Source organism: Ranitomeya variabilis, chromosome 1, assembly GCF_051348905.1.
Source record: "Ranitomeya variabilis isolate aRanVar5 chromosome 1, aRanVar5.hap1, whole genome shotgun sequence".
NCBI lineage: Eukaryota > Metazoa > Chordata > Amphibia > Anura > Dendrobatidae > Ranitomeya > Ranitomeya variabilis.
In genome coordinates, this window is record NC_135232.1 from 592,684,667 (window position 1) to 592,828,845 (window position 144,179).

General features: G+C 47.3%; 5 protein-coding genes across 6 annotated transcripts; 2 read left to right on the forward strand and 3 right to left on the reverse strand.

Moving 5' to 3' along the window:
* Positions 1-15,041: 15,041 nt before the first annotated feature.
* IQGAP3 (IQ motif containing GTPase activating protein 3) lies at positions 15,042-45,574 on the reverse strand. Its single transcript, XM_077258341.1, has 38 exons — positions 45,385-45,574; positions 41,620-41,707; positions 41,379-41,535; positions 40,707-40,784; positions 40,456-40,532; positions 38,616-38,683; positions 38,425-38,538; positions 38,025-38,203; positions 36,811-36,898; positions 36,561-36,724; positions 36,375-36,462; positions 35,944-36,107; positions 35,701-35,861; positions 35,471-35,592; positions 32,199-32,359; positions 31,280-31,370; positions 30,650-30,817; positions 30,409-30,551; positions 30,157-30,327; positions 29,980-30,063; positions 29,835-29,906; positions 29,650-29,719; positions 29,172-29,380; positions 28,936-29,088; positions 21,800-21,963; positions 21,490-21,714; positions 21,041-21,181; positions 20,857-20,941; positions 20,511-20,737; positions 20,305-20,437; positions 20,118-20,220; positions 18,629-18,776; positions 18,431-18,518; positions 18,143-18,355; positions 17,358-17,524; positions 17,173-17,274; positions 16,986-17,094; positions 15,042-16,169 (listed from the first exon to the last, which is right to left on the reverse strand). The coding sequence occupies exons 1-38, from the start codon at positions 45,422-45,424 to the stop codon at positions 16,053-16,055; spliced, it is 4,932 nt and encodes a 1,643-aa protein (XP_077114456.1). The 5' UTR covers positions 45,425-45,574; the 3' UTR covers positions 15,042-16,052.
* Positions 45,575-48,378: 2,804 nt separating this feature from the next.
* On the forward strand, positions 48,379-91,568 carry TTC24 (tetratricopeptide repeat domain 24). 2 transcript variants are annotated; one of them, XM_077258354.1, is made up of 12 exons: positions 48,379-48,911; positions 50,421-51,210; positions 52,195-52,410; positions 52,663-52,791; positions 54,019-54,140; positions 62,701-62,820; positions 63,622-63,728; positions 64,185-64,300; positions 66,421-66,547; positions 66,873-66,943; positions 67,133-67,181; positions 88,470-91,568. In XM_077258354.1, exons 2-12 carry the CDS (start codon positions 50,430-50,432, stop codon positions 88,570-88,572), a joined length of 1,941 nt encoding a protein of 646 aa, XP_077114469.1. In that variant the 5' UTR covers positions 48,379-48,911; positions 50,421-50,429; the 3' UTR covers positions 88,573-91,568. The 2 variants fall into 2 exon arrangements, with proteins under 2 accessions (XP_077114469.1, XP_077114478.1); XM_077258363.1 differs by lacking the exon at positions 66,873-66,943.
* Positions 91,569-91,672: 104 nt separating this feature from the next.
* On the forward strand, positions 91,673-98,371 carry NAXE (NAD(P)HX epimerase). The gene is made up of 6 exons (XM_077258388.1): positions 91,673-91,882; positions 92,341-92,449; positions 93,720-93,830; positions 96,006-96,119; positions 96,275-96,422; positions 98,021-98,371. Exons 1-6 carry the CDS (start codon positions 91,716-91,718, stop codon positions 98,221-98,223), a joined length of 852 nt encoding a protein of 283 aa, XP_077114503.1. The 5' UTR covers positions 91,673-91,715; the 3' UTR covers positions 98,224-98,371.
* GPATCH4 (G-patch domain containing 4) lies at positions 98,370-105,283 on the reverse strand. Its single transcript, XM_077258377.1, has 8 exons — positions 105,097-105,283; positions 101,778-101,880; positions 101,537-101,610; positions 101,212-101,304; positions 100,989-101,096; positions 100,519-100,640; positions 99,712-99,762; positions 98,370-99,534 (listed from the first exon to the last, which is right to left on the reverse strand). Exons 2-8 carry the CDS (start codon positions 101,854-101,856, stop codon positions 98,835-98,837), a joined length of 1,227 nt encoding a protein of 408 aa, XP_077114492.1. The 5' UTR covers positions 101,857-101,880; positions 105,097-105,283; the 3' UTR covers positions 98,370-98,834.
* Positions 105,284-111,348: 6,065 nt separating this feature from the next.
* LOC143807414 (uncharacterized) lies at positions 111,349-114,451 on the reverse strand. The gene is made up of 3 exons (XM_077288967.1): positions 114,007-114,451; positions 113,691-113,847; positions 111,349-112,927 (listed from the first exon to the last, which is right to left on the reverse strand). The coding sequence occupies exons 2-3, from the start codon at positions 113,816-113,818 to the stop codon at positions 111,457-111,459; spliced, it is 1,599 nt and encodes a 532-aa protein (XP_077145082.1). The 5' UTR covers positions 113,819-113,847; positions 114,007-114,451; the 3' UTR covers positions 111,349-111,456.
* Positions 114,452-144,179: the final 29,728 nt, after the last annotated feature.

The following is a 144,179-nucleotide window of genomic DNA, read 5'->3' on the forward strand; positions in this document are numbered from 1 at the left end:
GTAGGCGTAGGGAACCCCACCATAATATCCTTAATGGCCTCAGAAAGACCATTTCTGAAGTTTGCAGCCAGGGCGCACTCATTCCACTGAGTAAGCACCGACCATTTCCGAAACTTCTGACAATATATCTCCGCTTCATCATGCCCCTGAGAGAGGGCTAATAAAGCCTTTTCAGCCTGAATCTCCAGGTTAGGTTCCTCATAGAGCAATCCCAATGCCAGAAAAAACGCATCCACACTGAGCAATGCAGGATCCCCTGGTGCCAATGCAAATGCCCAATTCTGAGGGTCGCCCCGCAGGAAAGATATTACAATCTTGACCTGTTGAGCAGGGTCTCCAGAGGAGCGAGATTTTAAAGAAAGAAACAATTTACAATTGTTCCTGAAATTCAGGAAGGTAGATCTATCTCCAGAAAAGAACTCTGGAATAGGAATTCTAGGTTCAGACATGGGGGTGTGAACAACAAAATCCTGTATGTTTTGAACTTTTGCCGCGAGATTACTCAGGCTGGAAGCCAAACTCTGAACATCCATGTTAAACAGCTAAGATCAGAGCCATTCAAGGGTTAAGAGGAGGTAAGAAGCAGCTAGACAGCAATTAAGGGCTAGGCAGCAAAACTCTGAAGGGAAAAAAAAAAAAAAAAAAAAATTTCCCTTAAACACTTCTCTTTCTCCTGCTTCAGCCCAAACAATTAACACTTTGTGGGCCGGCTATACTGTCATGAATCCCAATGGCTAGGGATAGCACAGGACAAGCAAAGTACAAATATATTACGGACGAGCTCTAGGGTGATGGAACCTGGGCTGACCGCTGCCCTACGCCTGACAAACGCAACTAGAGATAGCCAGGGAGCGTGCCTACGTTGGTTCTAGACGCCACGCACCAGCCTAAGAGCTAACTAGCACTGCAGAGAAAATAAAGACCTCACTTGCCTCCAGCGGAATGAACCCCAAAAGATATAGTTGCCCCCCACATGTATTGACGGTGAAATGAGAGGAAGGCACACACATAGAGATGATATATATAGTTTTAGCAAATTGAGGCCCGCTGTAAACTAGAAAGCAGAACGATACAAAAGGGGACTGAGCGGTCAGCAAAAAACCCTAATCAAAAAAACCATCCTGAGATTACAAGAACCCATGTGCCAACTCATGGCACATGGGGAGAACCTCAGTCCACTAGAGCTACCAGCTAGCATAGAGACATAATAAGCAAGCTGGACAAAAAACCAAACAACTGAAAATCAGCATTTAGCTTATCCTGAAAGATCTGGGAGCAGGTAGGCAGGAACCAAACAGAGCACATCTGAATACATTGATAGCCGGCAAGGGAAATGACAGAAAGGCCAGGTAAAATAGGAAACACCCAGCCACTGATGGACAGGTGGAAACCAAAGGCCGCAACCCACCAAAGTCACCCAGTACCAGCAGTAACCACCAGAGGGAGCCCACAAACAGAATCCACAACACAGGACTGGGCCAGAGCATCTCCAAAAAGGCGGGTCTTGTGGTGTGTTCTTGGTATACGGCAGGTCTTGTGGTGTGTTCCCGGCATATGGCAGGTCTTGTGGGTTGTTCCCTGTATACGGCAAGTCTTGTCGGTTATTCCCTGTATACGGCAGGTCTTATGGGGTGTTCCCTGCAGGTACGGACTGGGGCTGAAATTCAGTGCTGGCATTTGAAATCACACATGCCCATATTGTCCCTGTCCCCATGAATCAGATGGGATATATTACTAATATTACCCTGGATGTAGGAAAGGAAGACCAATATTTCTAATGATACTCGTGGCCTGCTGGGGTAAGTGACGGAGTCAGCAACTTTGTGCTCCATCACAACTCTTAATAGTATGGGTATCTTGAGAGCACCGATTCTGTTAAAAACGTAGCAGACAAAGCAGCCCATGACCAGACAGGCCCTTCTGGCATTTGCCAGAATTGCCAGATGGCCAGTCCGGCCCTGGTTCCCTGTATCCGGCAAGTCTTGGGGAATGTTCCCAGTATCCGTCAGGTCTTGTGGGGTTTTCCCTGTATATGTCAGGTCTTGTGGGATGTTCCCGGTATATGGCAGATCGTGTGGGGTGTTCCTGGTATACAACAAGTCTTGTGGGGTGTTCCCGGTATACGACAGGTCTTGTGGGGTGTTCTTGGGATAAGGCACGTCTTGTGGGGTGTTCCCGGTATACGGCGGGTCTTGTGGGCTATTCTCTGTATATGGCAAGTATTATGGGGTGTTCCCAATATATGGCAGGTCTTGTGAGAAGTTTCCGTATACTGTGGGTCTTGTGGGGTGTTCCCAATATACGACAGGTCTTGTTGGGTGATCCCGATGTACGGCGGGTCTTGTGTGGTGTTCCCGGTATACAGCAGGTCTTGTAGGCTATTCTCTGTATACGACAAGTATTATGGGGTGTTCCCGGCATATGGCAGGTTTTGTGAGAAGTTTCCGTATACTGTGGGTCTTCTGGTGTGTTCCTAATATACAACAGGTCTTGTGGGGTATTCTCTGTATATGGAAAGTATTATGGGGTGTTCCCGGTACATGGCAAGCCTTTTGGAGTGTTCCTTTTATGCAGCAGGTCTTGTGGGGTGTTCCTAGTATACAGCAGGTCTTGTGGGCTATTCTCTGTATACGGCAAGTATTATGGGGTGTTCCCAGTACACGGCGGGCCTTGTGGAGTGTTCCTATTATACAGCAGGTCTTGTGGGGTGTTCACAGTATACGGCAGATCTTGTGGGGTGATCCTAGTATACGGCAGTTCTTGTGCGGTGATCCTAGTATACGGCTGATCTTGTGGGGTGTTCTTGGTGTACTGCGGATCTTGTGGCTTGTTCCCAGCATACAGCAGATCTTGTGGGGTGTTCCTGGAATACAGCAGATCTTGTGGGGTGTTCCCGGAATACTGCAGGTCTCGTGAAGTGTTCCCGGAATATGGCAGGTCTCGTGGGGTGCTCCCGGAATACAGCAGGTCTCGTGGGGTGTTCCCGGTATACGGCAAGTCTTGTGGGATGTTCTCGGTATTCGGCAAGTCTCGTGGGGTGTTCCCAGGATACGGCAAGTCTTGTGGGGTATTCCCGGAATACAGCAGGTCTTGTGGGGTGTTCCCGGTATATGGCAGGTCTTGTGGGATGTTCTCAGTATTCGGCAAATCTTGTGGGGTGTTCCTGGTATACAGCACATCTTGTGGGGTATTCCCGGAATACAGCGGGTGTTATGGGATGTTCTCGGTATTCAGCAAGTCTTGAGGGGTGTTCCCGGTATACCGCAGGTCTTGTGGGGTGTTCCCGGTATATGGTAAGTCTTGTTGGGTATTCCCGGAATAGAGGGGGTCTTGTGGGATGTTCTCGATATTCGGCTAGTCTTGTGGGGTATTTCCGGTATACGGCAAGTCTTGTGAGGTATTCCCGGAATACGGCAGGTCTTTTGGGATGTTCCCGGTATATGGCAGGTCTTGTGGGGTGTTCCCGGAATAGAGCGGGTCTTGTGGGATGTTCCCGGTATATGGCAGGTCTTGTGGGGTGTTCCCGGAATAGAGCGGGTCTTGTGGGATGTTCTCAGTATTCGGCAGGTCTCGTGGGGTGTTCCCGATATACGGCAAGTCTTGTGGGATGTTCTCGGTATTCGGCAAGTCTTGTGGGGTGTTCCCAGGATACGGCAAGTCTTGTGGGGTATTCCCGGAATACAGCAGGTCTTGTGGGGTGTTCCCGGTATATGGCAGGTCTTGTGGGATGTTCTCAGTATTCGGCAAATCTTGTGGGGTGTTCCTGGTATATAGCACATCTTGTGGGGTATTCCCGGAATACAGCGGGTGTTATGGGATGTTCTCGGTATTCAGCAAGTCTTGAGGGGTGTTCCCGGTATACCACAGGTCTTGTGGGGTGTTCCCGGTATATGGTAAGTCTTGTTGGGTATTCCCAGAATAGAGGGGGTCTTGTGGGATGTTCTCGATATTCGGCTAGTCTTGTGGGGTATTTCCGGTATACGGCAAGTCTTGTGAGGTATTCCCGGAATACGGCAGGTCTTTTGGGATGTTCCCGGTATATGGCAGGTCTTGTGGGGTGTTCCCGGAATAGAGCGGGTCTTGTGGGATGTTCCCGGTATATGGCAGGTCTTGTGGGGTGTTCCCGGAATAGAGCGGGTCTTGTGGGATGTTCTCAGTATTCGGCAAGTCTTGTGGGGTGTTCCCGGTATACTGCAGGTCTTGTGGGGTGTTCCCGGTATATGGCAGGTCTTGTAGGATGTTCTCAGTATTCGGCAAGTCTTGTGGGGTATTCCCGGTATACGGCAAGTCTTGTGAGGTATTCCCGGTATATGGCAGGTCTTGTGGGGTGTTCCTGGAATACAGCAGGTCTGGTGGAGTGTTCCCGGTATCTGGCAGGTCTCGTGGGGTGTTCCCGGTACACGGCAGATCTTGTGGGTTGTTCCTGGAATACGGCAGGTCTTGTGGGGTGTTCCCGGTATACGGTGGGTCTTGTGGAGTGTTCCCGGTATACATCAGGTCTTGTGGGGTGTTCCCTATATAATGCAGGTCTTATGGGGTGTCCCGGTATACAACAGGTCTTGTGGGGTGTTCCCTGTATACAATGGGACTTGTGGGGTTTTCCTGGTAAACGACAGGTCTTGTTGGGTTGTAAGGAGGTGGCAGGCCCCCTCAGTTGCACCCTCTCCTCTTTCCATGTGAACCCCTGTGCACTTTTATGTAAATATGTTATGTACCTGTATGTTATGTGTTTTATACTGTAATCATTAGAGTGTAATGTCACATATGTGTTTTCTGCCTTGATTGTGCTGTGTTTACCCGGTCCAAATGTTCCCTATGGTAATGTTCCTAGATGTATTGACATGTGTATAGAGTTAGGGAAAGTAAGTAGTTAAGTTGGTGGGCTTGGTCAGCAGCAGAGAAGGGTAGGAAGCTGCTGTCCCAGTTCAGTAGCCCGGACACATTGGCCCAGGGCAGACGGATAATACAGATGGGGCATTGCCAGACTCCTGGATGGGAGAGATCTGTTGTCCCAGGCTCAAAAGGATTCCAGGACCTAAAGAAGGATTCCAGGAGCTAAAGAAGGACTCAAGAATTTAACAGGACTGAAGGACCACAACACGGGCCCCAGGACCCTGGAAGAGCCCCCGCTGAAGGGGTTTTAAGGGCCCAGATCCCAGCGAGTGAACTTCTGCAAACTTCAGCTACTGCGGCCATTGTGGGTTCGGCCATAGCAAATTGTCAGGGAGAGAGCAGGAAGCCAGTGTTGAAATTGTCTTTTTGTCTACCTTTCATTCTCGTCACTAAAAGTTATTACCCTGTTGGAAAGCAGCTCCAGTCTTGAACTGTCATTGCCTGGACTACAGTGACCAGAGGAAGAGAAAGGTAACTCGTGGGAAAAGCTGTGTCAGTCTCGTCTATTTATGTACAAGAGACTGGAGGTGCTCGCTGACCGTTTGCTCAGAGGACTCTGTCTGTATACCTCTTTAAGTAACTCGGCCATAACTACCCCCCGGTCACCCTTGTTACAGGGTATTCCCGGAGTATGGTGTATTTTGTCTTTATTTTTTAGTGCCTAGTAGTGCAACATCAAATCCCTATTAGAAGGAAAACTATTCATGGCCATCATTTTGAGCAGTGGGGGTCCGACCAACGATCATCCGTAAAAAGGGGGGTCTAATCTGCAGTGCCTACAGATACTGTAGGGCCATGCCACACTTCCAGAGAAGTAGTGGGATCGGAAACTGAACGACATCATACAAAATATCAGTTCCATCAACAGCAACTTGATGATGGTTTCCCTGCACCAACATAATATTTTATTCTGCCCCCCAAAAATACAAATAAACAATTCTTACGTTTCTCTTGGCCAAAGTTGTTTTCAGATTACCCTGAAGAATATGGAACAATATCCTACAAGATCTTTTTTGGAAACTTTTCCCTTAAGTCTCCGTATTTTATGGAGTTTTCCTCCCCCATGTGGTGGATGAATTTCTTGCAAGCCGGGACATCATCCATAAAAAAAAAAGTAGGAAGTGCTGCTGGTGCCTCGTCTAGACCGCAGGCTATTTATAGGGCCGGGATATTTTTAGCCTTTATACGCACGGTAGGAGTCTTTGGAATGGAAAAAAAAAAAGAAAAAAATGTTTGTTTCGTTCTGTGTCTTAAGACCAAAGGACATTTATAGAACGGTGTGAAGGAAGTGACTGTGCACACACCGGGGTTATCAATAGGGCCACAGTCTCTGCCCGGGAAGAACAATGGCGCTATTTTAGAATCATGAATAGGCAAAATGTGTGTGAGGCTGAGCGCCAGGATAACGGTAACCAAAAGTCACCCAACACTGCGCCGCGCTCACTGCCTCTGCCCAGACCCTGCCGAGACCCCAGCCATAATCCCCCAGAGGAATCCAGGCTGAGACGAAATAATGGGTTACTTCTCACCTCCATAAAAAAAAAATACATAATATTTAAAATAATTATTAGCTTTAAAAAATGAAGACATTTCTTAAGAATATTATAAAAAAAATATTATTATCGTATATACTCGAGTATAAGCCGAGATTTTCAGCTCATTTTTTTACACTGAAAGTGCCCCTCTCGGCTTATACTCGAGTCATTATCCCAGAGGGTCGGCGAAGGAGGGGGAGCGGCAGGAGTGGCGGCTGTCACATCATACTCACCCCCACCTGACGCGTCTCTGCATGTCCCTGCTTCTCAGATGGTCTCTGGCGCCGGCAGCTCCTCCTGTGTTCAGCGGTCACGCTCATTAAAGTAATGAATATGGACGCGCCTACACTTCCATAGGCGTGGAGCACGTATTCATTACTTTAATGAGCGGTACCATGTGACTGCTGAACACAGGAAGAAGCTCGCGCCAGAGACCATCAGAGAAGCAGGGACTTGCAGAGACCACGCCAGGAGAGGGTGAGTATGACGGGGGAGGGTGAGCCATGCGATATTCACCTGTCCCCGTTCCACTGCCGGGCTTCCGCGTCCTCTGGATGTGACGTTCAGGTCAGAGGGCGCGATGACATGTTGAGTGCAACCCTCTACCTGAACAGTCACTGCAAAGAGCCGGAAAACACAGCGGCGTGTGGCCGTGGAACGGGGACAGGTGAATATTGGAAGTGTTGGGGGCCTGAGCCAGCGGCAACTCCGGCACCTGGCCCCCATAGCGTGCCAGTGTCCCCACCTGATCAGGACACCGGCACCCAGCGCCCAGCGACGAGAGGTGAGTAATTTGTTTGTTTTTTAATTTGCAGCAGCATACGGGACATATTATGCTATGGAGCATCTTATGGGGCCATCAACCTTTATGGAGCATTATATGGGGCATATTATTCTATGGAACATCTTATGGGACCATCATTAACCTTTGTGCAGCATTATATGGGGCATATTTTTGTATGGAGCATCTTATGGGGCCCATCATGAACTTTATGGAGCATTATATGGGGCATATTTTAATATGGAGCATCTTATGGGGCCCATCATGAACTTTATGCAGCATTATATGGGGCATATTTTAATATGGGGCATCTTATGGGGCCCATCATGAACTTTATGGAGCATTATATGGGGCGTATTTTGTATGGAGCATCTTATGGGGCCTATCATGAACTGTATGGAGCATTATATGGGGCTCCTCATTCAATATGGATATTCAAAAACATTTAACCTATTGATGTCTCAATCAACTTTACTTTTAGTGGTATCGATTTTTATTTTTCAAATTTACCAGTAGCTGCTGCATTTCCCTCCCTAGGCTTATACTCGAGTCAATAAGCTTTCCCAGCTTTTTGTGGCAAAATTAGGGGTCTCTGATTATGCTCTGGTCGGCTTATACCCAAGTATATACGGTAATAGTATTAACCTGAAAATAAAAAAAACTAATAGTTCCAATAAAAGCAAAAGAAAATTTTTAATAAAAAAATAATGATTGAAAGTATAAAACAAAAAAAAGATTTACTATTAAAAATAGATTAAGTTTTAAAAAAGAATATTAAATAAAATGAAGGTTGTAAAACAGTAACCTTGGAAATAAACAAATAAAATAAATGAATCTCATGGATGTCAATAAAAAAAACCTGAAAAAAAAATCTATAAAACAAGTTAAAAAAAAATTAAACAATTTAATAATAAAAAAAAGTATTTATCATAGAAGTAGTATTAATTTCAAGACATTTGGTCACTGAGTTACTTTATTTAAAGGAAATGTCCACTGTGACAGAAAAAAAAAGTTTATTGCAAATGGTCATGTAGTTCCTGAACCTCCTGAGACAGAAGGGGATGGAGACTATAGCTCCTTTTTCCAAAAACAGCTCCACCCCAGATTGTATGTGGTGTTACAGCTTCATTCATTGCAATGGAACTGAAGTGCAGTGCGAGACATAACCCCTGAGCAGATGAGGACAGTACCCAACCATCTATTGTTAACACTGATTTATGTAAAACTATTTATTTATAATACCCCTTTAAGAAATTTACAGTCTTGAAAAATTCTTCTGCTTTTTCTCAGTTCTAAATTTGCCATGTGGCAAAATCTTAAATCAGACCAGCTGGGCGTGTGTGACCCAACATATTTTCTTAGCAGCTTTCTCTCTATTCCAGCTGCCCAGCAAATATTATTCTACAGCCGAAAGGAGGAAAGTTACCAGAGTTATACACCGAAGTCCAGAAGTAAAATACTGAGTCATTAGGAAACCATCATTTCATTATTGTACACAATAAAAGAAAACAAATTGTAATGTTATTTCTAATTATCTTTCCACTGGTAAAGTAACTTATTCTGTTATACCCCAGAGCTGCACTCACTATTCTGCTGGTGCAGTCACTGTGTACATACATTACATTACCGATCCTGTACTGATCCTGAGTTACATCCTGTATTATACCCCAGAGCTGCACTCACTATTCTGCTGGTGCAGTCACTGTGTACATACATTACATTACTGATCCTGTACTGATCCTGAGTTACATCCTGTATTATACCCCAGAGCTGCACTCACTATTCTGCTGGTGCAGTCACTGTGTACATACATTACATTACTGATCCTGAGTTACATCCTGTATTATACTCTAGAGCTGCACTCACTATTCTGCTGGTGCAGTCACTGTGTACATACATTACATTACTGATCCAGTACTGATCCTGAGTTACATTCTGCATTATACTCCAGAGCTGCACTCACTATTCTGCTGGTGCAGTCACTGTGTACATATATTTGTGCTCAAAAGTTTACATACCCTGGGGTATGTAAACTTTTGAGCACAACTGTGCATTACATTACTGATCTAGAGTTACATCCTGTAGATCTTATATTCTAAAAATGAACAACATAATAACAGAAACAAAACAGAAATGTAAACCAGAAAATAATCAGTATAATGACACTGGTCCTGTCGCTCATTCTCTCCTCACACATATATTATACACACAGCTCTGGCAAAAATTAAGAGACCACCACATCAAATCCCTGTCATGGCCAGCCCAATCTCCAGACCTGAACCCCATTGAAAACCTCTGGAATGTAATCAAGATGAAGATGGATAACCACCAGCCATCAAACAAAGAAGAACTGATTAAATTTTTGCGCCACAAGCAGTGTGAAAGACTAGTGGAAAGCATGCCAAGACGCATGAACGCTGTGATTAAAAATCATGGTTATTCCACAAAATATTGATTTCTGAACTCTTCCCGAGCTAAAACATTAGTATTGTTGCTTCTAAATGATTATGAACATATTTTCTCTGTATTATTTGAGGTCTGAAAGCACTGTTTTGTTTTTTTAATTTTGACCATTTTTCTTTGTCAAAAAAACTACAAAATGTATTGCTTGGAACTTCGGAGACATGTTGTCAGAAGTTTATAGAATAAAAGAACAATTTACATTTTACTCAAAAATTTACCTATAAAGAGAAATATCAGACAAACTGAACATTTTACAGTGGTCTCTTAATTTTTGTCAGATCTGTATATACAGAATAATAACTAATAATAACTCCTTACTCCTTCCGGTCCAGTCACCAAACAAAATAATAACCACAAATGAATAAAATAAACATTAGCAAACAAAGACTATATACATAAACTTTTTCTATATATATTTTAACCACAAACTATACAAATATATACTAGACTAAACTAAACAACCCACAATCAAGCCTACCATTCCCAACCCCAGCAATTCCTGAGCGCCAGAGGCCTCTGGAAATGGGTCAACAGAACCCTATTGTCAAGAAGTTTCCTTGGCAGAGTCCTGATCTCACACATTCCCAGACCCCACCGGCAAATTATCTTCAGAACCAAGGTAGCGTAAGCCAGAAGATGTCCATGTGGTTTGCAAAGATCCTTCACTTGCCCTCCTGTCTCCCAATCCTGGAAGAAAGGCTGAAACCATCTCCTACAGGAGAATACCCACGGAGGAGCCCTCTCTTTCCAGAGGTTTGCAATGTTAATCTTAATGAAGGTATCCACAAGGAATACCACAGGGTTGATCATACCCAACCCTCCTAGTCTCCTCGTACGGTAAGTAACCTCCCTCTTGACCAGGTTCAGTCTTTTCCCCCATAACAGTTGGAAGAACAAACTGTAGACCTAAGTTCAGAGAGGCTCCGAGAAGATGCAAACACTGCCCAGATACAGTAAATCAGTAAAGGGAGCAGGTAAGTTTTGATCAGGTTTACCCTTTCCCTTACGGTCAAGGACCAACCCTTCCAATGGTTCACCTTCTGAGTGGCAATCTCCAGCCTGCTGTCCCAATTTTGATTGGGGTAATCCCCCTGGCCAAATTCGATGCCAAGGATTTTTGCAGAGACTGGGTCCTGGAAGGGTGTCCGGGAGATCAAAACCAGGATCTCCTCTTCCCAACCAGACAGTCTCACATTTATCCCAGTTGATCTCGGACCTGGATGCCTCCAAATAGCGATCTACCTCTGACATCAGCCACCCTGCCTCCTCATGAGAAGAAACAAAAACAGTGACATTATTGGCATACACTACCACCCTCAAGGTGGCTTCCGGTTCATCCCGATCCTGGCTAACGGTCCACGTTCAATCCTCCTAAGAAGAGGATCAATTGCAAACACGTACAGCAGAGGGCTCAAGGGACAACCCTGACAAACACCAGATCAAACCTCAAAAGAGCTGCCAATCCAACCGTTCACAAGCGGGAAACTCTCTGCCCCACTGTACAAGGTCTTAAGCCAATCAACAAACCCCCCTGACAGGCCATATCTCAGAAGGACAGACCAGAGGTACTCGTGATTAACCCGATCAAACGCTTTTGCTTGGTCCAGTGACAGCATGTACCCCTTCTAGTGACCAGCCCTACCCTGCTCCACTTCCTCCCGAACACCAAGCACAGCACTAAATGTGCTGCGGCCTGGAACAGAGCAATACTGGGCCTCTGAAATGAGTTGGGGTGAAAATTTCACCAGCCGATTAACAGCATCTTTGCCAGAACCTTCCTATCTGCATTGAGAAGCGCTATGGGATGCCAATTCTTAAGGCAAGATGGGTCCTTTCCCTTTGACAAGATGATCAGGGCAGACCTCCTTAGTGACTCCGGCAGAGTGCCAGAGGAAAGACACTCATTGAATACCTCAGTCAAGAGGGGAACCAAAGTGTGCTTAAAGGTCTTATAGAATTCAGATGTTAAAGCCATGTGGACCAGGCAATTTTTTAGGGCAAGTCCTTCAATCGCCAACTTTACTTCCTCTTCCCTGATCATCTCTGTCAAAACATGAAGAGAGGGGTCTACACCTGGTTTCGGGGAAGCTTTAAGGTACCTTCACATTAAGCGACGCTGCAGCGATAGCGACAACTATGCCGATCGCTGCAGCGTCGCTGCTTGGTCGCTGGAGAGCTGTCAGACAGCTCTCCAGCGACCAACGATGCCGAGGTCCCCGGGTAACCAGGGTAAACATCGGGTTACTATGCGCAGGGCCGCGCTTAATAACCCGATGTTTACCCTGGTTACCAGCGTAAAATGTAAAAATAACAAACAGTACATACTTATACATTCGCGTCCCCCGGCGTCCGCTTCCTGCACTGTGTGAGCGCCGGCCCTAACAGCAGAGCGGTGACGTCACCGCTGTGCTGTGCTTTCACTTTCACTTTACGGCGCTCAGTCAGTGTGGGAAGCGGACGCCGGGGGACGCGAAGGTGAGTATGTACTGTTTGTTTTTTTTACATTTTACACTGGTAACCAGGGTAAACATCGGGTTACTAAGCGCGGCCCTGCGCTTAGTAACCCAATGTTTACCCTGGTTACCAGTGTAAAACATCCCTGGTATCGTTGCTTTTGGTGTCAAACACGACGATACACGCCGGTCTGACGACCAAATAAAGTTCTGAACTTTGTTCAACGACCAGCGATATCACAGCAGGATCCCGATCGCTGCTGCGTGTCAAACTAAACGATATCGCTAGCCAGGACGCTGCAACGTCACGGATCGCTAGCGATATCGTTTAGTGTGAAGGTACCTTTAGCCAGCAAAGCCGACATCTCATCCCAATCATCCCTCCAGGATCCCTGATCTGGATCGCCTCAGGGACCCCGTAATGTCAACCAGCCCTATAACTACTTTACGGTTCACTGACATTTTGCAGTTTCTGTAAGGGTCGGGTAAGCGGTACTTCCCGTAATCCCTCTCAAAAGCTAAAGATGTGTGTCTATCGTACTAAGACCTCATAAGCAAAAATTTTAACTCTGGAGATCTCCTCACGGCTACCTCCAGTTGAGACAAGATGCTCGAGTGTCCTCCTCAGACCAATACAGGCAGTACCTGCTTAGACTCCTGAGGCTCGAGAGCTGATCGAAGACTCTCGCCACCCTTTCCTTAAATATCTCCCACCACTCTAAATTACCGTAGGTGGCTTTTAGTTAAAATCTCCTGGGGGGGGGGGGGGGGGGGGGGGGTGACGGGTTCCCTTTAAAGGGTCTACTTTTTATCTAATAAACGCTTTTCTCACTTGAAGCTCATTAATTTCATGTTTAAGCCTCCTCACCTCCTGGAGTTGCGTCTTGCCCGGTTTGGAGGAACCTGCAGCGCAGCTCCTCCCGGAGCCTCCTGTGATGGTCTTGCTTGCTTCTTCATACTCACGGAGGTGGCTCATGACCCGGAGGTCATAGGTGGACACAGACTCCCGGGGTCTCTGCAGCCCCCAACCTTCCTCAGGGAGGTCGGCCTCACCTCTGTGAGCACTCAGCTTTCCTCTGGAAGGACCGCCATCATGCACGCTTGCATTCTTCTCCTCCATGTCGGAAGCCTTGCGGCTTCTCTGGGTCACAACAGATCAGGGGCAGTAGGAGCCACATTGCTGCAACTCCTGGTGGAGCGTCTCACCCCTGACTCCTCTGATGTGTCCGGGAAATAGAAGCCTGGGACTTGGCTCCATTGCTCAACCCAGGAATCCCACTTCCTCCCTGGGTAGGAGAGAGAGCAGGTCCCGAGTTGAAGATTCTCTGAGCTTTGGAGCACCCAGTAGGACCAGTAGTGACCGCACCCACAATCACCACAGTGAGCAACAGCTTAGCAGAGCTGCACTCACTATTCTGCTGGTGCAGTGACTGTGTACATACATATCCAGAGCTGCAGTATAATACAGGATGTAACTCAGGATCAGTACATGACAAGTAAAGTAATGTGTGTACAGTGACTGCACCAGAAGAATAGTGAGTGCAGCTCTGGAGGATAATACAGGATGTAACTCAGCATAAGTAATGAATGTACAGTGACTGCAACAGCAAAATAGTGTGTTCAGCTCTGGAGTATAATACAAGATGTAACTCAGGATCAGTAATGTAATGTACAGTGCCTTGCGAAAGTATTCGCCCCCCTGGAACTTTTCAACCTTTTCCCACATATCATGCTTCAAACATAAAGATACCAAATGTAAATTTTTGGTGAAGAATCAACATCAAGTGGAACACAATTGTGAAGTTGAATGAAATTTATTGGTTATTTTAAATTTTTGTGGAAATTCAAAAGCTGAAAAGTGGGGCGTGCAATATTATTCAGCCCCTTCAGTTGTACACTGCACAAATCTGGCCTTTATGGAAGAGTGGCAAGAAGAAAGCCATTTCTCAAAGATATCCATAAAAAGTGTCATCTAAAGTTTGCAACAAGCCACCTGGGAGACACACCAAACATGTGGAAGAAGGTGCTCTGGTCAGATGAAAACAAAATCGAACTTTTTGGCAACAATGCCAATTGATATGTTTGGTGTAAAGGCAACACAGCTCATCACCCTGAACACACCATCCCCACTGTCAAACATGGTGGTGGCAGCATCATGGTTTGGGCCTGCTTTTCTTCAGCAGGGACAGGGAAGATGGTTATAATTGATGGGAAGATGGATGGAGCCGAATACAGGACCATTCTTGAAGAAAACCTGTTGGAGTCTGCAAAAGACCTGAGACTGGGACGGAGATTTGTCTTCCAACAAGACAATGATCCCAAACATAAAGCAAAATCTACAATGGAATGGTTCACAAATGAACGTATCCAGGTGTTAGAATGGCCAAGTCAAAGTCCAGACCTCAATCCAATCGAGAATCTGTGGAAAGAGCTGAAAACTGCTGTTCACAAACGATCTCCATCAAACCTCACTGAGCTCGAGCTGTTTGCCAAGGAAGAATGGGCAAGAATTTCAGACTCTCTCTGTACAAAACTGATAGAGACACACCCCAAGTGACTTGCAGCTGTAATCACAGCAAAAGGTGGCGCAACAAAGTATTAAGTTATAGGGGCCGAATATTATTGCACGCCCCACTTTTCAGTTTTTGAATTTCCACAAAAATTAAAAATAACCAATAAATTTTGTTCAACTTCACAATTGTGTTCCACTTGTTGTTGATTCTTCACCAAAAATTTACATTTGGTATCTTTAGATTTGAAGCATGATATGTGGAAAAAGGATGAAAAGTTCCAGGGGGCCGAATACTTTTACATGTACACAGTGACTGCATGAGCAGAATACTGAGTGCAGCTCTGGGGTATAATACAGGATTTAATATAACATCTTATGTATGATGCACACATCAGCAGTTACAGTATAATTGAGCTTTATTAAAATAAATGATATAAATATTAATACAAACTAGCGATTCTTTGATTTTAATATAAAGACGCCATTTGCCTGTACACAGAGGGGTGGAAGCAGGTCTGAGAAATAGGGCCAAACATTGCCACAAAGTGTTGTTACATGAGGGTGAATAGTATGCGGGGTGTATAAATATATTGGGGGGCAGACATATACACAGATAAAAGCAGACATTGACAATGGAAACTTCAGCAGACATTAAGATAAAGTCTGTCGTCACCAGATACAATTGTTAACCATTATAGTGGGGGAGCAGCTGACAACTGTGCAGTAAGATTCCCATGGATTGTCACCATTATGAATTCTGCTCAGGGCTCCCACTCAGGCCTTGAGTGTCTGAGCTAGCACTGTACATTAGTTAATGCTGGGAGTTATAGTGCTTCAGCAGCTCACATAGGTTCCTTTTCTTTTCTAGTGCTCTGCGTTGTTCAGCCATTGGCTCTCAAAGTTGCAGTATTTGGGGAAAGTAAAACTGGGTCTATATACTGGTAAAAGACGGGAGTGAAGGTGTTAAATAAAAGTGCAGAAACTTAAAGGCAAGATCAGCGGATGATCCAAGGTGACACATCATGGAGGGCTCCTGCTTCATCAATAGAGACCCCTATGACGGTAAATCATCGTGCTTTGTAGTATAAGTGACGTTATTGCACAAATTATTGAAATAATCGGCTTGGAAGATCAGCGACGAGACGATTTGTTCTTTCTGGCACCAGCACAAGGCCGGAGAAAGGCGAGGAGGCTAATAAGTATCAGTTTCCGCAGAAACAAAGCAGCATTTGCGTTCGATTAATAAATCTGCAGTATTGACATTGACTAGCTAGTAAACGTGATTCATGGAGGTACTGTGGTTGCAATAGCTGCAGTTTCCCATTCGGCCATTAGAGGGCGTTCGTCTCACATCACAGAAGCAAGTGGAGGTGTAGTGCTCATTGGAGGCGGAAAGCAGAGATCCCGGAGATTGTTCAGGTCTTGCGGAAGAATTTCTTGTTTAGCAGGAAGATGAGGAGGTTCACGTTAATTTTGGCTTTATCGAACATCTTCATGACGGCCACTCCCTCGTACTGCAGCTGGAGGAGATCCTGATGTAAAAAGGACACAGGAGGATAAAAAGGGTTAAAGGAAACATTTCATCCTGTTTTCTGACACCAACTAGAACTCCTGGAAAAGTATAAAGACTTTATGGCCAACTTAAGGGGTCATGACACTTTTCATAAATATTTAGCTTGTTTTACTTGATGTAAAACCCGCTGTTCTCCTGAATCCAGCCATGTTTCTCTCTAGTTCCTGCGCCTCTCTGTTACTGAGATATAGCCTCCTCTTCTCTGTCTATAAATCTAGCCTTATATGCAAAGTGGGCGTGGCCTCTGAAAGATGAACACAGACAAGAGTTAAGGCACACGCCCACTGAGCTAAAACTGCTAGATTTACATACAAAAAAGAAGAGGCCATCTCTCAGGAACGGAGAGGCGCAGGAACAAAAGAAAAACAAAATCGGATTCAGGAGAACAGCGGCATTTACAAAGGGTAAAAAAAATTACAAGTGACACGTCACCTTTAAGTTTGGGGTACTCCATTTTTAAGGCCTCTGTTTCCTATCAGTGAAAGGTAAACATAGGTTGAAATTCTGTAGAGAGCTAATATTTTCGTTCGCCCTTCTTACAATTCCAGCCAGATTCAGTCATGGTGCCTCTAGAAGGCGCCATAGCAGAACTTGCATTAGTAGTGCCCTGCCCCACCCATCATGTGTCGCATAGAATACTGGTTTCTACTTATGTAGCAGATGGGCCCCATTGGGCACTGAAGTCATGGTCTAGCTGCCAGTTGGCTCTGATGTCATCATAGATACTCAAATTGCAGAGCTCTAGTGACTATTTGATAATTAACCCCTCACTGACCTGATAACTAAGCTGGAACTTTTCCATATCAACTCCCAAAAACTTAGTCTTCACTTGAAACTTTCCAGGCTCCTCACAAGGGGTGATGTCAAAAATGACGTTACGGAATCTGGAAGAGATCAGATAATTCAGGAGTTTGGTCTTGTAGGACTGCAACAACACGTGCAATCTGGGGATAAATACTGACTGGCTGAATGGCAGGTCTTCTATCTCCAGCAAGACGCCCTTCTCATGTAGTCGGGTCGCCGTGTAGTTCAGAGAATTCTGCTTCTTATTTTTCCCTATTTGTCTTGGGAGGAAACATAAGGAAATCAATAAGGTGTGCAGGAGAGATTTCATGTGCGACGATACCAGTACTAGAGAGCAGCATACTTTTGGTTGGCAGTGAGGTTGTCCAGGCAGGTCTTGATGTACTGGTTGTAGAAGTCGGTCTGCTCCTCGTGGAAGGACGTCTTGCAGTGCAGTCTGTGCATGGTTTGACGGAGTTTCACCAACTCTGCTTTTCTGTGCTGACGATATCTCCTCTGGTTCCGGATATCCTAGAAGCAGTGAAAAATAAACGAAAACTAAGCTTCCAAATATAAAACTATTTAGCCTATAATCCTGAAAAAAGCTTGAAGATTTCAGACCCAAAGACTACAGAATTGTGAATGCAGCTCTGGAGTATAATAATTGGAGACGGTCAGCAAGTTGACAAACAATTCAGCTGAGCTAATATAGCATTATATATTACTATACAGCGTATGCTGTAAAAACCATTTCCTGGAGTGCGAGAAGGGAACTGATGAGAGATTTCAGCTCTGAAGCACAATACAGTAAACTAAACTAAAATACCATACAACCCCAGCCATTAAACAGTGGCCTCCAAGACTCAAGTCATGACTGGTGTTGCAGTTTTATTATAGCCAAATGGCCTATGGCTGTCGAGGTATGCTGGAAATTGTAGTGCCACTGAAATTCAGTGCAACCAAGAGTTGTGAGATATAGGGTAGAGACCAAAAGCCCAAGGTTTAGGTACACCGCCTATTCATTATGTATTATGCTCCAGAGCTACAATCACAGTTCTACTGTTATTGGAAACAGCAGAATTGTGAATGCTACTCTGGAGCACAATGTGCCGATTACAAGTTACACTGACATGGTGTGTAGGCAGATACCTTAGCGATCGTGTTGATCATTTCCTGGTAATGGTTGTGAGCGGACACCAGTCCCAGACTCTCCAGTTTGCGCAGATTCCGGATGACTTTCCGCTTCTTATCCTCGATTGACAGTTTACTGTTGCCCACCAGGGACCGGTGGCGTTTCATCTTCTCCGGGGTCTGGGCATCTCTGAGGGCTCGTTGGTGCATTAAGTGGTAGTGGGACGCTTCCTGAGCAGAAAGAAGTAAAAATGACACTCTCCATTGGGTGTGATGAGCCGCCATGAATGGCAGTCCTGTACTTGCCTGCTGAGCCGAGGCGGAAGTGCTCAGGACTTCTGCTAGGGAATCTCCGGGCTGGGACTGGATGATATCCACCAACATGTGCTTGGTGCTAGATATAGGAAGAGCAGAAATCAGAGGGTGAAGACACATGGCCTAGTCTTCCCACAAAGGCAGAAAGACATAGGAATCTCCCTGGGATCAGCCCACCCAACCCCTCACCTTAGCAGTAAGCTGTGAGAGTCCATGTCTTCTGTATTGGCCCCGAGCAGATCAAACTTGTTTGTAAGAGTAAGAGACATCTCCAGCTTCCGGAGCTGGGCCAGAGCTTGCTCAGAAGCAGAGTCCTGCAGGCTGGAGGTGCTTTCTCCTGGGGTATAGAAGACAAAGAAGAGGTTCACAAATACTACAGTCCCCTAAGGAGGTCCTCGGTAGCCCCAGTGCACATGCACGGAATACGAATTAGTTTTATCCAGTAAAAAAGGGAAGACCCTGTAGAGTTAAGATAAGACCACACTTATCCCCTCTTCTATATTGATCGATGTCCATAGAGAAAGGACTTGTGATGACCTTCCATGCCTACAAGGACATTGGTCAAAGCGTATAGTGGGGAAACACAACAAGGCCAACTTATCTTGACTCTGCAGCATCTCCACCTCCTTGATTGGATATGGCATGCCTTAGCTGAAGGAAAAAAATTATATTTATTCATGTGTCAGGGTGTCATGTTCAAAGTTATCATACACAAGACTGCCATCATTTCAATCCATCTTTCCACGTAGTTTCCCCGATACCATCCCTGACAAGGGATGACCAAGGTCAGGGTGAACCGAATCCTTGGTCCATCTTGTAACATCTGGTACCACTGAACATGACAAGCTAACATCAATAAATGTAGTTTTCGTCATTGCAACTAACCGTGGTGGCCTTTCCTACATCATCCAGTCAAGTAAGTAATGTCACTGCAGAGTCAAGATAAGCTGGCCACAACCTATTTCTGCACTATATGGCCCAGTTGATGCCCTTATGGACAAAGATCATCACAAGCAACTATTTTTTGGGTATTAAAGTAAGCCACATGGAGCAGGAAAACAATAGAAAACTTATTGTGACTCTGCAGCATCTCCACCTACTTCACTGTACAAACCTTATTAGTAAACAGTGCAAGAGAGCGTTGAACTTAATTCTTTGCAAAATTACACACTGTACAGGGTTAATTTTGGAGACCTTGGTTGACTAACTCCATGAGTCTTTTTTGCTAAAAATAAAGTTTAAAGCGTGCTTGCACTGAATTCAGTCAAGAAGGTGGAGATGCTGCAGAATCAAGATAAGATCACCACGCTTAGTCCTGCAGTAGATAGCTTGATTAATGTCCCAATATATAGGGCTTGTGATGATATTCCATGTTCTCAGGGACACCAATTAGGCCATGTAATGTGGTAGCAAGGCTTGGGATGCATATCTTGATACTGCAGCGTCTCCACCTTCTTACTGGATAGACCTAACCATTATATAGCGTAAGAGGGAATTATTATGACAAAATGAAGTCTATTGGGGGCACCTTTGAAAAACCATCAGGTATTGATGGCACTTTTTGCGGGGAGGCAAAAGCCTTCAGACAAGTTCCACGCAAATAAAATCAATTCTGAATTGATGTGGACATTGTTGAGGATGGAGACTTGGATACAACTTTCTACATTTTGTGACATACCGATCAAGGACTGGACTGTAGGAAGTTCTCCGAGGTCCTCAAGGAGTTCATGTATTGGATCTTTGTGGTCTGGGGCAATGGCATCTTGGTGCTCTAACAACAACTGAAAATGCAAGAAGCAAGGCAGTAATATCACCACAATCAAGGGTGGCCACCAAGCCGATGTGCTAGCCATCCAAATCTGTACCTTGTGTGTGTCTATCAGCTCCCCAACCGTTATGTATATGACGGGTTTTATGGTGTTGACCATCTCAGAGTACTCGTCTACATTGAATCGCTCCTCCGGTTCGGGGACATTACAAGCGGTCAGGATAAACTTCCTATAGGTTAAGAACAGAGACTTGTAAGTTCGAGCACAAGCTTCGAGGATATCAAGAGGTGGTTGACACTCACCTGAACTTCCAGTGCATCTCCGTCAGATATTGGTTGACCAGACCCAGGTGGGAATCGTCAAACATCTTGTTGGCAGCCGCATGCTGAAGAAGCTTGGCGATGGAGCCCAATGTCCGTCTTTGATCTGGATGTATAGTACCGCCCGCTGACATGTCCACTATGTCGAAAGAATCGGGAGCCACCAAGGCAGGGTTCATAAAGCGATAGTAGAGCAAGTTACCCACGATCTGTAAGAGAGATATTGGCAGTAGCATAAATGTAGAGCGCTCCAGCTGTAAATATGAGTAACGCACAGGAGAGGCTGGAGGATGCGCTTGTTGCAGCAGCACACATGTCACTGGCTCACCTTATGGATCTCCTCTTCTCTGGCTCTTGGGAATTTTTGACTCAGTGAATTTTTCAGCACTTTCCCAACATAACGCATGCCGTATCTTAAAGAAGACAATAAGCAGAGAACCATCATGTATATGTAAATTTACAGAAGACTTCAAGGCCTCGACTGTTGAGCTCATGTCCATCTTTGTACTTACGGTATCTGGTCAACGTTGGCAAAGATGGTGGAGAAAAATCTGTCGGTAACAGCAATGAGGTTCCGGATAGAGATATCGAAACGCCTCTGTACCTCCGAGTGGGTGAGTGCCTGCTCTGGAGTGACATCGTATGGGAGCGTGCTGAAAACACGAACGTTACAGTGCAAATTAAATTATTGAAAGCTTCAAGAGCCAGATCTTTTCTTTAACCACAGATATAGGAAGACATTTGTGGAAACTAGAAGACATGCATAGAGCAGTGCTGGTTTGGGCTCAAGAGCAAAAACCTTACAACTGCAGAAGCCAAGATCAGTTACCTCCGATCCCAATCATCTAACCCCCTTAGATGCGGTGGTCAATGCCCACATCAGCGTCTAAGCAGTTAAAGCTTTTGATCTGATCCAATATGGCTGACCTACAGCAAAGAGATGATCAGCCATCCACACTACCTCTGTTTTCCGGTCTGAGACTCCACCTGGTTCACCCAGCTCTTATAGATTTCCACTGGGTTGATGCGAATATTTATGGTTTTGTCCTGTAAAACCTCCTTCACTACGTTCCCCAGGATCTGGCGAAGAGCGTTCTGGCCACGGGCGCTGCGGTAAAAGCTGACCAGCAAGCGGATGACCGTAGGGTTTCCTGTTATGATGTCTTGTATTCTGTCCACTTTGGAGCTGCAAGGAAGGTAGGGGTAGATACTTATAAATTAATGCCTGTGATATGTGGAGTTGGCGCATGTGTCCTTAATGGGGTACGCACGTTATTTCCTCCTGGAGAGCCGTCCGGAAGAGTCTAAGGAGCAGATAGGCTTCCCGCCGATTAGAGGCGTAGTTGTAAAGGGTGAAGGTTACCGACTCCATGAATTTGGTGGAGTTGTTTTGAGGCATCTGGAAGATCAGCCTGGCCATGTACTCTGGGTTCGTCTGAAAACATTAACATACCATATATACTCATGTATAAGCCGAGTTTTTCAGCATATTTTTTGTGCTGAAAACACCCCCCTCGGCTTATACACAAGTCACGGTCAAGAAAGCCGGCAGGAGTGGGGGTGGGGAGCGGCGGGTCACAGAGGCCGGAGCCGGCGGCTTCCAGCACTTGTCATACTCCCCTACCTGCGAGCCCTTGGTGCTGGCACTGCATCTCGTTCCGGCCGCTGGCAGCTGTTCCTGCCGAGCGATCACGTGGCCCCGCTTATTAAAGGTAATGAATATTCGCACATCTCCACTCCCATAGGCGTGGAGCACATATTCATTACCTTAATGAGTGGGGCCACGTGATCGCTTGGCAGGAAGAGATGAAGGCAGGTGCCGGAACGAGATGCAGTGACACCGAGGGCGCGCTAGTAGGCGAGTAGGATGTTTGTTTGTTTTTTCAATAGGAAACATGAACACAGGGATAGGGGATAAGGAGGCATGCATTCAAGAACAGAACGGGGGAGGCATTCATACCAGGACAGGGAAGGAGGAGGCCTGCAGACAATGACAGAGAAGGGGGAGCCATGCATACAAGGACAGGGAAGGGGGAGCCATGCAGACAATGACAGGGAAGGCAGAGCCATGCAGACAATGACAGGGAAGGGGGAGGCATGCATACAAGGACAGGGACAAGGACGGGGAGGCCTGCATACAATAACAGGGATGGGGGAAGCCACACATGGCAGGACAGGGATGAGGGAACAGGGAACAATGCATATCCGGCTTATACTCGAGTCAATAAGCTTTCCCAGTTTTCCGTAGCAACATTAGGTGCCTCGGCTTAAGGTACCTTCACACTAAGCGACTTTGCAGCGAGAACGACGACGATCCGTGACGTTGCAGCGTCCTGGATAGCGATCTCGTTGTGTTTGACACGCAGCAGTGATCTGGATCCCGCTGTGATATCGCTGGTCGGAGCTAGAAGTCCAGAACTTTATTTCGTGGCTGATCACCCGCTGTCATCGCTGTATCGGCGTGTGTGACGCCGATCCAGCAATGTGTTCACTTGTAACCAGGGTAAATATCGGGTTACTAAGCGCAGGGCCGCGCTTAGTAACCCGATATTTACCCTGGTTACCATTGTAAAAGTAAAAAAAAAAAAATAGCCGGATTACTTACGGTAATGCTCTTTTAATGAGTCCATGACAGCACCCACTGGAGAGATAGGGATCCGCCCCAAGGAACAGGAAACCTACAGAGACATAAAAGGGGGCGGTCCCCCTCTCCTCCTCAGTTTAATTTCAGAGTACCCGGAGGACCGCCAGTGTTAGTCAACCATCACAATGTATCATCAGAATATAAACTTCATAGAAGTAATTACATTGGCTTTTATTAGGGAGGGATGTGACTGGGTGCTGTCATGGACTCATTAAAAGAGCATTACCGTAAGTAATCTGGCTATTTACCCTTCGCCATGACAGCACCCACTGGAGAGATTTCCAGAGACCAACACCTAGGGGGGGACCACCGTGCTGAGGATAGTCCTGCCAAAGTGTAGGTCAGATTCGGAAGACAGGTCAAGCCTGTAGTGATTATAGAAGGTGGAAGGAGCCAACCAAGTTGCAGCCTTACATATATCCTCGATTGGCACGTTCCCTTTTTCGGCCCAGGAAGAAGCCATGGCTCTGGTGGAATGTGCTTTGATACCCTCCGGAGGTTCTTCATTTTTCATGGAATAGGCCAACCGGATAGCGTCTCTTATCCACCTGGATAATGTTGCTCTTGTGACTCCATATCCTTTCTTTTTGCCCTGGAAGGATATGAACAGAGCCCTACTCTGCCTCCAACTACTAGTTTTCTCAATATATTGCAAAACTACTCTCCTGACGTCTAGAGTATGAAATTTTTGCTCCTCAGGAGTAGAGGGGTCTTTAAAGAAAGTAGGAAGATGTATCTCTTGTGACCTGTGGAACTTCCCTGCTACCTTAGGAAGGTATAAGGGGTCCGGTTTTAAGATTAGTCTGTCATGAAATGTGAGAAGGTAAGGTTGATCTATCGACAAGGCCTGAATGTCGCTGACTCTTCTAGCCGATGTTAAGGCTACTAAGAAGGCTGTTTTTAACGATAAGTGTTTTAAGGATGCTGTGTCTATAGGCTCAAACGGAGATTCTGTTAGAGAGTCTAAGACTAGATTTAGATCCCAAGGAGCTACCCTAGGTATGTGGACAGGAGTAACTCGTTCACAGGCCGTGATGAAGCGGGATACCCATTTATTACCAGCAATATTATGGCCATAGAGGGCACCCAGAGCGGACACCTGGACCTTTAGTGTGTTAACTGACAGACCTAACTCTTTCCCTTTCTGTAGAAATTCTAGTATAGATTTTATTGGGACTTCAGAGGGGTTTGAACTAGTATGGAACTGTAGAAACTTCTTCCATACTTTGGTGTAAATTTTTGTTGTAGATGGTTTCCTGCTAAGCAGGAGTGTATCAATTAGGCCTTTTGAAAACCCCCTGGAATTTAATATCTGCCTTTCAAATTCCAGGCCGTCAGGTGGAGGCTGTCCACCTGAGGGTGGAAGAAAGGTCCCTGAGAGAGAAGGTTTGGGATTGAGGGAAGGACCCAAGGATCCGTCACCGACATTGACCGCAGGCACGAGAACCATGGTCTTTTGGGCCAGAATGGCGCTATCAGTATTATCCTGGCCTGCTCTTCCCTGATCTTCCGTATTACTTGTGGAAGCAGAATTATCGGAGGGAAGGCATACGCTAGCTTGAATTGCCAGGGTGTTTGAAGAGCATCTAGAATGTCCGGGTGATCTGCACGGGACCGAGATGCGAATTTCTGGACTTGTTTGTTTTGTTTTGTAGCGAACAGGTCTATTTGGGGCTTGCCCCATAACAATGTTATTTTGTGGAAAATGTGAGGATTGAGACACCATTCTCCTTGATGAAGAGTGTGTCGACTTAGAAAGTCCGCTTGTTGATTGTCCTCTCCTTTGATATGGACTGCCGAGAGGGACAACAGATGCTTTTCGGCCAGGATTAAGGTACTGTTTGCGGAAGACATTAGAGCGTCTGATCTTGTGCCGCCTTGTTTGTTTAAATACGCCACTGTCGTAGTGTTGTCTGAACAGATTCTGACGTGGCTTCCTCGTAGCTGTGGGAGAAATTGACGCAGTGCATAGTTTACCGCATTCAATTCTTTCAGGTTTGATGAATATAAAACCTCATTCTTATCCCAGGTTCCCTGGCAGAATCTATCTCCCATGTGTGCGCCCCACCCGTGGGGACTAGCGTCCGTAGTTATCGTGTGGGATGGTGATATTACCCAAGGGACACCCCCCGCTAGGTTGTCTTTATCTAGCCACCACTCTAAGGAGGATAAGACTTCCTCGAATAAAGTTATTTTCGATTCAAGGTGCCCCAGAAATTTTCTCTGTTCCCGAAGTATCTGATGTTGTAATGTTCGGGTATGAAGTTGTGCCCACTGAACGGCTGGAGTACAGGAGGAGAGGGATCCTAGCAAGGACATTCCTGCTCTCAGGGACATTTGAGGTTTGTGAATGGCCGCCACTACTTTACCCTCTATAAGAGATATTTTTTCTTGGGGAAGTAGACATTTTTGCTTTATGGAATCTAGATTGAACCCCAAAAATGTCTGAAGAGAGAGTGGGATGAGTCTGGATTTTTTATAGTTGACGATCCAGCCCAGGCTTCCTAAGGACGAGACAGTGTCAGCTAATCGTTCCGCACACTGAAGGGACGAATTTCCTACAACTAAAAAATCATCTAAGTAGGGAATGATTAATGTGTCTCTCTGGCGAAGGTAGGCCATTACTTCTAACATTACCTTCGTGAAGATCCTGGGTGCCGTGGAGAGACCGAAGGGCATGGCTGTATACTGGAAATGATGAATCTCCCCCTCAAGAGTTACTGCCACTATTAAGTATTTTTGATACCTACTATGGATAGGGAGATGGTAGTAGGCATATTTTAAATCAATGCCGCCCATTCTACAATTTGGGAAAAGGAGCTTAATGGCCGATCTAATAGACTCCATTTTAAACGTATAATTTTTAATAAACGTTTTGAGTTTTTTAAGATTTATAATTGTTCGAAATGAACCATCGGGTTTAGGGATTAAAAATAACGGAGAGTAGAACCCTTTACCCTCTTGTCCCTTTGGCACCCTAACTAAAACATTCTTAACTATAAGACTTCTAATTTCCAGTTCAAGGGCCTTCTGTTGCACTGGTGAGGAAAGGGCTGTTAAAATAAAGGAATCATGGGGAACTTGGAGGAATTCTATTTTCATTCCTTCCTTAATAATATTTAGCACCCAGGAACTTGACGTGATTTTTCGCCATTGGGAAAGAAAAATTTTAACCTACCCCCTACTGGGGTGTCTGGTGTTTCAGAATTTATTGTCTCTACGGAAGGGGGGGCCTTTAAACATAGTGCCACCCTGTTTTCCCTCTCTTGTGGCCCATCGTGACGATCTTTAATTTTGTGTTCTTTTCCCGAACGGCCTCTTCCTAAAGGTCTTCCTATACAAAGGAATTGAGGGGTCAGGGAAGGCTTTTTTCCTCTCTTTTGCTTTTTTGAGGATCTCGTCTAATGCTTTCCCAAAAACTCACCCTCGCACGGAATAGCACAGATCTTAGCCTTTGACTGCGTATCCCCCTTCCAGCTCTTCATCCATAACGCACGTCTGGCATTATTAATCAGACCGGCTGATCTTGCTGCAAGGCGAAGAGAGTCAGCTGAAGCATCGGCCATGAATGCTGCTGCACCTCTAATTAGTGGTATCGCATCCCGCAATTTTTGTCTGGAGACCCCCTGTTCGATCTGTTGATCCAGCTGATCAATCCAAACAAGCATGGATCTAGCAGTGCACGTGCTGGCAATTGATGGCTTAAATATGCCCGTGGAAGCCTCCCATGATCGTTTTAGTGACGATTCTGCCTTCCGATCTAGAGGATCAGAAAGTAGGCCCGCATCCTCGACTGGTAGAGCTGACTGTTTTGAGGTGGAGGCGACTGCAGCGTCCACCTTATGGATTTTAGTCCATGAAATTAACTCCTCATCATTAAAGGGGTATTTTCTTTTGGAGGCTGACGGGAGAAAACCTCTCTGGTCCTGTTTCTCCCACTCCCTCTTTATCAGTGCCTTAACCGCAGGAATTACTGGGAATGCTCTTCTCTTCCTCTCTGCCAACCCTGCAAACATGATGTCTTGTGCAGTTTGGTCGTCTTTTGCATCCTCACAACCTATAGTATTCCTGATGGATTTTACTAGGTTGTCCACCCCATCAAGGGGAAAACAAGCTCGACCCTCAATGTCGGAATGAGTTGAGGAAGAGGATGATGCCTGCGAGGAGTCTGAGTGGATAACGCCTTCCTCCTCGGACTCAGAGCTGGATATAGCCTTTTCTTTCCCGGATTTTTTAGGGGGGGTACTTGCCTGTGAGATGGCCTGTAATTCCTCTCTAATTATGGCCCGTATATCTGTGACCGACATGGATGGACTCTGCATTGTTTCCGCCATACATTGATTGCAGAGTTTTTTGGGGTGGGAATCTGGGAGAGGCTCGTCACATAACGCACACTGTTTGTGCTTAGATTTCTGTCTCTATTTGGCCTGGGAGAAGAAGACATTTGTGGAAAAGGGTGTCAGCTTTATAGGCAGAGGGGAATTACACTCACCCAGTGAAGCTGTACGGTACCGAAATAGGAGGCTGCGACTTTCTGGATCTTGAATCCTTGGTCTCACTCCTGTGGCTGGCATCTGAGGACCTTCTGCTGGCTGGCTCACCTGCTGGGTCCACAGTCTTGCCTGGGGACGACATGTTGCATCGCCTGTGCGTTTGCAACTTCCCCCTTTTTATAGGCCAAGATCCGGTCAGTTACCTTTTTTTTTTTTCCTACAGCGGTGTACTGCGCATGCGCGAAACCGCGCTTTCCCTCACCGCTGTGTGAGTGAACCGGAAGTGTTCCTCTACCTCCGGGTCATTATGGGGATTCTTACACCGCTCCACGCATGTGCGGCCGCCATCTTATCCCGGCCTGCGCTATGGAGCGGTGTACCGGCTGCCGCTGCAGCTGTGCCGCAGATCCCGGACCCTTTACCTGCTGGCCCGCATCTGGAGCCTCTTCAAGGCCGCACCTCTGCAGCGTTGCTCTGCGGAATCGGCGGCGTCTTCCCGGACCCAGCCATCCCACATGCCGGACAGACGAGGGGGGAGCCGTCTAACGGAGTCTCCCCCGACGCTGCATCTGGACTGCATCCCCTGCCGTTCCCGCAGAAACCGCACAGGCGGATGCTCCTAGCCCAGGTATGATCTTCTGTAGTCTTCTCAGAGATCCTGTCCCCTGGGAACAGGAAACCTAAACTGAGGAGGAGAGGGGGACCGCCCCCTTTTATGTCTCTGTAGGTTTCCTGTTCCTTGGGGCGGATCCCTATCTCTCCAGTGGGTGCTGTCATGGCGAAGGGTAAAACACTACATACTCACCTTCTGATGTCTGTCACGTCCCCCGGCGTGCACAGGGTTACGCGCTGCTGCTCAGAGCTTCCTGCACTGACTGTGTCAGCGCCGGCCGTAAAGCAGAGCACAGCGGTGACGTCACCGCTGTGCTCTGCTTTACTGCCGGCGCTGACACATTCAGTTACCCGGGTGCTGCAGGGGGACTTCGGCATCGTTGAAGACAGTTTCAACAATGCCGAAGTCGTTCCCCTGATCGTTGGTCGCTGGAGAGAGCCGTCTGTGTGACAGCTCCCCAGCGACCACACAACGACTTACCAACGATCACGGCCAGGTCGTATCACTGGTCGTGATCATTGGTAAGTCGTTTAGTGTAATGGTACCTTTATACTCGGGTTGGCTTATACTCGAGTATATATGGTAACTGATAGCTATCAGTGAATGGAAATGTCTGCTGGCACACACCTCCCATTCACAGCCCAATGGTGGCCTCACCTGTAACAGATAGAAGAGGTGCTGATAAGCCTCCAGCTTTTGCCGCTTCTCCTTGCTCAGAGACTTTAACCCTTTCTGCTTATCGATGGCCATCAGGTCCGACAGCTGCTCCTTGTTTTTCTTGGTGAGTTTCTTAGAGTGAGATACGACTTCCTGCGCAACGGATAAAAGTAGTGGTCATTGTAAAACTATTGGGGGTCCAATAAGCGGACACGAGTGTGTGGGCCGCTCTGTACCTGCAGAGTGATCCTATTCTTCACCAGCAGGCCGATCTTTATATCCATCGTATTGAGGTCGTTCTCCAGCCGTTGATTGGATCGGATTTTCTTCACCACCTCCTCCCGCAGCTTCATCACCTCCTGCTCCTCCCAAAAATCACGCTCGCTCTGCTCCAGCAAGTGGGCAAACTTCCGCAGGGTGCTGAGAGGGGGGTTTCTGGCGTGGACTGGGACAAGGAAAGGGAAGCAAAACCATGACGTACAGCCAAGATTGGAGCTGGCTCTGATCCTGGCCGATATAAACCCTTAGATACCGCGGTCATTACCCACTGCAGCACCTCAGCAGTAGATCAGAAAGGACCTGCTCTGTACCACCATTGGGACCGTGTAACACGAGCCTGGGATCTGACCACTGAACAAATAAAGGTCCCTATGCTACTATGGAAGGGGCTGCCAGGAGACATCGGGACCATGGTCTCCTAGTGAGGACCCTCACCCAGCATCCTGTAGTCTCCTCTAGCCTTGCTTGCTCGGAAGAAAGCCTGGATCTTTATCACGCTGCCAACCTGAAAATGCAATAGATCACAATGGGAATCGGACACGGGGCGGCGACTGATCACAATGGGAATCGGACATGGGGGCGGCTGATCGTACATGGTCTTGGTCAATAGTACTACGTACATTCCTCCGGAAGTATCTCAGCCTCTCACGGTATTTCTTGCGGGCGAGCCACATCCTCACAAGTGACTGGATCTATAGGGAAAAGCAAGATTTGTCTTGATCCGTTACAGCTGCACCGAAACCCGCGGTGTCCAAACAGTAGTACCTTAATAACGGCGTCCACATTCCCGTGTAAGTACCTCATCCTCTGTAGATACTCCTGTCGCTGCCTGCAGCCCCGCCAGTGTGCCTGTCAACAGCCCACATCAAATTCTATCAAAATTGATGTCCGGCATGCTGGGAGTTGTAGTCTTACAACAACTGGAGCATCGCAGGCTTGTACCTGGATCAAGGTGACAGCGGGCACTTGCTTGTGCAGTAGATGGATCCTCTCGGAGAACTTCTGGCGGACCAGGAAGCCCCTCATCCGCGCTTGCAGTCTCACCAGCATGTCGACGTTGGCCTCCCACTGCTTCTCACGCTTGAAACCACTCGTCACTTTATTAATGGTGGACTGTAAAACAGGCAGGAGTCAATATACCCCGTACTGCATCAGACGACGGCCAGCACATTCCTATATAGTCTCCCCTCTTACCTGGATTTCCTCCCGAGACAGGTGCGTCGTGCTGGGACTGAAGCCAGAAGGCAGATCCCAGGTCCCTTCGAATGAGTGCAGATGAAAGAAGTAGTCACCCCTCTCCTTCACCTTGTGTCTCACCCAGTAATTGGCGGCATCACCTGCAGTAAGCAAAGAGGGACCGGAGAGGGCAGCAGAGCTCAGAACAGCCGTGGACTCAAGTCCATGATGCTTTGCGTTGCTCTGTAGTTTTCCCCACCTCTTTTGCGTTTTGCGGTCATGGCCGAGCCGAGTTCGGCTTGATATCCATGGGCGCAGTCTGACACCACCCCGCACAGCAAGGCATCTGGGTTACGTAGCACCCGCAGGGTCTGTGACGCCTTCCCTTCCTTTATGGCTTGGTTGATGGCTGCTATGCCCAGCGCCACTAAGGAACAGCGGTGAAGAATGAGAGAATGTAAGAAACATTATAATCTTCAAAAAGAGGTTCTGCAGCAGCTTAGTATAGTGTCCACAAAACAGTGAACTCATTTTAACCTTTATTAGTGTACATTTTCAATTTTACATTTTTGGGGACAAATTACCTAAGAAAAAAATATACTATTTTTAATTTTCTTTTTATTAGTAATAAATACAAAATAAATAGTAAAATAATAAAATCGCAACAATAACAGAAAATGAAAATGAATTTTAAAAAGTCAAATAAAATGCTAATAAATAAAAATGGTAAAGAAAAAAAATAGAAAAAAGTATTAAAAAACAGTTCTATGTTTAAACACCCCCCTCCCCCCCCCACACAAAAAAAAACAGCTAGTAAACACAAAATAGGACTGAAAGACTCCAGTTGAAAAGGGGTTAATTACAAGTTCCACTGGACTATTTGACTCACTTTTACGGGCTCTGGCATTTTCCTGATTGGCCTGAAGCACTCCTTGCTGTATTTCCTCCAACCAGAGCAGTGCGGAGTCATCCCGGGTCACCTGTGACAATGACCAGGATATGGAGCCATTTGAGCTATAGCCTTGTCCCCTGCATCCACCACCAGGGGGAGCACACTACATCTGCATTATGTAGTGAAGAATGCATTGTCTGCAGTGAGCTACCCCTGGTGGCAGCTACAGTTAAAGGGAATCTGTCACCCCATTTTTGACCTATAAGCTGCAGTCACCGCTATAAGGGGCTTATCTACAGCATTCTGTAATGCTGTAGATAAGCCCCCGATGTAACCTGAAAGATGAGAAAAAGAGGTTATATTATACTCACCCAGGGGTGGTCCCGTTGTGGTCCGGTCCGATGGGCGTAGCGGTGCGGGTCTGGCGCCTCCCATCTTTATACGATGACGTCCTCTTCTTTGCTTCCTGTCGCAGCTCCGACGCAGACGTACTGATTTGCCCTGTTGAGTGCAGAGCAAAGTACTGCAGTGCGAAGGCGCTGGGAAAGGTCAGAGAGGTCCACGCCTGCGCACTGCAGTAAATTACTCTGCCCTTAACAGGGCAGACAAAGTACGCCTGCGCAGGAGCCGCAGCGTGAAGACCAGAAGAGGACGTCATCGTATGAAGATAGGAGGCCCCGGCCCGGACCGCGACGCACATCGGACCCAGACCGCAGCGGGACCGCCCCTGGGTGAGTATAATATAACCTGTTTTTATCATCTTTCAGGTTACATCGGGGGCTTATCTACAGCATTCAGAATGCTGTAGATAAGCCCCTTATAGCGGTGACTGCAGCTTATAGGCCAAAAATGGGGTGACAGATTCCCTTTTAACACAACTTGAACATTTTAGGAGACCCCCACAAGGCCGCCTCACCTTCTTGTGACGCAGGTCTCCGGTGAGGATCTGGTGATAGAGGCAGGCCACTGGGAGGGTGAGGTCACTGAGAGCAGCCGCTGGTAGCAGCAGGGCGGAGAATGTTTTCTGGGGATCTTTCTGATCAAGTGCTTCATTAATGAGGTTGACGGCCAAGATTTCTAAGATGATAAAAAAAAGTATAAAATATATTTACATACATAAACCATAAATATTATATTAATAAATACAGAAATTATACAAATAAAATATTAATATATTGTACCGTATGTTTATTTTAAAAATGTATCATGTAAGATTAAAAACTAATACATAAATGTATATGATTTAAATATAGAATACATTATAAAGAAATTATCTAGAATGATATTATTAAAAAAAACTCTATATATATTTTTTTATATAAAAAGTGCTTAAAAAAAAAAATAATAATATACCGTATATGCAGCGCCCCAGAGTCCTGGTCGTTGCAGTACTGTGGCTCCGCCGCTAAGGGGGGCTATGGTACGTCTGATGGCACTGAAGGAGTTCATCTGACCAGGTATCACAGACACCAATACATTTCACAGTCTGGCCTCCAGGGGGAGCTAAGGGTGCTATTCATTAGGCCACTCCTCACATACTGGTTAAAACTGGGGGTTAGGCAGGAAGTTAGAGAGAACGCTGACTGGGTTGGAACCAGGCAACACCTTGTGGCAGAGGGTGTTGTAGGGGAAGATTCGGTAGGGTCCCTGTCAGGGGTGGGATCCTGACAGAGGCCTGGCAAACAGAGAGAAAGCTACGGGACCGCGCCTGCACTTCATAGCGGCGGTGCCCTAAGAAAGGACAAGAAGCGAGATTTATTGTGCTGAGTGAGAAACGAGATCAACGCAACAGGGAGAAATACCAGTAGGGGTCGTGCTGTAAGAACGAGGCAACATCCTACTGAGGCGCAAACAACCGGTGGCCGGAACGCCGAGGAGGTACAGAGCTCTAAGCATTACTTCAAACCAACGGCAGGACAGAGAGCTATAGGCTGGCTGTCTCACCTACATCACCTACGCAGACATAGGGGGCAACTTGTGGAGAGGGGCGACTCTAGGGTCCCGGAAGAGCTCCGAGCCTTCCCGTCATACGGGTGCGTCCTACCATAAGATCTGGGGGACGAGATTAAGAAGAACATCAGAATCGAGTTGTGAGGGAACACGAGAAACAGACACAACAGTTGTGGGGACTACCCTGCGGCAGTGGGGGCACTACATATATACTCGAGTATAAGCCGACCCGAGTATAAGCCGACCCCCCTAATTTTGCCACAAAAAACTGGGAAAACTTATTGACTCGAGTATAAGCCTAGGGTGGAAAATGCAGCAGCTACCGGTGAAGTTCAAAAATAAAAATAGATGCTCCATACCGTTCATTATGGCCCCATAGCTGTACCATAGAAAGCTGTGCCATATAGTGCTCTGCACCGTTCATTACTGCCCCATAGCTGTACCATAGAAAGCTGTGCCATATAGTGCTCTGCACCGTTCATTATTGCCCAATAGCTGTACCATAGAAAGCTGTGCCATATAGTGCTCTGCACCGTTCATTATTGCCCCACAGCTGTGCCATATAGTGCTCTGCACCGTTCATTATTGCCCCACAGCTGTGCCATATAGTGCTCTGCACCGTTCATTATTGCCCCATAGATGTACCATAGAAAGCTGTGCCATCGCTGCTGCAATAAAAAAAAACAAATGACATACTCACCTCTCTTGCTTGCAGCTCCCCAGCGTCCCGTCCCGGCGTCTCTCCGCACTGACTGATCAGGCAGAGGGCGCCGCGCACACTATATGCGTCATCGCGCCCTCTGACCTGCACAGTCAGAGCGGAGAGACGCCGGGAAGATGGAGCGGCGCCCGGCGTGTGGAACGCGGACAGGTGAATATGTAATACTTACCTGCTCCCGGCGTCCCGCTCCTTCCCCCGGACAGCTGGTCTTCGGTGCCGCAGCCTCTTCCTCTATCAGCGGTCACCGTTACCCCTGATTAGAGAAATGAATTATGCGGCTCCGCCCCTATGGGAGTGGAGTCCATATTCATTTCTCTAATGAGCGGTCCCACGTGACCGCTGAACAGGGGAAGAGCTGCGGCACCCGGAGACCGTGGGACGGGCAGTGGGAGCGCCAGGAGCCCCGTAAGCAGGTAAGTATGCCTCAGCGCCCTCTCCCCCTCACCCGCCGCCGACCGTGACTCGAGTATAAGCCGAGAGGGCACTTTCAGCCCAAAAATCTCGGCTTATTCGGGGTATATAATTCTTTATACTTTTTCTTTTTTTTTTTGACCAACCACTTGGAGAACGCCAGAAAGCTGCTGTACAGGTGGTACTTCACACCATACAGATTGTCCAAGATCTACCACAGCTCCCCAGATGTGTGCTGGAGGTGCGGAGACGCCAACACAGATATGTTACATGTTTGGTGGGGAAGCTCCCATTTAGTGTCTCAGATTAGTGGCATCCCAATACAAACTGGGAGAGAGCAGGCGCTTCTGGCCGTTGACCTGGATTTGATCCCGCACGAGTTCAGGACAGTGAGAGCACACATCCTCATAGCTACTAGAAATCGCAGGATATTGGAAAAACCCTAAATGTCCATCATTGTCTGAGATCGTAGCATTGGTGAATGACAAATGTCTATCACAGAGGATAGTTGCTTCACCTACCAATAATACAACATCATATCTCAGGAGATGGGACAGCTGGCTAGCATTCAGACACTACTGTGGTCATAAAGATGTAATAGAGCTATACATGGGAACACACGGGTATAACAATCTGCAGTCATCACTCCTTCCCTTTTTTTTCCCTATAATAGTTATGTTAAATTATCATTATATTAAGCGGATTAATGTTTTTGAGGAAATATCTGTAATAATGTACTGGAGGCTAAATTTTTGTTAATAGGACCGTATTTAATACTAATACAAAGTTTAGGGTAAAAAAAAGTAAATAAATAAATAATAAAATATATATATATATATATATATATATATATATATATATATATATATATATATATATATAGTTTACTCTTGAATATTCTATATAAATCCATCCTCCCCTTGCTAAATCCTCTACCGCGGTACTCCAAACAGATGGGGCCGCACTGGGGGGGGTTACTGAAGTATGCATTGATTTAATGGGCCGCAGGGGACCAGTGATCACTGCTCAGTGGAGGACTCATCACTCAGCCCCCACTAGAAGACTTCAGGGGTCCTCTGATAGAGGGGCCGGACTCGTCCACTTACTGTCATCTTCTTCTTGTATTGAGCGGTTGGTGTTATTGACGCAGGACTGCAGGTCGTTCCAGCTGAGGAAGCCGCCGACCCCCTGAGAGCGCCGCCGCCGCTTGCACAACTTGTTGAAATACCTAGAAGAACAGGGGTCCGGCATACCTTGTGTAAATGTGGCAATACTGCATATAGGGGAGCACTGAGGCTTCACCCCCTTTAGGTGATCCCCCAGGAGACCCCCTCACCTCTGGACGTTCTCCTCGTCCACGTCAGCCAGGCCTAGAGAGGAGCTCGTCATGGCGGCCCAGAAAGCATTCAGATCCCCGGCCTCCACGGCGCGGTTCACCAGGGCTACGGCGGACAGCATCTCCACGGCCACAAACAGCTCCTCCTGCACCAGCGAGCCCTGGGGGGAGAATAGTGGTCACAGCCAATCCCTGGGAGCTGGGGGCTGGAGTTATATGGGCATCCATATTGGTGGTCCTCACCCGAGGACTCTGTCCCTGGAGAACAGAGAGTTCCTGTTGGTAGAGGTCAGCGGCGAAGGGGTAGACGTCCGGCAGCTGTGCGTCCGGGCTGGTCAGCTCATGGACGGTCAATGCTGAGACTCCTTTACGAATGGCGCTATTAATCCGGGAGACCGCCTGCTCCACTACAGGAGAGAGAGCAAGAGAAATATCACACATCACTCCTTAGTACTGGCGCCGCCTCAGGCGAGGGCCAAGGCTAAATAAAAACAACTTCACCAAACGAAAATGAGTTCTGCTTGCCAAGGTGGTGGCGGACCTGAGGGTACTGCCCCTCAGGCAATCCCCCCAAAATCTCAACTTCCCTCCCAATCAGACATGATAAAGGCAATGCAAAATGATTAATAGTCATTCTGTTAATATGGATTTCCCCTTTAAGGCTTGAAACATACAGGCGTGCTCTTTGACTGCATTTTGATTGGCTGCGTCCACTCCAGTTTGCAGCTCCTCCTTTTCCAGCAGATCCATGTATCCCAGCTCCTGGAATGCAATACACCATGAGAAGAACCCGAGAGCAGGGATGGAAGTGGGAGGAACGATCAGCGGCGCCCCCTGCTTATCAGTACACTGGGACTCACCAGTGCCTTCTGCTCCCGGTCATTGGACAGCTGCTCTAGATAACAGACAGCGTTCTCCCTCTGCAGCCTGCGCAGGAGGAGCGCGGAGTCCTGCAACGCGGCATACAGGCTGCCCACATCATTCCTCTCCAGAGCTTCATCCACGTACTCCAGAGCAGCGTGCACTGAGGAGGAGGAAGAGTTAAGGAGGACGTCAGAGTGGCACAAAGTGTCTGCTACATACATCAGTAATATCGCGGGGGCACCCCACCGTTCACTTTGTTAACGTTCCCCTGTATTTCAGCTTGTGTCAGGCAGAGATCGTAGATATCCTGAGTGTCCGAAGGATTCTGCTGTACCTATAGAGAAAGTAGGAGGTCAACACAAAGCCAGCAGATTAGTGAGTGCAGCTCTGGAGTATAATACAGGATGTAACTCAGGATCAGTAATGTAATGTACGTACACAGTGACTGCACCGGCAGAATAGTGAGTGCAGCTCTGGAGTATAATACAGGATGTAACTCAGGATCGGTAATGTATGTACACAGTGACTGCACCAGCAGAATAGTGAGTGCAGATCTGGGGTATAATACAGAATGTAACTAAGGATCAGTGCAGGATCAGTAATGTAATGTATGTACACAGTGACTGCACCAGCAGAATAGTGAGTGCAGATCTGGGGTATAATACAGAATGTAACTCAGGATCAGTAATGTAATTTATATACACAGTGACTGCCCCAGCAGAATAGTGAGTGCAGCTCTGGAGTATAATACAGGATGTAACTCAGAATCAGTGATATATGTACACAGTGACTGCACCAGCAGAATAGTGAGTGCAGCTCTGGGGTATAATACAGGATGTAACTCAAGATCAGTAATGTATGTACAGAGTGACTGCACCAGCAGAATAGTGAGTGCAGCTCTGGGGTATAATACAGGATGTAACTCAAGATCAGTAATGTATGTACAGAGTGACTGCACCAGCAGAATAGTGAGTCCAGCTCTGGGGTATAATACAGGATAATAATAATCTTTATAGAGCGCTAACATATTCCGCAGCGCTTTACAGTTGTAACTCACGATCAGTACAGGATCAGTAATGTAATGTATGTACACAGTGACTGCACCAGCAGAATAGTGAGCGCAGCTCTGGAGTATAATACAGGATGTAACTCAGGATTAGTACAGGATCAGTAATGTAATGTATGTACACAGTGACTACACCAGCAGAATAGTGAGTGCAGCTCTGGAGTATAATATAGGATGTAACTCAGGATCAGTGCAGGATAAGCAATGTAATGTATGTACACAGTGACTGCACCAGCAGAATAGTGAGTGCAGCTCTGGGGTATAATACAGGATGTAACTCAGGATCAGTAATGTATGTACACAGTGACTGCACCAGCAGAATAGTGAGTGCAGCTCTGGGGTATAATACAGGATAAGCAGTGTGGGTAGGGTCACGTCAGTCAGCACAACGCACCTTGTTGTGGGCATTCGCCATCTTGGCTGACTTGGCCTGGTGGAGGAGCTCTTGGTATACTGCTGCCAGCTTCTCCTGGATGTTAACCAGCATGGCATTAGGATTGCGTAGGGCGATCATGGTGTCCTGCACCACTACTCTTTCCACAGCTTCATTAATGGCAATGACAGCTGCATGTACTGCAACAGAAAGACACTTTCAGTTACATGCTTCTGTAGCAAAGGGTTTGTTACAATGTGTCCAATGCAGGAAATCCTTTGGATTGCAGATGGAAACAACTTGCCACAAACTCAATGAGAGAGTCAAGCTGCAGCACATTTCAGGTTCTGAATGTAAATGAGACTGTTCCTATTCACTGAGAGCAAGCAGAGGTGTAAACAGAAGAGACATTGTCGCTTACCTGCAGCTTCGTCCACAGATAGCTCATTGGCCAGGATCCCCCCGATTTTGCTGAACGCTGGCATCTGAATCCCGTACTTGTCCAGCTCACATTTCATGTGGTTTATTTCCTCCTCTGGAAAGAGAATGGTAAGAGACCCAATTAGACCCCACCATACCATGTCCAGAGGGGATAAAAGATACTATAATTACCTGTAAAATTCACTTTTCCGTATAAATCCTGAATCTGAGGAGCCAGACCCAGCTTAAAGAGGTACAGACTAAAAAGAGAAATAAAAAAGAAATACTGGAACAACAGAATATAGAAAACAATATACACTGCTCAAAAAATAAAGGGAACACTAAAATCCCACATCCTGGATATCACTGAATGAAATATTCCAGCTGTAAATCTTTATTCATTACATAGTGGAATGTGTTGAGAACAATAAAACCTAAAAATTATCAACGTAAATCACAACTAATATCCCACGGAGATCTGGAGTTAGAATGATGCGCAAAATCAAAGTGGAAAATTAAATTACAGGCTGATCCAACTTCAGTGGAAATTCCTCAAGACAACGAAATGATGCTCAGTAGTGTGTGTGGCCTCCACGTGCCTGTATGACCTCCCTACAACACCTGGGCATGCTCCTGATGAGGCAGCAGATGGTCTCCTGAGGGATCTCCTCCCAGACCTGGACTAAAGCATCCACCAACTCCTGGACAGTCTGTGGTGCAATGTGACGTTGGTGGATGGTGCGAGACATGATGTCCCAGATGTGTTCACTCGGATTCAGGTCTGGGGAAGGGGCGGGCCAGTCCATAGCTTCAATGCCTTCATCTTGCAGAAACTGCTGACACACTCCAGCCACATGAGGTCTGGTATTGTCCTGCATTAGGAGGAACCCAGGGTCAACTGCACCAGCATATGGTCTCACAAAGGGTCTGAGGCTCTCATCTCGGTACCTAATGGCAGTCAGGCTACCTCTGGCGAGCACATAGAGGGCTGTGCGACCCTCCAAAGAAATGCCACCCCACACCATTACTGACCCACTGCCAAACCGGTCATGCTGAAGGATGTTGCAGGCAGCAGATCGCTCTCTGCGGCGTCTCCAGACTCTGTCACATGTGCTCAGTGTGAACCTGCTTTCATCTGTGAAGAACACAGGGCGCCAGTGGCGAATTTGTCAATCCTGGTGCTCTGTGGCAAATGTCAAGCGTCCTGCATGGTGTTGGGCTGTGAGCAACCCCCATCTGTGACGTCGGGCACTGAGACCATCCTCATAGAGTCGGTTTCTAACCGTTTGTGCAGACACATGCACATTTGTGGCCTGCTGGAGGTCATTTTGCTGGGCTCTGGCAGTGCTCCTCCTTTTCCTCCTTGCACAAAGGCTGAGGTAGCGGTCCTGCTGCTGGGTTGTTGCCCTCCTATAGCCCCCTCCACATCTCCTGGTGTACTTGCCTGTCTCCTGGTAGCGCCTCCAGCCTCTGGACACTACGCTGACAGACATAGCAAACCTTCTTGCCACAGCTTGATTTGATGTGCCATCCTGGATGAGCTGCACTACCTGAGCCACTTGTGTGTGTTGTAGAGTCTGTCTCATGCTACCACGAGTGTGAAAGCACAACCAACATTCAAAAGTGACCAAAACATCAGCCAGAAAGCATTGGTACTGAGATGTGGTCTGTGGTCCCCACCTGCAGAACCTCTCCTTTATTGAGTGTGTCTTGATAATTGCCAATAATTTCCATCTGTTGTCTGTTCCATTTGCACAACAGCATGTGAAATTGATTGTCAAACAGTGTTGCTTCCTAAGTGGGCAATTTGATTTCACAGAAGTTTGATTTACTTGGAGTTATATTCTGTTGTTTAAGCGTTCCCTTTATTTTATGGAGCAGTGTATATCCGGCAACTTAAAGGGCAATTCCACTTGTATTAAAACGTCAGTCTGAATGGTTTGTTAACCAAAAAAGAAAACATTTAACATCCCCTTTAAATCTAAAAAAAAAAAAAATGGATAAAGTCCGTGTGTAACATGTCCAACCTCACCTGAGGGCATGCACACAGTACACCACGCGGGGCATGTTCTTCTTGTCATATATGTCCGTGGTCTCAGGCTGAAAAAGCTGCAACAAAAGGTCGTCTCAAGTATGAATGGACTACAAGTCCAGGAATAATAGCTCATATACACAGACACACACAGAGACAGGCAGGCAGGCAGACAGACACACACACACACAGAGGCGCTGTATTTCTTTTGCGGTCTGTGGCACATTAGTCCGCGCCAATTTTTCACTTACCGTCGGCAGCCCGATGTGACTCATTGCGTGGCGCCAGTGGTTGATGTTGTCTGTGTGCCTGAAATGAAGGCCCGCTGCCTGCAATACAGTCAGTTAGGGGTTAATCGAAAGCTGCAGTCACCCATTCACTTGCTGCAATACATTCAGCAGGAATAATACCAGACCAGTGTCAGATCGCTGCAGTCAGATGTTGCCGTCAATTACTGCAGAATCTAAATGGGTTTGCTGGTCGGCAACCTGCGGCAGAGCGCCAACGGGCCGCCCGAGGCAAACTGCGGCAGAGCGCCAACGGGCCGCCCGAGGCAAACTGCGGCAGAGCGCCAACGGGCCGCCCGAGGCAAACTGCGGCAGAGCGCCAACGGGCCGCCCGAGGCAAACTGCGGCAGAGCGCCAACGGGCCGCCCGAGGCAAACTGCGGCGGAGCGCCAACGGGCCGCACGAGGCAAACTGCGGCAGAGCGCCAACGAGCCGCACGAGGCAAACTGCGGCGGAGCGCCAACGGGCCGCCCGAGGCAAACTGCGGCGGAGCGCCAACGGGCCGCATGAGGCAAACTGCGGCAGAGCGCCAATGGGCCGCCCGAGGCAAACTGCGGCAGAGCACCAATGGGCTGCCCGAGAAGGGGTAAAAATAAATAAGTACGGTAAATAACAGGCTTCATCTCTTTTGCTAACCCTGTAACGCAGCTGGTCACAGTCATAGATTTTTTTCAGCGGCACGATATCTGAAGCAAAGAAATTCCCCAGCTTGGCGAGGAAGACGCCGTTACGCAGACTCTCCTCCAGCTCCGTAGGGGGTGGCAGCTCCTCATTCAGACAGGACTCCATCCAGCTGCAGAGAAGACCAGGAGAAACCATGAGGACACAAGAGAACAGAGAAGATGGTGGCAATCACGACTGATCACGTCCTGCTCACCGCTTCGCCTCCTCCAGGTGGCACAGGTACTGATAGGCAACATTCTGACGCCGCTGTTCGTCCATCTCATCCGCCGTGAGACGCTCGTCTGAGAGATAGAAAAAAAAAGCATCACGTAAGTAATGTAACATCCAGCCCTCTCTCTGTTGGGAGTTCCTCTAAGGCTCTGTCCTGGGGCCCCTACTTTTTTCCACCTATACCCATGGCCTAGGACAACTCAAAGTCCCATGGATTCCCGTACCACCTTTATGCTTATGACACTCAGATCTACCTTTCTGGCCCAGACGTCACCTCTCTGGTGTCCAGAATCCCAGAGTGTCTATCAGCCATATCCTCCTCCTTCTCCTCTCGCTTCCTAAAACTCAATGTGGACAAATTTGAACTCATCACCTTTCCTCCATCTCATAGATCTCCCTTACCTGACCTATTTATCGCAATTAACGACATCACACTCTCCCCCGTACTGGAAGTCCGCTGCCTCGGAGTAACTCTCGACTTTGCCCTGTCCTTCAAACCGCTCGTCCAAGCGCTTTTCACCTCCTGTCGCCTTCAACTCAACAATATTGCCAGAATCCGTCCTTTCCTCAGCCATCAATCTACTAAAACTCTTGTGCATGTCCTCATCATCTCCCGCCTCGATTACTGCAACACCCTCCTCTATGGCCTACCTGCTAGCTCTTGCACAGCTCCAGTCAGTCATCAACTCTGCTGCCCAACTAATTCATCTCTCTCCTCGCTACTCCCCTCTGCAAATCTCTTCACTGGCTCCCCTTCCCTCAGCGTATCCAGTTCTAATTACTAATACTAACCTACAAAGTCATCCGTAACCTGTCTCCTCCATATATCTCCGAACTAATCTCCCGAAACTCCGGTCCTCCCAAGACTTCACCACCACCCGAGCTACCGCCTCACCAACCACCGGAGCTCCTACAATCCCCGACCTACTGTCTCCTTCCCCACCATCCTGTAGAATGTAAGCCCGCAAGGGCAGGGTCCTCGCCCCTCTGTATCAGTCTGCAATTGTTAGTTTGTTTACAGTAAGTGACATCTGTAATTTGTATGTAACCCCTTCTCATGTACAGCACCATGGAATCAATGGTGCTATATAAAAAGATAAAAATAACATTACATATGGGGGGGTGTGGAGGTGGAAAATATATATATACACAGTGGGGCAAAAAAGTATTTAGTCAGTCAGCAATAGTGCAAGTTCCACCACTTAAAAAGATGAGAGGCGTCTGTAATTTACATCATAGGTAGACCTCAACTATGGCAGACAAACTGAGAAAAAATGATCCAGAAAATCACATTGTCTGTTTTTTTTTCATTTTATTTGCATATTATGGTGGAAAATAAGTATTTGGTCAGAACCAAAATTTCATCTCAATACTTTTTAATAAATCCTTTGTTGGCAATGACAGAGGTCAAACGTTTTCTGTAAGTCTTCACAAGGTTGCCACACACTGTTGTTGGTATGTTGGCCCATTCCTCCATGCAGATCTCCTCTAGAGCAGTGATGTTTTTGGCTTTTCGCTTGGCAACACGGACTTTCAACTCCCTCCAAAGGTTTTCTATAGGGTTGAGATCTGGAGACTGGCTAGGCCACTCCAGGACCTTGAAATGCTTCTTACGAAGCCACTCCTTTGTTGCCCTGGCGGTGTGCTTTGGATCATTGTCATGTTGAAAGACCCAGCCACGTTTCATCTTCAATGCCCTTGCTGATGGAAGGAGGTTTGCACTCAAAATCTCACGATACATGGCCCCATTCATTCTTTCATGTACCCGGATCAGTCGTCCTGGCCCCTTTGCAGAGAAACAGCCCCAAAGCATGATGTTTCCACCACCATGCTTTACAGTAGGTATGGTGTTTGATGGATGCAACTCAGTATTCTTTTTCCTCCAAACACGACAAGTTGTGTTTCTACCAAACAGTTCCAGTTTGGTTTCATCAGACCATAGGACATTCTCCCAAAACTCCTCTGGATCATCCAAATGCTCTCTAGCAAACTTCAGACGGGCCCGGACATGTACTGGCTTAAGCAGTGGGACACGTCTGGCACTGCAGGATCTGAGTCCATGGTGGCGTAGTGTGTTACTTATGGTAGGCCTTGTTACATTGGTCCCAGCTCTCTGCAGTTCATTCACTAGGTCCCCCCGCGTGGTTCTGGGATTTTTGCTCACCGTTCTTGTGATCATTCTGACCCCACGGGGTGGGATTTTGCGTGGAGCCCCAGATCGAGGGAGATTATCAGTGGTCTTGAATGTCTTCCATTTTCTAATTATTGCTCCCACTGTTGATTTCTTCACTCCAAGCTGGTTGGCTATTGCAGATTCAGTCTTCCCAGCCTGGTGCAGGGCTACAATTTTGTTTCTGGTGTCCTTTGACAGCTCTTTGGTCTTCACCATAGTGGAGTTTGGAGTGTGACTGTTTGAGGGTGTGCACAGGTGTCTTTTTATACTGATAACAAGTTTAATCAGGAGCCATTACTACAGGTAATGAGTGGAGGAAAGAGGAGACTCTTAAAGAAGAAGTTACAGGTCTGTGAGAGCCAGAAATCTTGATTGTTTGTTTCTGACCAAATACTTATTTTCCACCATAATATGCAAATAAAATGATAAAAAAAACAGACAATGTGATTTTCTGGATTTTTTTGTCTCAGTTTGTCTCCCATAGTTGAGGTCTACCTATGATGTAAATTACAGACGCCTCTCATCTTTTTAAGTGGTGGAACTTGCACTATTGCTGACTGACTAAATACTTTTTTGCCCCACTGTATATATATATTGTAGAAACATATACGTGAGACAAAAATACATTAAAATAAAGTATATGTTGATTTTTTCTCAAATGTATTAAAGTTTTCATTATATATTGAAATACATAAAAGAATTATATATAACCTTCCTGCGATAAAATCAGTGTGCTATACACACATACACGATGACTGAAAAATAATAAAAACTGTTACTCACACTATTTGTCCTGCAAGAACAAAAATACCATTAAAAAAGGACATGCCTAATGATCAGTGTTTGGAAACTGATGGTATAAAGACGTTTCACATCAAGAAATATTACAATTGAAAAAAAAAAAAACACATTACAAAAATTTTTGAACATAAGTATAAAAATATTTAAAGAAAAAAATTAAAAAAGCAAAACGGTAAATCACGAAAGACAGCCTGACCAAGACATTAGATTATGGACGGCTACTAGGTGGTAACAAGGAATAAAAATATTTGTAGCAATTTTTTTTTTTTTTTTAAATAAAAAAAGTAAAAAAAAAAAAAAAAGATATAAAAGGTAACGTAAAGTGAACAATATTAAAAGCAGTAAGAAAAAAAAATATTAATGACACACAGAAGTGCCAGAGACGAGTAACGGCCTCCTGATCAAAACATCACTTTTATATAAAAACGTAAGACAGAAATATTAAAAGCTAATGAAGTAACATATTAGACTTTTTAAGGGAAATAAAGTGAAAACAAATAAAAAGCATTACATAAAAACAATAATACAAACATGTTAAAAAAAAGTTTAATTAAAAAATATACAAAAAAAGTATAAAAATATTTTTTAATAAAAAATAAATAAAAAATCAGTATTAATACTAATGTGAGTTTAGACATCACGTGACTAAATGACAGCCATGACGGACTTGTCCTGCTATGGGACAGCACCTATGGCCGGGCATGCTGGGACTTGTATTGCCACCGCAGCTGGATAGCTACTACGGAGCCCTCCCCCTGCAGGTTCCGCACTCACAGCCGTTGGTGGGTGGCCCGGGCCCGGCTCTGCTCCCCATGTCTGCCCGCTGCCGTCCGTCCTCTCCGCCTCCGCTCTCCTCTGTTTACTCTGGATTTGAATGTCCCGCCGCAAACCTTTTCCGAACTAACTGTCAGGTGAGCGCTCGCCGATTACGTCACCAGAGGCGCAGGAATGCCGGGAACTGTAGTCCCTGTCTCCCAGGCGCTGCTGTCGCTTGTCGATGACGTCGGTTAGGTGCAGGGCTGCTGGAAACTGTAGTCTTTCATCAATGAGCTGCTGTTGAACAGTGAAAGTATACAGGGCATATTCCCCACACTCAGTACAGTAATTGTATCATCACTAGCTGCATTCCCTAGTCATGTACGCTCACTAGCTGCATTACCTAGTCATGTACGCTCACTAGCTGCATTACCTAGTCATGTACGCTCACTAGCTGCATTACCTAGTCATGTACGCTCACTAGCTGCGTTACCTAGTCATGTACGCTCACTAGCTGCGTTACCTAGTCATGTAGGCTCACTAGCTGCATTCCCTAGTCATGTACGCTCACTAGCTGCATTACCTAGTCATGTACGCTCACTAGCTGCGTTACCTAGTCATGTACGCTCACTAGCTGCATTACCTAGTCATGTACGCTCACTAGCTGCATTACCTAGTCATGTACGCTCACTAGCTGCGTTACCTAGTCATGTACGCTCACTAGCTGCATTACCTAGTCATGTACGCTCACTCGCTGCATTCCCTAGTCATGTACGCTCACTAGCTGCATTCCCTAGTCATGTACGCCCACTCGCTGCATTACCTAGTCATGTACGCTCACTAGCTGCGTTATCTAGTCATGTAGGCTCACTAGCTGCATTTCCTAGTCATGTAGGCTCACTAGCTGCGTTACCTAGTCATGTACGCTCACTAGCTGCGTTACCTAGTCATGTACGCTCACTAGCTGCATTCCCTAGTCATGTACGCTCACTAGCTGCGTTACCTAGTCATGTACGCTCACTAGCCCCATTACCTAGTCATGTACGCTCACTAGCTGCGTTATCTAGTCATGTAGGCTCACTAGCTGCATTACCTAGTCATGTAGGCTCACTAGCTGCGTTACCTAGTCATGAACACTCACTAGCTGCGTTACCTAGTCATGTAGGCTCACTAGCTGCGTTACCTAGTCATGTACACTCACTAGCTGCGTTACCTAGTCATGTACGCTCACTAGCTGCGTTACCTAGTCATGTACGCTCACTAGCTGCATTACCTAGTCATGTACGCTCACTCGCTGCATTCCCTAGCCATGTACGCTCACTAGCTGCATTCCCTAGTCATGTACGCCCACTCGCTGCATTACCTAGTCATGTACGCTCACTAGCTGCGTTATCTAGTCATGTAGGCTCACTAGCTGCATTACCTAGTCATGTAGGCTCACTAGCTGCGTTACCTAGTCATGTACGCTCACTAGCTGCGTTACCTAGTCATGTACGCTCACTAGCTGCATTCCCTAGTCATGTACGCCCACTCGCTGCATTATCTAGTCATTTACGCTCACTAGCTGCGTTATCTAGTCATGTACGCTCACTACTTTCATCCCCTGCATTACCTAGTCATGTACGCTCACTAGCTGCATTCCTTAGTCATGTACGCTCACTAGCTGCATTACCTAGTCATTATTACCTTGTCATGTACGCTCACTAGCTGCATTACCTAGTCATGTACGCTCACTAGCTGCATTACCTAGTCATGTACGCTCACTAGCTCCATTACCTAGTCATGTAGGCTCACTAGCTGCATCACCTAGTCATGTAGGCACACTAGCTCCGTTACCTAGTCATGTACGCTCACTAGCTGCGTTTTCTAGTTATGTGCGCTCACTAGCTGCGTTATCTAGTCATGTACGCTCACTAGTTTCATCCCCTGCATTACCTAGGTATGTACGCTCACTAGCTGCATCCCCTGCATTACCTAGTCATGTACGCTCACTAGCTGCATTACCTAGTCATGTACGCTCACTAGCTGCATTACCTAGTCATGTACGCTCACTAGCTGCATTACCTAGTCATGTACGCTCAGTAGCTGCATTACCTAGTCATGTACGCTCACTAGCTGCATTACCTAGTCATGTACGCTTACTAGCTGCATTAGGCTGGTTTCACACTTGCGTTGGGCAGAGCTGCGGAGGGCTGCGTAGTTCCTCCGTTAAGCCCCGCCCACTGCTGCACCTCTTCCTTCAGCTCCGCCTACGTCGGCATGCGTCCTGCTTACCTATCTTTAACATTGGGTACGCAGGCCATGCGAATGTATGCGGATGCCTCCACAGGCATCGTTTTGACGCTGTGCCGAACTGCGTCGAACGCAGCATGTTGCATTTTGTTGAGGTCGTCGCAGCATCAAAAAGAAGCATGCGGAGGCATCCACATACATCCATATGGCCTGCGTACCCAATGTTAAAAATAGGTACGCAGGACGCATGCAGATGTAGGCGGAGCTGAAGGAAGAGGTGCGGCAGTAGGCGGGGCTTAACGGAGGAACTGCGCAGCCCTCTGCAGCTCTGCCCAAAGCAAGGGGGAAAGCAGCCTTACCTAGTCATGTACGGATTGTACGCTCACTAGTTGCATTACCTAGTCATGTATGCTCACTAGCTGCATTATTCATCCTGGGCCACCTGTTTCATTCATGAATAAAATACAAGCAGTGGTGACTGAAACGGATGCAACAAATGCATATATATAGCTGTTGGATATGAATATTGGCTTATAAGCTGTGCATGATCTGTGGAAACCTGGCACTAGTCATTGTTATGTCATTTTAAGGGGCTTCTCGAGGGGTCTTACATTCAGAAAAGGAGGCACTCAACCCCCCCCCCCCGTGCAGTGCTGGTCACCATGGTGTGGCGGTGATATGTTACTTATTTTAACCCTGAGGGTCCTGAGGAATGCCGGAGGTGCAGTGTGGACTGACACACACCAATGCAAGTAGTAAAACCAAACCACCGGTATAATAGATGCATCTGACACTCTGGGCAAGGGACATGGTGGGTGACAGTCCCTATGGCGGCAATTATTCAACTGTTTTACATATATCTTTTTTTTTTATTTATTATTTTTGTTGTTTACTTATGTTTATTTTTAGTAATTTATTTTAATTTATTATAGTGACATATTTAACTTCTATTTTTGTTGTTTATTTTCTATTTTTTATTTAATTATTTGTAGTTTGTTTGTTTTTTACATTTCTTTTTTTAATTTATTGTATTTACATATTTATTTTATTTATTTTTTAAACAATTTATTGATTATATTTTTCTTATTTTAGAAAATGCAAGAAAGGAAAGAGTTAAAGGGGTATCCCCCAGGCTGGTGGATGACTGGCATCAGGAGGAGGAGGAGAGCGGCTCCGCCATTGTTGATCCCGGTTACCATGGGAGACAAAGACAAAGCAAGATGATCTCCTCCAGGAAACTCAATAGGGCTCAGCCATAGAGGCCACAAGTCTGCGAGGCGGGGACCACGGCTACTCTTCCTGCCAGGACACTGGTATGTGGTGCCCAGACCCCTGATAATGCTCATCGTGACGGGGGATCACTGCCTCACCGAGCCACCTGCTATATGGGTGCATCCAAGTTGGAACTCCTCAATTGGGGTCTCTATTTCTTCCTTCTATGACATGTTGCCCACTGTTACCCAGTGGCATTTCTTGGCACCAGCTTGGGCAAAATATGAGCACTGTCTTTGGGTCTGATTATAATTGGGCATTGTATGGTAATATAATGTTTTGGGTGCTATTATAATTAAGCACTGTATAGCAGTATTATTCTTTCAATGCTGTTTTAATTGGGCACTATATGGCACCTATTCTGTGGGTGCTATTATAATTACGGTAGGTATTACATGGTACTATTATGGTTTTGGAGCTTTCACAATTAGACACTGAATAGAGGTAGCATTTTTTAGGTGCTATTATAATGAGACACTGCATGGCAGTATTATCCTTTTAGTGCTTTTTTTATTGGGCACTATATGGCAGTTTTATTCTTTCGGTGCTATTATAATTGTGAACTATGGCCCTATTATTCCTTTGGAGCTATCACAATTGGGCACTGTATGGCGGTATTACTTTTAAGTGCTGTTATAATTTGGCACAGTACTATTCTTTTGGTGCTATTTTAATTGGGCGTTGTATAGCGATATTATGCTGTTTTAATTGGGCACTGTGTATATATGGTTCTGTGGCTTGCTTGGTTTTCCTATTTAGGTGCTTTTATATTTGTGCTCTGATTGGTAGTGTTATGACAGTCTGTTAATTGGCCCTGCATTCTAATATTATGAAGACACTACTATTTGGTCACTATTATGTCCACAATGGCTCTATATCCTAGGATTTTATGTGATCTTTGTTGTATTTTTATTTGGTACTATATGGTGGTATTCTTCAACAGGGTCAATGAGTACATTTTTTATGTTGGCATCATATACCAATGTTATGGGGGTTTTATAATCAGCACTATATGGTGGTAATATTTATTCAATATGTTTTGGACACTGTATAGCACTATTATTTGGACACTTATGTTGGAACAATATGCAAATGTTTTGGGGCTATATATTTAACACTATATGGTGGTAATATTTAGCAAATGCATTTTGGGCACTGTATAGCACTATTATTTGAACATTTTTATGTTGGTAGCAAATAATAATGTTATTAGGCTTTTTATTCAGCACTGTATTTATTTAATTTATTTTGTGAACTGTAAAGAACCTTTATTTGCACATTTTTATGTTGGTAAGATATACTAACATAATGGAAGTTTTATATTCAGCACTAGATGGCGGTAATATTTATTAAATGTATTTTGGGCACTGTATAGCACTATTATTTGGCCACTTACTTTGGTGCCATATGGTAATGTTATTAGGCATTGTATTTAGCACTATATGTTGATAATATTTATTATATTGTATTTTGAACACTGTATAAGACTATTATTTGGCCACTTTTATGGTGATATCATATACTAATGTTATGGGGGCTATCTGTTTCAGATATTAGACATGGCTTCTGAGGACTTGCAGAGCGAGCCACCAAACCCTGAAGACTCTGGGCCACCAAACCCTGAAGACTCTGGGCCGCCACCGCAGCCTCGGCCCACCAAGAAGAAGAAGGTAAATAAGGAGATGAAACCATCTGGAGAGGAAGGTGGGAGGAAAGATGAGGGCTCCTGCAATTCTCAGGCTGAGATTGAAGGTTTGACCAAGACTGGACACAAGGCTCTGACGGCCGGGGACCTCCCGGTGGCCATGTCCCATTTCAAGAAGGCTTTCCTACTGTCTATCAGCACCAAACAGAAGGCCGTCCAGCGGGCCTGTGCCTTTAACCTAGGGGCCGTGTATGTAGAGACTGGGAAACCAGAGAAGGGGCTGGAGTTTCTCCTAAAGTCCCAACCAAGGGATGGAGAAGAAGAACCCAATGGAGATCTTTACTTCAACCTTGGCTTGGCCTACGAATCCTTACAAGACTTCCCCAGGGCACTAGAACATTTTAGGAAAGCGTTACTCCTCTACAAGCCCTCACAGCTTGGCCACGAGGCAGACGCCCACATGAAGATGGGCTACTGCTACCTGAGCATGAAAGAAAAGGCCCGGGCTGCTCAGTGCTTCCAAGAAGCCGCAGACTTCTACATGGAAGCCCAGAAGCTGGATATGACTGCTGTAGCACTCAACGAGGCCGCCAACTACATGCTGCAGAGTCACTGCTACGACTCGGGACACGTCCTACAGATCCTTAATGAGGCCAGAATGGTGTGCGAGCAGCTAACGAGGAAAGACCTGCTAGGTAGGATAAGTATATGTGGTAGAGAACACAGTGTCATGGTGGCCAGCTGGTATAACATAAGCATCTTCTATGTAGTAATATGGACCATGCTGGTATAACCTGAGCATTTTTCTATATATTTATATATGCACTGCTGGTATAACCTGGGCATCTCCTGTATATAATTATATATGTACAGCTGGTATAACCTGGGCATCTCCTGTATATAATTATATATGTACAGCTGGTATAACCTGGTCATCTCCTGTATATAATTATATATGTACAGCTGGTATAACCTGGTCATCTCCTGTATATAATTATATATGTACAGCTGGTATAACCTGGGTATCTCCTGTATATAATTATATATGTACAGCTGGTATAACCTGGGTATCTCCTGTATATAATTATATATGTACAGCTAGTATAACCTGGTCATCTCCTGTATATAATTATATATGTACAGCTGGTATAACCTGGGCATCTCCTGTATATAATTATATATGTACAGCTGGTATAACCTGGTCATCTCCTGTATATAATTATATATGTACAGCTGGTATAACCTGGGTATCTCCTGTATATAATTATATATGTACAGCTGGTATAACCTGGGTATCTCCTGTATATAATTATATATGTACAGCTGGTATAACCTGGGTATCTCCTGTATATAATTATATATGTACAGCTGGTATAACCTGGGCATCTCCTGTATATAATTATATATGTACAGCTGGTATAACCTGGGTATCTCCTGTATATAATTATATATGTACAGCTGGTATAACCTGGGTATCTCCTGTATATAATTATATATGTACAGCTGGTATAACCTGGGCGTCTCCTGTATATAATTATATATGTACAGCTGGTATAACCTGGTCATCTCCTGTATATAATTATATATGCACAGCTGGTATAACCTGGGCGTCTCCTGTAAATAGCTATGTATCGTACACATTGTATATCCTGATCCCGTCCCCTCTTGTTACCCCACAGCGAAGCTTTACAATGATATCGGCCTTAGTTATGCCCAGCTGAAGGTTTTCGCCCTGGCGGTAGACTGTTTCCAGATGGCGCTGCCGCTGTGCCAGGAAGATGCTGCAGAGAGACACAAGGAGGCGGTGGTCCTACAGAACCTGGGGGCTGCTTACAACACGCTGGAGCAGTATGGCGAGGGGCTGGAGCACCACAGGAAAGCGTCAGCGTTACACAGTATGGCTGATTCTTCGTGTGTGGGGCAGTCACGTATTGGGTGGGACGGTGTGAATACTACACATTATATGGGACTTATAGTCAGGGATGTAATGATGTGACCTGACCACCAGAGGGCGCAGTATGACCTGTGTATGGAGGAGATGGCAGCTTCTGGTCGCAGTCACACTCTGCAAGGTATATAGTGTATATACTATATGTTACCTGGTGACAGTGGGTGAGCGCTGTGTCTCCTCCTCTTGTGTGTTGCAGGCTTGCTCGGTAACCGCCGGGCACAGGGCCAGTGTTTTGGAAACTTGGCCTATGCTCTGAGTCAGCTCGGCGACCACGAGGCGGCCGGAGAATATTATCTCCACTCACTGCAGGCATTCAGAGATTCAGGTATGAAGCATGTCTGCTAAACACCGCCGACCCGTGCGGGCGGGAGAGAAGTCTTAATGAACGTGCCCCCATGACAGCTACAGTATATACACAGCGCCCCCATAACAGTGATATACACAGTGCCCCCACATAACGGTGAGATCCACAGTGCCCCCACATAACGGTGAGATCCACAGTGCCCCCACATAACGGCGAGAACCACAATGCCCCCACATAGCGGCAAGAACCACAATGCCCCCACATAGCGGCGAGAACCACAATGCCCCCACATAATGGCGAGAACCACAGTGCCCCCACATAACGGCGAGAACCACAGTGCCCCCACATAACGGCGAGAACCACAATGCCCCCACATAACGGCGAGAACCACAGTGCCCCCACATAACGGCGAGAACCACAATGCCCCCACATAACGGCGAGAACCACAATGCCCCCACATAACGGCGAGAACCACAGTGCCCCCACATAACGGCGAGAACCACAATGCCCCCACATAGCGGCGAGAACCACAATGCCCCCACATAGCGGCGAGAATCACAATGCCCCCACATAACGGCGAGAACCACAGTGCCCCCACATAACGGCAAGAACCACAGTGCCCCCACATAACGGCGAGAACCACAGTGCCCCCACATAACGGCGAGAACCACAGTGCCCCCACATAACGGCGAGAACCACAGTGCCCCCACATAACGGCAAGAACCACAGTGCCCCCACATAACGGCGAGAACCACAGTGCCCCCACATAACGGCGAGAACCACAATGCCCCCACATAACGGCGAGAACCACAGTGCCCCCACATAACGGCGAGAACCACAATGCCCCCACATAACGGCGAGAACCACAGTGCCCCCACATAACGGCGAGAACCACAGTGCCCCCACATAACGGCGAGAACCACAATGCCCCCACATAACGGCGAGAACCACAGTGCCCCCACATAGCAGTGAGATCCACAGTGCCCCCACATAACAGTGAGATCCACAGTGCCCCCCTACAACAGCGACAGGAGCCCTCCTCATGTAATGTTGACAACCATAGTGCCGCCACCCAGTGCCCTAATATCAGTGCCATCCAGTACTGAACGCTGCCATTGTCCAGTCCCTAAATTCCACACACCAGTGTTACCGGACACACATGAGCCCCATCCTGCTCCTGGGCCGGAAACTGTAGACATTTCCATGGAATATTCTGCTGACATCTGCCATGTCCTTCTTGTCCGCTAGATGATTTCCATGGCCAGTGGCAGGCATGTGAAGGACTCGGAGCTGCCACATTCCGTCTGGGGGATGCGGAGAAGGCCGTTCTGTATTACAAGCAGGCGCTGGCCTTACTCTCCAAAGCCAAGGTCAGATCTCCCGCTACCCCGAGCTGCAGATCAGCAACTGCGACTCCTAAATGGAGGAAATGACTGTGATTGTATGTCCGAGCTGTGCACATACCCCTCTAAGGCTACGTTCACATTTGCGTTGTTGGGCGCAGCGTCGGCGACGCGACGCAACCAACAACGCATGTACACAACGCAGTGTTTTGCGACGCATGCGTTTTCATAAGATCCTACAAATCGGGACTTTTGGCGCAGGGAAAACGCTACAAGTAGCGTCCCCTGCGCCCTGTCTTGTGCATCTATATGACGCATGCGTCGTAAAACGCAGTACAACGCATACCGGTGCATGTCCATGCGCCCCCCATGTTAAAGATAGGGGCGCATGACGCATGCGTCGGTATGCGTCGACGACGCTGCGCCCAACAACGCAAATGTGAACGTAGCCTTAGGCTGCTTTCACACTAGCGTCGTACGACGCACGTTGCAATGCATCGTTTTGGAGAAAAAACGCATCCTGCAAAATTGCCTGCAGGATGCGTTTTTTTCTCCATAGACTTGCATTAGCGACGCATTGCGACAGATTGCCACACGTTGCATCCGTTGTGCGACGGATGCGTCGTGTTGCGTCGGACCGTCGGCACAAAAAAACGTTACATGTAACTTTTTTTGTGCATTGTGTCCGCCTTTTCCGACCGCGCATGCGCGGCCGGAACTCCGCCCCCGCCTCCCCAGACATCACAATGGGGCAGCGGATGCGTTGAATAACTGCATCCGCTGCCCCTGTTGTGTTTTTTTTGCACAGTATGCGTCAGTACGTCGGCACGTCGCATTGCGACGTGCGTCGTACGACGCTAGTGTGAAAGTAGCCTAAGACAATAGCTTGGAAGGGGAATTTCACATTAAGATAAAGGGATTTTCCTTTTAAATATGATAGCTGGGGTCCAACCGCTGTGACCCCCACCAATCCCAAATTCCTTGACCCAATGAAGTGGTCTTGCCCTACATTCACTTCTAACAAACAACTATGTCTGGCCATCCCATAGAAGGGAAGTGGTGGTCACGTGTGTGCTCTGCTGCTCCTTTCACACCGGGCATCCCAGGATCTATAGGGGTCTTCGCTGCCAGACATCCCCATGATCATATATTTATCTCCTATCCTCACCGGAGTTGTCAAAGGAGTATAAAGATTGTCATGTTTGTCCTTGCCCTTTACAGACCCTTTGAGTCTCTAATTATAAAGGTGTTTCCACCAATTCTTAAAGTATAGACTATCTTGTCACTGTCATATAAGGGGGACTGGTAATGAAAAAGGTGGAGGTGCTCACATCAGCAGCCTCAAACTTTCTCTCGGCCTTCCTCTTGCTCTCTGCCTAAACTTGCTCTTTATCTCCTGTCTGGTCACTGCCTCCCACTTGCTCCCTATGTGCTGACTGCTCACGGCCTCCAGCTTGCGGTCTGGTTTCGATTTGCTCTGAGCCTCCAGCTTGCTCTCAGTCTTCCGCTAAGGCCTCTATCACACTTCCGTCTTTTAGCTCCCGTCGAAATTCGTTGATTTTTGAAAAAACAGGATCCAGCAAATTTTTCTTCAGGATCCTGTTTTATCCCATAGACTTGTATTAGCAACAGATTGTGATGGATGGCCATCCCAGAGGAACGTTTTTTCTGCACGTCAGAAAATCGCTCAGCGATGGGTCCTGCTGTCCGTCATTGGCTATAACGGAAGCCTATGGATGGACACTGGAATCCAGCGACGTATCCCGTTTTTGTATTCTGAGCATGCCTGGAAGGATTTTCTAGTCAGGGGAATCTCTCTCTCTCTCTCTCAAATTTTATACATTCAAATTCAGGCAGCGCCTAATTCGATGCATCCATCAGGAAACTGGATGCATTACATCCGTTTTTCACTATTTTTAACACGTCCATCGATACGACGGAATGATGCATTTTGACGGCCGCCTGCCAACGGAAGTGTGAAAGAAGCCTTACATTCTCTCTGCCTTCTGGCTTGCTCTCCACCTTTAGCTTGCCGTCAGCCTCCTGCTTGCTCACAGCCTCCTGCCTGCTCTCAGCCTCCTGCTTGCTCTCAGTCTTCCGCTTACATACTCTCTGCCTTCTGGCTTGTTCTCCCCCTTTCACTTGCTGTCAGCCTCCTGCTTGCTCACAGTTACTACCTGCTCTCAGCATTCTGCCAGCTCTCAGTATCCTGCTTGCTCTCAGTTTTCCACTTGCTCTCTGCCTTCTGGCTTGCTCTCAGCCTCCTGCTTGCTCTCCTTTCGCTTGCTCTCAGCCTCCTGCTTGCTCTCCTCCTTTCGCTTGCTCTCAGCCTCCTGCTTGCTCTCCTCCTTTCACTTTCTCTTAGCCTCCTGCTTGCTTCTCAGCCTTCTGCCTGCTTTCAGTTTTCCACTTGCTCTCAGCCTCCTGCTTGCTCTCCTTCTTTTGCTTGCTCTCATCCTCCTCCTTTCTCACAGTTTTCCACTTGCTCTCAGCCGCCTGCTTGCTTTCCTCCTTTTACTTGTTCTCCGCCTCCTGCTTGCTCTTCTTTTGTTTGCTCTCTCCCTCCTGCTTGCTCTCCTTTAGCTTGCTCTCAGCCTCCTGCTTGCTGTCAGTCTTCCGCTTGCTTTCAGTTTTCCGCTTGCTCTCAGCCTCCTACGTGCTCTCCTTCTTTTGCTTGCTCTCAGTCTCCCACTTACTCCTCCCACTTACTCTTTGCCTCCCTCTTGCTCTTTGACTCCTGCTTGCTCTCCTTCTTTTGTTTGCTTTCTGCCCCCTGCCTGCTCTCAGCCTCCTGCTTGCTCTCAGTCTTCCGCTTGCTCTCTGCCTCCTGCTTGCTCTCCTTCTTTCGCTTGCTCTCAGTCTCCTGGTTACGCTTTGCCTCCCTCTAGCTCTTTGACTTCTGCTTGCTCTCTGCCTTCCATTCTTGCTTGAATCCCATATCTACAGTAACACTGCATGCTTTATATGCAGGTAGACACAAAAAGTGATGCCAAATGGTATTATATAGAGTTACCAAATAAACTCACTATTTTTATATAAACAAATGATCAATTAAACACCATAGAGCCACCTTATGTGTAGCAAATTAAGTGGAAACCACTTATATATTGAAACAATTCTGAGCTCCAAACAGGATAAAAGCCAAAAACCACCAAAGCAGAGACTGTACAATAAAATAAAAGATATATCTTTATTTAGAATTATTATGACAATAGAACAACATATAGATAATGTGCACGTATCAAGATATGCATAAAAATACAAAAATAAATACAAATATTAAAAATAAATTTCTGTATATAGAACAGAGCAATTTTACATATAGCGGATAAGGTAAATATTTATTTGAATATGTAACTCTTTAATATAATATTTCCCTAGGAATTAGAAGCACCACTCATAAGAAATGAAAAAAGATTTATGAAAAAAATTATATATGTATATACAGTACAGACCAAAAGTTTGGACACACCTTCTCATTTAAAGATTTTTCTGTATTTTCATGAATTTTGTATGAATTAACACATGTGGAATTATATACTTAACAAAAAAGTGTGAAACAACTGAAATTATGTTTTATATTCTAGGTTCTTCAAAGTAGCCACCATTTTGCTTTGATGACTGTTTTGCACACTCTTGGCATTCTCTTCATGAGCTTCAAGAGGTAGTCACCGGAAATGGTTTTCATTTCACAGGTGTGCCCTACCAGGTTTAATAAGTGGGATTCCTTGCCTTATAAATGGGGTTGGGACCATCAGTTGTGTTGTGCAGAAGTCTGGTGGATACACAGCTGATAGTCATACTGAATAGACTGTTAGAATTTGTATTATGGCAAGAAAAAAGCAGCTAAGTAAAGAAAAACGAGTGGCCATCATTACATTAAGAAATGAAGGTCAGTCAGTCTGAAAAATTGGGAAAACTTTGAAAATGTCCCCAAGTGCAGTGGCAAAAACCATCAAGCCCTACAAATAAACTGGCTCACATGAGGACCGTCCCAGGAAAAGAAAGACCAAGAGTCACCTCTGCTTCTGAGGATAAGTTTATCCGAGTCACCAGCCTCAGAAATCGCAGGTTAACAGCAGCTCAGACTAGAGACCAGGTCAATGCCACACAGAGTTCTAGCAGCAGGCACATCTCTACAACAACTGTTAAGAGGAGACTTTGTGCAGCAGGCCTTCATGGTAAAATAGCTGCTAGAAAACCACTGCTAAGGACAGGCAACAAGCAGAAGAGACTTGTTTGAGCTAAAGAACACAAAGAATGGAAATTAGACCAGTGGAAATCTGTGATTTGGTCTGATGAGTTCAAGTTTGAGATCTTTGGTTCCACCCACTGTGTCTTTGTGCGACGCAGAAAAGGTGAACGGATGGACTCTACATGCCTGGTTCCAATCGTGAAGCATGGAGAAGGAGGTGTGATGGTGTGAGGGTGCTTTGCTGGTGAGACTGTTGGGGATTTATTCAAAATTGAAGGCATACTGAACCAGCATGGCTACCACAGCATCTTGCAGCGGCATGCTATTCCATCCGGTTTGCATTTAGTTGGACCATCATTTATTTTTCAACAGGACAATGACCCCAAACACACCTCCAGGCTGTGCAAGGGCTATTTGACCAAGAAGGAGAGTGATGGGGTGGCCTCCACAGTCACCAGACCTGAACCCAATCGAGATGGTTTGGGGTGAGCTGGACCGCAGAGTGAAAACAAAAGGGCCAACAAGTGCTAAGCATCTCTGGGAACTCCTTCAAGATTGATGGAAGACCATTCCCAGTGACTACCTCTTGAAGCTCATCAAGAGAATGCCAAGAGTGTGCAAAGCAGTCATCAAAGCAAAATGTGGCTACTTTGAAGAACGTAGAATATAAGACATAATTTCAGTTGTTTCACACTTTTTTGTTAACCCCTTAACGACCACCGATACGCCTTTTAACGGCGGCAGTTAAGGGTACTTATACCACAGCGCCAACGGCCCCTTTAGGGTTAGGGTTGGGGCTAAATTTAGGGTTAGGGTTGCGGCTAAAGTTAGGGTTAGAGTTGGGATTAGGGTTAGGGTTTGGATTAGGGTTGGCATTAGGGTTACGTTTGGGATTAGGGTTAGGTTTGGGATTAGGGTTAAGGTTGGGATAAGGGTTAGGGGTGTATTGGGATTAGGGTTAGGTTTGAGGTTAGGGTTGAGATTAGGATTAGGTGTGTGTTGAATTTAGGGTTTTGATTAGGGTTATGGTTAGTGTTGAGCTTAGGGTTGTTTTGGGGTTAGAGTTGTGATTATCGTTAGGGTTGTGATTAGGATTATGGATCGGGTTGGGATTAGGGTTAGGGGTGTGTTGGAGTTAGGGTTGGAGTTAGAATTGGGGGGTTTCCACTGTTTAGGTACATCAGGGGTCTCCAAACACGACAGCCAATTTTGCGTTCAAAAAGTCAAATGGTGCTCCCTCCCTTCTGAGCTCTGCCGTGCACCCAAACAGTGGTTTACCCCCATATATGGGGCATCAGCGTACTCAGGATAAATTGGACAACAACTTTTCGGGTCCAATTTCTCCTGTTACCCTTGTGAAAATAAAAACTTGGGAGATAAAAAATCTTTTTTTGTGGAAAAAAAAAATATTTTTTATTTTCACGACTCTGCATTATAAACTTCTGTGAAGCACTTGGGCATTCAAAGTTCTCTCCACACATCTAGATAAGTTCCTTGGGAGGTCTAGTTTCCAAAATGGGGTCACTTGTGGGGGGTTTCTACTGTTTAGGTACATCAGGGGTTCTGCAAACGCAACATAATGCCCGCAGACCATTCCATCAAAGTCTGCATTCCAAAACGGCGCTCCTTCCCTTCCGAGCTCTGCCATGCGCCCAAACAGTGGTTTACCCCCACATATGGGGTATCAGCCTACTCAGCATGAATTGCACAATAAATTTTGGAGTCCAATATCTCCTGTTACCCTTGTGAAAGTAAAAATTTGGGGTTGAAAAGATAATTTTTGTGGAAAAAATATGATTTTTTTATTTTCATGGCTCTACATTATAAACTTCTGTGAAGCAGTTGGGGGTTCATAGTGCTCACCACACATCTAGATAAGCTCTTTGGGGGGTCTAGTTTCCAAAATGGGGTCACTTGTGGGGGGTTTCTACTGTTTAGGTACATGAGGAGCTCTGCAAATGCAACATGACGCCCGCAGACCATCCCATCAAAGTCTGCATTCTAAGCGGCGCTCCTTCCCTTCCGAGCCCCGATGGGTGCCCAAACAGTGCCTTCCCCCCACATATGGGGTATCAGCGTACTCAGGACAAACTGGTCAACAGATTTTAGGGTCCAATGTCTCCTGTTACCCTTGAGAAAAAAAATTGCAGGCTAAAAAATCATTTTTGAGGGAAAAAAAAAGGATTTTTTATTTTCACGGCTCTACTTTATAAATTTCTGTGAAGCACTTGGGGGTTTAAAGTGCTCACCACACATCTAGATAAGTTCCTTAGGGAGTCTAGTTTCCAAAATGGTGTCACGTGTGGGGGGTTTCCACTGTTTAGGCACATCAGGGGCTCTCCAAACGTGACATGGCCTCTGATCTCAATTCCAGCCAATTCTACATTGAAAAAGTAAAACGTCACTCCTTCTCTTCCAAGCTCTGTGGTGCGCCCAAACAGTAGTTTACCCCCACATATGGGGTATCGACGTACTCAGGAGAAATTGCACAACAACTTTTGTGGTCTAATTTCTCCTGTTACCCTTGTGAAAATAAGAATTTGTGGGCGAAAAGGTCATTTTTGTGTAAACAAATGCGATTTTTTATTTTCACGGCTCTACGTTATAAACTTCTGTGAAGCACTTGGGGGCTCAAAGTGCTCACCACACATCTAGATAAGTTCCTTAAAGGGTCTAGTTTCCAAAATGGTGTCACTTGTGGGGGGGTTTCCATTGTTTAGGCACATCAGGGGCTCTCCAAACGCGACATGGCGTCCGATCTCAATTCCAGCCAATTCTGCATTGAAAAAGTCAAACGGCGCTCCTTCTCTTCCAAGCCCTGCGGTGCGCCCAAACAGTGGTTTACCCCCACATATGGGGTATCGGCGTATTCAGGAGAAATTGCACAACAAAATTTATGGTTAAATTCCTGTTTTTACAGTTGTTAAAAAAAAAAATGGTTCTGAAGTAAAATGTTTGCAAAAAAAAGTTAAATGTTAATTTTTTCCTTCCACATTGTTTCAGTTCCTGTGAAGCATGTAAAGGGTTAATAAACTTCTTGAATGTGGTTTTGAGCACCTTGAGTGGTGCAGTTTTTAGAATGGTGTCACACTTGGTTATTTTCTATTATATAGACCCCTCAAAATGACTTCAAATGTGATGTGGTCCCTAAAAAAAAATGGTGTTGTAAAAATGAGAAATTGCTGGTCAACTTTTAACCCTTATAACTCCCTAACAAAAAAAAAAATTTGTTTCCAAAATTGTGCTGATGTAAAGTACACATGTGGGAAATGTTATTTATTAACTATTTTTTGTGACATATCTCTCTGATTTAAGGGCATAAAAATACAAAGTTTGAAAATTGCAAAATTTTAAACATCTTCGCCATATTTCCGTTTTTTTCATAAATAATCGCAAGTAATATCGAAGAAATGTTACCCCTAACATGAAGTACAATATGTCACGAAAAAACAATCTCAGAATCAGCGGGATCTGTTAAAGCGTTCCAGAGTTATAACCTCATAAAGTGACAGTGGTCAGAATTGTAAAAATTGGCTCAGTCATTAAGTACCAAATTGGCTCTGTCACTAAGGGGTTAAGTATATAATTCATAGTTTTGATGCCTTCAGTGTGAATGTACAATTTTCATAGTCATGAAAATACAGAAAAATCTTTAAATGAGAAGGTGTGTCCAAACTTTTGGTCTGTACTGTATATAAAAAGGTAAAAAAGGGGGAATTTTTAATTTTGCAAATATTTATATAATCACCCCAGTAAAAATTGAAAAAAAACACAACGCCTCAGTGTGTTACACAAACCGTAAAAAATGTATAATATACAAAATTTACAAAAGAATCCATATATCCACACAGTGCAAATGAACTGAAAAATCTATAAGTATGTACACACGTAGGTTTAAAAAATATATATAAATTGTGCACACTGTGTACTGCAATGATCATTATATATAAGAGGCACAGAAGATAAAATGCAAGTGCAATAATCCAAAACAGTATACAGTATATATTAAAGTGGCATGTGCATGGTGCTCAAAATTCATCAAGGAGCAAAATGGGAGACTGTACCTCTAAATGCCGCCAGATCTTGATACCGTGCACCCCAGTAAAATTGCAAAATTTTATATTCCCCCGCTAAATATCCGCTATATGTAAAATTGGTCTGTTCTATATACAGAAATTTATTTTTAATATTTTTATTTATTTTTGTATTTTTTATGCATATTTTGATATGTGCACATTATATGTTGTTCTATTGTCAATATAATTCTAAATAAAGATATACGGTATCTTTTATTTTATTGTACATTCTCTGCTTTTGTGGTTTTTGGCTTTTATCCTGTTTGGAGCACAGAATAGTTATGCTTTATACGCAGTATTACTCTGTCTATTACAGGAGGACTCGTGCAACGCTCAGGAACGTTTAGTGAACAAGCTGACTGATGCTCTCCAGTACAAGCTGTCCGTAAACCGTCATCTCAACCACGGGGGAAGGCTACCGCCGGCCGCACCTCTGGTAAGTGCATCCCTATCTGCACCGTGTGCGGTTTTCAGAAAAACATTCCTGATTATCTATCACATTCCTGCGTCTGACCCTGATGAGTTCACAGTACGACCTTGAAACCACAATCTGCGAGAACAGCGGCTGATTAACATTAATGCACATAACTGCAGGGTCCTGGTTCTGATAAAACCGCCCCAAATAGGTCCTAAATGTAGAAACGGGGGTGTTAAAGTGACGGTTCACCAGGTCAATAGTAGTCAGTTTTTGTTCTTATTTTATTCCCACTGCCCCCCTGAATTTTTCAGTTTTTTTTTTTTTTATCTACAGGCTTCTAGAGATATGAGCCTTTTTATTTAGTGCTGATTTGTGGGTTCTTTGTGGGTGTATCTACATAATTACCCTGTGACCCCTGCCCCCTAAATAAAGACAATAAAAAGTAGCGCTAAATAAAAAGGCTCATATCTTTAAAAACCATATGGCGGATTAAAAAAAGTGCACTCAGGAGAGCAGCGGGAATAAAAGAAGACCAAAAACTTCTCCCTGTTGACTTGGCAACAGGTTCTCCTTAAAGGGGTGTTTTAACTTTTTAGCTTGTTGTAAGGATGAAACCTAAGGGAAGAAGTCAGCTACTTCCATTCTAACAAAAAAAGCTGCTTCACCCCAAATCTCTTGATTTATTCCAACCTTCCCCTTTCCGCCCCCCATCATCCCATGTCAGTGCCCTATATATATCTTCCTGTGCTAAGGATGTAATTTTCAGGGAGGGGACAAAGTGAAATCTGTTTCTGATTCACCATTTAACCATTTTTCTAGAGAGGATTTGCTGGGAAAATCCCCGGGACAAAGATCACAAGACACCCTTCAAGCATGAACTCGGGGTATGCCTCATTGATGCACATGTCTCCTCCGGATGCCCAAGAGTGAGTACAAATCTGCACTTTCTTCTACGTGTCAATACTAAAGAGAGTAGTATACAACCAGTGGCAAAACCGCAATGCCTGGATAGCCGTTGATTGCCTTGGCACGCTGGAAGTTGTAGTTTTGCCACAGGTTGGACACCACTGCCAAGCACCATAGATGATAGCTATTCCTCCAATCCAGCTACTTTGAAACCACAACCATATGTCAGGGCACAACAGCTGGAGGGCTTCAGGTTACCGATACCTGCCATAGGTCGACAAGGGTCTTACTTAGGGAAGTCGTATTGATGCCAACAGTACAGGAAAAAGAGAAGGTCATACTGATGAGGATGAGGATTTTTTTTATCGAGCCCAGAAACACCGGCCCGGATGTATTGGCCCAAAAGTGTGAACCGGGGCTTCCAAGTTTAGGGGCCAGGACCATTCTCTTCATTTACAATCTTATCCATTCCTCAGATCCCGAAGAACATCCCGAAGACTAAGCCGCCCAGCACCACCTGAAGAGATGTACGCAACTATAAAAACCAGGATGACCACCACAACCAATGGGCAGCCGGCCTCAGAAAATGGAGGTAGGTCATCTGTATCTAATATGGAAAAACCTGATTACTAGTACAATCGATCCTACAACACTGCTACTAACTCTTTCCTACCATGCTTTTTCAAGTCCCCATAAAGATACATCTCCAAAAAGATTGGGTATTGTTGATAAGATTTGTTAAGAAATTACAGAAATTATGCAATACCTCATTTCTCCTGTGGGGGCACTGGAGAAAAATAAACCACCTGTTGCCAGATTCAATCCTATACTGATGTATCTCGCCCTATTATGTTGTTTTTTTTGTGCCATCATAATGAAATACCTCCAAAAAGAAGAAATTATTAACAGATTGCTGCAATCCCTCATTTTCCCTGCTGCGGCTCTGCAGAATAATTGAACACATGCAGCTAGATTCTATCTTATGATACTACAGATACATTTTCCCTATTCTTCTTTTTAACTCAAGACCTTATATATCTCCAAAAAGATTGGGTATGATCACTCAGATTTGTTAGGAAATTATGGACAGTTTCTTGCAATACCTAATTTTTCCTACAGAGGTGCTGCACCTGCTGCCAGGTTTCATCCTATATTGATAAATCTCCCCTATTATGTTTTTCTTATGCGTTCATAATGAAATATCGCCAACAAGATCAGGTTAAGAAATAATTGCCAGATTGTTGCAATACCTCATTTTCCCTGGAGGGGCACTGCAGTAAAATTAACAAAAAAAGTCCAGCTGATTGCAATGGATGCTACTATACTAGTAATAAATCTCCCCTATTATGTTTCTCTTGATACCTCATAATGAAACATCCCCATACAGAACAAGTACAATTGATTAGGATCATTGCGAAATGATTTACTGTTTATTGCAATCCGTTATTTTTCCTGTGGGGGCACTACAGAAAAATGAAACACCTGCTGCCAGATTCCATCTGATTGCCATGGATCCTACAATACTAGAAATAAGTCTCTCCTATTATCTTTTTGTCGAGCCCTCGTAATGAAACATCCCAAAACAGATCAGGCACAATCAGAGTCCTTGCCACGGGTTTGTAGCCACAGACATGGGCCAGAAGACCAACCACATGAATAAGGTTCATCTGAGCTAAAACGCGTTGGTTGTATCCACTGTGACCAGAACCACACTTATGTTTTTATGGATGTGATTTATTTCTTCAATAAAATTGGACATTTTACTTACTTACATTTTACTGGCATTTTTACTCTTCCTTAAATAAAGGGGTCTTATTCTTGGATGTCTGCTTTGGCCAATCCTATTTTGTTTAAAAGGTTTCCCGATGATAAGGAGATCATAAGATATCCCACTTTTACAATCCATGACAATCAGCTGGAATCTGGCAGCTGGTGTTTCATTTTATCTGCAGCTCCCCCGCAGGAAAAATTAGGCTTTACAGTCAACTGTTAATAATTTCTTAAAGGGGTCCACACTGGAAAACCCTACTTAATAAATTCAGTGCTCTAATTAAAATAAAAACAATGGATACTCTCCTCCCACAGCGGCGATACTATACCACTGTGGGTACCAATCAGTGATCAGCTGCAGGAACTGAGGATTCCGTCAGAACAGATATTGATTGGATGCTACATTGGGAGTGGATTAGTGAAGTGATTAAGCAGGAGTTGTCCAGTAATGGAACAATTTAAGAACTTTATTGATAGTTTGTTGCAATACCTCACTATCCCTGCGGGGGAGCTGTGGAAAAATGAAACACTAGCCAAATTCCAGCTGATTGCTGTGGATCTTAAAAGTGGGATATCTCATGATCTCCTTATAATTGGGAAATCTTTTTAATAAAAAGGGATGCAAAATAAGACAACCTAGTTAATCGACCTAGGCAGTTACCATTCCCAGATCTCAGATAGTTTACCAAAGTTCTCAAACGACCTGAGATGTTCGCAGGTGTAAAAGTGTAGAGAAAAACTCAGGAAGTTTCAGTCTTCTCGCAAATTACTTTAAGTGCCTGTACTGTTGCATCCTCCTGAGCACCAGTTTCTGCTCCACCTGCATCAGATTTGTCTTTAAACCTGCACATCTGCGTGATTCTACTGTCGCCTCTGGTAAGAGCAATCATCCCTTCTCTACACAAAGAGCGCAGCTGTGGAATCCGCTGCTTTATTTTTCAGATGTAACTGGGGAGGAGGACGACTCTGACACCCTCACGGTGGTAACTAATGCATACTCCGAGGACTGCGAAGAGACCGCCACCACCGCCGCCGCCGATTGTTCGAGAAATTACCCTCAAGCCAACAGGTAAGATATCTTCTGGTCAGCCAAGATGACTCACTTAAAGACCCTTTGGAGTAAGAAAAAAACATTTTCTACCATAAAACAGGGCCACTTTGTCTGCAGGTTGTGTGTGGTATTGCAAGCTTTGCACTATTAATTTCAATGGCGCTGAGCTGCAATGCCCAACACAATCTGTAGAAAGGGGTGGCGCTGTTTTTGGAAAACAGCCCTGATGGCTTACTACACAGCAACGGACCCATGTGGGCACCAGGACCAGCTGCACCCATGCAATACAGGATGTCCCATGATCCACAAGGCATCATTACTTATCTGCAGCTCTTTCTTGCAGCAATCTGAATAATACGTATCTGCATCCAGAACCGTTCTACCAGAACTGCTCCCTGCAGAACACCCAAAAAAGTAAGTGTCAGCATTGTAAGAGTTAAAAAAAGATGGCTCACATTGGATTACGCTAGTCCAGGATCTCCACAGCTGTTGTAAAACTACAAGTTCCAGCATTAATTTTGGTGCAAATATGTAACACTGATGACATGGAAGGAGATGGCATTATAAGAGAAAGTTTGTAACATGTTCTTCTATACATATCAGGCAACCACGACTACGAAACGCTAAAGCTGAAGACATTGGAAGCGGAGAGGTAAGACTATAATACCTTTAATTTTCCCACAATTTCAGACTCCAGAGCTGCACTCGCTATTCTGCTGGTGCAGTCACTGTGTACATACATTACATTACTGATCCTGAGTTACATCCTGTATTATACCCCAGAGCTGTACTCACTATTCTGCTGGTGCAGTCACTGTGTACATACATTACATTACTGATCCTGAGTTACATTCTATATTATACCCCAGAGCTGCACTCACTATTCTGCTGGTGCAGTCACTGTGTACATACATTACTGATCCTATACTGATCCTGAGTTACATCCTGTATTATACCCCAGAGCTGCACTCACTATTCCGCTGGTGCAGTCACTGTGTACATACATGACATTACTGATCTTGTACTTATTACTGATCTTGTACTGATCCTGAGTTACATCCTGTATTATACCCCAGAGCTGCACTCACTATTCTGCTGGTGCAGTCACTATGTACATACATTACATTACTGATCCTGAGTTACATCCTGTATTATACCCCAGAGCTGCACTCACTATTCTGCTGGTGTAGTCACTGTGTACATACATTACATTACTGATCTTGAGTTACATCCTGTATTATACTCCAGAGCTGCACTCACTATTCTGCTGGTGCAGTCACTGTGTACATACATTACATTAAGGTACCTTCACACGAAGCGACGCTGCAGCGATAGCGACAACGATGCCGATCGCTGCAGCGTCGCTGTTTGGTCGCTGGAGAGCTGTCACACAGACCGCTCTCCAGCGACCAACGATGCCGAGGTCCCCGGGTAACCAGGGTAAACATCGGGTTGCTAAGCGCAGGGCCGCGCTTAGTAACCCGATGTTTACCCTGGTTACCAGCGTAAAAGTAAAAATAACAAACAGTACATGCTCACCTGCGCGTCCCCCGGCGTCCGCTTCCTGTACTGTGTGAGTGCCGGCCCTAACAGCAGAGCGGTGACGTCACCGCTGTGCTTTTACTTTCACTTTAGGGCCGGCGCTCAGTCAGAGCAGGAAGCGGACGGCAGGGGACGCGCAGGTGAGTATGTACTGTTTGGTTTTTTTACTTTTACGCTGGTAACCAGGGTAAACATCGGGTTACTAAGCGCGGCCCTGCGCTTAGTAACCCGATATTTACCCTGGTTACCAGCGTAAAACATCGCTGGTATCGTTGCTTTTGGTGTCAAACCTGACGATACACGCCGGTCTGACGACCAAATAAAGTTCTGAACTTTATTCAACGACCAGCGATATCACAGCAGGATCCAGATCGCTGCTGCGTGTCAAACACAACGATATCGCTAGCCAGGACGCTGCAACGTCACGGATCGTTGTCGTTCTCGTTGTAAAGTCGTTTCGTGTGAAGGTACCTTTACTGATCCTGAGTTACATCCTGTATTATACCCCAGAGCTGCACTCACTATTCTGCTGGTGCAGTCACTGTGTACCTACTTTACATTACTGATCCTGAGTTACATCCTGTAGATCTTTTATTCTAAAAATACAAAACATAACAATAATAATAACAGAAACATTACAAGAATATCAGCCAGAAAAATAATCAGTATAACGAACACTGGTCCAGCTTCTCATTCTATCCTCTCACACATATTATACATATATACAGAATAATAACGAAGTACTTACACCTTCTGGACCGGTTACCAAACAAAATAATAACAAACAAATAAAATAAACAATAGCAATTCACTATATACACAAACTTTTTTTTAAATATATATATACAGAATAAAATAACCACAAACTATGCAAATATATACAAGAGTAAACTAACCACCACTCCACACTCAAGCCCACCAGTCCTAACCCCCGCACTGACCTGAGAGCTGGTCCTGCGTCTCATGCCCCAGTCCATGTCCAACGTCCATAGGCCAGATCAGGCAGTGCCAGTTTTTCCCCAAACACCCCAGTGTCCCATAGTCCCACAAGATGACCCCACCTCCCCCCTTTTCCCACCACCCAACTTAACACCTACACCCAAATGTATGTCCCTATATACAATATATACAGCAGCACACACTACAATAACCACAAATCACAAAGCCCAAGTTCAGCACCTGCAGCCCTACATCACTGTATAATGATCAAACAAAACAAAAATCTACAGTGTCAGCAGCAGCCCACCACCAGGAAAGGAGATGATCAGACTAGGGCACACTAAAAGAAAAGCCCCTTATACTCAAGACAGCATTATGGCAACATTCTGGATAAATCAATTTATGGTTGTTGAGTGAATCCGACTCATGTGAGGTGGTTATGCTTTACTTGATTGTCTTGCTGTTTTACTTGACTGGTTTGCTATTTTTGCTTTTCCTTGTCCTTGCATGCATACTTTTTACTTTTTGTATGTTATATATGAAAATATTCAATAAAAAATAGTTTAAGAGACTAAAAGAAAAGCCCCTCCAAAGGAGAGCGGCCCTACGTGTGCCCAGTCTCTCATACTCCAGAGAGCGCACTTTCACCAGGTCACCGAGTATGGTCCTAAACACATCGTCCACTTGGAGGATTTTCCGTTGTGTCGATGCTAAGCACCGTGCGTTCCACGTGTGATACCTAACCACTGCACTAAGTAGAAATAAGGTGCAACGGTCCCGACCACCAAGGTCTCCGAATGCTCCATAGGCCCATTCCGCATAAGAGAGACTGGCCAGGCGAGACCAGCCAATGGAGGTGCCCACCCTGCTGTACACCTCTATGTTAAAGGCAAAACGAAGCAGTAAGTGGTCCATGCTTTCCAGCACGGAACCACAATGCTCCCGAGGACAGTTCCTGTCCTCAGAGCTCCTACACTTCAGATTGTCCCACACACACAGTTTCCTATGGAAGCAGTGCCAAGCCAAGTCCCAAAACTTCGAGGGAATCCTGTTAGAATTCAAAAGATGCAAACCCACCCCAAGATCCCAACTTGGCCAATTTCTGAGTGCCAGAGGTCTCTGGAAATGGGTCCACAGAACCCTATTGTCAATGAGTTTCCTTGGCAGAGTCCTGATCTCCCACATTCCCAGACCCCACCGGCGAATTACCTTCAGAACCAAGGCGTAAGCCAGAAGGTGTCCATGTAGTGTGCGAAGATCCTTCACTTGCCCTCCTGTCTCCCATTCCTGGAAGAAAGGCTGAAACCATCCTCTGCAGGAGAATACTCACGGAGGAGCCCTCTTTTTCCAGAGGTTTGCAATGTTGATCTTAATGAAGGTATCCACAAGGAATACCACAGGGTTGACCAAACCCAAACCTCCCTCTTGACCAGGTACAGTCTATTCCCCTAAAACAGTTGGAAGAACAAACTGTAGACCCGAGTCCAGAGAGGCTCCGGCAAGATGCACACACTGCCCATATAAATCAGTAAAGGGAGCAGGTAAATTTTGATCAGGTCTACCCTTTCCCTTAGGGTCAAAGTCCAAACCTTCCATTGATTCACCTTCTGAGTGGCAATCTCCAGCCTGCTGTCCCAATTTTGTTTGGGGTAATCCCCCTGGCCAAATTCAATGCCATGGACTTTTGTAGAGACTTTTTGATTCTGGAAGGGTGTCCGTGAGATCAAAACCAGGATCTCGTCCTCCCAGCCAGAGACACACACTTATCCCAGTTGATCTTGGACCCAGATGCTTCTGAGTAGCAATCTACCTCTAACATCAGCCACCCTGCCTCCTCGTGAGGGGAAGCAAAAACAGTGACATAATTGACATACGCCTTCACCCTTAGAGTGGCTTCTGGTGCTGTCCGGTCCATCCCGATTCCGGCCAACGGTCCACGCTCCACCCTCCTAAGAAGTGGGTCAATCAAAAACACGTACAGCCGCGTGCTCAAGGGACAACCTGGCGAACAAACCCCCTGGGAGGCCATATCACAGAAGAACAGACTAGAGGTACTCGTGATTAACCCGATCAAACGCTTTTGCCTGGTCCAGTGACAGCATGTACCCCTTCCAGTGACCAGTAAATTTGCTATGGCTTGGAACAGAGCAATGCTGGGCTTCTGAAAAAAGTCGGGGTGCAAATGTCACCAGCCGATTAAACAGCACCTTTGCCAGAACCTTCCTGTCTGCATTGAAAGCGCTATGGGATGCCAATTCTCAATGCAAGATGGGTCCTTTACCTTTTGATAAGATAACCAGGGCAGACCTCCTCATTGATTTCAGCAGAGTGCCCGACGATAGACACTCATTGAATACCTCAGTCAAGAGGGGAAATGAAGCGTCCTTAGGGTATGTGCACACGCTGCGGATCCGCAGCGGATTTGACGCTGTGGATCCGCAGCAGATTTCCCTAAGTTTACAGTACCATGTAAACCTATGGGAAAAAAAAACGCTGTGCACATGCTGCGGAAAAATCCGCGTGGAAACGCAGCGGATTATTTTCCGCAGCATGTCAATTCTTTGTGCGGATTCCGCAGCGGTTTTCAATATGCACCAATAGGAAAGTGCAGTTGAAAAAACGCAGAGGAATCCGCAGAAGAAACCGAGTGAAAATCCGCAGTGAAAACCGCAGTGGTTTTGCCCTGCGGATCTTCCAAATCCTCTGCGGAAAAATCTGCAGCAGAATCCGCAACGTGTGCACATACCCTAAAAGGTCTTATAGAATTCAGATGTTAAGCCATCTGGACCAGGTGATTTTTTTGGGGGGTGGGGCAAACCCTTCAATCGCCAACTTAACTTCCTCTTCCCTGATCATCTCTGTCAAAACGTCAAGAGAGGGGTCTGCCCCTGGTTCGGGGACAGCTTCAGCCAGGAAAGCCGACATATCATCCCAATCAAGATCCCTCTTCCCCAAAAGGTGCGAGAAGAAGGATCTGACAACCTCCAGGATCCCTGATCTGGATCACCTCAGGGACCCCGTAGTGTCGACCAGTCCTGTAACTACTTTAGTATTCACTGATAACTTTCAGTTTCTGTAAGGGTCGGGCGAGCGGTACTTCCCGTAATCCCTCTCAAAAACCAAAGATGCGTGTCTATCGTACTGACACCTCATAAGCAAAGATTTCACTCTGGATATCTCCTCCCTGCTACCTCCAGTTGAGACAAGATACTCGAGTTTCCTCCTCAGACCCTAATACAGGCGGTACCTGCTCAGAGTCCTGAGGCTCGAGATCTGGCTGAAAAATGTTGCCACCCTTTTCATGAACATCTCCCACCACTCTAACTTACTACTACAAAGATTCACTAAGGGTACCTGGCTCTGAAGAAAATCCTCAAAGGACTGTCTTATCTCCAGTTCTTCCAAGAGAGATGAATTGAGCCTCCAAAAGCCTCTTCCCATCCGGAGGGTCTCTGTAACATTCACAGAAAACAAAATTAAACAGTGGTCAAAGAACTCCACCTCAACAACAGACACTGCTGAAGAGACAGCTTCCTATCTGTTCTGGACCTACAGTTACCTCTATGATAGGTGAACCCCTCATGGCCTGGGGTGTGCCAAATGTGGCGAATCTCACTAGCTATACTATTAAGGGCGAAGCTATCATAAGTCAGCTTGTTAATGAGCCAGAGCTCTTGTTATGCAAATTGGATTTAAGTGTCATCAAGGAATGAAAACATTAGATATTTCCCGAAAAAATTAAGCGTGATCATTGTACTGTTAAGAGATTTGTGGCTGAATCTGAGAACAGACGTGTTCGTGCTAATAAAGGCATAATGAGGAAGGTTTCTGCCAGGCAAGTTCATCGGATTAAGAGAGCAGCTGCTAAAAAGCCATTACAAACCAGTAAACAGATATTTGAAGCTGCTGGTGCCTCTGGAGTCCCTGGAACCTCTAGGTGTAGGATCCTTTAAAGGCTTGCTTTGGTGCATAAACCTACTATTCGGCCACCCCTAAACAGTGTTCACAAGCAGAAACGGTTGCAGTGGGCCCAGACATACATGAAGACTCATTTTCAAACAGTCTTGTTTACTGATGAGTGTCTAGCCACCCTGGATGGTCCAGGTGGTTAGAGTCGTGGATGGTTGGTGGATGGCCACCATGTCCCAACAAGGCTGCGACGACAGCAAGGAGGTGGAGGAGTCATGTTTTGGCGGAATCATGGGGAAACAGCTGGTAGGGCCCTTTAAGGTTCCTGAAGGTGTGAAATTGACCTCTGCAAAGTATATAGAGTTTCTGACTGACAACTTTCTTCCATGGTATAAAAAGCAGAAATGTGCCTTCAGGAGCAAAATCATCTTCATGCATGACAATGCACCATCTCATACTGCAAAGAATACCTCTGAGTCATTGTGAAGGTGATATCAAAAAAGGGTTCCTATGTTAACATGTAACTTGGCCTGTTAGGATGTTTTGGAGTTAAATAGCTTTTTTGTTCAGTGAATGAGACCTCTTAATGCTGCAAATTCAACAAACTAGCATTTTCAGTTCTTTACAACATATAAAATATATAGAAATTCTACTGTGCCTAATAATTTGGAACAGTGCATTTTGAGGTTTTATTCATTTTGGAGATTGTACTGTTATCATTGGGAGGTTTCTTCAATAAAATTCAATGTATACTCTAACGGGTGATGACTTTTATTAGACTGACTGTCATTTGCACCGACCATTTAGGAAAATCCGAGAAAATTATAATTTGTATAATAATTTGGAACATGGTGTAAGATCATTCACCTGTCCATTTCTAACTCAATAACCTGTCTACATTCCACCGATGCGGTAAAAAGGACCGCTACTCCCCTATATGGCTTGACCGCGAGAGACCAATAGGAGGGCAGAGTCTCCACTCCCTCTTAGCTTTAAACATGTCTGCCATGGTTGGCAGCCCGGTTTTTCGTAAGAAGAAAATGTCAGCTTCAACCCGGCTGAGAAAATCAAAGGCCACAAATCTGTCTGTATTTGACTTTCTCTTCTTTTTGGTGCCAAGATTACGCTTGTCCTCTAGCCACTGCCTATTATCCTCATCCATACTTTCATAATGGGAGGATTCAGAGGCAATGATGCTTTCCTCCCTGTGGATCCTTCTGACCTCCTCATTCAACTCATCATCCTTCGGGGCATCAGCAGCAAGACTGGCGTCCAGGACAGGGGCCACCCCAGTAGCCCGGGGCTCGCCCAGCTCCCTCTCCTGTCTGCATTTGTTTAGACACCTCAGCTGTGCAGGCATCTTTTTATTGCTTTTCCTCTTTGGCCCCTCAGCTCCCTCACCCCTGCTAGTCCCTTCCCCAGCAGAATCAGCCTGACGGCTTTCTCCCACCGGGGTCACGACTGTATTAGCGAAGGAGCAAGGACAACAGCTAAATGGGTGGCCTAACTCACCACACAGGTGGCACCTTGTCTCCACACAAGATGCAGCAAAATGGCTGATATCCCCACACAATGCACATTTCTGCACAGTGCAGTTTGCACTGAAGTGTGTGGGGTCGCCGCACCTGTGACAGAGCTTCGGTTGCCCCTGGTAGAATACTAGGATATGATCCCTACCCAGGAAGGCAGATGATGGAATGTGGGCAACTGTACCACCTTAAGTTTTACCATAAACGTCCAGGCCCCCGACCAGATAAGACTGGTCACGACTTTTCTTTGGCATCTCCACCACCTCTCCATATCAGCCAAGCCACATTATGATGTCGTAACAAGAACGCGACTTGTTACAAGTCATCACGGTCACTTTCTTGACTTGGTTTTGGCAAGATACCGCCTGAATGGCAAAGTCTCGCCAGCCGGGCTCATTTTTTGCCAACTCATAATTCGACCAGAAGAGCTCAAAACCCTTTGGCCGAACAAAGCTGACATCAAACTCAGGCGTGGAATAGGGTTGTATCAAGACATAGATGTCAGTTGCCTTGAAGCCCATCTTCAGCAGGAGCTCCACAACCTTAGACCTTGGAGGATACGCATCACTGTCCCTCCACCGAAGACGGACCACATTCCTACGCACAATACCCGGCCCGACTGTTGGGAAGGACCACACTGCATCCCCAACCGGACCAGTGACCAGATCAACACCAACAGTATCACTATTACCCACATCCATAACCCCTCACCCTCCACTCAACCAGCAACCACACCACTAGACAAAGAATTTTCCTCATTCATACTGTAATAATTATAGGGGATAACTTAGGAGACTCTTTGCATGGAACAAGACAACTACAGGACACAGTTTTATAAGTGGTAAAGTCTATATTATCACACGGTGATTCAAACAGGTGCAGAGAGAAACTCAAGTCCACAACACTTGGTGTAAATATTAAATGCAGCTTAACAGTCTATAGGGAACTTCAGAGGAAAATGCAATCAGGCAGAAAGTCTATGAAGCACAATTATTCTTGAGGATACTTGACACGAATAAGTCCTTGTTTTAATCCAAACACAGATAGATATGCTTATAAGGCAGTTCAAATACCGTATATACTCGAGTATAAGCCGAGATTTTCAGCCCACTTTTTTGGGCTGAAAGTCCCCCTCTTGGCTTATACTCGAGTCATACCCAGGGGTCGGCAGGGGAGGGGGAGCGGGAGCTGTCTAATAATACTCACCTACTCCTGGCGCAGTCCCTGCAGGTCCCTGCTTCCGAATCCCGGTGCTGCAGTTTCTTCCTGTAGTGAGCGGTCACATGGTACCGCTCATTACAGTAATGAATATGCGGCTCCACCTCCCATAGGGGTGGTGCCGCATATTCATTACTGTAATGAGCGGTAACGGTGACCGCTCACTACAGGAAGAAAATGTGGCGCCGGGGAACAGACATGAAGGGACCTCGCCGGGAGCAGGTGAGTATGACGGGGGGCAGTGCGCGATATTCACCTGGTCCTCGTTCCACCGTCGGCGCTGCTGTGTCTTCCGCAGTGACGCTTAGGTCAGAGGGCACGGTGACGCGATTAGTGCGCACCGCCCTCTTCCTGAACGTCGGTGCAGAGGATGGGAAGACACAGCGGCGGTCAGCGATGGAACGGGGAGCAGGTGACTATAGCAAGTGCCGGGGGCCTGAAAGGTGAGTATGTAATTTTTTTAATCGCAGCAACAGCATATGGGGCAAATGTCCGGATGGAGCATCTTATGTGGCCATGTGCAGCATTATACGGGGCAATTATCTGTATGGGGCCATGTGCAGCATGATATGGGGGCAAATATCTGTATGGGGCCATGTGCAGCATGATATGGGGGCAAATATCTGTATGGGGCATCTGTATGGGGCCATGTGCAGCATGATATGGGGGCAAATATCTGTATGGGGCATCTGTATGGGGCCAGTGGCGTAGGAAGGGGGGTGCGGGGGGGGCGGGCCGCCCCGGGCGGCACAATGCCGGGGGCGGCTCCGACCCAGAGAGGAGGAGGAAGAAAAAAAAAAAGAGAGACGCGGGCCCTTTAAATCTTCGGGCGGCGCCGACCGCCGCCACGACCAGGCCCCCCTCCCTCCCGGTGCCATCGCTGGCATTGGGTCCCCCTTTAATACTCACCTCTCCTGGTTCCTGCGGCAGCTGCAGCGTCTTCAGCGCCCTCTGACTCTGCGACGTCTCAGGGCAGAGGGTGCGATGACGTCATCACTGCGCGCTCAGCCTCTCTGTCCTGAGCGTTGCAGAGCCGGAGAGACGCTGAGTGCACCGGACCTGCGCTGGGAACGGGAGAGGTGAGGATTTTACTTTTTTTTTTTTTTATTTCCTTTATGTCTGACTCAGACAGACTGGGGGCAATATGCTGGAGACAGACTGGGGGTAATATGCTGGAGACAGACTGGGGGCAATATGCTGGAGACAGACTGGGGGCAATATGCTGGAGACACACTGGGGGCAATATGCTGGACACTGGGGCAGATTGCTGGACACACTGGGGGCAATGCTGGACACTGGGGCAGATTGCTGGACACACTGGGGGCAGATTGCTGGACGCACTGGGGGCAGATTGCTGGACACACTGGGGCAATGCTGGACGCACTGGGGGCGATGCTGGACACACTGGGGGCAATGCTGGACACACTGGGGGCAATGCTGGACACTGGGGCAGATTGCTGGACACACTGGGGGCAATGCTGGACACTGGGGCAGATTGCTGGACACACTGGGGGCAATGCTGAACACTGGGGCAGATTGCTGGACACACTGGGGGCAATGCTGGACACTGGGGGCAATGCTGGACACTGGGGCAGATTGCTGGACACACTAAGGCAATGCTGGACACACTGGGGCAATGCTGGACACTGCGCCTGTGCGGCCGCCCTGCTTGTGAATCCCAGCCCCGCACTCTGCATAATGCATAACACACTGTGGGGCTGGGATTACCAAGGTGGATGGCCGCACAGGCGCAGTCTGCAAGCCTGGCTGTGACGTCAGACGGCCAGAGCTCTCTGCGCCTGCACCAAACAGCGATACACAGCGCAGGCACCGGATTTCATGGGTAAACAGTGCTGAGGGGGCGGTGCCCGGGGTTGAGTGACGGCAATGGGGGGGGAGGGGGGGCGCCAAACTCAGAATCAGCCCCGGGCGGCAAAAGCTCTAGCTACGCCAGTGTATGGGGCCATGTGCAGCATGATATGGGGCAAATATCTGTATGGGGCATCTGTATGTGGCCATGTGCAGCATTATATGGGGCAAATATCTGTATGGGGCCATGTGCAGCATTATATGGGGCAAATATCTGTATGGAGCATCTTATGTGGCCATGTGCAGCATGATATGGGGACAAATGTCTGTATGGGGCATCTGTATGGGGCCATGTGCAGCATTATATGGGGCCATGTGCAGCATGATATGGGGGCAAATATCTGTATGGAGCATCTTATGGGGCCATAATCCACATTTGTGGAGCATTATACGGGGCAAATGTCTGTATGGAGCATCTTATGGGGTCATAATCAGCATTTGTGCAGCATTATAGGGGGCATATTTTAATATGGAGCATCTTATGGAGCCCATCATAAACTGTATGGAGCATTATATGGGGCTCCTGATTCAATATGGATATTCAAAAACACTTAAAGGGAACCTGTCACCACGTTTTTGGAAGATGGGATAAAAATAGCGTTAAATAGGGGCAGAGGTGGGCGTTACATTAGTGTGTGTGTTATGCGTTTATTACCCACCTAAGTTGCCGAAATAACTTTGCAAAGTCTCCGTTTTCGCCTGTCAATCAGGCTGGTCAGGTCGCATGGGCGTTGTCTTCCCCCAGATTTGGCGTAGTTTTCCGTTGGTGGCGTAGTGGTGTGCGCATGCCCAAAGTCCGGAATCCTCTTCCAGGGGATTTAAAATAGCGCGGTGTTCGTTATTGCATTGGTGATCGGTGGGCGCGGCCATCTTCCTTTGGCCGCGCGTGCGCAGAAGCGGCGCTCTGCTGGCCGCGGCTTCAGGAAAATGGCCGCCGCGATATCCATCTGCGCACGCGCGGCATCCCGCGGCCATTTTCCTGAAGCCGCGGCCAGCAGAGCGCCGCTTCTGCGCACGCGCGGCCAAAGGAAGATGGCCGCGCCCACCGATCACCAATGCAATAACGAACACCGCGCTATTTTAAATCCCCTGGAAGAGGATTCCGGACTTTGGGCATGCGCACACCACTACGCCACCAACGGAAAACTACGCCAAATCTGGGTGAAGACACCACGCCCATGTGACCTGACCAGCCTGATTGACAGGCGAAAACGGAGACTTTGCAAAGTTATTTCGGCAACTTAGGTGGGTAATAAACGCATAACACACACACTAATGTAACGCCCACCTCTGCCCCTATTTAACGCTATTTTTATCCCATCTTCCAAAAACGTGGTGACAGGTTCCCTTTAACCTACTGATATCTCAATTAATTTTACTTTTATTGGTATCTATTTTTATTTTTGAAATTTACCGGTAGCTGCTGCATTTTCCACCCTAGGCTTATACTCGAGTCATTAAGTTTTCCCAGTTTTTTGTGGCAAAATTAGGGGGGTCGGCTTATACTCGGGTCGGCTTATACTCAAGTATATACGGTAATATCTTAGCACAACCAGGGAGGCCTGGGTAATAGTCTCAGGTTTTTGCAGAGCAGCAACAGCTTACATGTCCAGCAAATGCAGATGGAAGTAAACACGAGCAGCAGATGAAGGAGGATTACTGGAAACTGGTGTATGCAGCAGGAACTCAGGGCAGAGTAGCAGGATCACCACACAGGTTCATAGGAGCAGGTATATAGCCAGGGAGTCACCAGGGTCAGGAGCTGGATGCAAGGCAGAATACTCTAGCACAAACTGAAGGCTGGGGTGGAGTTTTATAGCAGGAAGACACAGTGCACATGAGACCAAAGACGCCATCCTGACACATACCCACCACCACATTCACTCCTGCTGGACCCGTGACAACAGGGGGTGACATTTTGACCCCTCATCATCAGGCACAAGAGGTTCAGTCTCCTCCACAGAACTGGAGGTGACCTCACCACTGGTCTTATGTGTGCCCTCCGCATCATCAGTTGGTAATTTCCGCTGTCTCACAGTCGATACTAGACACCGCTGATCTTTTGCTGCTGTGAGGCGCCATTGATCCTTTATATCAATATCTTGTTGACCAGCGGCGCCAACACAGAATAAGACTTTGGGAGGACCGGAACTCCCAGCCCCGGCAACCTGTTATGGTTCTCAATGGCAAGAGAACATAGCCCAGCAAACATAAGTACTAGCTCTAGGAAGGATGGAAACTAAACTGACCATGAACTAAACCTGCCGCACAACTAACAGTAGCCGGGTAGCGTTGCCTACGTTTTTATCCCTAGACACCCAGCGCCGGCCGGAGGACTAACTAATCCTGGCAGAGGAAAATATAGTCCTGGCTCACCTCTAGAGAAATTTCCCCGATAGGCAGACAGAGGCCCCCACATATATTGGCGGTGATTTTAGATGAAATGACAAACGTAGTATGAAAATAGGTTTAGCAAAATTGAGGTCCGCTTACTAGATAGCAGGAAGACAGAAAGGGCACTTTCATGGTCAGCTGAAAACCCTATCAAAATACCATCCTGAAATTACTTTAAGACTCTAGTATTAACTCATAACATCACAGTGGCAATTTCAGATCACAAGAGCTTTCCAGACACAGAAACGAAACTACAGCTGTGAACTGGAACAAAATGCAAAAACAAACGAGGACTAAAGTCCAACTTAGCTGGGAGTTGTCTAGCAGCAGGAACATGCACAGAAAGGCTTCTGATTACAATGTTGACCGGCATGGAAGTGACAGAGGAGCAAGGTTAAATAGCGACTCCCACATCCTGATGGAAACAGGTGAACAGAGGGGATGATGCACACCAGTTCAATTCCACCAGTGGCCACCGGGGGAGCCCAAAATCCAATTTCACAACAGTACCCCCCCTCAAGGAGGGGGCACCGAACCCTCACCAGAACCACCAGGGCGATCAGGATGAGCCCTATGAAAGGCACGGACCAGATCGGAGGCATGAACATCAGAGGCAGTCACCCAAGAATTATCCTCCTGACCGTATCCCTTCCATTTGACCAAATACTGGAGTTTCCGTCTGGAAACACGGGAGTCCAAGATTTTTTCCACAACGTACTCCAACTCGCCCTCAACCAACACCGGAGCAGGAGGCTCAACGGAAGGCACAACCGGTACCTCATACCTGCGCAACAATGACCGATGAAAAACATTATGAATAGAAAAAGATGCAGGGAGGTCCAAACGGAAGGACACAGGGTTAAGAATCTCCAATATCTTGTACGGGCCGATGAACCGAGGCTTAAACTTAGGAGAAGAAACCCTCATAGGGACAAAACGAGAAGACAACCACACCAAGTCCCCAACACAAAGCCGAGGACCAACCCGACGCCGGCGGTTGGCAAAAAGCTGAGTCTTCTCCTGGGACAACTTCAAATTGTCCACTACCTGCCCCCAAATCTGATGCAACCTCTCCACCACAGCATCCACTCCAGGACAATCCGAAGATTCCACCTGACCAGAAGAAAATCGAGGATGAAACCCCGAATTACAGAAAAAAGGAGACACCAAGGTGGCAGAGCTGGCCCGATTATTGAGGGCAAACTCCGCTAAAGGCAAAAAAGCAACCCAATCATCCTGATCTGCAGACACAAAACACCTCAAATATGTCTCCAAGGTCTGATTCGTCCGCTCGGTCTGGCCATTTGTCTGAGGATGGAAAGCAGACGAGAAAGACAAATCTATGCCCATCCTAGCACAGAATGCTCGCCAAAATCTAGACACGAATTGGGTTCCTCTGTCAGAAACGATATTCTCCGGAATACCATGCAAACGGACCACATTTTGAAAAAACAGAGGAACCAACTCGGAAGAAGAAGGCAACTTAGGCAGGGGAACCAAATGGACCATCTTAGAGAAACGGTCACACACCACCCAGATGACAGACATCTTCTGAGAAACAGGAAGATCCGAAATAAAATCCATCGAGATGTGCGTCCAGGGCCTCTTCGGGATAGGCAAGGGCAACAACAATCCACTAGCCCGAGAACAACAAGGCTTGGCCCGAGCACAAACGTCACAAGACTGCACAAAGCCTCGCACATCTCGAGACAGGGAAGGCCACCAGAAGGACCTTGCCACCAAATCCCTGGTACCAAAGATTCCAGGATGACCTGTCAACGCAGAAGAATGAACCTCAGAAATGACTTTACTGGTCCAATCATCAGGAACAAACAGTCTACCAGGTGGGCAACGATCAGGTCTATCCGCCTGAAACTCCTGCAAGGCCCGCCGCAGGTCTGGAGAAACGGCAGACAATATCACTCCATCCTTAAGGATACCTGTAGGTTCAGAGTTACCAGGGGAGTCAGGCTCAAAACTCCTAGAAAGGGCATCCGCCTTAACATTCTTAGAACCCGGCAGGTAGGACACCACAAAATTAAACCGAGAGAAAAACAACGACCAGCGCGCCTGTCTAGGATTCAGGCGTCTGGCGGACTCAAGATAAATTAGATTTTTGTGGTCAGTCAATACCACCACCTGATGTCTAGCCCCCTCAAGCCAATGACGCCACTCCTCAAAAGCCCACTTCATGGCCAAAAGCTCCCGATTCCCAACATCATAATTCCGCTCGGCGGGCGAAAATTTACGCGAGAAAAAGGCACAAGGTCTCATCACGGAACAATCGGAACTTCTCTGCGACAAAACTGCCCCAGCTCCGATTTCAGAAGCGTCGACCTCAACCTGAAAAGGAAGAGCAACATCAGGCTGACGTAACACAGGGGCGGAAGAAAAGCGGCGCTTAAGCTCCCGAAAGGCCTCCACAGCAGCAGGGGACCAATCAGCAACATCAGCACCCTTCTTAGTCAAATCAGTCAATGGTTTAACAACATCAGAAAAACCAGCAATAAATCGACGATAAAAGTTAGCAAAGCCCAAAAATTTCTGAAGACTCTTAAGAGAAGAGGGTTGCGTCCAATCACAAATAGCCTGAACCTTGACAGGATCCATCTCGATGGAAGAGGGGGAAAAAATATATCCCAAAAAGGAAATCTTTTGAACCCCAAAAACGCACTTAGAACCCTTCACACACAAGGAATTAGACCGCAAAACCTGAAAAACCCTCCTGACCTGCTGGACATGAGAGTCCCAGTCATCTGAAAAAATCAAAATATCATCCAGATACACAATCATAAATTTATCCAAATAATCACGGAAAATGTCATGCATAAAGGACTGAAAGACTGAAGGGGCATTTGAAAGACCAAAAGGCATCACCAAATACTCAAAGTGGCCCTCGGGCGTATTAAATGCGGTCTTCCACTCATCCCCCTGCTTAATTCGCACCAAATTATACGCCCCACGGAGATCTATCTTAGAGAACCACTTGGCCCCCTTTATGCGAGCAAACAAATCAGTCAGCAGTGGCAACGGATATTGATATTTAACCGTGATTTTATTCAAAAGCCGATAATCAATACACGGTCTCAAAGAGCCATCTTTCTTAGCCACAAAGAAAAAACCGGCTCCTAAGGTAGATGACGAAGGACGAATATGTCCCTTTTCCAAGGACTCCTTTATATATTCTCGCATAGCAGCATGTTCAGGCACAGACAGATTAAATAAACGACCCTTAGGGTATTTACTACCCGGAATCAAATCTATGGCACAATCGCACTCCCGGTGCGGAGGTAATGAACCAAGCTTAGGTTCTTCAAAAACGTCACGATATTCAGTCAAGAATTCAGGAATCTCAGAGGGAATAGATGATGAAATGGAAACCACAGGTACGTCCCCATGCGTCCCCTTACATCCCCAGCTTAACACAGACATAGCTTTCCAGTCAAGGACTGGGTTATGAGATTGCAGCCATGGCAATCCAAGCACCAACACATCATGTAGGTTATACAGCACAAGAAAGCGAATAATCTCCTGATGATCCGGATTAATCCGCATAGTTACTTGTGTCCAGTATTGTGGTTTATTACTAGCCAATGGGGTGGAGTCAATCCCCTTCAGGAGTTTCAAGAGGCTCCAAATCATACCCACAGCGTTTGGCAAAGGACCAATCCATAAGACTCAAAGCGGCGCCAGAGTCGACATAGGCATCCGCGGTAATAGATGATAAAGAACAAATCAGGGTCACAGATAGAATAAACTTAGACTGTAAAGTGCCAATTGAAACAGACTTATCAAGCTTCTTAGTACGCTTAGAGCATGCTGATATAACATGAGTTGAATCACCGCAATAGAAGCACAACCCATTTTTTCGTCTTAAATTCTGCCGTTCACTTCTGGACAGAATTCTATCACATTGCATATTCTTTGGCGTCTTCTCAGTAGACACCGCCAAATGGTGCACAGGTTTGCGCTCCCGCAGACGCCTATCGATCTGGATAGCCATTGTCATGGACTCATTCAGACCCGCAGGCACAGGGAACCCCACCATAACATCCTTAATGGCATCAGAGAGACCCTCTCTGAAATTCGCCGCCAGGGCGCACTCATTCCACTGAGTAAGCACAGCCCATTTACGGAATTTCTGGCAGTATATTTCAGCTTCGTCTTGCCCCTGAGATAGGGACATCAAGGCCTTTTCCGCCTGAAGCTCTAACTGAGGTTCCTCATAAAGCAACCCCAAGGCCAGAAAAAACGCATCCACATTGAGCAACGCAGGATCCCCTGGAGCCAATGCAAAAGCCCAATCCTGAGGGTCGCCCCGGAGCAAGGAAATCACAATCCTGACCTGCTGAGCAGGATCTCCAGCAGAGCGAGATTTCAGGGACAAAAACAACTTGCAATTATTTTTGAAATTTTGAAAGCAAGATCTATTCCCCGAGAAAAATTCAGGCAAAGGAATTCTAGGTTCAGATATAGGAACATGAACAACAAAATCTTGTAAATTTTGAACTTTCGTGGTGAGATTATTCAAACCTGCAGCTAAACTCTGAATATCCATTTTAAACAGGTGAACACAGAGCCATTCCAGGATTAGAAGGAGAGAGAGAGAGAGAAAGGCTGCAATATAGGCAGACTTGCAAGAGATTCAATTACAAGCACACTCAGAACTGAAGGGAAGGGAAAAAAAAAAAATCTTCAGCAGACTTCTCTTTTCTCTCCTTTCTCTGTCAATTAATTTAACCCTTTTTGGCCGGTCAAACTGTTATGGTTCTCAATGGCAAGAGAACATAGCCCAGCAAACATAAGTACTAGCTCTAGGAAGGATGGAAACTAAACTGACCATGAACTAAACCTGCCGCACAACTAACAGTAGCCGGGTAGCGTTGCCTACGTTTTTATCCCTAGACGCCCAGCGCCGGCCGGAGGACTAACTAATCCTGGCAGAGGAAAATATAGTCCTGGCTCACCTCTAGAGAAATTTCCCCGATAGGCAGACAGAGGCCCCCACATATATTGGCGGTGATTTTAGATGAAATGACAAACGTAGTATGAAAATAGGTTTAGCAAAATTGAGGTCCGCTTACTAGATAGCAGGAAGACAGAAAGGGCACTTTCATGGTCAGCTGAAAACCCTATCAAAATACCATCCTGAAATTACTTTAAGACTCTAGTATTAACTCATAACATCAGAGTGGCAATTTCAGATCACAAGAGCTTTCCAGACACAGAAACAAAACTACAGCTGTGAACTGGAACAAAATGCAAAAACAAACGAGGACTAAAGTCCAACTTAGCTGGGAGTTGTCTAGCAGCAGGAACATGCACAGAAAGGCTTCTGATTACAATGTTGACCGGCATGGAAGTGACAGAGGAGCAAGGTTAAATAGTGACTCCCACATCCTGATGGAAACAGGTGAACAGAGGGGATGATGCACACCAGTTCAATTCCACCAGTGGCCACCGGGGGAGCCCAAAATCCAATTTCACAACAGCAACCCCCTCAAACTGCCCCCGTTGCTCGACACCGGGCCGCCCCCCTCCCACTGAGGAGCGCACCACAGTATAGTGGCCTCACCGATCGCCTGCTGCCGGGCTGCCCTCACTGTCCAGCCTCTCGACTGATGTACCTCCTGCTACGTCTCTGCTACTACAAGTAGAGACAGAGTTCTGCGCCTCACTAACATGCTCTGTAATCTCCCTGCACCTTTACATCAGATCCACAGCAGAACCCGGGATGGGATGGGCAACGGGGCTTATACAGCGAACTGACCCTGCAGCCGACTCAGGGGGTACAGGGAGGGGGGCATACACATAGCTTACTGCTTCCTTCAGCTTTGGCTTGGTGGTCTTCTTTGCCTTATTCTTTTGGCCCCCAGGTGTCTCCTCCAGTAAATCATCACCAAGATGGAAGTTCTGAAGGCACACTGGGGACCCCAGGAGCATAATCTCTGCCATTAGTGTCCCTCCCTGGCCTTTGTTATCACTGTGCTCCCCAGAGCCAGCAGAACTGCACCCACATGTTAATGTTGCCTGTCCTGCAAGGAGCTTGCTGCACGTGGCCTGCAGGTGACTTTGCAGGCTGCCAGATGGGGCTTTTTGCTGGTCATCATCCTCATCATCATCATCCACCTGGCTCTCAGGCTGCAGCCCCATATGCCTGTGCTTTCTGTTATCAGCCATTTCTCTAAATCTGTCCTCATTCATTAGTTTTTCCTTAAAGGGACCACTCTTCTCTCTGATGAATGCTTTCCTCACTTCAAGCTCATTAAGTTCATTTTTCAGTCTCCTTACCTCTTACTTGAGTTGCGTCTTGCTCGTTTTGGAGGAACCTGCAGCTTTGGCGCTTGTGCAGCTCTGCACTTCCCGGAGCCTTCTGATGGTCTTGCTCGCTTCTTCATACTCACGGAGGTGGCTCATGACCCAGAAGCCATAGGTGGACACAGACTCCCGGGATCTCTGCAGCCCCCAACCTTCTTCAGTGAGGTCGGCTTCACCTCCGTGAGCACTCAGCTTTCCTCCAGGAGGACCACCAACTTGCACGCTAGCAGGCTTCCCCATATTGGAAGCCTTGCGGCTTCTCTGGGTCACTGCCTAGGACTTGGCTCCATTCTCATCCCAGGAAATCCACTCCTTCCCAGGGTAGGAGAGAGAGAGCAGGTCCCCAGGTGGAGAGGTGGTGGTTCTCTGGAGCTCAGGAGCACACAGCAGGATCAGTGGCGACCACACCCACAATTACCTGCGTGAGCAGCAGCTGAACAGAGCTGCACTTACTATTCTGCTGGTGCAGTCACTGTGTACATACATTACATTACTGATCCTGAGTTACATCCTGTATTATACTCCAGAGCTGCACTCACTATTCTACTGGTGCAGTCACTGTGTACACACATTACTGATCCTGAGTTACATCCTGTATAATGGTGTGTTTCCACATTCAGGAAACCCAGCGCTTTGGATGCAGTGGATACCCCGCTCCGCCCAAAGCGCCGCTCCCTGTTTTATGCACGGTGATTCTGGATGTGTTAATTGAACACATCCGGAATCACCACATTGTATTCATAGACTGGGTTAGTTATGTTGCGGAAACGGAGCGTCTCCGCAAGATAAATAGACATGATGCGGTCTGGAAAGACGCTCCGCATGTCCGGTTACGCAGGACTGCCGGATGCGGCCCTGCACGCATAGTGGAGATAGGATTTCATAAAATTCCCTCCACTATGCTGTAACATCTGCTGTACGCAGCGTCCAATCTGCAGCAAATCCTGAATGAATCCGGACAGTGGAAACATAGCCTTATACTCCAGAGCTGTAATCACTATTCTGCTGGTGCAGTCACCGTGTACATACATTACATCCTGTACTGATCCTGAGTTACATCCTGTATTATACTCTAGAGCTGCACTCACTTTTCTGCTGGTGCAGTCACTGTGTACATGCATTACATTACTGACCCTGTACTGATCCTGAGTTACCTCCTGTATTATATTCCAGAGCTGCACTCACTATTCTGCTGGTACAGTCACTGTGAAATTCAGGCTTGAAACTTTATTTTGCCAATTTAAAAGCAGTGGAAATGTGCTCTCCAGAAGCACAGCGGGACAAGAGCGACGCGTTTCGATCACTAAAGATCTTTATCTTTAGCTTTGATAAAGATCTTTAGTGATCGAAACGCGTCGCTCTTGTCCCGCTGTGCTTCTGGAGAGCACATTTCCACTGCTTTTAAATTGGCAAAATAAAGTTTCAAGCCTGAATTTTACAGATATGGAGCTGGAACAAGTTCTTTTTTTTTCCTTTCTCCTGTGACTACGTTGATCAGCATGGAGTTCCTTGCACCTGCAGTGGTTACTCGGTGAGCTGGCTTTACTTACTATAGTTGTCTCCCTACAGTCACTGTGTACATACATTACATTACTGATCCTGAGTTACATCCTGTATTATACCCCAGAGCTGCACTCACTATTCTGCTGGTGCAGTCACTGTGTACATACATTACATTACTTATCCTGTACTGATCCTGAGTTACATCCTGTATTATACTCCAGAGCTGCACTCACTATTCTGCTGGTGCAGTCACTGTGTACATACATTACATTACTTATCCTGTACTGATCCTGAGTTACATCCTGTATTATACTCCAGAGCTGCACTCACTGTTCTGCTGGTGGAGTCACCGTGTACATACATTACATTACTGATCCTATACTGATCCTGAGTTACATCCTGTATTATACTCCAGAGCTGCACTCACTATTCTGCTGGTGCAGTCACTGTGTACATACATTACATTACTGACCCTGTACTGATCCTGAGTTACATCCTGTATTATACTCCAGAGCTGCACTCACTATTCTGCTGGTGCAGTCACTGTGTACATACATTACTGATCCTGAGTTACATCCTGTATTATACCCCAGAGCTGCACTCACTATTCTGCTGGTGCAGTCACTGTGTACATATATTACATTACTTATCCTGTATTATACTCCAGAGCTGCACTCACTGTTCTGCTGGTGGAGTCACCGTGTACATATCTATTTCAGGAGGGATTGCGAGTCCTTGAATTGTCTTCATGTTCCCAGACCAGAACCTCTTGAGAAGCCAAGAAGATCCAAACTACAGTCCCGGATGTGCAGCGTCATGTGATTCCCCCGTTACCAGGACTATCACATCAGCACAACAAAATGATTGTAATTTTGCGGCCAAAGAAAGCACCAGCATCTAAGAAAGACTAGAAATGTCTGCCATGTCCATGTCCGCCGTGGTACATAAACTTCTACCTCTTTTTCTGGGATCTCGTGTAAATAGGAGGTGGTTTATAGAGGGATAAGAAGGGAAGATGACCAGCGCCCTGTGGTTGTGAATACTACCTTTATAGGAGCACTGTGGGTGTTATTGTTATGGGGACACAGGATGTTTCTGTTTCGGGGGCACTGTGGATGTTATTGTTATGGGGGCACTGTGGATGTTATTGTTATGGGGGCACTGTGGATGTTTCTGTTTCGGGGGCATTGTGGATGTTTCTATTTTGAGGAAAATGTGGATGTTATTGTTATGGGGCACTGTGGGTGTTATTGCTATGAGGCACTGTGGACGTTTCTTTTTTTCGGGGGCACTGTGGATGTTTCTGTTTTGGGGAAAATGTGGATGTTATTGTTATGGGGCACTGTGGATGTATTTGTTATGGGGCAACTGTGGATGTTATTGTAATGGGGCACTGTGGGTGTTCTTGTTATGGGGCACTGTGAATGCTTCTGTGTCAGGGGCACTGTGGATGTATTTGTTATGGGGCAACTGTGGATGTTTCTGTTTCTGGGGCACTTTAGGTGTTATTGCTATGTGGGCACTGTGGGTGTTATTGTTATGGGGCAGGGGAGGCACTGTAGTTATTGTTATGTGGGCACTGTGGACGTTTCTGTTTCAGGGGCACTGTGGATGTTATTGTTATGGGGCACTGTAGGTGTTATTGGTATGTGGGCACTGTGGATGTTATTGTTATGGGGCAAAGTGGGTGTTATTATGTGGGCACTGTGGATGTTATTGTTATGGGGCACTGTGGGTGTTGTTGTTATGTGGGCACTGTGGATGTTTCTGTTTCGGGAATACTGTGGGTTATTGTTATGGGGCACTGTGGGTGTTATTTTTATGGGGGCACTGTTTGTGTTATTGTTATGGGGGTACTGCGTTTGCCACTTTCATAGAGCCTGTAGTGATGTTACTAAGCAATACTTCGTTGTCTTCCACAATGGCTGCCGCCATATAACGTACAGGACAGGCCTGTCAGCCATGGGTGCCCACAGTAATGACAACAAAAAATCACAGTGGGATCAAAATCTTTGTCTATCCACCTCCACCCCAATAAATCTGAGGTCTGGGGGCCATTGCATCCTCGGTGCCCTCAGTTTCTGGGATAAATGTACGTATACTGTCCTAGTCCAGCTGAGGAAGCTTTCAGCCATCTTATTGTTGCCTGCTGTGACTGAAGGACGGTCACCGTTTCCCCGGCATGATCAGTCTTCTTTGAAAATAAGAGTGATTTCCACAGCATTCATTATGTCAACCAAGTAGATGATTGCTGTGGTATTAATGCGGGTAGAGAGTAGACAAGATGGCTGCTGCCGGTGAGGTGATTTCTGAGGAGAGTGGTTATTGATGATTGCAGACTCCTATTTCAATCAGAGCTCCCGTTTAATGTTCTCCAATGAAGTCACCCGTCATGGCGGCAACCTGTCCTATTTATTCCCTTCATGACTTCTCACCGAGTACAGGGCTCAACCAAGTGATCGATGAGATTAAAAAACACACCCAACATGTCTATCGCAGTGACTACATATAGCAGCCATCATGGGGCATATTTATATAGAAATCTATGTGTGACCCTTTGATCAATAGATCCTGGGCGCAAGTGATTACTTTCCCTAAAGTGCCTCCAGGGGATAAATGAGGTATTACAGCATTGTCATAGAAATCAATGGGCTGTGTGTGTGCCGCACTGACAAGTCGGGTCCTCCGGAGCCTGTCTTAAGTGAATTTAGGACACCCTCTTCCTCTTTACATTACAATTTCCTAAGTGTATTGAAAAATATATAAAAAAAAAAAGAAAAAAAGAAAGAAAAAGAATCTTTGTTTTCTCCCCAGCGACATGGACAGTAGAGAGGAAGCGAAAATAAAAAATGGCCGTGTCCTGAAGGCGAAAAAAGGGACGAATCACTAGTGGGTTAACCCTTTCCTAGTCAATGATGTAATAATAGGGCATAGAGAGGGTGCGAGTGTTTGAAGCACCCAGGGCAGGTGGCAGCCCTGTTACACAGCTGGCATCTGCTTCAAACAACAATGGCAACCATTAAACCACTTAAACGCTGCTATTGATCTCTGACAACAGCATTTTAGTGACGTTATCCCAGTGCTTGTCCAATCCAGGTTCACCTCACTCACTTCTTTACCGCTATGCGATCAGGAGTTGCCATGGCAATTCAGTTGGCATCAAGAAGACCGCCATTTTGGCACTTCCATGAAACAGTCACAGAATTTTTAAATATGAAATAAATAATACAAGTTTGGTATCGCCGTATTCGTACTGACCCATAGAATTATATTTCAGGGTCACCTTTCCAGCACGCTGGACAGCATAAAACAAAACACCCAAAATAATGACAGAAATGCGTTTTGTTTGTTTTTTTCCATCATTTCACCCAACTGGAATTTATTTCCCCATTTTTCAGCACATTATAAGGTAAAATAAATGGTGTCATCCAAAACTACAACTCATCACAACAAATAAACAATCCCTATAAGATGATGGGGAGGGAAACTGTGTGCAAACTGTAAAGCGCTGCCAAATATGTTAGCGCTATATAAAAATAAACATTATTATTATTATTATTATAAAAATAAAAAAGAGGAAAAAGACAAAAACGCAAAAATGAAAATTGTCCGCAATAAATTCAGTCATGTGACAAGGACTGACTATTTTATCCCATAAGGTCATGTGACTCTCTATATATATTATTAGCACTTTGTATTATTCTCAATGTGGTCTATAACTTGGCAGAAGCCTTATATATAGTTTACATTGTATTTAAATGTGATTTCCAGAAAACAAATCTTTTTGTTTGTATATTAAATAAAATTATATTTTGTGATATTGATTCTTACTGTTTTTATCGCTTTTATTCACAAATTCACAGCGCGCATGCGCAGAATAAATTCCCACTTTGTAATGCGCCTGCGCAATAGTCAAACCCGGAAGAAGCGATCGCTGGAGCTGAAGGGGGTGTGGCTTGTGTTGGATGTACGGAATCCGGGCACTGTTCGGCCTCGGCCTCGGCCTCCTGGTTGGGGGTGCTCGCCTTGGAGTGAGGGCGGATACCTGTCTGCGGACGGTGGGAGACGGAAGAGTTCAGTGCAGGCAGTACCGAGCCAGTGCTATAATGGAGGGTGGGCTCAAATACCTCAGGTGAGGTGGAAAGGCTTTTTTATTTGTTCTATGCACCCCCTAATGACGGCTGCTAGTGGTACATTCTCGATGCTGGAAGGGTTGCCATTAGCAACCAATCGCATTTCAGGTTTCATTTCTGTCTGTCAGGTTAGAGGATAATTCGTGTGATCTGATTGGCTGCCGTGGGAAACATGTATTGATAATTCCCTGTGCTCAATTTTAAAATGGAGGCACACTGGTTTCCGGTAAATAAGCAAATCAGACTCACTTCTATCAATGAAGAAGCAATATTTTCTGATTCTTTTCATGGCAGTTGGATTTGGAGACACATTATAGACGAAGACCCTCGAAGTATGACCTTAAGTTTCTGTGCTATTGGAATGAATAATAATTACTGTTATTACAGACACCCTTACCCATAGGTATCCATTATCTCATTGATGCTGTAACGGTATCCTTGTTTTCCCTTCTGTTAGTCAGGCGGAGGCGCAGGCGGTGGACGAGGAGCTCTTTAACGAGTACAAGTTCAGTGTGGATCAGTTGATGGAGCTGGCTGGGCTCAGCTGTGCCACCGCCATTGCCAAGGTGGGGGGAGACGCGAGGGTCAAGGGGGGGGATGTCTGGGCCAGGGACATGAGGGGGGGGGGATGTCTGGGCCAGGGTCATGAGGGGGGGGGGAGTTTCTGGGCCAGGGACATGAGGGTGGGGGGGATGTCTGGGCCAGGGACATGAGGGTGGGGGGGATGTCTGGGCCAGGGTCATGAGGGTGGGGGGGATGTCTGGGCCAGGGTCATGAGGGTGGGGGGGATGTCTGGGCCAGTGTCATGAGGGTGGGGGGGATGTCTGGGCCAGTGTCATGAGGGTTGGGGGGATGTCTGGGCCAGTGTCATGAGGGTTGGGGGGATGTCTGGGCCAGGGTCATGAGGGTTGGGGGGATGTCTGGGCCAGGGTCATGAGGGTTGGGGGGATGTCTGGGCCAGGGTCGCGGGGGGAGAATGTGTGGGCCAGGGTCATGACGGTGGGGGGGGATGTCTGGGCCAGGGTCATGAGGGTGGGGGAGATGTCTGGGCCAGGGTCGCTGGGGGAGATGTCTGGGCCAGGGTCATGACGGTGGGGGGGGGATGTCTGGGCCAGGCTCATGAGGGTGGGGGGGAATGTCTGGGCCAGGCTCATGAGGGATGTCTGGGCCAGGGTCATGAGGGTGGGGATGTCTGGGCCAGGGTCATGAGGGTGGGGGGGATGTCTGGGCCAGGGTCATGAGGGTGGGGGGAATGTCTGGGCCAGGGTCATGAGGGATGTCTGGGCCAGGGTCATGAGGGTGGGGGGGGGATGTCTGGGCCAGGGTCATGAGGGTGGGGGGGGATGTCTGGGCCAGGGTCATGAGGGTGGGGGGGATGTCTGGGCCAGGGTCATGAGGGTGGGGGGATGTCTGGGCCAGGGTCATGAGGGTGGGGGGATGTCTGGGCCAGGGTCATGAGGGTGGGGGGGATGTCTGGGCCAGGGTCATGAAGGGGGGAGGGTGTCTGGGCCAGGGTCATGAGGGTGGGGGGGAGGGTGTCTGGGCCAGGGTCATGAGGGTGGGGGGGTAGATGTCTGGGCCAGGATCACGGGGGTGAGGGGGGAGACATCTGGGCCAGTGTCTCGGGGGTGAGGGGTGCTATGTATGGGCCAGGGTACTGGGGTTGAGACGTGAGGGGGAAGACGTATGGGCAGGGGTGGGGGAGGGAGGAAAGAGGTCTACGCCAGGGTCCTACTAATTTATAACGTCCCCGAACATGTCGTATACATAGGGTTTAGCCATTGTCAGGACCTCTGCTTGCTGTTGAGCGATGCATTTGTTTGTCTGGTATTGCAGGCTTACCCAGTGAGCTCCTTCACGGCCGGTCTGCCCACCGTGCTGGTTATTTGTGGCCCCGGGAACAATGGCGGTGACGGACTAGTGTGCGCCCGGCACCTGAAGCTCTTTGTAAGTTTTGGATTATGACTTTCCATTTCAGGAACATCTCCTCAGATTAGATCAGACCTGTAATGATTGATGGGTCTCAGAGACAAAAACCAGGTGCCCCTCCTCCGCCACACAGATTTTCCCCATTCCAGTGATGTGTTACTCCCTGTGACCCTGTTCTCTCGAGGAAGATTATCCATCACTCCCACCATCCACGCTCGCAGCAAATGTAGGACGTTGTGGTTAAAGTTTACCGCTTTACAAGGACACGTCACATGAGTGCAGCCACCCCCGGGAAAGTCACAGCGAGCGAGAAGCGCGCAGCGAAAGTATAGACTAGCATGAATATTACAGTGCTCTGACTTGGTAACAGACCACCGAAACGGAAGAAATATTCAGTATGTGAGACCACAAAGCAGAAATCCATAAGAAAATACCGCCACATGTCAGAATAATCCTAATGTCAGACTTCGGTACCCTTGAGTTACATTCGTTATCGATTACATTACTTATCCTGTGCAGATCCCGAGTTACATGTATTACACTCCAGAGCTGTACTCAATATTCTGTTGGTGCAGTCACTGCGTACATACATTACATTACTGATCCTGTACTGATCCTGAGTTACATCCTGTATTATACTCCAGAGCTGCACTCACTATTCTGCTGGTGCAGTCACTGTGCACATACATTACATTACTGATCCTGTACTAATCCGGAGTTACATCCTGTATTATACCCCAGAGCTGCACTCACTATTCTGCTGGTGCAGTCACTGTACATACATTACTGATCCTGTACTGATCCTGAGTTACATCCTGTATTATACCCCAGAGTTGCACTCACTATTCTGTTGGTGCAGTCACTGTACATACATTACATTACTGATCCTGTACTGATCCCGAGTTACATCCTGTATTATAGTCCAGAGCTGCACTCACTATTCTGCTGGTGCAGTCACTGTGTACATACATTACTGATCCTGTACTGATCCTGAGTTACATCCTGTATTATACTCCAGAGCTGCACTCACTATTCTGCTGGTGCAGTCACTGTGTACATACATTACATTACTGATCCTGAGTTACATCCTGTATTATACCCCAGAGCTGCACTCACTATTCTGCTGGTGCAGTCACTGTGTACATACATTATATTACTGATCCTGAGTTACATCCTGTATTATACTCCAGAGCTGCACTCACTATTCTGCTGGTGCAGTCACTGTGTATATACATTACTGATCCTGTACTGAGCCTGAGTTACATCCTGTATTATACTCCAGGTCTGCACTCACTATTCTGCTGGTGCAGTCACTGTGTACATACATTACTGATCCTTAGTTACATACTGTATTATACTGCAGAGCGGCACTCACTATTCTGCTGGTGCAGTCACTGTGTACATACATTACTGATCCTGTACTGATCCTAAGTTACATCCTGTATTATACCCCAGAGCTGCACTCACTATTCTGCTGGTGCAGTCACTGTGTACATACATTACTGATCCTGTACTGATCCTGAGTTACACTCCAGGGCTGCACTCGCTATTCTGCTGGTGGAGTCACTGTGTACATACATTACTGATCCTGTATTATACTCCAGAGCTGCACTCACTATTCTGCTGGTGCAGTCACTGTGCACATACATTACATTACTGATCCTGTACTAATCCGGAGTTACATCCTGTATTATACCCCAGAGCTGCACTCACTATTCTGCTGGTGCAGTCACTGTACATACATTACTGATCCTGTACTGATCCTGAGTTACATCCTGTATTATACCCCAGAGTTGCACTCACTATTCTGTTGGTGCAGTCACTGTACATACATTACATTACTGATCCTGAGTTACATCCTGTATTATACTCCAGAGCCGCACTCACTATTCTGCTGGTGTAGTCACTGTGTACATACATTACATTACTGATCCGGAGTTACATCCTGTATTATACCCCAGAGCTGCACTCACTATTCTGCTGGTGCAGTCACTGTACATACATTACTGATCCTGTACTGATCCTGAGTTACCTCCTGTATTATACCCCAGAGCTGCACTCACTATTCTGTTGGTGCAGTCATTGTGTACATACATTACATTACTGATCCTGAGTTACATCCTGTATTATACTCCAGAGCTGCACTCACTATTGTTCATACAGAGCTCACATATTCCTGCTCTCTCCCCACAGGGTTATTTACCGGCTGTTTATTACCCCAAGCGTCCAAACAAGACCCTGTTTGAGAATTTAACCACACAGTGTCAAAAAATGGACATCCCCCTGCTGTCGGAGTTTCCAGAAGAGGTAATATTTTTATCACGTAACCATATAATGGGAGGAGCTTCTTCCTGCTCTGTCGCCCCCCCCCCAATGCACATGGGGGTGATATTTTTTTGGGGGGCCATTTTATTTATTGTGGCATTTATATGCTGGAAATTATCTTGCATTCTTTCCTCCAGGCCGAGGTTATCGATGGAGCCTATAACTTGGTCATTGACGCCATTTTTGGATTCAGCTTTAAGGGCGCAGTGCGGGAACCCTTTGGCAGCATCCTGAATACTCTGAAGCGAATCACCATACCCATCGCCAGTGTCGACATCCCGTCGGGTAAGGCTGTATCTACACCAAACCTAAAGTGATTATATTCCAGAGCTGTACTCACGATTCTGCTGGCTTTAGATATGGAGTCTTTAAGGAGTTGCTATACAGAGTCTGAACTGAACCCATTTTTGTAATTTGCATTAAAGGAAAGTGTTGACTAGAAATGCAGTGCTGAAATCCAGCATCCTCTGAAGATGTTTTTTGCAAGACCTGCAGAATAGCGAGTGCAGCTCTGGGGTATAATACAGGATGTAACTCAGGATCAGTAATGTAATGAATGTAGACAGTGACTGCACCAGCAGAATAGTGAGTGCAGCTCTGGAGTATAATACAGGATGTAACTCAGGATCAGTAATGTATGTACCAAGTGACTCCACCAGCAGAATAGTGAGTGCAGCTCTGGGGTATAATACAGGATATAACTCAAGATCAGTAATGTATGTACACAGTGACTGCACCAGCAGAATAGTGAGTGCAGCCCTGGGGTATAATACAGGATGTAACTCAGGATCAGTAATGTAATGTATGTACACAGTGACTCCACCAGCAGAATAGTAAGTGCAGCTCTGGGGTATAATGCAGGATATAACTCAGGATCAGTAATGTACATACACAGTGCACCAGCAGAATAGTGAGTGCAGCTCTGGAGCATAATACAGGCTGTATCCTGGTATATATGGCCCCCTCATACCTATCCTGGTATGATTGGTCCCATCCTTTTTCTATTATAATTGGCCCCCATCAGGAAAGATTAAAAAAAAAAAAAAGCACACACTACACTTATCTTCCTCGGCTCCCTGCTCCGATGCCAGCAGCTGCTTAGTGCTTGTAAGCAGCATATGGCAGGGACATCATGCGCTACTCACAAGCAGAGCACAGCTGCCGGAATACTCACCGGGGCCATTCATCGGAGAGAGTGGTGAGTATCCATTCCTCTTCAGTAGCGAGCACTGTCAGCCGGAGGCTTCCTGTTGCTGCCGGCAGTCACGTGTGCTGATACTTGAGAAATTAATATTCTGAATATTCATTTCTCTTAAGTATCGGCACATGTGACCGCCGCAGCAACAGGAAGCCGCTGGTTGACAGTGCTCGCTACTGAAGAGGAATGGATACTCACCGCTCTCCGATTAACGGTCCCGGTGAGTATTCTGGCAGCTGTGCTCTGCTTGTGAGTAGCGCATGATGTCCCTGCCATGTGCTGCTTACAAGCACTAAGCAGCTGCTGGCATCGGAGCAGGGAGCTGAGGAAGGTAAGTGTAATTTTTTTTTTTTTTTAATATTTTCTGATGGAGCCAAACATACCCGCAACAGGATGGGCCAATCAATCATACCAGGATACCAGAAAGTTAATTCATTAACCTCCACGCCCATGTGCTTGGAATGCAATGCATATTCTTTTCTCTTTAGCAGCGGGCACAGGAGTTAGCCGGAGCCGCCGGCTCCAGCCTGCTGTGACCCGATGCTCCACCGAAACCGCTCCCCCACCACAGCCAGAGCCCATACATCCGGACTATAAGACGCATCCCCCATTTCCACCACATTTCGGGAGGAAAAAAGTGTGTCTTATAGTCCGAAAAATACGGTAATTTAATATTCATTTATAGGGTGGGACGTGGAGAAAGGAAATCCTGATGGCTTGCAGCCAGACATGCTCATCTCCTTGACAGCCCCCAAACAGTCGGCCGTTCACTTCTCCGGACGCTACCACTACCTGGGCGGGCGTTTTGTCCCCGTGGCCTTACAGAAGAAGTACAACCTCAGCCTCCCGGACTACCCCGATACAGACTGTGTCCGCAGACTGCTCTGAAGACGCCGCAGAATGATAGCACTGACCGAGAGACAACTGGAGCCGCACAGGGAGCAGTGGGCAATCGCGGAGCTTCACTTTCATCAAGACTTGGATTAAAATTTAACCTGAGCACTTTGTATAGAACCAATAAATACTTTAAAAAATATGAATATAAAGATGTGCATTTATTAAAAAAAAGCATTCCTAAGTGTGCAGTACCCCCAGCCTCCGGACTTTCTAATCCTCCTACTGACAATAAGTTGCTTTTCTTCTCACCAGGCATTAGAAAGCATGTACGAGCTCCGTGCTAAAGTTCTGTACCCCGAGACGCACCAGCTACATGATGGAAGTTACTCCTAATTTCCCTGCATTATTTTTTTTCCCCTCACTTGTTAAAAATATCCCTGAGGATGTAATTATGTCCTGATCTACCACGTCTTGTGTAGCATTACACTTTCTGGCCTCTTCACCTTCAGGAGATTTTACTTCCCAAACACTAGAAAACAAGACACAAGGCTCTGGTGGTGGAAATCAAAGATCTGACTACTTATGGACCGATTAAAAAAATTAAATCCCAATAACGCCACAATAGTGTTGGCATATCGTCACCTCCGGCTCCCGGACACTGCTCAATTCATGCGTTTTGACTTCTTCTTGGCTTTGGTGTATTCTTCACGGTCTTCATTGTCCGCCAGTTTCTTCTTTTCCTGCTTTGATATTCCTTCTCCCACATTCGGATCATGTTCTTCCCCGCCATCCACTTTCCACTTCTTATTTTTGGATTTTTTTGATGGCTCCTCTTTAGCCTTGATCAGCTCTTCGTGGTCTTCTGTTTTCTTTTTCTTGGACTTTCGTGCCTTCTCATCTGTAATCAACAGATGAGCATCACCTGAGTGACCATAGCTCATGGACTCTTCACTGTCAGTTGTTTTCCTTTTCTTCTTCTTCGGTCTTAGATGAACATTTTTGTTGTCACGAATGACCTCTGCTTCTTCAACCAGCTCCGTTTTCTTTGAGGTCCTTGTATCCTCCTCCATACAAGGAACATGAGCATGACCGTTAAGCTCCTCTTTCACCGAATCTTCACAGATTTCCTTTCTTTGCTTCTTTTTCTTCTTCAATATTACAGAGAGATTATCCTGTTCTTCATCATCAAACTTTACTTCCCTCCGTTTTTTCTTCTTCTCGTCCTGACAGTCTTTAGACTTTACTCCAGACTTGGACGGTTCTAGCTTAGTTTCCTTCTTCCCATACTTTTCCATAAATGCTTTTTCCTGCTCCTCAATTCTTAAGAGTTTGGCGCTCATGGTCAGTCCATGTCTAGCCCCTCTGTGGAGACAGGAAGCAAAACTTTACTTTGGTGGTGTTTTCTTTGCCCACCTAAGTTCTCAGTAAGACTCCACCATTTTTAAGACCATCTATCATATGTGTACTGCCATCACTCAAGATGGCGCCTAAACTTTCCAAGTCCCCTCCTCTTTCATAGAAGAACTTCACTGAACCTACTTGTGCGCTGTTCGACCACCGCAGATCTTCACGAGGTCCTCATCTGACAACCTACGGGAAGCAGACATATTACTGGTGAACATATTGTAGGATTTTATGGAGGTCACATTTAAGCTGGAGCCCCATCAAATTGATCCTCTTATCGGCAGATGGATGCAGTCATTGTACAGGAGGGGGAGGAGGCGAGTTGTGATAACACCTATAGTGAATGGTGGATCCTGTGTTAATTATTGTACAGGAGGAGGTGAGCTGTGACATCACCTATTGTGAATGTTGGATCCTGTGTTATCTACTGTATATAGATTTTATCAGTCGTTGTACAGGAGGAGGAGGTGAGCTGTGACATCACCTATTGTGAATGGTGGATCCTGTATTATCTACTGTATATAGAGGTGTTATCAGTCATTGTACAGGAGGAGGAGGAGGTGAGCTGTGACCATCTATTGTGAATGATGGATCCTGTTATCTACTGTATATAGAGGTGTTATCAGTCATTGTACAGGAGGGGGAGGTGAGCTGTGACATCACCTAATGTGAATGGTGGATCCTGTGTTATCTACTGTAAATGAAGGTGTTTAGTTATGGTAAAAGACAAAAAAACTACGTTGGCAGAAGCTATGGCTTCTGGAAGTGTTGATGCATTGATTACTGCTTGCACTAGGCATACTAATAGGATACTTGGTAAAAAAGATTTGGGGACTTTTTTTAAAATCTAGATAATAAGGTAAATACAAGAAATGCTTAAGAAAGAAAACCACAACGACGCCGATGTTACATCAGGACATAGTACAGAAGGTCACAACATACTTAGTCGCCGACGATAAATCAAGTTTCGAATCCTCATCTTCACTTCCTTCTGAAGATGATGATGATGATGACGACGACGACTCATCCACTGGCTTCTCCCCCCCTGACATCAGCGTGGCCGACTGCAAATGCAGTGGGACAGAAAACACCAATTAAAGGGAAACTCCACCATTGCATATTCAGGAAGATCATTGCTGCAGATACTTGCTTCACTTTAGCTTATACATACTCCATTCACATCCAAAGCTGCCTTCGTAAGGGTTGGGGACATTTTTTTTTAACTTAAATCTTAAATGCATGTATTTGGGGCAAAAAATCATTATTAAAAAAGTTCCGTGAATGCCTGCTGTAGCCTCTGTATTGCTAGCTGCAGAATGAGTGAACTGAGAATCAGTGGGCCGGCTCTGACAGTGGGTAGACGATTTTTACTGAGCTCATTATATTTAGGGCGCTGAGATATGGCATCGTACCTTAATGAAGCGTCCGTACAGCATGTTACTGTTGAGCATGGCCTTCCGAGGCTTCTTACTGGACACGGCGCCGTCATCTCCTGAGACCTTCTTCACCTTAACACCGTCCTGAAAAGAGAACAAGGTGGTGAGATGACGCGGCCCTGGCTACTACCCCTCGTATGTTACCCCTCCCCCAAACAAGGCCGCTGAGGACCGTGTGAGCAGAAGATCCTGCGCCCACCTCGTCAGTCTCCACCGAGATGCTGGAAGCCGTCTTATTGAACACATGATCCCACCAGTGGAAGGTGAACTGCTCGGCGGAGTTATGTCCTACCTACAGGGCGAGATGACATGTTACAAGGGGGTCCGTATACAACACAGCAGACACTGTGGGCTATCAGTCTCAATTTTGGGGAAATCATAAAAACGTAACAACGCTAGGGGTCCCACTGACGGCAGAGAACAAAACATATGGGGACCCCCTAATATAAAGGCTCAAAGCTTATGTGGAATGGTTGTCAGGGTCCTTGTGGAGACCCCCAGAATGAGGAATATGAGCCCCTTACCCCGGCAGTGTCACACTTCACTTTCACTTTAATGGCTTTGGAAATTCCATCCTCGCGTTTTCCAAGTCCTTTACCTGAAGAGAAGCAGAACACGGCAGGTAAAGCACATCGACCTGTACATGGAAAGGGGCGAGACACCCAGGACCCCCCATTACTATGTATGACACTGCCCCCTACTAAGAGTTTGAGAAATACCAAGCCATGAGGACACAGACCAGCGCAGCTCTGCTACATCGCTCACCTTCCGTCCAGCCGTGCCGCTGCATCTGTTGCTCTGCGAACTTCAGGCCCGCACTCCTCATATTGGATGGGACATCCATGTTATATACAGACCGGCAGCCCCTCTGAGGACAGAAGCACAAGCCCAGGTTATATCATGAGGAACCGACCACAGGAAGAGAGAGCCTGGGGCTCCCCGCGATAGCGACACTACAACTCCCAGCATGTACAGGACACATTAGCCTTTCTACCACAGAGGTCTTGTCTATGGGGAGGCTTCAAAGAAGGAGTACAAGAAATAGGAGTACATGCAAGCGGTCAGCAGGCAGGAGCAAAAACAATAATGTGATATATACATGGAGAGTGTCAGCAGGGAGGAGCAACAATAACATGCATGGAGAGCGTCAGCAGGGAGGAGCAACAATAACATGCATGGAGAGTGTCAGCAGGCAGGAGCAAAAACAATAATGTGATATATACATGGAGAGTGTCAGCAGGGAGGAGCAACAATAACATGCATGGAGAGCGTCAGCAGGGAGGAGCAACAATAACATGCATGGAGAGTGTCAGCAGGGAGGAGCAACAATAACATGCATGGAGAGTGTCAGCAGGGAGGAGCAACAATAACATGCATGGAGAGTGTCAGCAGGGAGGAGCAACAATAACATGCATGGAGAGTGTCAGCAGGGAGGAGCAACAATAACATGCATGGAGAGTGTCAGCAGGGAGGAGTAACAATAACATGCATGGAGAGTGTCAGCAGGGAGGAGCAACAATAACATGCATGGAGAGTGTCAGCAGGGAGGAGCAACAGTAACATGCATGGAGAGTCAGCGGGGAGGAGCAACAATAACATGCATGAAGAGTGTCAGCAGGGAGGAGCAACAATAACATGCATGGAGAGCGTCAGCAGGGAGGAGCAACAATAACATGCATGGAGAGTGTCAGCAGGGAGGAGTAACAATAACATGCATGGAGAGTGTCAGCAGGGAGGAGCAACAATAACATGCATGGAGAGTGTCAGCAGGGAGGAGCAATGATAACATGCATGGAGAGTGTCAGCAGGGAGGAGCAACAGTAACATGCATGGAGAGTGTCAGCAGGGAGGAGCAATGATAACATGCATGGAGAGTGTCAGCAGGGAGGAGCAATGATAACATGCATGGAGAGTGTCAGCAGGGAGGAGCAATAACATGCACGGAGAGTGTCAGCAGGGAGGAGTAACAATAACATGCACGGAGAGTGTCAGCAGGGAGGAGCAACAATAACATGCATGGAGAGTGTCAGCAGGGAGGAGCAATGATAACATGCATGGAGAGCGTCAGCAGGGAGGAGCAATGATAACATGCATGGAGAGCGTCAGCAGGGAGGAGCAACAATAACATGCATGGAGAGTGTCAGCAGGGAGGAGCAATAACATGCATGGAGAGTGTCAGCAGGGAGGAGCAACAATAACATGCATGGAGAGTGTCAGCAGGGAGGAGCAATGATAACATGCATGGAGAGCGTCAGCAGGGAGGAGCAATGATAACATGCATGGAGAGTGTCAGCAGGGAGGAGCAATAACATGCATGGAGAGTGTCAGCAGGGAGGAGCAACAATAACATGCATGGAGAGTGTCAGCAGGGAGGAGCAATGATAACATGCATGAAGAGCGTCAGCAGGGAGGAGCAATGATAACATGCATGGAGAGTGTCAGCAGGGAGGAGCAACAATAACATGCATGGAGAGCGTCAGCAGGGAGGAGCAACAATAACATGCATGGAGAGTGTCAGCGGGGAGGAGCAATGATAACATGCATGGAGAGCGTCAGCGGGGAGGAGCAATGATAACATGCATGGAGAGCGTCAGCAGGGAGGAGCAATGATAACATGCATGGAGAGCGTCAGCAGGGAGGAGCAACAATAACATGCATGGAGAGCGTCAGCAGGGAGGAGCAACAATAACATGCATGGAGAGTGTCAGCAGGGAGGAGCAACAATAACATGCATGGAGAGCGTCAGCAGGGAGGAGCAACAATAACATGCATGGAGAGTGTCAGCAGGGAGGAGCAACAATAACATGCATGGAGAGCGTCAGCAGGGAGGAGCAACAATAACATGCATGGAGAGTGTCAGCAGGGAGGAGCAACAATAACATGCATGGAGAGCGTCAGCAGGGAGGAGCAACAATAACATGCATGGAGAGTGTCAGCAGGGAGGAGCAATGATAACATGCATGGAGAGCGTCAGCAGGGAGGAGCAATGATAACATGCATGGAGAGCGTCAGCAGGGAGGAGCAACAATAACATGCATGGAGAGTGTCAGCAGGGAGGAGCAACAATAACATGCATGAAGAGTGTCAGCAGGGAGGAGCAATGATAACATGCATGGAGAGCGTCAGCAGGGAGGAGCAATGATAACATGCATGGAGAGTGTCAGCAGGGAGGAGCAATAACATGCATGGAGAGTGTCAGCACTGCAGGCAGGAGCAATGATAATGTATACACAGGTGTCAGCAGGGAGGAGCAATGATAACATGCATGGAGAGTGTCAGCAGGGAGGAGCAATAACATGCATGGAGAGTGTCAGCACTGCAGGCAGGAGCAATGATAATGTATACACAGGTGTCAGCAGGGAGGAGCAACAATAACATGCATGGAGAGTGTCAGCAGGGAGGAGCAACAATAACATGCATGGAGAGTGTCAGCAGGGAGGAGCAACAATAACATGCATGGAGAGTGTCAGCAGGGAGGAGCAATGATAACATGCATGGAGAGCGTCAGCAGGGAGGAGCAATGATAACATGCATGGAGAGTGTCAGCAGGGAGGAGCAATAACATGCATGGAGAGTGTCAGCACTGCAGGCAGGAGCAATGATAATGTATACACAGGTGTCAGCAGGGAGGAGCAACAATAACATGCATGGAGAGTGTCAGCAGGGAGGAGCAATGATAACATGCATGGAGAGTGTCAGCAGGGAGGAGCAACAATAACATGCATGGAGAGTGTCAGCAGGGAGGAGCAATGATAACATGCATGGAGAGTGTCAGCAGGGAGGAGCAACAATAACATGCATGGAGAGTGTCAGCAGGGAGGAGCAATGATAACATGCATGGAGAGTGTCAGCAGGGAGGAGCAACAATAACATGCATGGAGAGTGTCAGCAGGGAGGAGCAATGATAACATGCATGGAGAGTGTCAGCAGGGAGGAGCAACAATAACATGCATGGAGAGTGTCAGCACTGCAGGCAGGAGCAATGATAATGTATACACAGGTGTCAGCAGCACACCAGTACTAATCTAGGCATGGAAGACGTCGGCAGGCACTAGCATATGACGTCATACCCCAGGGCACTTACCTCCCACTTTGGGGTTCTGCAATAATCCCGGCACTCAGCAGCAGAGCAGCACCGGCGTGGAGCGCGGCTTGGGCGCCGCCATCTTCCCGGAAGTGACGTCACTCTGGCACAGCGCAGCCTCTAGTTCCTGCGGAAGGCGCCACAGCAGTGTGTGCACAGTGTATACTGCTCATTGTGACGTCAGTACACCGCACCTACAGCTTCATAATCTAAACAAACTAGGGGACGCCAGAGCTTCCTGTCAGATAGGACATTGTGATGTGTAGGAATTCCCGCCAGACCCAGATACAGCTATGGCTCATCTCCAATACTGATTTACGCACTGTTATGGGGGATCTGTGGATGACGCACTGTTATGGGGGATCTGTGGATGACGCACTGTTATGGGGGATCTGTGGATGACGCACTGTTATGGGGGATCTGTGGATGACGCACTGTTATGGGGGATCTGTGGATGACGCACTGTTATGGGGGATCTGTGGATGACGCACTGTTATGGGGGATCTGTGGATGACGCACTGTTATGGGGGATCTGTGGATGACGCACTGTTATGGGGGATCTGTGGATGACGCACTGTTATGGGGGATCTGTGGATGACACACTTATGGGGGATCTGTGGATAACGCACTGTTATGGGGGATCTGTGGATGACGCACTGTTATGGGGGATCTGTGGATGACGCACTGTTATGGGGGATCTGTGGATGACCCACTGTTATGGGGGATCTGTGGATGACCCACTGTTATGGGGGATCTGTGGATGACCCACTGTTATGGGGGATCTGTGGATGACGCACTGTTATGGGGATCTGTGGATGGCACACTTATGGGGGATCGGTGGATGACGCATTGTTATGGGGGATCTGTGGATGACACACTGTTATGGGGGATCTGTGGATGATGCACTGTTATGGGGGATCTGTGGATGAAGCACTCTTATGGGGGATCTGCGGATGACACTTATGGGGGAACTGTGGATGACGCACTGTTATGGGGGATCTGTGGATGACACACTGTTATGGGGATCTGTGGATGACGGACTGTTATGGGGCATCTGTGGATAACACACTGTTATGGGGATCTGTGGATGAAGCACTGTTATGGGGGATCTGTTGATGACACTTATGGGGGATCTGTGGATGACGCACTGTTATGGGGGATCTGTGGATGACACTGTTATGGGGATCTGTGGATGAAGCACTGTTATGGGGGATCTGTGGATGAAGCACTCTTATGGGGGATCTGCGGATGACACACTTATGGGGGATTTGTGGATGACGCACTGTTATGGGGGATCTGTGGCTGACGCACTGTTATGGGGTATTTGTGGCTGGCACACTGTTCTGGGGGATCTGTGGATGATGCACTGTTATGGGGGATCTGTGGATGATGCACTGTTATGGGGGATCTGGATGACGCACTTATGGGGGATCTGTGGATGACGCACTTATGGGGGATCTGTGGATGACGCACTGTAATGGGGATCTGTGGATGGCACACTTATGGGGGATCTGTGGATGACACACTTATGGGGGATCGGTTGATGACGCATTGTTATGGGGGATCTGTGGATGACACTGTTATGGGGGATCTGTAGATGATGCACTGTTATGGGGGATCTGTGGATGATGCACTGTTATGGGGATCTGGATGACGCACTGTTATGGGGATCTGTGGATGACGCACTGTTATGGGGGATCTGTGGATGACACTGTTATGGGGGATCTGTGGATTACACACTTATGGGGGATCTGTGGATGACACACTGTTATGGGGATCTGTGGATGAAGCACTGTTATGGGGGATCTGTGGATGACACACTTATGGGGGATCTGTGGATGAGGCACTGTTATGGGGGATCTGTGGATGACGCACTGTTATGGGGGATCTGTGGATGACGCACTGTTATGGGGGATCTGTGGATGACGCACTGTTATGGGGGATCTGTGGATGACGCACTGTTATGGGGATCTGTGGATGACGCATTGTTATGGGGGATCTGTGGATGACGCATTGTAATGGGGGATCTGTGGATGACACACTTATGGGGGATCTGTGGATGACACACTTATGGGGGATCTGTGGATAACGCACTGTTATGGGGGATCTGTGGATAACGCACTCATGGGGGATCTGTGGATGAAGCACTGTTATGGGGGATCTGTGGATGAGGCACTGTTATGGGGATCTGTGGATGACACACTGTTAAGGGGGATCTGTGATACAGCACTGCAGACCTCAGCAGATCAGCATTTCCCCTGCTTGTAGACCATCTCCCGTCCGAGCTTACAGCTCCATTGCCAGCTATTATGGGAGAACGCTGGTGGTCGATTCAGAAGAAATGGATGTGACATTCAGCGCAGGTGTAATTACCGCGTCCTCTCGCCTCGTTCTATAACTTTGATGTCGTTTATAAAAGGAATATTTATAGGGAGTTGCAATTTCTACTTTGATGTCGAGTCCAGTGATTGATAACGTGTAATACAGCAACAAGACGTCACACCGAGCCTGAATCAGTGAAATTACTAACCACTTACCATGGATTCACCCTAATTCTTCAGAAATTGACCTGTATGTAAAGTCGATGTAACATAATGTCAGGTTGTCATAAAATGTACAAGGCACTGGCAGAAAACAGTATTATACAACAAAGCTGCACTCACTATTCTGCTGGTGCAGTCACTGTGTACATACATTACATTACTGATCCTGTACTGATCCTGAGTTACATCCTGTATTATACCCCAGAGCTGCACTCACTATTCTGCTGGTGCAATCACTGTGTACATACAATACATTACTGATCCTGAGTTACATCCTGTATTATACCCCAGAGCTGCACTCACTATTCTGCTGGTGCAGTCACTGTGTACATACATTACATTACTGATCCTGAGTTACATCCAGTATTATACTCCAGAGCTGCACTCACTATTCTGCTGGTGCAGTCACTGTGTACATACATTACATTACTGATCCTGTACTGATCCTGAGTTACATCCTGTATTATACCCCAGAGCTGCACTCACTATTCTGCTGGTGCAGTCACTGTGTACATACATTACATTACTGATCCTGAGTTACATCCAGTATTATACTCCAGAGCTGCACTCACTATTCTGCTGGTGCAGTCACTGTGTACATACATTACATTACTGATCCTGTACTGATCCTGAGTTACATCATGTATTATACCCCAGAGCTGCACTCACTATTCTGCTGGTGCAGTCACTGTGTACATACATTACATTACTGATCCTGAGTTACATCCAGTATTATACTCCAGAGCTGCACTCACTATTCTGCTGGTGCAGTCACTGTGTACATACATTACATTACTGATCCTGTACTGATCCTGAGTTACATCCTGTATTATACCCCAGAGCTGCACTCACTATTCTGCTGGTGCAATCACTGTGTACATACAATACATTACTGATCCTGAGTTACATCCTGTATTATACCCCAGAGCTGCACTCACTATTCTGCTGGTGCAGTCACTGTGTACATACATTACATTACTGATCCTGTACTGATCCTGAGTTACATCCTGTAGATCTTTTATTATAAAAATGAAAAACATAACAACAATAATAGCAGAAAACATAACAAAAATATTAGCCAGAAAATAATCAATATACTGAACACTGGTCCAGCCGCTCATTCTCTCCTCTCACACATATTATACAGTATATACAGAACAATAACTACTTTGATTTTCAGGTCCGGTCACCAAACAAAATAAGGCTACTTTCACATTAGCGTTTCAATCTGCAGCGTTTAATCCGCAAACGCAAGGACACGAAAAACGCGTGTAAACGCAGCGTTTTTAAAACGCTTACGGTTACCGCATGCGTCATTAAAACGCTGCGTTTACATGCTTTTGCTTGCGTTTTCCATGCGTTTGCGTTTTTTGTGCGCATGTCGCAAAAATTTACCAGAGAAAAAATCTAGATGCAAGAACCAGCCAATGGGACTACAGAGGGCGTGTATTATGTGAAATCTATATATAGACCCTAGGACAGCTGAAATCTTCAGATTTTGCTCCTGTATCCTGTGACAAGATGGATCTTCACATGGAGAGCTATTACTTCAAACTGGATCTGAGCATCAAGATTTTTCTGGCATGTGCGTTTGCTTGGGAGCAACACCGAAACCGGGAAAGACAGAGAAGGACAAGGCGTAGGCGGTTTTGGCAACACCCCATTGTAGAACTGCGTGAGAGCCGTGGTGCATATCACACCCTGTATGGTGAGCTCAATGAGAACCCAGAAAAATTCCCGGAATATACCAGGATGTCACAAGACTCTTTCCGGGATTTGCTTGATCGTGTCCAAGGAGCCATCCGGAGACAGGACACACAGCTCCGTAGAGCCATTCCACCAGAGGAACGTCTCCTGGTTACCTTAAGGTACGTAATAATTCTAAACAAAAGCTACCCAAAATTTTTTGCAGGTCTGATGTTTTTTTGCCTATTTTGTAAATTATTTATTCTTACTACAGATTTCTTGCAACTGGAGAGAGCTTGTCATCCCTTCATTTCCAGTTCCGCCTTGGGATTTCCACGCTGTCTGGAATTGTTTTTGAAACCTGCCGGGCTTTATGGACCATTCTCCGTGAGGAATTTATACCCATACCCACGGAGGACATGTGGAAAGAAATTGCTGACAAATTTTGGACTGTTTGTGATTTTCCCAACTGTTTGGGTGCGGTGGATGGGAAGCACATCCGGATTACCAAACCAGCCAGAACGGGATCACAGTTCTTCAACTACAAAAAATATTTTTCAGTAGTTCTTATGGCAATAGCCGATGCGGACTGTCGCTTCATTGCTGTGGACATTGGTGCTTTTGGCCGTGGCAACGATTCACAGACTTTTAAAACCTCTGATATGGGCCGACGTGTTTATGGCAAAAATTTTAATTTCCCACAGCCACGACCACTCCCCTACACTCAAGGCCCACCGCTGCCATTTGTAATGGTTGGGGATGAGGCCTTTCAGATGAGTGAAAATCTCCTGAAGCCCTATTCAAGTCGGGACTTGAACCGCACAAAACGGATCTATAACTACAGACTAACCAGGGCACGCAGAACAGTAGAGTGTGCCTTTGGGATTATGGTGTCCAAATGGCGCATTCAAGCAACTGCAATAAATCTAAAAATGGAGACAGTGGATGAGGTGGTTAAAGCCTGTGTGGTTCTCCACAATTTCATTCTGGCTAAGGAGCGACCCACCATAGAACTTGATGAACCTGTTGCAAACCCTTTGCCTGATTACCGTCATCACCCGCTGCGGTCAACAGTTGAAGTAGGCCACATGCGGGACCAATTTGCAGCGTTTTTTGATTCTGACATTGGACGTGTGCCATGGCAGGACAATATGGTGTAAAATGTACTGCTGGTTTCGGGTCTGCAAATTTATGTTTGGAATGTTAATGTTTTTTCCAATAAAATAATTGTGATTTACTTTCTTCACCATGTCTCCTATCTATTTCCTTAACAAACCACTTTGGGTTTTTGGGCTTAGGTTGTTGCTGTAATTGAGTCCTGTCTTGGTTCACCATTAGCTATTTGCCGCAGACTGTATAGACGATGTCCGTTATTGTCGCAGTATTTGTCCAGTACTTAACATCAGTATTTGTAAGCCAAAACCAGGAGCGGTAGTTAAATTCTTTTAGTGGTGCATATCTGTTTATTGTACTTTTCCTCACATAGTTCCACTCCAGGTTTAGGCTTACAAATAGTGCTGTAAAATACAGAGCGAATACTGACAGTGTGACGGCAGCCTACACCAGAGATCTATAGTCATCAAGTCAGGTGTCTGAACTAATGAATTCATGATGCTAATTGCTCTTGAATTCATTTTTCCTGACACTTGTCCGGGTGAGTATAGATATGCCATGTATGACGTACATTGTTCCTTCACTTTGTGTGAAATATATGTATATGTACCAATAAGATAAAATGGAGGTAATACAATGCATTTCTAAAATCAGCAGGTCAGGGGTCATAAATAATGTTTCTGATAAGACACGACCTGTTGAGTATAGTTGTGCTGTGTATTACCACCATTTTGTCTTCTGTGTGCGACCAAAAGTCACGGAGTAAACAGAAATAACTGTTTTTGGAGAAAATACAAGTGTTATTTTTGGGGGCAACCTCATATCTCTCAACCAAACACACACCAAGCTTCAGTGTTCTGCTAAGTAAGTACTGGAGGTTGGAGGTGGCCCCCAAAAAAGTGTTTGACGCATTATTTGTTATTGGCGCATGGTGTGTGGTGACGGCGGCGAAATACTCAATTAACCAAACCTTATTGGGGCAAAACACAGGTTTATTAAACACACACAAACCAAAAAATTAACTGCGCCTGCTTGGGGTTGAGTGCCGATATTGTGGGGTGTCCAGTTGTGAGGTCTGGCTTATTGTAGCCGACATAGGGGTGGCAGGAGAAGGCGCTATGAAGCTGCTGGGGTCAGGAAATTCAGGGATTGGGCTAGACACACGAGAGGGCTGAGACACACTGGAAGGGTGAGACAAACCAGACATTACAGACACATTGGGAGGTGAGGGGGCAGGGATAGCTATTGTTTTTTGCTTTTTTTTGCCTTTCCCCTTCCTTGTTTGGCGCGGGTTCGTTGTTGTGGTGGCAGGGAACGCCAGGCCAGGGTCCGGCAACGGCAGTCTTGTGGTGGTGCCAGGAAACGCCAGGGCAGGGTCCGGCAACGGCAGTCTTGTGGTGGTGCCAGGAAACGCCAGGGCAGGGTCCAGCAACGGCAGTCTTGTGGTGGTGCCAGGAAACGCCAGGGCAGGGTCCGGCAACGGCAGTCTTGTGGTGGTGCCAGGAAACGCCAGGGCAGGGTCCGGCAACGGCAGTCTTGTGGTGGTGCCAGGAAACGCCAGGGCAGGGTCCGGCAACGGCAGTCTTGTGGTGGTGCCAGGAAACGCCAGGGCAGGGTCAGGCAATGGCAGTCTTGTTGTGGTGGCGGGGAACGCCAGGCCAGGGTCCTGCGGCGGAACTCTTGTGGTGGTAGCGGGGAACGCCAGACCAGGGTCCTGCGGCGGAACTCTTGTGGTGGTAGCGGGGAACGCCAGACCAGGGTCCTGCGGCGGCAGCATGGTGGTGGCAGTGGAGGAGGCCCAAGCAGGAGCAGCAGTTGTCATGGTGGTGGCGGTGGGCTGACCCACTGCACTGGGCATGGTGGTGGTGCTATAATACGGTCCGGCAGTGTTTGGAATGGAGGTGGCCGTGCAGTGGTATGCAGCAGATGTCGGCATTGATGTAAAGCGTGACAGTGTGGGCACTGTTGGAAATGCCCCCACTGTCTGCTGCAAATACCGACTCTGCTGCATAGCCTGCACGTAAGCAGCATTGCAGGCCTGCATAACAGTAATCTGGAGCTCAGGACTAAGGTGTTCCGACATGCCCTGTTCTATCTGATTAAAAAAATTATGTGCTGGCCTCTGGAGGTCGGCTTTCACTTGGGCAAGGGCTGTGGTTACCTCCTGGATACGTGTGCTCATATGACTAATGGCAGTATCCAGTCGGTCACCCATCGCCTTGAGTCCCTCATGGAAGACCGAGCTCAAGTGCAAAAACTCGGGCATGAGTGACCTGTCCGCGGCCCTCTGCCGCTGCCGGGAGGAGCCCATAAAAAATTGGCTAGAGGCAGAGGACTGGGGAAGGGGAACACCTGATGGACCAGCTTCCTGGTCTCCAGGTTGTGTGGCAGGCCCACTTGCTGCAGCGCTGGAGGATGGCTGGGACGGGTCCGTGGCTGACTGATGAAGGACCGCTCCAGAACCTGGGCCAACAGTGGAGCTCCAAGTGCTGTGAAAAAAGAAAAAAAAAATTAATACCAAGCATTTACAAAACGATAACTCATGTGGAATATAAACATCGAGATTAAGGCAGAGGTCACACTAGCACTATTTGGACTGAATTTTACATCAGAGTTTGCAAGCCAGGAGTTCAACAGTAGGAATAAAAGTTTCATAAAACAACATGCTATACTTCTGCATGCATCGACCAGTCCTTGGGGATTACAAAAACTGATGTAAACTATGAAGAGACGATGGAGGCAATACAAGCCATATCTCTATACAAGGTATTGGTAAGCCAAAACCTGGAGAGGAACTATGTGAGGGAAAGTATTCAAAGAACACGTACCCCACTTCTGCATCTATCAATCACTCAAGGTTTTGGATTACAAATACTGATGGGAAATACGAATTGACGACAGAGGACATACAAGCCACCTGTATACTCACCAGGACAAGTGTCAGGAAAAATGAATTGAGGAGCCATTGGCATCCTGAATTCATTATTTCTGACACCTAACTTGCTGAGTATAGATCTGTTGTGCAGGCTGCCGTCACACTCTCAGTATTTGCTCAGTATTTCAAATCAGTATTGGTAAGCCAAAACCTGGAGAGGAACTATGTGAGGGAAAGTATTCAAAGAACACGTACCCCACTTCTGCATCTATCAATCACTCAAGGTTTTGGATTACAAATATTGATTTGAAATAATGACCCCCAAAAAATTGCATTATACAACACTTTTTTTTTTCTTTTTTAACCAATATACTTACGTTCTTCGTGCAAGGACTGGTCTCAAAAACGCAAGGATGCGGTGGTACTTGTATTTGCGTATCCTTGCTGCAGAACCACTTGGAAGCTGGCTCTCTTGGCGCAGGTCCTTGTTGAAGCGGTCCTTCATCGATCTCCAACGTGTTTTCACTTTTGACACTGTTGGCAAAACAAAACATAATTGTTAGGACAATGGTCTTTTGACCATGGTCACACAACTGTATGTGCTGTGAAAAAGTAATGACTTTCTCACATCATACACAGTTGTGTGAGCATGGCCAAGGTATTGACTACATCACACTGCATTGCGATACTTACCAAATGCAGAACGGACCCGAGCCGGGGCATTGGCCCAGCCATCCCACAACGCTGCGGCCACCTCATTCCAAAGCCTCCGGATCGTCACATTGTTGGCGTGCAGTGGATCCCGGGTGTCCCACAATGCGACTCGCTCGTGAACCAGGGAGATGAGGTGTTCATTCTCAATTAGGTCCTCATCCTCCTCTGGAACCTAACAACAAAAAGTACATTAATATAGGAGGCGTTCACATACGGAAGACAGAAAACAGAATCAGAGGAATGGCATGAATATTGAAGTAAAAAAAACCACTGGTGCTGAAGCAAAAGGGAAAGAAAGAGAGAAGTAGAAAGAAATGAAGATTCAAGAATTATAAAGTGAGGATACAATACACATTCAGCCAGCTATACTTACACGATGCCGCCGTGTTGCCCGGCCGTGACTACGCTGCTCCTGCCCAGTCTCTTCCGCTGTTCCTGCCCAGTCTCTTCCGCTGTAGAAGAAGTGGTCTGAAAAAGGGAAAATATACATTGTCATATGTGTAGATGTGACAGTGAATACAATCTGAGGAGGTGAATACTCACTTCGCTGACATGTTCCCCTTGTGCAGGCCCAGGCGTTTCCTCATCAGAAGAAGAAGACATTCTGATGTGTGCAGAAAGAAAGGAATGACAGAAATTAGGGCATATAGAGACATTATAGAAAAGAAATGCATTGGATAGGATATACTCACATAGTTCTGAGGCTTGTTTGCTGATCCAAGGGGCTGTGGGGCGTCTCGTCTGCAAGGCAGTCTGATGAGTAGTGAACTGCCAATGTCCACTTCCTCCCTTTATCACCTTGTATGTGGGGGGTGGCTTATCAGTGTCTAGACATGTTTTTCTCAATTGAGACGCATGCGTCGGCAAACGCAAGCAAACGCATGTACTGAAAAACGCATGCGTTTACATAGACTACAATGCGTTTTTTTGGCGCAAACCTTGCGCAGTCAGCCGCATACGTTTCCAGGCGGCAAAATGACGCCTCTGAAAATTACTACATGTTGCATTTCCACGCCAAGACGCAGACGGCTAGACGACGCATGCGTCGTCAAACGCGGCAAAACGCGAACATAGAAAAACGCATGCGTCGATAATGTTAAAGATAGGAATACAAAACGCATGCGGATATTTGCGGAAGAAACGCTGCGGACACAACCGCAAATGTGAAAGCGGCCTAATAACAAATAAAATAAACAATGGCAAACAGACTATATACATGAACTTTTTTTTTTTTTTTTTAGTTTTAAATAAAATAACTACAAATATATACAATACTACAAGCTATCCTCCATTCCCAACCCCCCGCACTGACCTGAGAGCTGGTCCTGCGTCTCATGCCTGAGTCCATGTCCAACGTCCATAGGCCAGATCAGGCAGTGCCAGTTTTTCCCCCAAACAACCCAGTGTCCCATAGTCCCACAAGATAAACCCACCTCCCCCCCTTTCCCACCACCCAACCTAACACCTACACCCAAATCTATATCCCCATATACAATATATACAGCAGCACACACCACAATAATCACAACTCACGAAGCCCAAGTTCGGCGCTTGCAGCCCTACATCACTGTATAATCAAACAAAACAAAAATCTACAGTGTCAGCATCAGCCCACCACCAGGAAAGGAGATGACCAGACTAGGGCACACTAAAAGAAAAGCCCCTCCAGAGGAGCGCAGCCCTCCGTGCGCCCAGTCTCCCATACTCCAGAGAGCGCACCTTCACCAGGTCACCGAGTATGGTCCTAAACACATCGTCCACTGGGAGGATTTTTCGTTGCGTCGATACTAAGCACCGTGCGTTCCACGTGTGATACCTAACCACTGCGCTAACTAGAAATAAGGTGCAGCGGTCCCGACCACCCAGGTCTCCGAATGCTCCATAGGCCCATTCCGCATAGGAGAGACCGGCCAGCCGAGACCAGCCAATGAAGGCGCCCACCCTGTTGTACACCTCTGTGTTGAAGGGACAATGAAGCAGGAAGTGGTCCATGCTTTCCAGCAAGGTACCACAATGCTCCCGAGGACAATTCCTGTCCTCAGAGCTCCTACACTTCAGATTGTCCCTCACACACAGTTTCCCATGGAAGCAGCGCCAAGCCAAGTCCCAAAACTTCAAGGGGATCCTGATAGAATTCAAAAGATGCAAACCCACCCCAAGATCCCGACTTGGGCAGTCCCTGAGCGCCAGAGGCCTCTGGAAATGGGTCAAAAGAACCCTACTGTCAAGTAGTTTCCTTGGCAGAGTCCTGATCTCCCACATTCCCAGACCCCACCGACGAATTACCTTCAGAACCAAGGTAGCGTAAGCCGGAAGGTGTCCATGCGGTGTGCGAAGATCCTTCACTTGCCCTCCTGTCTCCCATTCCTGGAAGAAAGGCTGAAACCATCCCCTACAGGAGAATACCCACGGAGGAGCCCTCTCTTTCCAGAGGTTTGCGATATTGATCTTAATGAAGGTATCCACAAGGAATACCACAGGGTTGACCATACCCAACCCTCCTAGTCTCCTCGTACGGTAAGTAACCTCCCTCTTGACCAGGTTCAGTCTATTCCCCCATAACAGTTGGAAGAACAAACTGTAGACCCGAGTCCAGAGAGATTCCGGCAAGATGCACACACTGCCCAGATAAATCAGTAAAGGGAGCAGGTAAGTTTTGATCAGGTTTACCCTTTCCCTTAGGGTCAAAGACCAACCCTTCCATTGGTTCACCTTCTGAGGGGCGATCTCTAGCCTGCTGTCCCAATTTTGTTTGGGGTAATCCCCCTGGCCAAATTCGATGCCAAGGACTTTTGCAGAGACTTTGGGTCCTGGAAGGGTGTCCGGGAGATCAAAACCAGGATCTCCTCCTCCCAGCCAGAGACTCTCACACTTATCCCGGTTGATCTTGGACCCGGATGCCTCCGAGTAGCGATCTACCTCTGACATCAGCCACCCTGCCTCCTCGTGAGAGGAAGCAAACACAGTGACATCATCGGCATACGCCACCACCCTCAGAGTGGCCTCCGGTGCTGCCTGATCCATCCTGATCCCGGCCAACGGTCCACGCTCCACCCTCCTAAGAAGAGGGTCAATTGCAAACACGTACAGCAGCGGGCTCAAGGGAAAACCCTGGCGAACACCGGACCCAACCTCAAAAGAGCTACCAATCCAACCATTCACAAGCGGGAAACTCTCTGCCCCACTGTACAAGGTCTTAAGCCAATCAACAAACCCCCCCGGCAGGCCATATCTCAGAAGGACGGACCAGAGGTACTCGTGATTAACCCGATCAAACGCTTTTGCCTGGTCCAGTGACAGCATGTACCCCTTCCAGTGACCAGCCCTACCCTGCTCCACTGCCTCTCGGACACAGAGCACAGCACTAAATGTGCTGCGGCCTGGAACAGAGCAATGCTGGGCCCCCGAAAGGAGTCGGGGTGCAAATTTCACCAGCCGATTAAACAGCACCTTTGCCAGAACCTTCCTGTCTGCATTGAGAAGCGCTATGGGACGCCAATTCTCAATGCAAGACGGGTCCTTACCCTTTGACAAGATGATCAGAGCAGACCTCCTCATTGACTTCGGCAGAGTGCCCGAGGAAAGACACTCATTGAATACCTCAGTCAAGAGGGGAACCAAAACGTCCTTAAAGGTCTTATAGAATTCAGATGTTAAGCCATCTGGACCAGGCGATTTTTTTGGGGCAAGCCCTTCAATCGCCAACTGAACTTCCTCTTCCCTGATCATTTCTGTCAAAACGTCAAGAGAGGGGTCTACCCCTGGTTCGGGGACAGCTTCTGCCAGGAAAGCCGACATCTCATCCCAATCAAGATCCCTCTTCCCCAAGAGGTGCGAGTAGAAGGATCTGACAACCTCCAGGATCCCTGATCTGGATCGCCTCAGGGACCCCGTAGTGTCGACCAGTCCTGTAACCACTTTACTATTCACTGACATCTTGCAGTTTCTGTAAGGGTCGGGCGAGCGGTACTTCCCGTAATCCCTCTCAAAAACCAAAGATGCGTGTCTATCGTACTGACACCTCATAAGCAAAGATTTCACTCTGGAGATCTCCTCGCGGCTACCTCCAGTTGAGACAAGATGCTCGAGTTTCCTCCTCAGACCCTGATACAGGCGGTACCTGCTCAGACTCCTGAGGCTCGAGAGCTGGCGGAAGAATCTCGCCACCCTTTCCTTGAACATCTCCCACCACTCTGACCTACTACTACAAAGATCCAGTAAGGGTACCTGGCTCTGAAGAAAATCCTCAAAGGACTGTCTTATCTCCGCTTCTTCCAAGAGAGACGAATTGAGCCTCCAAAAGCCTCTTCCCATCCGGAGGGTCTCTGTAACATTCAGAGAAAACAAAATTAAACAGTGGTCGGAGAACTCCACCTCAACAACAGACACTGCTGAAGAGACAGCTTCCTCCTTTAAATAAAACCTATCTATTCTGGACCTACAGTTACCTCTATGATAGGTGAACCCCTCGTGGCCTGGGGTGTGCCGAATGTGGACATCCACCAGGCGAGCCTCACTAGCTATACTATTAAGGGCGACGCTATCGTAAGTCAGCTTGTCTCTGGAACCTCCTCTATCTCGGGGCCTCGTGACAGCATTGAAGTCCCCTCCAAAGACAACCTGCCGACTTGTAAAAAGGTAGGGCTTGATCCTCATAAAGAGACACTTCCGGTCCCACTTAGATTGGGGACCATAGATGTTAATGAGCCGGAGCTCTTGTCCCTTCATGAGGACATCTAAGATCAGGCACCTCCCCATTTCTAACTCAATAACCCGTCGGCATTCCACCGGTGCGGTAAAAAGGACCGCCACTCCGCTATACGGCTCGGCCGCAAGAGACCAATAGGAGGGCCCGAGTCTCCACTCCCTCTTAGCTTTAAACACATCTGCCATGTTTGGCAGCCTGGTCTCTTGCAAAAAGAAAATGTCAGCTTCATCCCGGCTGAGAAAATCAAAGGCCGCAAATCTAGCTGTATTTGACTTTATGCTGGCGACATTAATGGACGCCAGCGTCAACGGAGTGGGTTCCGCCATCATTGGTGATTGAGTTAGATGGCTTTCTTTTTCCCACTCCCCTTATCCTCTGCCTCAGAGGAGGAATCCTTCCCCCTCTTTAATGACATGGAGGTATCCATTTCCACGCGTTTTTTATTTTTTTCGTCCTCGTCTCCGGACTCTGGGCCAGTCCCTCCCTCCAAAGATCTTATGTTCCCAGAAGGAGGAGACTCGGCGCCCCCTGTGAGCCCCGCTGAAGCCAGAACCTCACCCTCAGCTTCCCCCTCAGAGGAAGAGATGTTTTCAAGGGCTTGGAACCGGTTAGAAAGACCAACCAGAGGGGAGTCGGTTTTTCCTTCCTTAGGTACCTTGGTCAGAGTGAGAGAAGATTTTTTTTTTCTCCCTTCTTTCTCTTTTTGGTGCCGAGCTTACGCTTGTCCTCTAGCCACTGCCTATTATCCTCATCCATACTTTCATAATGGGAGGACTCTGAGGCAGTGGCATTCTCCTCCCTGTGGATCCTCCTGACCTCCTCATCCAACTCATCATCCCTTGGGGCCTCAGCAGCAAGACTGGCATCCAGGACAGGGGCCGCCCCAGTAGCCTGAGGCTCGCCCAGCTCCCTATCCTGTCTGCGCTTGTCTAGACGCCTTAGCTGGGCAGGCGTCTTTTTATTGCTTTTCTTCCTTGGCCCCTCAGCTCCCTCACCCTTGCTAGTCCCTTCCCCAGCAGAATCAGCCTCACGGCTTTCTCCCACCGGGGTCACGACTGCGTTAGCGAAGGAGCGAGGACAACGGCTGAATGGGTGACCTAACTCACCACACAGGTGGCACCTAATCTCCACACAAGATGCAGCAAGATGGCCGACATCCCCACACAATGCACACTTCTGCACAGTGCAGTTTGCGCTGAAGTGTGTGGGGTCGCCGCACCTGTGACAGAGCTTCGGTTGCCCCTGGTAGAAGACCAGGATACGATCCCTACCCAGGAAGGCAGATGATGGTATGTGGGCAACCGTACCACCTGAACGCTTAAGTTTTACCATAAACGTCCAGGCCCCTGACCAGATACCAAACTCGTCACGGTTTTTCTTTGGCATCTCCACTACCTCTCCATACCGGCCAAGCCACGTCATGATGTCATAACAAGAAAGCGACTCGTTACATGTCATCACGGTCACTTTCTTGACTTGATTTTGGCGAGACACCGCTTGAACGGCAAAGTCTCGCCAGCCGGGCTCATTTTTTGCCAACTCATAGTTCGACCAGAAAAGTTCAAGCCCCTCCGGCCGAACAAAGCTGACATCAAACTCAGGTGTGGAATAGGGATGTATCAAGGCGTAGATGTCAATCGCCTTGAAGCCCATCCTCAGCAGGAGCTCCACAACCTTCGACCTTGGAGGACATGCATCACTGCCCCTCCACCGAAGACGGACCACATTCCTACGCACACTACCCGGCCCGGCTGTTGGGAGGGACCACACTGTATCCCCCCCTCTTTGCTCTCGGAAGGCCCCGAGGCCATGCCTCTCTATCCAGAAGGATAGATCAACCTCTCGACCCTCTACCATTAGTGATCTCTCTCCCCTCTTTAGAGCCTCCAGGAGACGCCGTTGCAACATGCCGTCCCCAGAGCCCAGAGACGAGGAGCACGCCCTATTTCCCCCGGAGGTGACAGCGGCATAACTCCTGACAGGTGCTGCCACCACCGGGGGGGCAACCGGACCAGTGACCACATCCACACCAACAGCATCACCATTACCCACCTCCATAACCTCCTCACCCTCTACCAAACCAGCAACCACACCACTAGACAAAGACTTTTCCTCATCCATACCCACCACCACATTCACTCCTGCTGGACCAGTGACAACAGGGGGTGACATTTTGGCCTCCGCATCATCAGGCACAAGGGGCTGAGTCTCCTCCACAGAACTGGAGGTGACCTCACCCCTGGTTTTATGTGTGCCCTCCGCATCATCAGTTGATATTTTCCGCTGCTTCATGGTTGCTACCAGGCGCCGTTGATCTTTAGCTCCTGTGAGGCACCGCTGATCCTTAGCATCAGGATCTTGTTGACCAGCGGCGCCAACACAGAACAGGACTTTGGTGGGAGGACCGGAACGCCCCGCCCCGGTAACCCCCTCACACTGCCGCCACTTCTCAACTAAGTGATCAGCGGCAACAGCATTCAGGGGCACCGAGGCTACCGGAGCTGCCCCTGACACCGGGCTGCTCCCCCCTCCCACTGGGGAGCGCACCACAGTATCGTGGCCGCCGCCAGGCCGCCCTCACTGTCCAGCCTCTCGGCTGATGCACCTGCTGCTACGTCCCAGCTACTACAAGCAGAGACGGAGCTCAGCGCCTCACTACCGTGCTTTGTAGTCTCCCCGCGCCTTTGCACCGGATCCACAGCAGAACCCGGGCTGGGCTGGGCAATGGGGCTTATACAGCGAACTGACCCTGCAGCCGACTCAGGGGGTACAGGGAGGGGGGCATACACATAGCTTACCGCTTCCTGGAGCTTAGGTTTGATCTTCTTCACCTTTTTTTTCTTGCCCCCAGGTGCCTCCTCTGGCAAATCATCACCAAGATGGAAGTTCTGAAGGCACACTGGGGACTCCAGGAGCTTGATCTCTGCCATTAGTGCCCCTCCCTGGCCGATGTCACTGTCCTCCCCAGAGCCAGCAGAACTGCGACGAGATGTCATTGTCGCCTGTCCAGCAGGGAGCTCGCTGCACGTGGCCTGTGAGTGACTAAGCAGGCTGCCAGGTGGGGCTTTCTGCTGGTCATCCTCCTCCTTCTCATCATCATCATCATCATCATCATCCACCTGGCTCCCAGGCTGCAGCCCTATCTGCCTTTGCTCTCTGTTATCAGCCATTTCTCTGAATCGATCTTCATTTTGCAATTTTTCTTTAAATGGTCCACTTTTTTCTTGGATAAACGCTTTTATCACCTCCAGGTCATTAATTTCAAGCTTCAGCCTCTTTACCTCAGCCTGGAATTGCATCTTCCTGGGTCTGGAGGCGCCTGCAGCTTTTGCGCTTGTGCAGCGCAGCTCCTCCCGGAGCCTTCTCAATCTCTTGCTTGCGTCTTCATACTCACGGCGGTGGCTCATGACCCAGGAGGCATAGGTGGACACAGACTCCCGGGGTCTCTGCAGCGCCCAACCCTCCTCAGTGAGGTCGGCCTCACCTCCGTGAGCACAGCTTTCCTCCGGAAGGGCCGTCATCCTGCACGCTAGTAGGCTTCTCCTCCATGGAAGCCTTGCGGCTTCTCTGGGTCTCTGCAGACCTGGGGGGAGTAGGAGCCACATTGCTGCGACTCCTGGTGGAGCGTCTCACCCCCGAATCCTCTGATGTGCAGGCTGGTTGCTGGTTCCTTCTGCCCCCGCCAGCCTGGTCCTGGAAGCAGAAGCCTGGGACTTGGCTCCTTCACTCATCCCAGGAAACCCACTCACTCCCTGGGTAAGAGAGAGAGCAGGTCCCCGGGCGGAGAGGTGGTGGTTCCCAGGAGCTCAGGAGCACACAGCAGGTTCAGCAGCGACCGCACCCACAATCAACACAGTGAGCAGCAGCTGAGCAGAGCTGCACCACCTATCCTGCTGGAGCAGTCACTGTGCACATACATTACATTACTTATCCTGTACTGATCCTGAGTTACATCCTGTATTATACTCCAGAGCTGCACTCACTATTCTGCTGGTGCAGTCACTGTGTACATACATTACATTACTTATCCTGTACTGATCCTGAGTTACATCCTGTATTATACTCCAGAGCTGCACTTACTATTCTGCTGGTGCAGTCACTGTGTACATACATTACATTACTGATCCTGTACTGATCCTGAGTTACATCCTGTATTATACCCCAGAGCTGCACTCACTATTCTGCTGGTGCAGTCACTGTGTACATATATTACATTACTGATCCTGAGTTACATCCTGTATTATACCTGTCACGATAATGTAAAATACCATGGTCTGAGGTATTTTTGCACATGTGACCATGGTCCTAGACACACCACCTGGAACCTTCCCTGGCTTGCCTGTAACCTTACACCCTTTCCTCTCTCCTTCCTTCCCCCTCCCGTAGGAATGTTAATTAGCAAGGAGTGTGTACAAGTCTCTTTGTCTGAAATCCATGTGCTTGTTTTATGGGGGGAGATATTACAGAAGCTATAATGCGACGCCAGTGTGTGATAGAAATATGACAGTTACATATTTGAAACGTGCTTCGATAGAGCTTCGCTACGGCGCCTCTTGCTAAATTCTAACTCCCAAGGAACTCGAGAAATGGATTTCTCCTGAACTGTGTGGAATAGCTAGTCCGAGTGTGGTATCATTAGAAGCGAAATTCAATATAAGATGAGTGATGTGTGTGCCGTTACTCTGCTAGGTTCTCCAGGCAAGAGAGAACCCAGGCAAGTTAGGATAAGGATAGGTATTGCTAGCAAATCTGTAGCTGACAAAAGGGGAGGGCGATGGTAACTCAACTCCCTTTAGTGATGTCACAGCCTACAAGTATAAGTTACTGCCAGTCAGCCCAGCCTTCAGTCTTGCCTGAGAAGCTGTTGCACCAAGACCCTCTGATGCATTGGGATGTCTGGCTCCTCCCACCAGCATGGTTAGCCTGGAACGATCTAAGCAACATGTGAATGTTTATATTCTTTAATCCCTGTTTTTTTGTAATTGCTTGTGCATACCTTAATTGTCTCATATTGCAAAATCTTTATATACCTTTTGTAATCACTGCCTACCTTTTCGGATTAAAATATAAAATTTATTAGTTCGTCTTCTCCATGTTCTATAGCGAATTTTCACGTGCCTGAAGTTAATTACGCTACTAATTTGGGTTGGCTCGAACCCCTCTGTTGAGGAATCTGAGCTGGTGTCAGTGCAGCGCCCCAGAGTCCTGGTCGTTGCAGTACTGTGGCTCCGCCACTATGGGGAGCTATGGTGCGTCCGATGGCACTGAAGGAGTTCATCTGATCAGGTATCACAGACACCAATACATTTCACAGCCGGGCCTCCGGGGGGAGCTAAGGGTACTATTCATTAGGCCACTCCCCACCATAGTGGGTAAACTGGGGGTCAGGCAGGAAGTTAGATCAGAAAGCTGACTGGGTTGGAACCAGGCAACACCTTGTGGCAGAGGGTGTTGTAGGGGAAGATACAGTAGGGTCTCTGTCGAGGGTGGGATCCTGACAGAGGCTTGGCAACAAGAACGAACGTAACGGGACCGTGCCTGCTCTGGGTAGCGGCGGTGCCCAAGAAAGGATTAGAAGAGAGATAGATTGTGCTGAGTGAGAAACGGGATCACGCAAAGGAGAAATACCAGTAGGAGTCGTGCTGTAAGACCGAAGCAACATCCTACTGAGGCGCAATACCGGTGGCCGGAACGCCGAGGGAGTAGAACAACATTCAGCTTCAAGCAATACTCCAAACAGCGGCAGGACAGTCAGTCTCAGGCGGGCTGTCTAACTCAAATCACCTATGAAGTCTTGGGAGGCAATTGTGGGAGAGGGGCGTCTCTAGGGTCCCGGAAGAACTCCAGGCCTACCCGTCAAACGGGTGCCGTTCCTACCCGAACCTCAGGGAGGGACGGAGGATTAGCAGAACATCATCTAGTCGAGTTGTGAGGGAACATCAGAAACAGACACAACAGTTGTGGGGTACTTTCCGTAAGCACAGCAGGGAAGGACTACAACACATAGCGCTAGGGGGAAGGCACAGATTTCCTCCTGTGAAGAGAACTCTGGAAGTGTCATTGGACCGGCCGGACTTGCGCAGCCTGGTGAGCCGTATTCTGGATTGAGGACCCAGAGATCTTCAGTAAGGAGGTAAAGAGACTGCAACCTGGTGTCCTCATTATTTATCGCGACCTGCACCCCACAACTGCACCGTTACAACACCACTTATTGCACCGGACGTCCCCCACTGACAGACAGGGCCACGGACCGGGTCTAGCCACCGTGACAACCCCAGGACTGAGATCCCAGAGGCCCGGCTCCGGGTACCCCTCGGCCCTGCGGCGGTGTGGGGGTGCTCCATCAGCAAAGTGTGTTCTGGGCTAGGTGGGTAAAGCTGGCAGCGACGGAACGGGGTTTTATAAGCTATTGTCTGGCTGCGGCCTGAGCATTTATAATTCCCTCACTACAGTGTGCCTGCTAGCCCGTCCACAGTGAAGCGGCCCATCCGGCGACTAAATATCCTAGCTGTAGTTCCCTGACTGACCTGAGGGTAAGGGGGGCACCGGAGAGCTGCAAGTTCTGAAGCGGAACTGGAAAGCGGGATATATATAAATCCCGGCAGTTCGTGACATATTGTAGCAGCAGTGGGTAACTAAAATAAGCCCCTGCGGTAAATTGATAGGTCAATAGCCTTTGTTTGTGTTTTTATCACGTTAGCAGTGGTGGGATAACTAAGATAAGCCCCCTGCATAGCCATGAGCTGGCCAAAGGTCACCCCCTTTTCGTGATATATTGGTGGCAGAGTGGTGAGATCATAGAGCATTAGGCCATGTGCACACGTTCAGGATTGTTAGCGTTTTTTTCGCGTTTTTTCGCTATAAAAACGTGATAAAAACGCGAAAAAAACGCTTACATAAGCCTCCTATTATTTACAGGGTATTCCGCATTTTTTGTGCAAATGTTGCAATTTTTTCCGCGAAAAAATCGCATAGCGGAAAAAAAAGCAACATGTTCATTAAAAATGCGGAATTGCAGGGATTCCGCACACCTAGGGGTCCATTGATCTGCTTACTTCCCGCACGGGGCTGTGCACACCATGCGGGAAGTAAGCAGATTATATGCGGTTGGTACCCAGGGTGGAGGAGAGGAGACTCTCCTCCACGCACTGGGCACCATATAAGTGGTCAAAAAATAAGAAATAAAATAATAAACAGTCCTATACTCACCCTTGATGTATTCCCGCCTCCTCGCACGCTGCCGTTCGGTTCCTGTAGCTGGTGTGCGCTGAAGGACCTCGCCGAATGACGTCACTGTCCTGTGATTGGTCGTGAGCGGTCATGTGACCGCTCACGTGACCGGACCGTGACGTCACGGAAGGTCCTGTGCGCACAGACCAGCTAGAAGAGGAGCCGGACGGCCGCTGAGGAGATGTCTGGGTGAGTATAAGCATTTTTTTTATTTTTTTTATTATTTTTAAACATTCTATCTTTTACTATAGATGCTGCATAAGCTGCATCTATAGTAAAAAGTTGGTCACACTTGTCAAACGCTATGTTTGACAAGTGTGACCAACCTGTCAGTCAGTTTTCCAAGCGATGCTACAGATCGCAGGGAAAACTTTAGCATTCTGCAAGCTAATTACGCTTGCAGAATGCTAAAAAAACGCGAAAAAAACGGAAAAAAAACGCAAAAAAAAAAATGCGGATTTCTTGCAGATAATTTCCGGTTTTCTTCAGGAATTTTCTGCAAGAAATCCGCAACGTGTGCACATACCCTAAGTGATCTGGTTTGAGCAATCATTCCTCTCACTAAAACTTGCACGGTTCTTCCAAGGACCCTGCAGCAATAGTTTGGAGAACAAACACAGTGTTTATTAGTCCTGAGACAATTGTGTGTACTGGTAATTACCCCCTACCTTTCTCTTTGTTTTTCTATCCTATCTTTTATTTGGCAACCATGGCTGCGATGGGAGAAGAGTGGTATAAGCAGCATAAGAAAGACGCTCTTATTGCCCTTTGCACGGTGTGGCGGATCGACGCCACAAACAAAAACAAAGACCAACTGGTCACGGCTCTGATGCAACGGGAAAACGGCCAGAGCCCAGAGGGCGCAGAACCCGGCCCAAGCAGAGATGGTGCTGCAGCCGAGGTCCAACCACCGAATGCTGGCCCCATATGCAACCGGGGCGGGTTGGACCCCTACCTGCAAGCGGCTTTGGACGAATTCCCCACCGATGACCGTGATGGACGTCGCAGGCTGATCCAGCAATACCAAGCTGAGTGGGAGGCCAAAGCCGAGTGGGAGGCCTGAGCCGAGAGAGAGGCCTAGGCCCAGCGAGACGAGCGGGAGGCTGAGAGAGCCGAGTGCCAAGCCCAGCGAGACTATGGACCGGAGATGGTTCGGCAGGTCACCGCCCGGAGCCGTGAGCCCAACAGCGCTCAGATACCGAAGCCCCGGCCCGAGCACTTTCCTGTGATGGAAAAGGACAGGGACTTGGACACTTTTCTGTGGGCCTTTGAGAAAGCCTGCAGACAGTACGGGCTGCCTGGGGACCAATGGGCTCAATACCTGACCCCAAGGTTAAGAGGCAAAACTCTGGAGGCGTTTTCTTCGCTCCTGCCAGAACAAGATGGTGACTATGAGGCCATCAAGCAGGCCCTAATAACTAAATACCAGCTTACACCTGAGGTTTACCGTAGAAAGTTCCGGAACCTCACGACAGCTACGGCGATGTGGTGCATGGACTCAGATATCCGATAAATGGGAGCCCAGGGGCACTTGTTCCAGTGATCCTCCCGCTTGGGCGACCTGGAGAAGATCGGGGAGATACTCGTCATCAGCGGTATCACTAGGGGGTGGCAGACGGCTAGAACAGGCAGAGATCGATCGTGGTAGTCTTTCAGCATGTTAATGTGGACAGTTTTCTGTCGTCGACCACTAGAGTCCAGGGCAATAACGTAGTTAGTGTCATTAATTTTCTTGACAACCTGATAAGGGCCTTCCCACACTGCTTGAAGCTTGTTGGCAGGGGAAGCAGTATTCATGAGCACTTGTTGTCCTTCCATAAATTCCCAGGTCCTGGCATTAGTCATACCAGGTTTTTTGTCTGGACTGGGCCATTCGCTGATGTTCTTTAGCCAAGGTAGCTAGCTGGGCGAGACGGTCTCTGAACTCTAGAACATAGGGAATGATGGGCATTCCGGTGTCTGAGATATCTCCCTCCAAATGTTCTTTCAGAAGAGTGAGAGGCCCACGGACCTTCCGGCTGAACAGTAGTTCGAATGGAGAGAATCCTGTGGACTCTTGGGGAACCTCCCGATAGGCGAAGAGGAGATGTGGCAGGCATTTTTCCCAGTCTTTTTCAACTTCAACAAAAGCCCTCAGCATATTTTTTAGGGTTCCATTAAAGCGTTCACATAGTCCGTTGGTCTGCGGGTGGTATGGGGTGGTGCGAATGGCTCGAACACCACAGGTATGCCATAGGGACTGGACCAGATCTGACATGAACTGAGTGCCTTGATCCGATAATATTTCACTAGGAAACCCTACCCGGGTAAATATGGTAACAAGGGCCTCGGCTACCTTTACTGCTGTAATACTGGACAGGGTCACAGCTTCAGGATACCTAGTGGCATAGTCCACCACTGTCAGGATATATTTTTTCCCCGACCGGCTGGGGTGGGCCAGAGGACCTACGATGTCAACAGCTACACGTTGAAATGGTTCTTCAATTATGGACAGGGATTGCAGGGGTACCGTATGTCGAGCTCCTGGATGCCGCATTCGCTGGCACACATCGCAGGTGCGGCAATAATGGGCTACCGACTGCGAGATGCCAGGTCAGTAAAAACTTTGGGTGAGTCTCTTTTCAGTCCTTTTCCTCCCTTGATGCCCAGCCAAGGGGATGTCATGGGCCAGTTGGAGTAGCTGTGCCCTGTACTTCTGAGGGACAATGAGTTGCGTGGTCGTTGGATCAGGGTTGCCCCTGTCACTGACTTTTGTTATACGATAATACAGTCCGTTTTCTTGAGTGAAGCCATCCCCATTATCTCCCATGTGCCCAGTTTCTGCCCTTAGCCTAAGGGCTGCTAAGGTAGTGTCACCCTCTATTTCTCTCCTAAACTCCTCTCTATCCCAAGACTCTCCCAATGTAGTAGCAGCGAACGTATTGCTTATCAACTCTGATGCAGTTCGTGGTGGTAGCTCCCCGGTGTGGTCCGGATGACAAAGTGTTTAAAGGGCCTGTAGTCGGGTGACTGCTCCCACAAATTGGCACTGTAACTCCCCAATGTCATTCCCAAGGAGGATATCTGCAGGAAGTCCTCCCATAACTCCAATCCAACACAGTTTTTCTCCACAACCATAATCCAAACGCACAGAAGGTCGCTGTATATATTTGCGGGCACCCAAGACAATGGGAATTCCCGGACCCTGGTAAATTGCCTCGGGTCGAACCACACGGGGGTCAGCGATAGTCAGGAATGACCCCGTGTCTCTAAATCCTGACACTTTGTATCCATCAATTAAGACGTCCTGCAGGTGGCGTTGCCATTGCTCTGGGTAGCTAAAGGACAAAGGCCGGAGACCGTACATTCCAAGAGGGGTATCTATGGTGCCGTGGCCGGTGGTCCACTCTGGTGGGGGTGGTGGTAGCTCTTCCTCAGGCGGGATGGAGTGTACAGGACGCACTGGACGAGGTGGGGCTGCGTGGGGCTCCCTCCGAATCCTTGAGAGACAGCCAGACTGCAAATGTCCAGGTTGCCCACACCCATAACATCTCCTCTCTGTGATACCCCCAGGTCGTGGTCGGAACTGTTGGGGCCCAGGATTGTGAGACGTGATTGTCATTGGCTTGCGTCTAGGTGGAAAAGCAGATATAATTGGAGGGGGCCCGGGCGCGGGAGCAGGCCGTGGTTCATTGTCCAGAAGCCTCCTACATTGTGGCCGGATAGTAAGGGCTTCATCAGCCAGGGCTGCAGCTCTATCCACGGTGCATGGCGTGCATTCCCGGACCCATTCCCGTACCTCTGCGGGGCACTTGGCAAGAAATTGTTCTATAAGGAATGCCTGTATAACATCTTCCACAGTAAAGGCGTTTTCTGCTTTCAGCCATCTCCGACATGCCTGGGACATCTTATGTGCATACATTCTAAACGATCCCCCCTTAGTGCATGGGAGGTCTCGGAACTTGGCCCTATATGAGTCTGGGGTGATAGCATGGTAATCCAGGATAGTCCGCTTTACAATGTTATAATCCCGGTTCCGCTGGGAGTCAATGGTTCGGTAAGCCTCCGCCATGCTACCGTTCAGGAGTCCCACTAACAAACGCATCCAGCCAGAGTGGGGCACCTCCATCACAGCACACTGCTGCTCAAAGTCCTTGAAGAACCCCTCCACATCTCTGGAAACCTCATCAAATGGCTTAAAGTCTGTCCGGGTGATCTGTACAGGCTCCCGAATCGTTGGGTTTACATTCCACATTGCGTTACTCCCTCTTTCAAGCTCCATTGCTTCTTGTCTCCGCTGTGCCCGGCGGGCAGCCTCCTTCTTGTACTCCTGAGAGACGCCTGGGCCTAGAACCGCCATCTCTTCTTTGTACCACACCACCCACTAGCTTTTTGGGGTTGGGATCCCTGTCTCCAGTGCATGTCCTTCAGACATATGGGAGGAGGTGGTCTGGTTAGCACCCACCAGTAGATCAATTAAGTCTTCTTTAGTCAGTCCCTGGTAGTTCATTCCCAGGTCTCTGGCTCTCTCCTGTAAACTGCATACAGTCCAATTTCTGTACTCACTCTGTGTGTGTGGTTCTCCATTAGGTTACGCTCTGTTGATCCCGCTGCTTGCCACCAGTTGTCACAGGGTCCTACTCCGATACCACACAATCAACAGAGCAAGAGTATAGTGAACAATTCCAAGACCTTTATTTAGGCAAAAACACGAAAGGTCCATATAATCCACCACACAAAGGATAAAATAGTCCAGAACACGAATGCAGTTCAGTTACAGGATAAAAGTCCAACAATCCAGCAGACAGAGGATAAAAAATGGTCCATATGCCTCCCCTTCTCTCTGACGTGCTGTGTTCACCTCATTCCACACAAGACTGATCTGTGTCTCACCTGCCTGATATTTACAAGGCCCTCTCCTCATTCACAGGTCAGGAGGGGGAAGGTCTCAGGGGCTCATTGTTTCAACAAGCTAGGTCAACATGTCATTAGCATATTAGCAAACAACATTATTCACTGACCCTGTGGAGAGATAGCAATACAGAACTGTGGGGAGAATATCAGATGGCAAACAACAACTCATCCTACAAGAGAACACCATGAAAATATGTAAAATAGAAATATACACAAAATGATACCCACATAACATATCCCACCATCACACCCACTAGCCAAGGCCCCAGGGCCTAATACAGCAGTTCTTTTGGTGGGTGGGGCGGTTGGGAGGGTGTGTGACAACGTGCAGCACGCCACCGTGGGGGGCCATGTCGCTACAGACCTCAAGGATACCGGGCTGAAAGAACCCTCATCCGACCCGAACTGGCAGCCCCTGAAGAGATCATTCCGGAGAAAACCCTAACAGTCACCGGAATTGGGGGCATCAGCTGTCCCTTGCCAATGGCCCGGGTTTATATAGATTGGGGTGCCGGCAGCGGGGTGAAGGAAGTGGGGCTGTCCAATAACTTGCCCACTGATGTTATTGGGGACTGATTTGGGGAGAATGGTTGCATACTATGTCCCTGACTCCTCTCCCCGATCAAATGCTGATGATAGCAATGGGAAATTGCATGTGTTACTGGACCATGCGTTACCAGTTAATAATGTACTGGATAATGATTTCTCAGAAAATGCCGAGGGTAATATTGATGATGCTAATGATGAAAGTTTGCATGTTTTACCTAATAACCATTTGTTTCCTAGGAATTATGTGTTCGCAGGTGCAGGAGTGCTCAGCCACGTCGCTCTGAGTGGTGGGATGGCTGAGGAACCCCTAACAGGAGCAAGCGATGGTGCTCAGGGAAATGGAGAGATGCATGGGAACCGTGAGGAAGGTGATGCCTTGCAACTGATCAGTGCCACAGAGGAAGGTAACTGCCCTATAAGTAGCACTGCTCCTGAGATGTTGGGGGTGGATGGGGAGGTAGTACCCATAGCAGTGCCAGCTGATGGGTCTGTGGAAATCCCCGGGGAGACAGCCTACCTATCTGCTGTCATCTGCAGTTAGAGTGCCCGGAACACAGATAACTTTCTGCCTTCTGGACCCTCCTCAGTCACAGGTGTGACTGAATCAGAGATGGACCCAGAGCAGGTCCCAGAGGGTTCCCGTGGGGAAGGGATCCTGACATCGCTTCTGGCTTCCCCTAGCCAGGAGTTCCAGGCCGCTCTGCGCTCAGATGCGAGCCTGGAGAATTTGAGACACCTTGCCGAGACGCCCACCTCCGTGACTGATAAGGAGAGGGTGTTCTGGGAACGAGGGAGGTTGTACCGGGAAACAGTACCCGGAAAATCCCAAAAGGAGTGGTTGAGGGAAAGACAGCTGGTTGTCCCGCAGCAATTCCGGAGTGAGTTGTTGTGGATTTCCCAGGAGATCCCACTCGCTGGACACTTGGGGATCAGCTAAACTAAGGCCCGGCTGTCTCAACAATTCTTTTGGCCCAAGATGGGGACAGATGTGTCAAACTACTGTCACTCCTGTATCAGCTGTCAAAGAGTGGAGAAGGCGGGGCCTGCTCTTAAGGCTCCCCTGATCCCTTTGCCAGTGATAGAGGAGCCTTTCCAGAGGATCGCGGTGAACATTGTGGGCCCGCTGGCAGTCCCCAGCAGCTCTGGAAAGCAATACATCCTTACTGTGGTAGACTACGCTACCTGTTACCCAGAGGCAGTGGCTCTGTCCTCAACTAGGACTGATAAGGTGGCGGATGCACTATTGGCTATCTTTTCACGTATAGGATTTTCCAGAGAGATGCTTACCGATCAAGGGACAAATTCATGTTTCGCCTAATGGAGGCTATCTGTAAGAAAATGCAGGTGAAGCGTCTGTTACCGAGTGCGTATCACCCACAGACCAATGGCTTGTGTGAACGCTTCAATGGTACCCTCAAACAGATGCTCCGCATGCTGGTTGAGACCCAAGGACGCGACTGAGAGCGGTACCTCCCACACCTGCTGTTCGCTTACCGAGAGGTTCCGCAGGCCTCAATGGGGTTCTCCCCCTTCGAGCTCCTGTACGGCAAGTGAGTCCGGGGACCCCTTGGGTTGGTAAGGGAATCTTGGGTAGAGGAGCAGAAACCTTCTGAAGTGTCCATAGTGAGGTATGTCATGCGCTTCTGTGACAAGATGCAGACGTTGATGCAGTTGGTGCATGACAACATAACACAGGTTCAGGCTGACCAGAAGCACTGGTACGACCAGAACGCCCGGGAGCGGACCTACCATGTGGGTCAAAAGGTGAGGGTGCTGGTCCCCGTACCAAAGGATAAGCTTCAGGCAGCCTCGGAAGGCCCGTACGTCATCCACCAATAGCTCAACCCGGTCACCTACGTTGTGACGCTTGACCACTTTCAGGGTAGGCGAAAGGCCTTTCACATCAACATGATGAAGGCTCATCACGAACATGAACCTTACGTTCTACCGGTCTGCAGCCTGCCCGAAGACGGGGAGGAAGACCCCCTCCTGGACATGCTGGTCCAAGCCAAGGCGAGTGGGTCCATTGAGGACGTGGAGGTAAGTGCCTCGCTAACCGAACCCCAGTGGTTGCAGTTGCAGACCAAGCTGGAACCCTTCCGGGCCGTGTTGTCCAACCGACCTGGAAGGACTGAGTTAGCAGTCCACGAGGTGGACACTGGGAATCATGCCCCACTATGGCGAACACCCTATTGGATCTCCGACGAGGTGCAGCAGGTTATGCGCCAGGAAATCGATGAGATCTTACAGCTGGGGGTGATTCATTGTTCAAAGAGCACGTGGGCCTCAGGGGGCTCAATGCCATCACAGCCTCTGACGCGCATCCAATGCCGCACATCGAGGAGCTGCTTGAGAAGTTAGCTGGTGCAAAATACCGGACCATAATGGATCTGAGTCGAGGATACTGGCAGATTTCCCTGAGCCCTGGGGCGCCGGAGAAGTCCGCCATTATCACACCCTTTGGACCGTATGAGTGCACGGTCATGCCCTTCGGCATTAAGAATGCCCCTGCCACTTTCCAGCGGATGGTCAACCACCTGCTTCAGGGACTGGAGAAGTACGCGGTGGCGTACCTGGATGACATTGCCATCTTCAGTTCCACCTGCGGCGAACACCTGCAGCATCTTGAGGTGCTCAGGTGAATTCACCGAGTCGGTCTGACTATCAAGACGCGAAAGTGCCAGATGGACATGAGGGAGGTCCACTACCTGGGGCACCGGGTAGGCAGGGGCACCATTAAGCCAGAGCCTGAGAAAGTGGATGCAATCGTGTCCTGGCCCACCCCCAGGACCAAGAAACAGGTCACGTCCTTCCTGGGCACTGCAGGGTACTATAGGCGCTTCATACAGCACTATAGTAGCCTGGCAAAACCCTTGACGGACCTCACCAGGAAGAAACTACCCCACATAGTCAACTGGACCGACGGCTGTGAGGGGGCCTTCTAGGCATTGAAAACAGCACTGTGCAACGCCCCTATGTTGAAAGCAGTCAACAGCAGTTGACCGTTCCTGGTGCAGACCGACGCCAGTGAGTTTGGCCTTGGTGCTGTGCTGACCTTTCCTGGCGCCAGCGCACTGCAGTACTTTGCTCTGCCCTCAACAGGGCAGACAAAATGCGCCAGAGCCGCAGCGTGAATATAAGAAATGGACGTCATCGTAAGAAGATGGGAGGCCCCAGACCAGACTGCGATGCCCATCGGACCAGAGCGCCCCCCAGGTGAGTATAATCTAACCTCTTTTTCTCATCTTTCAGGATACATCGGAGGCTTATCTACAGCATTACAGAATGTTGTAGATAAGCCCCTGATGCCTGTGGCCTTAGCTCATCTTCGATTTTGGGGGTGACAGGTTCCCTTTAATATGCAGCAAGTTAATTCACAATGTAGTACCCGTTGTCACCATTAGAGGTCATTAGGTACACATTTATCATGTTCCTGTATCCAGGAGCATTTTGTTTTAAAGGGACTCTGTCACCTGAATTTGGAGGGAACAATTTTCAGCCATAGGGGCGGGGTTTTCGGGTGTTTGATTCACCCTTTCCTTACCCGCTGGCTGCATGCTGGCTGCAATATTGGATTGAAGTTCATTCTCTGTCCTCCGTAGTACATGCCTGCACAAGGCAATCTTGCCTTACGCAGGCGTGTACTAAGGAAAGGGTGGATCAAACACCCGAAAACCCCGCCCCTATGGCTGAAAATTGTTCCCTCCAAATTCAGGTGACAGAGTCCCTTTAAGCCTGTGTTCTGACTAGAACCGCCCCCCTGGTTTCCCCGCAAGAGTAGCCATTTTCCCCTGGACCTTGACTCTTACACACATGTTCCTGGCTCTCTCTTCCTGCAGATCATTGCTCTTGATAAGCGGATTCCGGTGAGGCACAAATGTACTTACATGTGTGTGTTATGTTAGAACACTTATCCAGCCACTGTGTAGCAGAGTGTGTAGTTAGGCATGTTGTGCTTTGTTTCATATTGCTGTTTCTCTGTATGCAGATAGATGTTTGCCTGTATAAAGTAATACAATGCTGACAGCCTGAACTTGCCCTAAGATAGCCATGATAACATGCAACAAGTTTTTGACACCTGGATTTGGGGATCCTCTGCCACTCTGCCAGATACACATCTGCCTTATGCTGTGTTAGCTCTGTAATCTCTGTTATTCATGTTATTGCATCTTGTAACATGCAGTAATGTGCCAAGTACTGATGCACTGTTATTTCCTTTGTAGTTTTTACCTGATCATCCATTATATCTCATATCTCACAATATCATCTACTATTGTTGTTCATTTTTCACCATCTCAATAAATATACACTTAAGAACCTATACAGTCTGTTTAGTGAGGAAATGGATGAAGGTTTATCTGTATGCTAGAATCCACACCACATCATACGTGGAGGAAGGCAGAACAATCTCCCAAAAGCTTGTCAGCAGTGGGAAGCATGAAGTGCTCTAAAATTTCCTTGTAGACAGCTGCGCTGACGTTGGTCTTGATAAAACACAGTGGACCTACACCAGCAGATGACATGGCTCCCCAAACCATCACTGATTGTGGAAACTTCACACTAGACCTTGGAAATCAAGGTCCCAGAGTCTGGAGGAAGATAAATAAGATTCTCTGGTCTGATGAGACGAAAATAGACCTTTTAGGTGATAATTCCAAGCGGTATGTGTGGAGAAAACCAGGCACTGCTCATCCCATGCCCAATACTATCCCAACAGTGAAACATGGTGGTGGCAGCATCATGCTATGAGGGTGTTTTTCAGCTGCAGGGACAGGACGACTGTTGTCATTGAAGGAAACATGAATGTGGCCAAGTACAGATATATCCTGCATGAAAACCTCTTCCAGAGTGCTCTGGACCTCAGACTTGGCCGAAGGTTCACCTTCCAACAAAACAATGACCCTAAGCACACAGCTAAAATAAAGGAGTGGCTTCAGAACAACTCTGTGACCATTCTTGACTGGCCCAGCCAGAACCCTGACCTAAACCCAATTGAGCATCTCTGGAGAGACCTGAAAATGGCTGTCCACCAACGTTCACCATCCAACCTGATGAAACTGGAGAAGATCTGCAAGGAAGAATGGCAGAGGATCCCCAAATCCAGGTGTCAAAAACTTGTTGCATCATTCCCAAGAAGACTCATGGCTGTACTAGCTCAAAGGGGTGCTTCTACTCGATACTGAGCCTGAATCTGGGTCTGAATATTTATGACCATGTGATATTTCAGTTTTTCTTTTTTACTAAATTTGCAAAAATTTCTACATTTCTGTTTTTTTCAGTCATGATAGGGTGCAGAGTGTACATTAATGAGAAAAAAAATGAACTTTTTTTGAATTTACCAAATGGCTGCAATGAAACAAAGAGTAAAAAATTTAAAGGGGTCTGAAAACTTTCAGTACCCACTGTAACATCAGCTGAAATACTGGGCTCTCTGAAAACTAGTGGTGTGGCTGTTTCAAGATGCACAATAAGGAGGCACTTGAACAAAAATGGGCTGCATGGTCGAGTCACCAGAAGAAAGCCATTACTGCGCAAATGCCACAAAGTATCTCGCCTACAATACACAAAACAGCACAAAGACAAGCCTCAAAACTTCTGGAACAAGGTAATTTAGAGTGATGAGACCAAAATTGAACTTTTTGGCCACAACCATAAACGTTACATTGAACAAGGTCTATGATGAAAGGAACACCATTCCTACAGTAAAGCACGGAGGTAGATCAGTGATGTTTTTGGGATGTGTGAGCTACAAAGGCACAGAAAGCTTGGTCAAGGTTGAAGCAAAGATGAATGCAGCACGTTATCAGCAAATATTGGAGATAAATATGCACTCATCAGCCCGGAAACTGCTCATGGGACGTAAAGTACTTGGACGTTTCAACATGACAATGTGTCAGGACTCTGAACATTTTTTATTACCTTTTGTGCATTCATTACTGCCCTTTTCCAAGATGGCGTCCTTGGTCTTGTGCACTGTGTCTTCCTGCTATAAAACTCCACCCCAGCCTTCAGTCTGTGCTAGAGTATTCTGCCTTGCATCCAGCTCCTGACCCTGGTGACTCCCTGGCTATATACCTGCTCCTATGAACCTGTGTGGTGATCCTGCTACTCTGCCCTGAGTTCCTGCTGCATACACCAGTTTCCAGTAATCCTCCTTCATCTGCTGCTCGTGTTTACTTCCATCTGCATTTGCTGGACATGTAAGCTATTGCTGCTCTGCAAGAACCTGAGACTATTACCCAGGCCTCCCTGGTTGAGCTAAGATATTATTTGAACTGCCTTATAAGCATATCTATCTGTGTTTTGGACTAAGCAAGGATTTATTCGTGTCAAGTATCCTCAAGAATAATTGTGCTTCATAGACTTTCTGCGTGATTGCATTTTCCTCTGAAGTTTCCTATAGACTGCTAAGCTGCATTTAATATTTACACCAAGTGTTGTGGACTTGAGTTTCTCTCTGCAACTGTTTGAATCACCGTGTGATAATATAGACTTTACCACTTATAAACCTGTGTCCTGTAGTTGTCTTGTTCCACACAAAGAGTCTCCTGAGTTATCCCCTATAATTATTACACAATGATCCGAAACACAAGGCCAAGTCGACCTGTCATTGGCTACAACAGAACAAATTTAAGGCTCTGGAGTGCCATCTCAGTCTCCTTACCTCAATATCATTGAACCACTCTGGGGAGATCTCAAGCGCGCAGTTCATGCTAGACAGCCCAGGAATTTTTTGGAACTGGAGGCTTTTTGCCAAGAAGAATGGGCAGCTTTTCCATCTGAGAAAATAAAGAACCTCATCCACAACTACCACAAAAGACTTCAAGCTGTCATTGATGTTAGAGGGGGCAATGCACAGTATTAAGAAATGGGGTATGTGAACTTTTGATCAGGGTCATTTGGATGTTATGGGTTGTGTGATGCAGCTAGGGGGCGCTGTGTGTGCTCCTTGGGATATGCATGGAGGCATATCTGTTGTTATAATGGTGGTGAAACAGTGACTGGCAGAATTGTGAGTGGCCGATATGTGTCGCAGAGGGAGTCCGCGTGGTAAGTCTGATGCAATGTTGTTGTTCTGGGACCTGTAGTCCCTCAAGAGTTTGTATAGTTATGAAGGGAGACTTACTAGGCTGGTTATGAGAGATGGGCGGGTCGAACTAGCCATACCCACACACTCCCACCTGTGGGAGTGGTTAAGGTATATAATGTGACCAGGGTGTGGGTCACATGTTCCTGTGTGGTTCCTGTATAGTCGCTGAGTGTGGATCTGAATGGTCTATGCTGGAAGGTCCTGGAGAGCCTACGTGTTGGAAGACCTGGGAGTAGGCTTCCTGAAGAGCACAACCTGTGTTGGATCTCCTGGAAGTAGGAATCCTGAAGAGCACATGCCAGTGTTTTGGACGGTCCCATGTCGGATGGACGTCCTGAATAGCGCACAGTAAGACTATGGTTCTGGATGGTCTGTGCTGGGGAAGCTACCGTCCTTCGGTGGCTCTAGACTGACTGATGTGTGCCGGCCAGGCAAGTTGGTGAACCCCGTAAGGCAGTTTCCCCAGGAGAGAGGACTGACGAGGAGTCAGCAGGTAGAGCAGGAGCTCCCATAAGGTACCATTGACTGTTGGTGCTTGTGATAGTCTATGAACTGTGTGGTCTCGTCTCCCACGGTAACTGAACGAAGTGAGGTTCAGCGTGTTTAGAGACCGTGACCCAATGTCATGTGCGCTATATGACTAGGGACATTGGTGAACTGTTCGGCGTACGGACACCCATGGTAACTGGACGAAGTGAGAGGTCCAGCATGTTTAGTGTCTGTGAGACAAAGCCGTATATGAAGTGCCTAAGATAAAGCTGCAAGTTAATATCACCAGTTGGTGCCTATTGTGTTCTTTGAAATGTATATAATGAACTGTGCATAACCCGGTTTATGACACTTTAATAAACCGCATAGACTGTTTTGTGTGAAAAACCATGCCCGTGTGCTCGAATCCCATTCCAAGTGAGTGTCCCCCAATACATTTAGTAAGTGCAATCTTACAGTTGTCATTATGATTTAAAAAGAGAAAACACAGTAGTTTGACAATAAACGGCTTCACCCAACCACTAACCATGAGTGGAGAAAAAGGTTTGGTGTTATCATTCATAGTCTCTGAAAAAAGGCCAAGAAAGCAAAAATTTTGTTGGGGTATGTAAACGTTTCAGCACAACTGTATATACATGACTAAACTAACCACCACCCCACACTCAACCCTGCCATTCCCTACCCCCGCACGGACCTGAAAGCTGGCCCAGTGTCTCATGTGTCAGTACATGTCCAACGTCCATAGGCCAGATCAGGTAGTGCCAGTCTTTCACAAAACACCAAAGTGTCCCAAAGTCCCACAAGATGACCCCACCACCCCCCTTTTCCCACCACCCAACCTAACACCTACACCCAAATCATTATCCCTATATACAATATATACAGAAGCAAACACTACAATAACCGCAAACAAAGCCCAAGTTCGGCGCCTGCAGCCCTACATCACTGCATAATGATTAAACAAAACAAAAATCTACAGTGTCAACAGCAGCCCACCACCAGGAAAGGAGATGAGCAGACTAGGGCACACTAAAAGAAAAGCCCCTCCAGAGGAGAGCGGCCCTATGTGTACCCAGTCACTCACTCTCCAGAGAGCGCACCTTCACCAGGTCACCGAGTATGGTCCTAAACACATCGTTCACTGGGAGGATTTTCTGTTGCGTCGATACTAAGCACCATGCGTTAAACATGTGATACCTAACCACTGTGCTAACTAGAAATAAGGTACAGCGGTCCCGACCACGCAGGTCTCCGAATGCCCCATAGGCTCATTCCGCATAAGAGAGACCGGCCAGCTGAGACCAGCCAATGGAGGCACCCACCCTGTTGTACACCTCTGTGTTGAAGGGACAGCGAAGCAGGAAGTTGTCCATGCTTTCCAGCATGGTACCACAATGTTCCCGAGGACAGTTCCTGTCCTCAGAGCTCCTACACATCAGATTGTCCCTCACACACATTTTCAATGGAATCAGCGCCAAGCTAAGTCCCAAAACTTCGAGGGGATCCTGATAGAATTCAGAAGATGCAAACCCACCCCAAGATCCTGACTTGGGCAATCCCTGAGCGCCAGAGGCCTCTGGAAATGGGTCATCAAAACCCTATTATCAAGGAGTTTCCTTGGCAGAATCCTGATCTTCCACATTCCCAGACCCCACTGGTGAATTACCTTCAGTACCAAGGTAGCATAAGCCAGAATATGTCCATATGGTGTGTGATGATGCTTCACTTGCCCTCCTGTCTCCCATTCCTGGAAGAAAAGCTAAAACCATCCCCTACAGGAGAATACCCATGGAGGAGCCCTCTCTTTCCAGAAGTTTACAATGTTGATCTTAATGAAGGTATCCACACGGAATACCACAGGGTTCACCATACCCAACCCTCCTCGTACAGTAAGTAACCTCCCCCTTGACCAGGTTCAGTCTATTCCCATATAACAATTGGAAGAACAAACTGTAGACCCGAGTCCAGAGAGGCTCTGGCAAGATGCACACACTGCCCAGATAAATCAGTAAAGGGAGAAGGCAAGCTTTGATCAGGTTTACCCTTTCCCTTAGGGTCAAAGACCAACCCTTCCATTGGTTCACCTGAGTGGTGATTTCTAGCCTGCTGTCCCAGTTTTGTTTGGGGTAATCCCCCTGGCTCAATTTGATGCCAAGGACTTTTGCAAGACTTTGTGTGTCCGGGAGATCAAAACCACGATCTCCTCCTGCCAGCCAGAGACTTTCACACTTAGCCCAGTTGATCTTGGACCTGGATGCATGCAGTGACGATATCGGCATATGCCACCACCCTCAAAGTGGCTTCCGGTGCTGCCCGGTCCATCGCAATCCCGGCCAAGGGTCCACGTTCCACCCTCCTAAGAAGTGCGTCAATCGCAAACACATACTGCAGTGGGCCCAAGGGACAACCCTGGCGAACACCAGACCCAACCTCAAAAGAGCTGCCAACCCAGCCGTTCACAAGCAGGAAACTCTCTGCTCCACCGTACAAGGTCTTAAGCCAATCAACAAATCCTCGTAAGGCCATATCTCAGAAGGACAGACCAGAGGTACTTGTGATTAACCCGATCAAAAGCTTTTGACTGGTCAAGTGACAGCATTTACCCCTTCCAGTGACCAGCCCTACCCTGCTCCACTGCCTCTCGGACACAGAGCACAGCACTAAATGTGCTGCGGCCTGGAACAGAGCAATGCTGGGCCTCCAAAAGGAGTCGGGGTGCAAATTTCACTTACTGATTAAACAGCACCTTTGCCAGTACCTTCCTGTCTGCATTGAAAAGCGCTATGGGACGCCAATTCTCAACGCAAGATCGGTCCTTACCCTGTGACGATGATCAGGGCAGACCTTCTCATTGACTTCGGCAGCGTGCCCGAGGAAAGACAGTCATTGAACACCTCAGTCAAGAAGGGAACCAAGGCGTCATTAAAAGTCTTATAGAATTCAGATGTTAAGCCATATGGACGGGGCGATCCAGTTGATCTTGGACCCAGATGCTTCTGAGTAGCAATCTACCTCTAACATCAGCCACCCCGCCTCCTCATGAGGGGAAACAAAAACATTGACATACGCCTTCACCCTTAGAGTGGCTTCTGGTGCTGTCCGGTCCATCCTGATTCCGGCCAACGGTCCACGCTCCACCCTCCTAAGTGGGTCAATCAAAAACACGTACAGCAGCGTGCTCAAGGGACAACCCTGGCGTACAAACCCCCTGGGAGGCCATATCACAGAAGAACAGACTAGAGGTACTCGTGATTAACCCGATCAAACGCTTTTGCCTGGTCCAGTGATAGCATGTACCCCTGCCAGTGACCAGTAAATTTGCTATGGCTTGGAACAGAGCAATGCTGGGCCTCTGAAACAAGTCGGGGTGCAAATTTCACCAGCCGATTAAACAGCACCTTTGCCAGAACCTTCCTGTCTGCATTGAGAGCACTATGGGATGCCAATTCTCAATGCAAGATGGTCCTTTACCTTTTGATAAGATAATCAGGGCAGACCTCCTCATTGACTTCAGCAGAGTGCCCGACGATAGACACTCATTGAATACCTCAGTCAAGATGGGAAATGAAGCGTCCTTAAAGGTCTTATAGAATTCAGATGTTAAGCCATCTGGACCAGGTGATTTTTTTGGGGGGTGGGGCAAACCCTTCAATCGCCAACTTAACTTCCTCTTCCCTGATCATCTCTGTCAAAACGTCAAGAGAGGGGTCTACTCCTGGTTCAGGGATGGCTTCAACAAGGAAAGCGACATCTCATCCCAATAAAGATCTCTCTTCCCCAAGAGGTGCGAGTGGAAAGATCTGACAACCTCCAGGATCCCTGATCTGGATTACCTCAGGGACCCCGTATTGTCAACCAGTCCTGTAACTACTTAACTATTCACTGACATGTTGCAGTTTCTGTAAGGGTTGGGGAAGCGGTATTTCCCGTAAACCCTCTCAAAAACGAAAGATGCGTGTCTATTGTACAGACAAATCATAAGGAAATATTTCACTCTGGAGATCTCCTCACGGCTACCTCCAGTTGAGACAAGATGCTCGAGTTTCTTCCTCAGACCCTGATACAGGCTGTACCTGCTCACACTCCTGACGCTCGAGCTGTCGTAGAAGAGTCTCGACACCCTTTTCTTGAACATCTCCCACCACTCTGACTTACTACTACAAAGATGGAGTAAGAGTACCTGGCTCTTAAGAAAATCCTCAAAGGACTATCTTATCGCCACTTCTTCCAGGAGAGACGAATTGAGCCTCCAAAAACCTCTTCCCATCCGGGGAGGGGTCTCTGGAGCATTCAGAGGAAGCAAAATTGGACAGTGGTAGGAGAACTCCAACTCAACAACAGACACTGTTGAAGAGACGGCTTCCTCCTTTGAATAAAACCTGTCTATTCTGGACCTACAGTTACCTCTATGATAGTTGAACACCTCGTGGCCTGGGGTGTGCCGAATGTGGACATCCACCAAGCTAGCCTCACTAGCTATACTATTAAGGGTGACACTGTCAGATGGTCTCTGGAACCTCCTCTATCTCGGGGCCTTGTGACAATGTTGAAGTCCCCTCCAAAGACAACCTGCCGACTTGTAAAAAGGTAGGGCTTGATCCTCATAAAGAGACACTTCCGGTCCCAATTAGATTGGGGATCATAGATGTTAATGAGCCGGAGCTCTTTTCCCTTCATGATGCCATCTAATATCAGACACCTCCCATTTCTAACTCAATAAGTCGTCGGCATTCCACCGGTGCAGTAAAAAGGACCCCCAAGCTGCTATACGGTTGAGCCGCAAGAGACCAATAGGAGGAGCAGAGTCTCCACTTCCTCTTAGCTTTAAACACATCTGCCATGTTTGGAGGCCTGGTCTCTTGCAAAAAGAAAATGTCAGCTTCATCTCGGCTGACAAAATCAAAGGCAGCAAATCTGGCGACATTAATGGACTCCAGCTTCAACAGAGTGGGTACCGCCATCATTGATGACTGAGTTAGATGGCTTTCTTCTTCCCACTCCCTTTATCCTCTGCCTCAGAGGAGGAATCTTTCCCCCTCTTTAATGACACAGAGGTGTCCATTCCAATGTGTTTTTTCTATTTATCATCCTCGTCTCCAAACTATGGGCCCATCCCTCCCTCCAATGCCTTTACATCCCCAAAAGAATGAGACTCGGCACCCCCTGTAAGCCCCTCCGAAACCGGAACCTAAC

Coding starts and splice junctions, on each gene's coding strand:
- NAXE (XM_077258388.1), top strand. CDS start 91,716: ATGTACGGAATCCGGGCACTGTTCGGCCTCGGCCTCGGCCTCCTGGTT. Junction 91,883..92,340: donor GGTGGGCTCAAATACCTCAG/GTGAGGTGGAAA, acceptor CCCTTCTGTTAG/TCAGGCGGAGGCGCAGGCGG. Junction 92,450..93,719: donor GTGCCACCGCCATTGCCAAG/GTGGGGGGAGAC, acceptor CTGGTATTGCAG/GCTTACCCAGTGAGCTCCTT.
- IQGAP3 (XM_077258341.1), bottom strand. CDS start 45,424: ATGGGGAGCAGAGCCGGGCCCGGGCCACCCACCAACGGCT. Junction 38,204..38,424: donor ATCTGTGGACGAAGCTGCAG/GTAAGCGACAAT, acceptor TTTCTGTTGCAG/TACATGCAGCTGTCATTGCC. Junction 36,899..38,024: donor TGGCGAATGCCCACAACAAG/GTGCGTTGTGCT, acceptor CTTTCTCTATAG/GTACAGCAGAATCCTTCGGA.
- GPATCH4 (XM_077258377.1), bottom strand. CDS start 101,856: ATGGATGTCCCATCCAATATGAGGAGTGCGGGCCTGAAGTTCGCAGAG. Junction 99,763..100,518: donor GATTTATCGTCGGCGACTAA/GTATGTTGTGAC, acceptor TGCTTCCCGTAG/GTTGTCAGATGAGGACCTCG. Junction 99,535..99,711: donor GGTGGTCGAACAGCGCACAA/GTAGGTTCAGTG, acceptor CTGTCTCCACAG/AGGGGCTAGACATGGACTGA.
- TTC24 (XM_077258354.1), top strand. CDS start 50,430: ATGGCTTCTGAGGACTTGCAGAGCGAGCCACCAAACCCTGAAGACTCT. Junction 62,821..63,621: donor TACCGCCGGCCGCACCTCTG/GTAAGTGCATCC, acceptor CCATTTTTCTAG/AGAGGATTTGCTGGGAAAAT. Junction 67,182..88,469: donor AAGACATTGGAAGCGGAGAG/GTAAGACTATAA, acceptor TATCTATTTCAG/GAGGGATTGCGAGTCCTTGA.
- LOC143807414 (XM_077288967.1), bottom strand. CDS start 113,818: ATGAAGGACCGCTTCAACAAGGACCTGCGCCAAGAGAGCCAGCTTCCA. Junction 112,928..113,690: donor CCAGTCCTTGCACGAAGAAC/GTAAGTATATTG, acceptor CTTTTTTCACAG/CACTTGGAGCTCCACTGTTG.